This window comes from Gambusia affinis, linkage group LG21 (genome assembly GCF_019740435.1).
Source record: "Gambusia affinis linkage group LG21, SWU_Gaff_1.0, whole genome shotgun sequence".
NCBI classification, from domain to species: Eukaryota; Metazoa; Chordata; class Actinopteri; order Cyprinodontiformes; family Poeciliidae; genus Gambusia; species Gambusia affinis.
The window spans coordinates 6,216,848-6,361,026 of NC_057888.1; the positions used below are offsets into that span (position 1 = coordinate 6,216,848).

Consider the following 144,179-nt stretch of genomic DNA (forward strand, 5'->3'; position numbering starts at 1 on the left):
CAGCAGTTCCTGCAGAAGGTGCCCCCACCAAGAACCGACTACATATAATGTGTATTACATGAACATACTTTACAGTAAACTTACAATTTTGTTATGAAAACATGTTGATAGACCTTGTATGATATTGTAACTGATATTTATGAGAAACTGAATTTTGGGATTTTTAAAAATTACTTGTAAGTCATAAAATATAAATGAAAAGAAATACATGTTTGAAATGTACCACACTTTGACTGTAGTCAATCTAGTCACTCTTAAATAAATTGCGATTCCTGTGATATTCTTATTAATTTAGGTGTAATAAATGAAAAATGAGCAATAATGAAAGTGCAATGTCATAATGAGATGAAGAAAAGGAAAGTGTTAGTGACATTATGTTTTATTCATCTTCTAAAAACCAGAAATAGTTTTGAGAAATAGGCTTCTCAACAGCCTATCTTTCAGTTCCAGCAGAGAGTGTATTTTCCAGCAGACCGTGTACAGTAAAGCTAATATGCACTTCCTGCTTAGTGCAACAAAGAACTCAGGGAAAAAAACTACAAACTTATAGCTTAAAGAAAGCAAGATAAATATTCTTAAAATTGGTCCCAAGAGTTGGTGGAACGCAGCAGAGCTAGATAAGCTGGACTAAGTGATTGTAAGTAACTATTCTGATTTGTTTTTAACTGAAAAGTGTCTATGGTTTAACCTCTTAACTGACATGAGGACACAAATGTCCTTATCAAGCCTATGTCTGGTGTGTAAGAGTTTTGGGGGGATTAGTTAACTACTTTCTTCAGGAATGCCTCTGTTGCTAGGACACAATTGCGATGTAGAGCTGTAAGGTTACAGGGCATATGGCCTACATAGACAAACATCTCAGCTAAAACTGAGAAAAAAAAGTGAAAAAGTGAGCTTTTTTAAGTTTAAGACGTTGCAAACAAACTGTATAAACTATCTTTACACAGCTTTATTTTAGTCTCACCAATACTTTAGAAGCTAAGACTAAAATAAAGCTAAATTTAGTAAAACCTTGGTAGGTTTTAATCTAAATTTAGATGTATAATGGACATCTGTACAGCTCTGTGGCTTTTGCTGAAGGTTTAAAAAGAATAAAATGTCAAGAAATTCCTACAAAGTCTTTCAAACTTTATTTCTAGTACATCAGATTCACTACAGTCGGCAGGTGTTCAATGGTGTCTCTAAACAATCAAATCTTGAAAATGAACAGGAAAGATGCTGTGACAAAGTATTAGTTTATGTCTGTGCAGATCTATCAAGCTTATACTAACTGATTTTCTAAATTTTCATAATGGGACAAATATATTGTATTTGGAGAAAGTTTGCACAATTTTGTGTTCTGCTGTGAATGTGAAATTTAAGTATCGCCTAAAAGGAGAAATGAACTGATGAACAATAGAAGAAGAAAGTAGTTTGAAATGAGAGTGGAGAGGGGAAGATGGAGAAAAGGGGGACAACTTGGGATATGAATTGGAAAAGGGTAAAACAGAAGCACATTGTGGACTGAGCCATTGATTATTACAATACAATTATAATTTGAAACGTTTTTGGTAGATTCAAATCCAGCTTTATTCAAGTTCCAAAAGGCCATTTAATGTTACAGCAAGTATATATAAGAAGTGGGATAAAATCTATAAGAAGGGGCAAGAAAATAACAAATATAAGAGCATGATTTTTATTTCCTCTAATCCCCTTTTACATGATCTCATTGAAATAATATTTTCAACTAAATGATACACAATCCCAGTCAAACAGGCTGAAATTCTGTATTAGGTAATAAATATAACATTTAAAAGAAGTAAAGAACACAGAGGAAAGTTAAGCAGTATTTGCAGTTTTAGAAAGCAACAAAAGTACAGCTGCCAAAATGGATTGGATATGTGAAGCTTGCCAGCAGTAGCTGTTTTTATATAAGGCTTGATAGTATCTTCACAGCAATGGTTTGACATTTTAAAAAGTACACTTTGTCATTGTGCAAACTGTCAAGATGAAGAAAAAAATGTTGAAGCCTGCAGCCTTAACAGCCCTAACAGCAGGGAGAAGAAGTCAGCCTGAAATCTAACAACAACAAAAAAAAACTACAAGAAATATTGGTACAAATATTTACCCTACATGATTTTCTTTTTTCACATTTTACACGCACAATGTATTTTATTTTGGTTTCATTCAGATACTATGTAGCAAACCAACCCAAGGCAGCAGAAACATGGCTTGCAATTTATTTTAAATAAAAACCTCAAACGTGGGGCAAACGTTTGTATTCACCTTTACTCAAAATAATATACACTGATAAAACATTTGAAAGTCATGGATCATTTTCAATCATCTTCAAAATCGAATGCTGAATTACTTTGAGCTGACCTACCACATTATGTCCGGATAAAATGTGAAAATGAGTGAGTGTGAATATGCCTATGAGAAATCACCAATGTCTGTTTGATTAAAGCCTACTGGACACAAACTGTCCTGGTCTTTTTACCCTTTAACAATTGTTATCAATATATAAAAGGTTGGGGAATAAAATAAAGCATTCTTTAGAAGAATGTGTCCTCCTCTGCTCCTCCGTACCAAGGGGTGAGTCTCACTACATAAGGCTTGGAGTTACACACAGGTTTCTCAGATTCAAATTCCAAACAGGAGCCCAATGAGCTCAAAGACCCTGAGGACGACCCTGACCCTTCGTAAGCATAAGTCCGAAGGCAATCAAATGGTGGGACATAAGGATCCTGATCGGCTTCTGCCAGTCTGTCCAGGATAAACTGCCTGAATACCTCGTCCTCTGGCCCAATGAGGTGTGACTCTCGGAGCGACATCCGTATGCTGGCCCTGACTTCCTCCCTTCGCAGTTTCCTGTCCCTCCTCCTCGGATGGGGGCGCAGTGGGATGGGAGGCTGGCTGAAGTCCAGGCCGGCTCCCCTCTCTCCGTAGTAAAGGACCTTCTGGGAAAAGGTCTCGTGCAGCTCCAACTCCTTCACTTCCAAATCTGTCCCCTCCTGTTGCTTACGCCTGTGCCTCCTCACAATCAGCATTAGAACCGACAGTGCTGCAGACACAACACAGTGCGAGATCATTATAGTTAAACACCGGGGCATGAGCTTAGCGAGAAGAAAAAAAAAAAAAAAAAAAAAAAAAAGACACAACATACGGTGCCTCATGGAGCATGCAAGAAAATAATAGCAGCCAGATTTGTTTTCCTGCAGCAGGTTTTCCTGCAAATATGAAAAAAAAAACCATTGGTAATATCTTACTTTTTTATTTCACTTCAAATATAAAGACTAAATTCCTTTATTTGCTCCTTGTGACACAGAATACTAAAAGAACATTTATCTTCTTTTTCTACTGTTCTAACAGGCTCCTGTTCTCTGAGAAGTGTTAGCATAGCGGGTTTTGTCATTAATCTTTCATGTGATGGGCAAAGGGAGGACACAAAGCAGCTAAGGTCATAATAATGCTCTTCACTATGCACACCCATCAGTGTCCCAGGATGGCATTGGTACTGATGTATTGCAACCAATACACTCATTACCTGGCATCATTGCACTGCACGCTCCAGCATTGTAATCGTGTGTTAAAGGCACGCTGGTGAGTTAAAAAAAAAAAAAAAAAGGTGGCTTCAACAATGAAAGCAGAAATTTGTTAATGAAAACCCTGCTGTTTCATATACTTGCCAAATGGTTGTCAAGTGGAAGTGCTTTAGTTCACATCTGCTGGAAAAGAGGAACTTTATGAAAACAACATTTCAGAAAAACATGACTTTTGTTTTTTTTGTTTTATGCTAGCAGTTTTATTTTCTTTTAAAGTATTTTATGGTTTGTTTACCAATGAGATGCCTCGAAAATGTGTAGTTTAGACTCTTCTATCACTTATCTATGTCACCATGTAACACATTATCTTACTTCTGGCCCAGCAGCTATTACACACCCTCTGACAAAGACCTAGCTGTCATCTCTTTGCAAAAGGTGCTTCTGCTTAGTAGAAAATGTCTGAGCCTTAGAGCAAAGCAGATGTTCTGGTAATAGTGACAGAACTGAACATGAACTCCTGGAATAGAGGGAGCTCTTCACATAATGGATTATGTGGGGGTTTTTAATCTGCTGCCACCCAATCATATTAATGTTTGGAACTGTTACCAGCCGACATCAAACAAAACTAATTTTGAAAGTGAAGTGAATTTCAGACAACCCAGTTCAAATGTGGGCTGTGTATACATTTGCACTGCCACCTTTTGATTGGATTTTTTTTCTATAATTAAATGCAATCAAATGGTTAAACACATCAAAATTATTTTAACTTGTTCCAAACAGAAGTCCAATGAGCTCAAAGACCCTGAGGACGACCTTAGTAGATCATTTTAAAAATGATCTACTAAGATATATAAAGTGTGCACACACTAAATCTAATATTACACATCACCAAAACTTAGCAACACGCAACAGATTGGAAATATTTTACTCAGTTTTAGATGTCTACATAATATGAAAATTCACTTGCTGTGGTAAAGGGCAAAGACTTTAATTATGTTCTCTGAATCCTGGGCCCTGGGAGGTCTTTTTGCCAGGTCGCTGTTTAAATTGTTCCTTTTGCTGTTCCTCAGGTAATTTTAATTTTTTTTTTTTTTTCCAGTAAGAAAAACCAGAGAAGCTGCTCTTGCAGCTCACTGATGTAACAAGAAGGGTAAAAGATACAGCTATGAACTTATACAAGTTTAAAACATGTGTCTATGAAATGCCAGATAACATATAAAAATCCCAGAGAGTTGTTACTGATATTTCCTTTGCAGTATCTGACGAACCTCATGGAGCTGTGCCTCATAGCTCTCTATCCTGACTACATAGTGACGCAATATAAGCAGAATACATTGTTCGTCCAAACTTTGCGGAAACTTCTCTGTTGATTAACAGACATGATCTGTTTGCCTGGATGTCACCAGGCAGTCCAATGCTAGTATCACTGTCAGTTCATTATTTTCTGAAATTTGGGTGGGATAAACCTTTTCATTTTTTTTTGCAAGGTCTACTACTCACTTACAGGATGCACAATGAGGTCATGGGTTCATCATCATTTCCTATTCTCTGAAGTTTTGCTACTGTTGTTAATTATTAACCGATTATAAAATCGGTTTCATTAAAATAATTAAATAATTCAGGATGCCATATGGCTCAGTGGAAGGACATGCAATCACACCATATTCAGAGGCTACAGTTCAGAGCACTGCTGTCCCCAATTTGATTAGTGGAACCAAATGTACTTGTTGCTGCATGTCCTCTTCTTCTCTCTCTACCCCACTTCCTGTCTAGCTCCTATTGAACAAAGGCCACCGGTACAGCAAAAACCTTTAATAAAATAATTACAATCCGATTTAAAAAAAACAAAAACATCCAGTGGATCACCAGTATTTGCAGGGATTGGGTCACAGCCGCCAGTGAAACACTAAAATGCACAAATTCTTGAGACCCCTTATTGATAAATATTTATTTTATTAGCTCAAATGTCAAATATACCTTAAAATGCATTAATATGCACGGTGGAGCATAGTGCTACCTAGCTTACATCCACCGTCTTCCTTATCTCCACTCTGGGAGGTCCAGCCAGTCAGTGGCAGAGTAGCTTTGAATTGGCTACTCTGAAATTGCCAGCCAATAAATGTCAAGAAGCATTTTTCCAATGTATTTCAGTTCCCCACGCTGCATTCTCCTTAAAACTCTTACAACAGGTACAGGTACAATCCTCCTTATGTCAGGAGTAAATACTGAAGCAGAAATACATTCATTCCAAAGAAATTATCTGGAATGATCACCCAAAACCTCACTGGAGGATGTGAGTCTGAGTCTGATGAAACCAGACTTCAACTTTTTGGGCACTTTTCCAAATGAGTATATTTCGGTCATCATGCATCACTAAAAGAGCAACATACCTCCACTACAGTGTTGGTACCATTTTCTCTAGAATAGCGTCTCTTCAGATGAAACTGTAGATTTTCTCAATTTAATTTCAGTTTTGATCAGAAAATGTTTGCTGATTAAAAGTTGGTACAATGTGTGTCTTAAGGATGCGCACACTTACATAACAGGATAATTACTTCTTTTTTCATTTTTAATTTTTTCATATGATTTATCATTGTTCACGTTTTCATGGCACAAAAAAACTGACATGTTATGAGGGAATGGTAGACATAAAGAGGTAAGATCACAACTATGCTCGCAGATGGAATGGAGTTAATCATGGTGTCTCAAATAATTGAGAGATTATTTTTTTTCATTCATGCCCAGTCTGTCAGTCTGCTCCCAAATGTTTAAACAGCTTTCAACATGGCAACTGATCACAACAGACTGTTTCTTCATCTGATCCATTATCATCTCCACATCTACATATTTCTTCTCATAAAAAATAAGCCAATTAATGGTTTCCATTCCCAAAAACAGGTGCAGGCAGTTTCACCCTTTGCCATTTTGTGCCTTTTTAGTCATTTGAGACCTAAATTGTACAACTACAAGGCAGAACCACTTAAAACAATAACAATGTGTCAAGGTCACTTGGAGACACAATCTGTCATTATGTCATCAAACTATTTGTAGGTCTTTCATTTTAATATGTAATGGTTTATTTGAATGGGTATATTAAGACTCAAGAAACACTACTAACCTTAATAATTCAGCTAGCCACAAATTAAAATTAACCTGGGTAAATGTCTCAAGTTTTTTTTTTTTTTTCAATTTAAATTCCTATTTCAATATTAAACTAACATTGTTCTACAAATTTCCAAAGTGGTTATAGTTTTCTGAAATGCACAAATTTGAGAATGCTGTTGAGCACAGGGGGAGTTTATTTTAACACTTTTGATAAGCTGATTTTTATCTCATTGATCAACAGATTTAAAAAGTCGGAAATGCAAAACAAATGGGAACAAGATTAGATATGACCAATGACATGTCAATTTGAAAAATCTGTAATAGCACAGAAAACAAGACAGAAGAGCTGAGTAAAACCCATTTCGAGGAAATATACATGACTTCAAGAACAGTGAACACTGACTTTCACTTGTTAAAAAGATTGTCAGGAAGTCATCATCACGTCCATTCACACTTACCAGTGAGAGTGATCAGGCAGACTAAAATCCCTATTAAGGTTTGCATGCTGACCCCGGAGAGAGCGAGAGCCTCGACCCCCGCAGTGGGACAATGGCCAGCCGGGAGGCAGCTGCAGACACCGATGGTCAACGTGGTGGTGCTGGAGAGGGCCGGGGTGCCGCTGTCGGTCACCACCACAGGAAGCAGGTACTGAGTCTGATCTTTACGTGTGAAAGTGCTCCTGCGCGCCACAATGCCTGCCGTGTTATCTGGAACGATGTCAAGAGTGAAAGACAATTTTTAGTGACTGCTCCTCCATGTGCGGGTTCCAAAGAAAGAGGATTACAAGTGGGCGGAAAAACCTAATACAACTTAAAATTTGAAGCCAGATTTTTCATAAAGATTAATATAAAGATAAAAAGAAAAATCTGTTTTCATTGCATTTCTTTCATTTAATTTGACCACTGAACAATAACTGACATAAAATAAGCTGTGTGGCATATAGTAATGCACTTTCTTTACTGTTAATTTTCTTGATTCATTATTCATCTGCCTGTCGCTGTCTGGATGGCTGTCAGGTGCTCGCATGACTAATCACCAATTCACTGCACCATTGTATGTTTCATTATAGCTTATTTAATACATTTAAAAGTACTTTCTGTTCCATTGACATGTTTCTATTCCTACTTTCTCTATTAATTGGAAACCTTTAGAAAGTTACAGTTCTCTGACTAACAAAGCAAAAATGTTCATTTACTATCTCGAGCAACGCAAAAAAATTTGAAAACTACTCATCTAAAGACACTCAAAGATTTACGCATGTGAACAATATTAAGAGTGTAGCAGTTGTCGAGTTTTATTAAGCTAAGCTAACAAACAAATCTGTCTTTTAAGCAATCAAAATTCAATCATAAAAGTCTGTCTGAAGAACTTTTTTCTCCATTCCTAATGAATAATCTAGCCTGGTAATTATTGTAATCAAAAATACTTTATTGTTATTATTATTATTAATAATCACTGTACCTTCTGATGATTTAATTAAGTAAAAAGAAAACCAAACAAGCACATGATTTCTCTGTAATCTTCTACAACTACCAGGAGAAGGTTAATAATTAACAAATTAAACATTCAGAATAGTAGTTTAGCCTGATCAACCAATCAGAAGTGGATTTTTAACAGCATGCAGTTTATGTCACATTACACTTTTAAGGACAAACTATTAGTTTTCTTCAAGATATGCGTTTGTCAGGAAAGTCAAAATTTGTTTACAAAATTATGCCTTATTTTTAAAACTTCAGCATTTTGGTAGATGAGGACATCTTTTGAAATTAAATTTCTGATCTTTTAGGAGGTTTAATAACTGCTGTTTAACATATTTTTCAGTTGAGACAATTCACAAGCAACTTCTTACTGTTGTCTCCCACTTTCAGCTCAATCTTCTTCTACTGATGACTCACTGACTGAAATCTTCCTCCACCTTTTAAAGAAGCCAGAGACTGAGAAACTCAACAAACTACCAATGAGAGATGAACTACTGTATCTGCTGCCTAAACATTTCAAATTATGTAATTATTCCATCTAATCATAGGATAAACTCTCATTTAAAGTTCAAATTAATCAATCAATAAGTTATGACCACTAAGTTATGACTCAATTAATGAAGTCCAATAATTTAGATAGGAGGTTCTTTGACAAAGAGTAGCAACACTGCAGTAAATGTTCTGTTTGCTCATTGTTGTTGGAAATGTGTGGTTGTGTGTGAGGATTAAGACGAGTGTGTGATCGGAAGACAGAGAAGGAGGGAAATGAGAGAAAGACGGGTTGTCAGAGAGGTTGGTATGTGTATTACATGTGTGTGTTTGTAGCCTGAGTTCAAGCAGTTTTGTTTTTCTATTAGTGTAATTGTAGTCTACAGTAACCATTTCAAAATGTGCAATAAACTAATAGTCATTTACCGTCTTTTCAGTACGTCCAATCGGACATTATAACATAATACATATTCAGACAACACTACTTCTTAAAACCAAGAGTTTTGAGGATACAAATCACATTTATATCAAGAAAAATTAAGATGTTCATGGGATGGACACAGGTTTTCTCGTGGGTAAACGTAAAAGGCAGACACCTATGTGTTGAGGGGCCTCAGTTAAGACTGTTAAATGTATATGAAAACTATTGTTTTGTGTTCTGTTATTGGTCCTTTGGTGTTTTCATTGAATGAATTTATGCTCACAAAAGTTTTACAGGCACTGTAAGGAAATGCATACAGACTGATCAAATTTTTTACTGGTGGGCAGAGGTGTAGCCTTAAGTCTTCTGCAAGAAATGTCAGGAATGCTCAAAATGACATTTATTCTTCCTAGAATAATTACAGATTTAATTTATGCCAAATGTCCCTGCAAAAAGACCAAGTCACCCAAGAGCTCATTTGCTCAACTTCATTGAGGACTTATTTAAACTGCCACCAAAGTTTGTTTCCTAGACTGAAGCTATAACTATAATCAGTTACATTTGAAACTATTTAGCAAAACACCATGTTTTTATTCAAATCAGATTCTTTAAATGTGCATTTGTTGCATGTCTGCAAACAGCTTAATGCTAGGAAGCTCAGATTGCAAGCAGAGATAAAAAAAAAAAATAAAGAAAAAAAAAAACAACAAACTAATTTGGCTCTGTCCAAAGAAGAAAAATGTACCTGCAGCTTTTGTGCTCTGTTTCCACACAGCTTAGTATATTGTCTATAAAGATGGAGTACCTTACATCCAGTCTAAGGAAATGTATTTTTTTATAGGTGGCTGAAAACCTAACAGGAATACCTTATTGGAAGCAGGCCAATATTGTTGTTGCTGTTTTTCCCTGTAGATGTAACAAGATTCAGATTTAGACTCTGTGTGTGAATAAAATGAACCAGCGAGACAGTAACGTGAAATAAACGAAACCTCCAGGTGTCATTTCACCAAACTGTGTTTTACCAGCATGAACTAATGAGCAGCAAGCTGGCATGGATGTTTACAGAGCGTTTTTTGGAAATAGAAGCTAAAATATATTAACTCCCTAAATCTTAATAAATCAACAGCATCCTTATGAAGTCTTGCAACCTGGAGAAGTAAAGCAAATATGAATGAGCCACAAGATTGGTAAGCTGAGCTTGTAGCATCATATTCAAAAAGACTCCAGGCTGTAATTGATGTCATTAATTATTAAACAAAGGTTGTAAGAACTGACATAAATGTGATTTTCTGGTTTTCTATTTTTAATAAATTAGCAAAAATTTGTTTTTTCCACATCATCATAATAGGGTAGTTGTGTGAAGAATTTTGAGGAAATTGATTAAGTTAATACTATTTGGAATGAGGCTGTAACTCAATAAAATGTGGAGAAAGTGAAGCCTTAATACCTTCCGGATACACTCTAGCGCTTCGGACTTCAACAAAACCTCAAGGATTTGCTTTGTGATTATTTTTTCCCTTTTAAGACCAGAAGTGTTTTATAGCAAAAATCCCAACTTCCATCTGCATTTGAAATGTTATGCTTATTGAGTATTTTCAAGGATTTGTGTCAGGACCAACATCCTTTAATTTTTGATCAAATTCAATACTCCGAATCCAATGTGGGAACAATGTTGAAACTTTTACCAGGCAAGCAGTCAGTGATTGTTTATTCAGACAAATTATGTATCTCCAGTCTTCATGCAACTGAAGAGACCTTGGTGAAAAATTAAGAAGAAATCCTGGGCTAACAGATAGATAAAACACAATCTTGATGAAGCAGCTTTCTTAAATAGCAATAAAACACTAATTACTAGCTATTGCACAATAGATTAGTTAACTTGAGGAAAGTGAATTATCTGGATAAGCACTACTACAAAATCTATGAACCCATTACACAATTCTAAAAGTATTATTAGCTGCCTTTTCAAGTAAATGTAACCTTGATTATCTCTGATGGTGAAGTTTGGATTGATGCGCTCCTGAGGAACCATGGAGTAGTAGAAGTGGTGCTCCTCCACAGCCTTGTCCGGGTCGACAGCACTGAGAAGATGAATGAGCTCAAGAGACACAAAGGGAGAGGAGAACAATAAGCACTGCAATTACTAAAGCACGAAAATAATATAATACAATGCATTTGGTTTTCGACTACCTATTCATCTTGTTTTTGAGAAATAAAAAAGAAATTGAATTCAGCTGCTGGTACTTTAATGAGTGCACCTGGTGTACAAATATCAAATGTTTTCATTTCACCATCACAGAAAAGAAAACAGGATCAAATGTCTATGTTCTTGTGTGACAAAGCATTACACCATATTAAAACACTTTTTTATTATTACAGCGATGCAAACCCTGAACATGAGTGCATCATAATGTACATACTTCTCCTGCTTGCGTGCCCTCGCAGATATATGGCTGGTAATCCCTCGCAAGTCTTGGCATGTTGTCGTTTACGTCCAGCACGATGATGAACACCATCACGGAGGAGGATAAATGGTTTTGCACTGCAGCAGTGAAGACAGACATCTACTGAAGTCCACTGGGTGCATGTATCACAGATGCTTTGTGAAAGCTGTGGCAAAATAACACTTCAGACTGATAAATGTTTGGTGCTCTTAGAACACGACTGCACAATGAGGACTGCTGAGCAGAACCGGAACATAATAATCAATGGATGCAATTGAATGAACCACAAACGTCACAAAACTGAGTGTTTTGCCCTGAATATTAAACAGCATGTGGAGTGAAGAACACTGAATATCACCCTGAGAACATTTAGATGAAAATGGTGGTGGGGAAGTAGAAAAGAAGATGGATTTAACCTGTAAAAGCAGCAACAATCCTAAACATACAGCCAGAGCAAGAATGGATGGTTTACATCAAAGAATATTCATGAGTTTGAATATCCCAGTCAAAGTTTTAGCTAAAATTCAATTGACGATCCAAGGTTGATTTTAGACAATTAAAGAGTATTTCTGCTCTTCATGTAATCTGACTAAGTTTGTGTTATTTTGCAAAGAGTAATCTGTCCAGGTGACTTCAGACAATCAAGTGATCTATGTTTACTTTGCATGGGAGGTTAAAGAAAAAAGACTTTTCAGAGACAATATCAGTGTGTGCTTCATGTTAAATGAACAACTCTGCTTAAGGATGAGAAATATCCCAGTCAGAATGTGCTTAGCAACCAGCTGTGCAATTTTTCAGAGTGATAAATCAAGACTTTATTTCCATTCTACCTGCAATATGAACTATACATAATCTTTTAATGGACTGAAATGCTACAAATGGAAAGTTGAAAGGCATGTCATAACTTTCCAGGTGCATCTTTTATAAACTCATGTTTTATTCATAGAGTGTTTGCATGTGAAATAGTTTGTGAACAATAACATTATAACATTAATGTGTTATTTTTCTGACTAAATTTTAATTGCAAAATTGTGCATTTGAAGAATAAAAGTTTCGGTTCAAATCATTCATCTTTCATGAAACTTAATAGATGACATTTTTTACAACTGAAACCAAAATTTGTTCCCTGCATAAAGCCATATAAATATGAGTGTACTATGTCTGGAAAGCTCTTCGGAAATATTGTTTTTTGCTTCATACAAACAACAAAACTACATCTACCATTGCTTCTTATGACTGGTACTACTGTTGTTTATCAACCCATCCACCCTGGTTGAGTAATTGTTTGATCATCTAACTTCACTGCATGGACTCCACAGGTACATATGTACCTGTAGCTGTACTATTTACAGTCACCATCAACCAAGCATTTCAGGTGAATAAACTGAATCTGTATACAAACGATTAATGTTACTTGCAACATGTTAGCTGACAAGTGCAAGAAGTTAGACAGACATCTACTGAAGTCCACTGGGTGCATGTATCACAGATGCATGCACCCAGACACTAACTTTGAAATTGAGGTTATTCAATTTTTGACCATAGTTTTTCCTTCCACTCCACTTTCCACATTTCTTTTTTTTATTTCAGTACACTGTGAAAATCAAGCTTTACTCATTACATGAAGAGTCAGCAGTTTTCTCTTTAACTGATTTAATTGCTTAGGTCATAACACAATTTTGCATTCAATTTTGTTCTATTATTGGTATGTTCAAAACAAGAAACTGAAGTTGGTTTTTTCACAAGCTGAGGACAATCACCAAAATTAAATCAGCAGAAATCTTCCTTGAAAAATATACAATGAAATTAATCTGTGACTGCTTTATAAAAAAAAAAGAAATCAAATAACAATCAGAACTTTTCAATTCTATCTTCTTTTTTTAAGTTTTCACGTGTATACCAGTTTGCAGTTTTTTTAATATGCATTCACTCCAAAAGTAAAAAAAAATACAGCCATCTAGTTAGTTGTGACTTTCCTAAGGAAAAATAATGCTGAAACACATTTGATTGGAGGCTTCGAATGGGAATGAAAATAAATGTGCCGTTGCTCTATCAACAAGATCCAAATCAACAAAACGTCCTTACTGGTTTCCTTGGCTTCAACACTCATGTTGTGCCAGTCTGCAGTTTCTCGATCCAAAGCCTTAGCGATAGCTATGGTTCCATTGTTTGGGTCTATTTTGAAAGCGTTGGTGGCATCGGTCTTTTTGTCGATTGAGTATCTGGAGGAGAGAAATACACAGAAACGGCACATTTAACACGGAAGGTTGGTTTCTGGGCAAAGAAGACGTTGCAAAACCGCAGGGAAATTAATTAGACAAACTGCTCATTTCTTTATCTGTTGACAGATATCCAGCAAAGCAAGTACACACAAGAGCTAGTGAGAGAAAAGTGACAACAAAGTGGTGCAAGGACACAACACCTTACACTGATAACAGATTTGTTTATGCTTCCAGTCAATATAAATTGATTTTCATTTTTAATTAGCAACCCTTGCTTTACTCGATGAGATGTATAACTGATGAGTAATTTATAAAACAAAGAAGAAACATAAAAAAAAAGCATGGAATTTAACAGCATTTCAGAGGAGAATGGATAGCTTAATTTTTCAAACTTTTTTCCTTAACATAATGTTTTTAGTTTTATCCATCTATCTAACCGTCCATCCATTTCAAGTATTATGTATGATAATGCATTGGAAGAGGTTTTTATTTTTCAAATAATCTTGTGCAAAGTTTAATTCCAGTGCGTCCAAAGTATATGAATGCCCTATGTTACATCTGAGACAGACAGAGATTAAAAGTAAACCACAAACATGGAGATGAATCACATGTTTGTACTAGCAAGGATGGTAAGAAGACCCCTACATAATCACCTGTGTAAGGATGCAGCAATCTAAGCAAGTCAGAATTTGTTTTCAGACTAATTTTTGCATGCTTTCTGAATATTTTCATTGTTCAGAGGATGGTGACCTCCCTGATTTATTCACAGATTTAATATAATTGGTGGCCCATGTCTATATCATAGTTGAGGAGTCTGAATAATTGTCCACCAACTTCCCATCATCACCGTTGTGAGAAAAATATATATATATATATATATATATATATATATATATATATATATATATATATATATATATATATATATATATATATATATGTATTTTTCCTCGAGCATTGTCCTTAAAATGATCATATATTTAACTCTTATCTGACTTTAAGGTGACATCACTTTTGTGCACTAATTCAAAGAAGGTCTGGACATGGCAAACTTAATCATATTTACTGGAACTCTGGAAACCCCTGAAATGTCAGCCTGAATTTATTAATCAATGAAACACTGTCACCGGAGGGACAATAATAGACGCTGCGCTGAGCATGATATGCAGCACCTGCCACTCTTAAGCTCTGCTGAGATGGACTACAGGCAGCGCTTGTACGGCTGTCTCCTCTGCAACGTGCCCCACTTGCAAATGACGGCAAATCTCAATTCCATATGCCACCTCGTATGGTGCTTTATTACATTTGCACGTTCTCTGCGACGTCGCTTTGCGATAATACCGCTGCAATAGAAAGAAAAGCCCATGAGGTGCGAAAAAAAAAAAAAAAAAGAAATGTCATGATTTATTCAGGAGGGCTCATTTCCCACTAAAGTATTATGAGATAAATATGACCATGTTCTGGGTATCCAGAGATCAAGGAGGTAGAAATGGATGCAGCAAGCTAGTAAGCCTGTTTGAAATGGAATGATTTTTCACCCTGTGGAGGAAGCTGTCTCCAGGTCTTTCAGTTTGGGTGTCTTACCCGTCATTATCATGCCGATTGTTGGATGTTAGATGGCAGATGCCCCCCACCCCACACTCCACTCCTGCTCACACTACCTGATGGGATTGTTGACTGTGTCAGTGTCTCTGGCGCTAACGGTGCCAACCACTGTTCCCACTGCTGCATTCTCAGGAATCTTCCACTCATAGAGTGTTGAGAGGAAGACAGGCGGCTCGTCGACATCCTCCACAAAAATCTTCAGTGTCGTCCTGTCGCTGAACTCATCCATAGGCAAAAACCGAGTGTCTGGGTGGTTGTTTGCTGCTTCTGCCACCATCATGTAGCGTCTCTTGGATTCATAGTCCAAAGGCTGTGAAACAATAAAAATTTTTTTAAAAACTAACATTTCACAACAACAGTACAGCTCTATGTTTCTGATCAACTTTTCAATCAGATTTCCCCAACTTGTGCTTTATTCCACTGGAAGTAAGACCTGTTTAATGATGTTCAGCAATTGTCAATGAGCTCCAAGCTGTGAGAAAACTCTTAAATAATGCTATGGTTTTGAAAAACATTAAGATGCGACTAATAGCAAAAACAGCAGGCGAAACATTACCGCACGCTCAAAATGATTCATAAACAAAGTCAATATTTATTTTCCATTTCATGGCGTTTAAGTAGAAATCTCCTGCCTGTCGTGAAAAGCAACAAATTACTTACAGTGTTTGTGCTGGAAAACAATTCTGACTCCTTCTATGTTAGTGGAAAAAAGAAATTCTTTCAAGCCACATAAGTGTAGTTACAGGATGACCAGACAAGGCGAGTCGGACAGAAATAGTTGTATAGTTTACAATGTTTTAATACATAATATCCTACTGTTTTTCTCTAGCACCATTTCCATTATAAATGTGCGCGAATCTTCGTCTAGATTCAGCTCATGTAAAATCCCCCCACAATTTAACTATTTTGATCTCTCCATTAATTAATAAAATTAATTAAAATAATACGAGAACAAGCTATTTCCGCTACATGTCAATCAAAATCAAGGTGACAGATGTAAACAGTCAAAGCAGCTATCAACCTTCAGAGGAAACGTTGGCATCTTAATCAGGCCCCTTACATTTGGGAGCAGCTAGAAATGCAAACTTTTGGGGAAATCATAGTCGACAATTTTACAGAAAAACTGTGGATTCAACATATTCTAATAACACACAACATTTTATGAACTGTGCAATGCTGTGAGCGCTCTGGTGGAGCCAGCTGCATATTGTCCAGAAATAAAACAAAAACAAACCACCATTCTCAGACTACTACTTCCTGTTGTTTTCTTTGACATTTTCGCAAGTAGTAGCATTTGGCTGTTGATCACATGACTGAAATGATGTGACAAGGTATTTTCATTGCAGTTTTTCAAAATACATCTATTTCAATATGGCTGAAAAACCACCTCAAGCAAAAAATGTTAGAAAAAAGAAAATGATGTAAAAGACTCATTTATCACTTTGTAACAACTTCCTTCAAGATGGATTGATAATTTACTAGTATGTGGAGGTATTTACTTATGCACATGAAGCCAGGTTGGTTTTTACCCTTACTTAATAAAGTTTTTTACCCTAATTAATAAAGTTATTTTTTTCCTCTTTATCTTTTTTCTGATTTGAGCCTTTTTGCCAGCATGACCTCTTTATTTTAAGCTTTCCTGGGGGGAAACCTTGGAAAATGCACGAAGTCATTCTGCGAATTGTGTTTTCTACCTGCAAACAAAGTCACAGAGTCACTGCAGGAGACGATATGAGCAGTAATAGCCTGGTGTTTTCAAAGCTGGACTTAATAGGAACATTTACCAGACACAGTAAAAATGGATGGTGAGAGCAGTGAAAAGAACTATACTGAAGAAAAAAAGTGTGCACACTCTTAAACTCGATTATATCACTGAACTTTTCCAAACACTTGCATTGCCAAGAAAAAAAAATTAGTAGTAAAAAACAGGGTTTTCTTCTGCACCACTCTTTGACAACGATTTGTAAATTTCAGCAGAATGTGAGATGTACAGTGGAAGGGCAAAAATTGGAATGGTAAGTTTGCCTGAAGTAAACGGAAAACTGAACCTAGCTTCATTGTTGCACATGTATCATACTGTGCTACAATATAATAACAAAATAATAAAGACTGAACCATAGTACAGTAATAATTGTGAAAAAAGGCTGCTTTTTTGGATCACACATACAGATAAAGTTTCTACACTTTATGTGTGGCTTAATGTGGAAACCAAGATATTAGGGCTTCATATGCAAGTCAAGCAAGTATTTGAGTTACTGCTAGTCAGGCTTAAAGCTGCACTAAACCTTGTTAAAACTATCATTATGTTGTTGAGAGAGTATAACATGAGACAAATGGAGGGAGAGAATCGGACTGTTTTCATGTCTGAAAATAGGTTTCAGCCCTGAAAAACACAAAACTTTGTACTTTTTTAAAGAAGTAATTAAAGCAGAAATTTGCAGCATAATAAACTAATAAACTACTGATCATATCCTTGAATCCACTGCAGAATAAATGTGTTTACAACTGATGAAAGCTCCCAATTCTATGATGCTGAAAAGATTCAAATATATGCAGAAAATAACTCTAAATTTTTCAACCCGAGAAAGAGTACACTTAAATGTACCTACGGCTCAGATTCTATTTTCTGCTGATCCAGACAAAAACGTTTTCTAGCTTTCTAAATCTGATTAAAAATTAATTTTGATTGAGCCAGACTAGATCAGTCTGATCTGATTGTGGTGTTTACATGACGATCTTCTTACTACTGATTGGGCTATTAAGGTAATTATAGATAGTCCATGTAAACACAGCTAATGAGAAATGAATCACTAATGGAATGAAAACATCTTTCCCAGATCTTTAAATACACTACTGTCAATAAAGCATTTAGATCCTTAAAATTATCTGAATTAAAGTTAGCTGAGAGATTCACAGTAATGTGGGATAATATGTGCAGACCTTCATTAGTACTCATTGCCCACCATACAGCCCTTCAAAGAAATATCCAAGGAAAAAATTGAATGCATTCTACTCATTAAATATGAATGCATTTTTTTTCTACTGTATTAAACATTTCAAATGTGTCCAGTTGAATGAACTCAGACTTTGCTGTATTTCATCAGTTAAAAAATCAGCTACACTGTGAAACATCTTTATTGGATCTAGGAGAGGTTTATAGGATGTTGTGGCGCTCCTTATTATAGAGTATAAAAGAGTGATGGAGTGAGAGTTTCCTGTAATGTCTCCTTCGAGCATTTACAAATTATCTGTGGAGCAGTCATGTTAGTTCATTATCATGATGGCAACATACAGTATGTAGGTCATTGGTGTGGGGATCGGCTGGTAGCAGCAGTAATCTACATGTGTTGGTCATCACAGGTTGTAAAAGAAGGGTGGCCAAGGCTAGAAACCATCATGAAAATCTCTGCACTGGAAATAATAGAGACAAGGCTACTATAGGAATTAGGTTGCCCCTCTTTTTTACCTTTGTGGTAACATAACAGAAGGAATGTTACCACAAAGTTAAAACAAATATTCCAAAACCCCCATGTCAACAAAAATCCAGCCATAGAAAATGGACCTTATCTGTGAGGGAAACACAGCCAACTCCAAATTGTGCATTTAGCAGTGTTCGCTAATAATTTGAAAAAAAAAAAAAGAAGCATTTTCTTATCCTATAGTTCAAATATGAAAATAGTCTGCCACACTGTCAGAGACAACCTAGCATCATACAAATGCATAATAGTCACATCTTCATGCTTTATAGCCTTGATGAGATCAGTTCAGAGTGATCAAAAGAAGACACAAAAGCTTTGGATTTTCTGGGTGTGGAATTTACAGTGTTCTGCTGCAACAAAATGTTTACTTAACTTCCACAATGATGGCTTTTTTTGTCTTTTGTTGTATTTACCAATTAATCAAGCACCTGAAAATTTTAGTTCAATGATCAATGAGTGGTTACACATGAGCAGCTACTTGATCAGAAAGTAACTCAAGCTCACTGCATTTTCAAGCATCTGACATGGTGAGGTGAGCAATGCCTTAAGACAGCAAAAAATGTAGAAAAAACATAATGTTATTATTGATTCATTCCTGTGATATTTTAGAGGTGGACCAAAATAAATCTGTGACAATGTATCTGGTGATCAAATTTGGTATGAGTGTCAAATACATATATTGTGATTCCAAACCATTATTTTTCCAGGATAGTATGTATTTCTCCACCACTGGAATACAGAGAGGATATGCAATAGTGTGACAGAGATATTAGAGAGTATCCTAGGGCAGATGTAATACAGGTGGAGTCACGGTTGTCTTAACACCTAAACATAGGTTTTCAATTTTTACCCAATAGACACTTGTTTGAACAGTCTTGGAGGTATTACAGACCATATGGCAGTCTAAATCCTGTGTAAAGGGCAACCAACTATTCAATGAATTTACAGAATGTTTTTTTCTTAAAGTCACAGTCACTTTCAGACAAAGAAGAAAGAAAAATAAAAGAAGGAGTAAAACATATTTTTCATAGAAAAATAACTGGCATAATGTAAACATATATATTAAGCAAAAATGCTTATTTCAACCATGGTCACGTGGCAATGAAAAAGAAATGCTATGACTACAAATATCCACAGCTGATCTACAAGAGCAGAGCTTCCCCCAGTGTATTGTAAGCATGGCGGTTTCTTGAACCTCTAAGTGTTCTCTCTGTCTATATCAACACCTTTCAGTGAATATTTGGGATATTGTCAAGAAGACCAAATAATGCAGATGAGCTAAAAGTTGCTATCAAATCAACCTGGGCTTCTATTACACCTCAGCAGAACCACAGGCTGTTCGCCTCCATTCCAGGTAGGATTAATGCAGCAGCTCGTGAAAAATGAGGCCATATTTCACTCCATGTGTAATTAACCTATAAAATATATGAGTGTCCTTTTTGAAATGAGTGGCAAAAAATATGAAAGGTTTTTCATTAGATAAAATTCTTTTGAAATCTACCTGTAAGTGAAGCAAATTGCACATATACTGTACGTACCATTCCCAACAGAATCACTCCTTCCTGTGTCACTGGGTCTGTTTCAATGATAAAAGTGGAGCTTTCCTTCAGGTCATCTTCCAGGCGGTATGTCATTTTGGCGTTACTGCCAATGTCCCCATCTTCTGCCATGATTCTACCTACTGTGGTCCCAATGGCTGCATTTTCAGGCAAAGCAAAAGTGTACACATCTATGGAAAGAGGAGAGGTATAGATATGTTTTAGTGTTACTTTATGTTTTTGGAAGTGAAAGTAAGCATATAATGGATTGACCACATTTTATTAAGTCACAACAACAAACTTTGTTGTACTTTGAGGTTTTTATAAGAAAGTCCAAGACAAAATCGCACATGGATGTGAAGACTAAAAAAAGCCATACATAGTTTTGAAAATGTTTAACAAAAAAGAAAGAAAAAATAGTGACACTACCAAGAGGTCAATAAAAAGCAGTACAAGAGATTCTCTCTATAAAATTGTCCTTTATGAAAGACTGATGAAAAGAATGGCATTGTTGAAAGTGGGGCCACACCACAAAAAGTGACAATTGCGATACTAGTGCGTACAATGCATATGTATATGATTTTCTAATATTGCGTACTTTTAAAAAATACTCTTAGGAAGTTCAATCTTAAGTCATGTAGCGGATACAGCAAACATGGTAGAGGATGCTTTGGGCAGACGAGATTTTTTTATTTTTTTTATTTCCAGCCTACATGCAAAACACTACACATGGAGAAATTACAAAACAGGCATTTCACCTTGAACATTCTCATAGTGAAATGTGGTGGTGGCAGTATTATTATCTTGGAACGCTTTTCTTCAGCATAGAAAATAAGGATTATCACAGTTAATGGGAAGATAGATGGAGCTAAATACAGAGCAATCCTAGAAAAAAACAACTATTAAGATACTGCAAAAGACTTGACAGGGATGCAGATTCACTTTCCATCAGCACAACAGACTTAAGCATACAGCCAAAGCTACAACAGAATGGTTTATATCAAGGCTGTTGATGTATTAGAATGCCTTCATGCAGAATAGAAAATCTGTGGTTGTAACATGAAAAAGTAATAAAAGATGGAGGGGTATGAATGCTTTTGAAAGCTACTGTAAAATACCACAAAAATATTTATCCAGTAACGTATTGTTTACAGAAGGTGACTGTAAGTTATTAATTGCCAGAAAATAGATTCTGCAGGTTTCTAAAGTGATATGAGAGAGAGAACATTGGAGTAGATAGTCAATTTGTGTCAGTCCCAGATAAGTTGTGGCAAACCCCATATAATCCCAGCCTAACTCTAATAAGAAGATGAGAAAATCTGATTGTGTCTTCGAGCGGCTCCTTTTTGAGGGACTGGCACTACTGGGAGCAACTCAACAGGCAACCAGCTGCTCCTGCAAAAAAAATAGCCCTGCTGATAATAATTTGCAATTATGTGACAATGCAGAGGGCACAGTTCAAAGTGAAGTGCAGCCATCTAATATTAATAAGGCTTTTTTCACCAAACACAGAATCCATGGGATACACCGGCTCCTGCTATGAATTGGGATGTGACATTAATAGTTAAAAGCTCAATCCTTGCTGGCTCTTTCCTGCAGAATTGATTTCTTCCCCCTGCAGTCGTTTAGTAAGGTTTATCCCTGAGAAGGCTCAGTTTGTTTCCAAAGGTCATGACGAATGTCCTTTCATGTGTGAATGATTAAATTCAACCAGCATGTGGCACATGTACGTGTGCACACACAGATTTGTGCAGCTTTCCCATCTCATCCTTCGACTGTCTGCTTTTTAATTTTGGGCTGCCGGCTGAATGCCAAGATGTGCACAGTCAAACGCAACGCCAGCAGCAACAGCCGCCCACCCGAAGCAGACGAGCAGGATCAAATAAATACCTTGTAGGTACAATATAAAACACTTCCTCGATGTCTGCAACACTTCATACTCTTTCATTGATTACCAGACTTTTTTTGTATGTGCACATGCGGCCCTCGGCATTGGCATCAGCCGCGAGACATGTACGTGACTCACGTTGCTGAAATGTGGGCCCGTTGTCGTTCACATCCGTTAGAGTAACTGTAACAGTGGTGGAGGAGGAGTAGCCGCCGCTGAGGCCCAGCATGTCCTTCACCTGCACCACCACCAGGTATTCCTCCCTGGCTTCACGGTTCATATCAGCCCATGACGTTACAATGATTCCTGCAATGTGGAGGGAGAAGAGATTGAAAGAGTCGACAGAAGAAGTGAAGCATTTGGTTCATTAGGTGTATTTCTGTGGGTTGTACATATGTTTCATTAAACTAAACGTAAATAAAAGTCTGCCTGAAGCAGTCCTTTGGAGCGCCACCCACAACAGTCATCAAGAATTTAATCAGCTTAAAAAAATTAAATGTTAAGTGCTCTTTGAGATGGCTTAATGGTTCTTCTGTCTGGCCAGACAGGAGGCTGTGGGCAACAGTAAACTGAAGAACAATTTCAGAATCAGACTGAACCATTGGTATCTTCAAAGCCATCCTTTCCATCAGTGAGTCATGTAATTTTATGATAACATGACATTAAACTTTACAAAAGCATTTCAGAAACCAAATATCCTGTAAGCTAACCGCTTCACTTTAAAACTCATCCGAATTGTGCTCAATGTTTAGTAACCAATGGATTAAATGCAATCAGTACTGCATGAACACATTGTTGTTGTTTTTTTCCAAGAGAATTTTAAACAGTCATAATGACAATATACAATAACCAAAACAACTGCAGTGGTAAAATTATTTTGGGCATTTGCATTGAGCTGATAAATGATCACATATATCATATGACTGAGTGGGAAACCACCACGACATTTTTAGATGGTAAAATAAAACATATCTGGACTTATTTCTTACAGGTCATCTGAAATCATCGACAAACATAAAGACTTGTAGACATTTAGAATGGACTGCTGCCTACTGCTTTATTTAAAAAACATAACAATGGGCTCTGTTACAAGTCATTTTTGTCCTCCCATATACTGCATCAATTTGCATTTAAAATTTCTTCAGCGTCAATGACGCCCCCTTAAAGTGCTTTACAGTTCAGGTCAACAATGTGTGTGGGAAGTGCTGTGGCTGACCCCGGTAATAAAGCATGAATCCTGTATTCATGAAAACTTGTTGAATCACATTTTAGATGAGGTAACTTGTACTAAAAGAGCAGGAAAATTTGTCACCATTCATGTTTGATGGTGAGAGGATCTTTGAGTCTAGTCCTGTCAAAAGAGATCTGGAGGGGAATTTCAGAAAAGTCAAATATCTCTGAAAAGTGTATTTATTTGTATAATTAAATTCAAAAACTGAAAAATATCGTAAATAGATTCATTACAAACAGAGTGAAATATTTAAACACACTTCAAGAAATAATTTTTGATATTTTTGCTGAGTTTCTGAGTGCAAAGAAATTTGTCATAGTTTGATATGAAAAGAGGTCTGTGGACCACTAACAAGCTGTCTGTTTTCTTATCTCATGTAAGATGATTGTGATGATTGTGACTGCCCTGGTTCTGGAGGACTTAGCACAAGAACTGCAACAGTTGAAGCCCATTTCCTCATGACCTCTCCATATGGTGGCTCCCGAAGCCCTGACTCCAGCTACTGTCTATGTGCCACATATCTATGATCAATTTCTTGAGTAAGCTTGGCTCGACTCTCTTTGTTGCAGCATGCTGTTTCCTTCCACTGAACTTTCTATTAACATCCCTGAATACAGCATTCTGTGCATCACCAAGCGTTCCCTCAAAATTCCTATAATCGGAATGCTTCAAAGCCTTTATGACTGCTGCTGTTCGGACAAATTTTTCTATCCTTCCACTGAGCTTTCCCATTAATCTGCTACAATATATTACTCTTCTAAAAATTAGCCTGTTTAGCAAATATCTTTTAGGATTTCTTGTGGTGGGGTTTGATAAAAGTTTGTTGTACTACTGTGATGAATGTGCAGGCCATGAAATAAGACTTCACAAATTGCCCTTCCTAATATCTTTAGCCTTTTAAATTTAGGCTTAATTTCTGGAAATAGAAGAAGGATTTAGACATAAAACATCCGTACCAGTCTTTGGCTCCACAGAGAAGTAGGGCTCCCCCTGCAGGATGGAGTAGATGAGCTTTGCGTTGTTGCCAAACATGGGATCATCCGCATCTGTGGCTGTCACCTGGGCCACTGTGGTCCCTGTGGGGGCAGGGAGCGAATTGCACAGTCAGAGTACACTCAGGCAGCAGTTCCAGTCGACAGGGAAATAAAGTGATTATGCCACAGTCCCGCAGGGTCTGTCTGTCTGACTCAGGAGGTGGAAGGGGAGGCAGTGGAAATGGAAAAAGCGGAGAGCAGAGCGAGTCTGAGGGAGAGTTAGTGGAGGGATGTTGACAAAAGAGAGAAGGGAGTGGAGGGAGGGGAGTGTGTTGGCCTTTCACAATATAGAGCAGGTGTGCGTGACAACCTTTCCAGCCCTGTAGGGACATCTCTCTATCCTATTGCCCCAGGTTTTCTCTCCTTGATTCAGTTTTATTTCACTATCTTTCACACTTGCCACCTCTCTCTGAGCTGACCATATCCTTGCCCTCACCTTGGTTTTTTAGATATCTTGCTCATGCCTGCTCTCTGTCTCATTCTTTCTTCCATGTGAGTGGTCTGTCTTTCATTCACAGGCACGGCTTTACCGCCGCGTTTCCTATTTTCGGCTGCCCTCACTTCAACCTTCCCCTTTCACTTTCACTCTCTGAGTCAAATTCATTGTGATTTATTACGAGTTAGGGGTATTTTGCTGCAGAATCAGATTACATACAAAATGAAATGGTAATGTTTTTTTTTCCATGAAAGTGCAGTGGTTATAATAAGCTTATTTAAGAAATCTATCAATAAAAGCATCCAAGCTGTGAGAGAAAATCCAATACTTTTAACTTCCGGAAAGGGGGACGGGCGGATGACAGACACTCCTATAATTCTTTGTTCATGGGCTTCAGTTGGGATTTCATTTAAGACCGTTCCGTTTTATCTCAGAACTAAAAGGTTGGATCAACCTCGTTACAGTAAACATACCAGTAAATGGAAAATGTATGAAACAAACCTTTACTGCTTCATAGTTTGGAAATATATTGGTTATCTTTCTCTTTCTTCCTGGATGTGGACACAAAGCCTGAAAACATGCTGGACTCATTATTTTCAACAGAAACACAGGAGATATTTCAGCACTCAGGACTCTTCTTTGAGTTAAGAATCTAGTTATATCTCACTGTTTATTTTCCTTCGCTCTTGGTTCAATTTAGGAAACAACTGTTGGGTGTTTTCTCGTACAGTTCTTTGCCAAAACTTTCAGTCCTTCCACATTTTTTGAATTTTTTACCACAAATTGCAATATATTTTGTGTAGATTTTATGTGATAGACCTGCACACAGTAACCTGTAAAGAATCAAATAATCTTTCCAGAAATCTGAAAGATAGATAATCATTAAAAAAAAACACGTTGGTCTACAAATATAGCTGCAGGTCTTTTGTTTTATGTTCTTATTTTAATTATTTCTTTATTCTTGCATATCTGAAGTCAAGAATTCCTTCCAGTTTCTTTTTGAAAAATAACCCAAGCTCATTCTGATTGGATTTTGAATATCTGTGAACCACTCCCCTCCCAAGTATCGAATAGGCCACACTTTAGAAAGAAGACCAAACCGCTCATGTCATTTTCCTTCCACTCCAGATAAATATTTCTTTGTGCTGGTCTAGCACATAAAAACTCAAGGTAGATCCAAACAATAGAAAACCCCTAATTAAACAATTGACACAGTTAATAATTTAAACTGTTAAATATATTTTTCAAGAGACTAATCATTTGAATAAAACAAGTTATTTTTATCTTACATTGCCTCAGCACAACAGCAAAGAGAATACATACCTACTGGACTCATCTCAGGGATGCTGGAGACATAAGGTTCGTTCAGGAACTGAGGAGCATTGTCGTTGATGTCCTGCACTTTGATTATGAACTCAGACTGGGGCTCCACTGGCTCCTCCGTCCTTGTATTTATAGCTTGGGCCTGAAGGACATAGAAGGCCTTTTTCTCGCGGTCCAGCTTCTTCAGAGTCCAGATCTCTCCAGAATTCTCGTCTATCTTGAACACATCTCCAGCACCTTCTCCTGATAATATGTATTTGATAGTAAAAGTGCCTCGATCAGAGTCAGATTTGACCTACAGAGAAGAAAAAAAGGAAGGTTTAGAGACTTTTTCTGAGGTAAAAGATAAACGTGTGTTTTCAAAGGGAATAACCATGTCAAGGACATGGCGGGCATTCAGTTTGAAGCATCACCTGGCCAATAATTTGAGAAGTCGGATCTTCCTCCTGGACAAACAGCTGCTTCCAAATCCAGCCTCTCTTTTGGCGATGGTGCAGAACAGTGGACCCCCAGGCCAGCTGTTGGCCTTCCAGACCCTGAGTATCTCTTATATCACTCAGTAACCCGCCGGGAATCATAGAAAACACTGTCACCACAGCCAGCACCCCCGGGGTGCTCATTTTTACTGTCCGTGCATGCATTTCCTCTCCAGCCCCCATGGTCAAAGAACAATAGAAAAGAAGGAGGTTGTGTGTGTCGGTAATCTTTTATTTACCAGGGCTGTAGATCATAATCTTGACAGTGCTGCATTCCATCTTCCGATATTGTTTGTAAGCAGGTTCATAACTGAAATAACAGTTCACAATGAAATTAAATTGCTAAATGAACAACTTCTGTTTGTGCACAAAATTTTTGTTGAATGGTAGCACTTTTTTTCCAACAAAGCTGCTTGATTAAAAAATATTTCCACATTGTTGGAATATTGAATCAAACTGTCAGTTAGTGAACAGCACTGAACGTTCAATGCAAGTTCTGTACCATATCTATTAATTCACACAAAATTACCCACTCACAGCTACTTTATAATACAGCAAAATCCTGCAATAACTTTAAATTCCTGGAGGGTAACCAGGTTAGTGTGAACAAAAATGTTAACTGATCGAGTTTACGTTCCTCAAAATCAGTAACAGTGTTTAGAGAACTGAAGGTTTGTTGGAAGCAAAGTTCATTTTACAGAAAGCTTCTCAACTTCCTTATGTCAGTGAAACCGTGATTTTTTTTTACATGTGGACAAAGCCTTGTATTGTGTTTTATGTCTGGGATGATGAGCCAGATCATCATTCTTAAGGATGACACTATACTCTGCAGCTGACTAATGAAGACTTCTAATTAGATCAATGTCTCCCTAGACACAGAAAACAGAGACGCATACACCGCTGACAAACTGTGAGTCAAATCGATGCACCAATTATAATGTGCAGCGAGATCGAGGTCAAGAGTGCGAGGACAACGAAAGTCAGGACCAAAAACAAATTTGTAAGGCACTTCCATTTACGTGTTGTCCGACAGGCCTGGGAACCCTTTAGAAATTTAACACATACATGCACATCCAGTCAACTTTGTTTTGTGTTTTATAAACCATGGAAAATGCTTATTCACTTGCTTTGGTCTTCGTCTACCTCAAACTGACAGCTCACAACAACAGGTAGTTGAAAGTGAGTGAAATATCTGGCTTTCAGCAACACAGTGGCAGTATCAATACATCACAATTCCCATATTTATTCCTGTGAATGTAAATTAGCTGTCAAGATTCATTTGCAAAAAGCTGTTAAAATCAATTTCTTATACAGGACTTCCTTCTAAATTAAATTTCACAATAAGGCCCGAATGAGGGCCTCTGTTTGCGAGTTCGTATGTCTATACAGGCCATTTTCATATCTCTGAGCATTGCGGAGTGACACTACAATTAGTGACCAGTGAATCGTGAGGCGTTGTTGTCTTTCATGGTGACTGCCAGGCGTGTGCCTGGACCGAACGTCTCGAGGCAACACTCAGACAACAGTCCGTCAATGATGTTACACCAAGCAACTGCCAACAAACTAAGGAATCTGTTTCAAAATGCTTCTGTGGGCTGGAATAGTGCACAGGTCAAGAGATGTTTGGCTGTCAGCTTAACAAGATGGGGCATTTTGAAAGTGAGTGATGAAATTGTGGATAAATAAAGCCAGAGTAACTTAGGTCAGGGTCTGGAAAAGGGAAATGTGAGGCATGAGTATGGTAAAAACATGTTTGTGTGTGTGACAGCCATGCTTATAGTACTTGATAACAAGAGCAGCTAAACCAAAGTGTGGTTTTAAAAGCACATTTCGTAGATAGAGGCTTTTATAATACAAGCATATCAGCACTTACATGTGTTAAAGTGTTCTGGAAAAAAACTCTGAGGACCTAAAACCAGAGAGACTCATTGGACTAAATGGTATATTTTCTCCTTTTTTAAAGGAATCCTCATTGTACATGACACATGGAACATGTAGAGTGGCCTGTGCTTGACAGCCATTCATTAAATCTAATAGGCCTTCCTCCCATTTCCAGCCAGCCTCTTGCAGCCCATACGTACCGAGCAGCGCTGGCGCTCTGCTCTGCCACATGACAGAATGACAATGAGCTGCAGTCTCACCATGTTAGGCACTAGATGCGCTGAGACTGTCCCATCATTTCTCTATACGTCTTCTAGCTCATAAAACGCAGCTCTTTTGTAGGAATGGTTCCAGGATGCCATTAAAAGGTATCCTAAAGTGCCAACACATTTAGATGTTGTACATTGAAGCAAGGCAATAATGAAAAAGAGTCCGTCTTTTGACATTGTGGGTGACACCTTAATATCATTTCCTGTTGCTGCCTGAATTAATACATTAATGCTCTAGCAATATGTCCAACTGAAAAGAACATGAATCACGGTGCTTTAAAAGAATCAGTCATTTTGACTTGTTCCAATTTTGTCACGTTACAACCACAAACTTCACTACGACCTCTGTTCTCTTACTCACCAAAAATAAAATTGTTTTAATAAATAATGTTATTTTGAAATGACAAGTTTAGAATTTGAAATTTTTTAAGTGTATGACAAAATGTGTTTGATTACAGAAAGGAAATCATCCTATCTACATTAATTTAGTTTAACTTATCCACTCTTATCAGTGCTCTATTACTTGGTCTTCAGGTTGCTGTTTGTTCACTAATGTCCACTGACAAATCTCTGAGGCTTTCTCAAAACAGCTGGAATTATACTGAGATTAAATGTCACAAAAAAAGGCATGGAAAGAAAATGTTTCAAAGGTCTGATTACTTTTACTAAGCACTATAAAGATTTACAAGTGTTATTTGTTTCCTGCTATTTGAAATTGTTAAAGAAAAGTGCATCTACTAATTGTCACTTCCTTAAGATCATGCTTTTCAGACAAAAAATCCTTAATTGGTCATTTGGGAGTCAGCCGGGGGAGTTGCAGTTTACAATTTAACTACGTAAATCAACAACTTTGACACTGCCATGGGGGTTTTGTTTACTAAGTTGGGACCAAAGTCTAAGGCAGAGGGATGTCGAGTCACGATGTAACTTATTTGTGTAGCAATTTGTTTTATTTTATTAAAAATACAAAGTATAATTTCTGCTTTGCAAAATATAATGAATTTACAGAGATTCATAAGCATTAGCACCACATTCTGTTGTTCATCTGCTTCTGAGGTAAAAAACAAAAAACAAAAAACAAAAAAACAATTAAGTAAATTCTTGAATGCTGCCACCATAGAATAAGCCATGACTAGATGGGTTTCAATTAAAGTCAGCTTTTGATTACCTCTTAATTAGGCTACAAAAGCATAAAACACATGTCGTCTTCAATTTTGAGAGATTTTTTAATGACATTAAATAAAGAATGAAGGCACCATATCTAGCTCACTGTATTTTATGTTGATATATTTACATAAAACAGTACAAAGCTGAGATATTAATTGATGAAGAGAAATGTTTTTTTTTGTTTGTTTGTTTTTTTTTACTTTATAAATTAAGTTATTCATTAAGCAATGAGTTTATGTGATTAAATATAAAAATCGTTATGGTTATAACTTTTTCATGTGAAATTTGTTCAGGCTTGTAGCTTACGTGAACAAATTAAGTTCTACAATCAAAACTGAGAAATAAAAAAACAAAACAAAAAAAAAAAAAACAGTATTTTTTGAGTTCATAACCTGAAGATTGAAATGTCAAATCATTCAGTGAGGTGGAGGAACTCTGGAAAAATGTCTGTGAGGAGGAGCTTTGAGACCTAACAAACCAGCACCCTATTGAAAGAATAAAGAGCTCTGTGATAAGTGAAAAATAGTCTGCCTGCACATCACTGATGCAACAAATGACCATTTGTGTCACAAGTTTCAGTTAGACATTGCAATTTCTGCTCAAGTTCTCACCATTGTTGTTCTGATGTGCATGAAAATGTCATTAAAAACTGAAGGAATTTCAGAGACGCCAAGAAAGTCTAAAAAAAAAAGAAACAGTCTGCCATAAAATGAAATAATCAACCTGTTTGAAAACTGGAATTTATTGAAAAAAAATATATATAAAAAAAACCAAAACAAAAAAAAAAAAAACTTGGGCACCTGGAGTTTTTGCAATTAGTTCATTTGGAATACAAAATTGTAATTATTTTATCAAGTTTGCTATAATTTTGTTAGGACTGCACTTAAGAAGACTCTATTATGAATATAAACAAACAGGTTTTTTGTCTTTTTCAACAAAGTATTAGCCATATGTAACCACTGAGGTACTTCAGTTTTACCGTTTTTCTTCCTCTCATAATTTTAATCTTTCTTCTCTTGAATTGTACGGAATAGATGCTACATTGTGGGCTAAGTTCTGAAATATTTCACCATATTTAGGGTCTCCTTACATTTATGGTATTTATAATGTATAAATACCAGCAGTTATATGGCTGCAACTAAAGCGAACTGTGGTTACTTTAATATTTTAAAGACTAATGTTGGTTATGTAAGCAAAGCCAATAAGCAATTAGCTGGGGTATTGATAATATTAGTTAAAAAAATATGTTTGTTGAATAAGATATATCACCAAATATTACAGCGCATTGTGATAGCAAAGTCAATTTTAATTTAATCTTGAAAGTACAGAAAGTAGCATGACTTGAAGTTGAAATAAAGATGAGAAGAATTAGTCTCAAAATCTGAATGGTTAAGTGACTAAGATATTTCCAAACTTTTGTGGTGAGGAAAGATGAAGTGCTAAATCTTTTCAATAATTTTGGAAAACAACATAACCCAACCAAATTTAAAGAACAGAAATACTTGTCACTTTTAAAGAAAACAAAAAAGGACTCATCTAAAATCTTGTCAGACTAAAAGGTATTCCTGCTTTTATAAAATAACTGAAACCAAGTTCAACTACATCGCCACACCCACCTGTTTATGTGATTCTTCTGTCTGCCAAGTCACTGGTCTGGGCTGCCTCCAACAGAGATCACTATTGGGTTTAAGAAAAAACAATCAGCTTAACTAAAGATCCTGGTACATAAAAAGAAATTCACTCAACACAGAAAGAGAGACGAATGATCATACTTCTTACAATGCGTAATCCCTTCAACTGACAACCTCGCCTTTTCTTCTTCTTCCCCCTTTTCTGTCCTCCTCCAACTTTCTGAGGAAGAACAAACACAGGCTCTATTGTCTGAGACTCCAATCTGAACACTGCAGAACACTCGGGGCCTTCATTGACATTCAGATAGCCCCAGCCCAGACTTACAAATGGTTTTTTATCTGTTTTTTTTTTTTTCCTTGGTTTCTTTCTGTCTCATCTTTGTGAACAATCCTGTGCTTATTAGAGTTGAGCTGGAGCACTGAGCAGATGGTATTTCATCCACTGTAAGGTCACCATTTTTGCTAGTGATAGGACACCAACAATCTGTTTTTTGACATTCAAGCGGAGGGAGCATGCTGTTCTTCCACACTTCTTTCAAATCTGGTTCTATTTAAATAGTAAAGCCCCCTCCCACCTCCTCCAGTGAGTGACGGTTGTGAAATTAATCCAGAAATGTTTGTCCTTCCATTTTGTCCTACATCATCAGAAAAAATGAAAAATGATTAAAATGTATTAATGTATGCCCTATAAAACTGCATCAATGTTTAATTTGTTTGAGCAAGTTGGTCTAAAGCTTACTATCAACTTTTCCTCATCAAACATCATGTAGATGATCCACTATAGAGGGAAAACGATGTTATTTATTGTAATTATATAGCAGCTAATAGCTTTATCATTTTTGACATGAGCAGATTTACAGTTATTTGAAAATTTTTAAAAAGATCCCGAAGGGGGTGAAGTGCAAATTAAACAGCATAAAAGACAAGGAGTTAAGCATCTGACACATTAAACTGAAGAATTTAGTAGTATTATTTTTTTTCTTTCTGTGTATCATTAAATTCTGAATGTATGCAAAAATTTTCTTGCCCCAAGGACATGTTTGAAACAAATACTGACTAGCTGTGATCTGTACGCCTCAGGCAGCACTGCATGATTATGTGGTAGAAACTGCTGCCTGGGATGAATACCATTGTCAGTACAAACATACAGTTAATCGCTGTGTCTGTGATTGCAAATTAGTCTCTACCAGTCCAAGAACACATACAGAGGAGCTGTAGTGTATGTGGTATTAAAACTGAAAAAAGTATCTTTTGAGAAGCAATAACTCTTTGCAACTCTTCAGTCGCTCTGGGTTCCACCATCGTTTATGAATTTTTGAACCACTATGAATTCAATAAATTCATAATGAATTTTGGATACGTTCATCGATGGATGGATGGACAGACTGACAGAAAGATAGATAAATGCAACACAGCATATTTTAGACAATTTGGTATAAAAATACATTGGTTTTGCTACTTATTTGAAGAAATTTTCATACTCCATTTTGATGGTAGAGAGATTATAATCTGGACTATATTCTTCATAGAATACTTTTCCTTCTTTTACCGTATTTATCCAGACATTGAAAGCACTTCCATTGATTTTTTTCAAACTTTTCCAGACTGTGTGAATATTCATGTTGTCTGAAATGTGGTGAATGGGTTTTCTTTTTCGTCCACACACCCCTTGTTTAGTTCTCCAAAGCAATTAAAGTAGCTCCAATTACCAAAAGTTAAAAGTTGTCATTCTTAAGTCTTTTTTTGATTTGACAACCCAATTACCTTTCGTGAAAATACCACAAGACTCCTCGTTATGTGCTCCTCGTAAGCACACGAACCTCAGAGGGCTAATTACACCCCTAAATAATGCTAATGGATTCCATCATTAAAAAAAACTCTAAGAGGTCCAAACCAACACCGTCGGTGCAAATGTCCCCTAAGTGACCACAGAAGCCTCCCTTCAGAGCTCCCTGACAGGGTGGAATTTGTTATTTCGGAGGTTGAGATTAGTTCTCTGTGTGAACTTCCCTCCTATTCTGATTCCATATCAAACAGAGAAATGTCAGGACCTGCTCTGTGACATTTAAAACCTTCATTGTAGACCTTGTCTAATTGAGCCTCCCTCATTATAATGATGGAGTGCAGGCAGAGCGTTGGAAAAAAACATCAGAAATGAAAGCTGTGGTTTAGAATTATTTACATTCTCTTTCTCCCAACGCGACGGCGGATACGACTATCTCTTAGTCTCCTGTGACATTTTCAGTGCTGTAAAATAATGGGTGCAGTCTAACGGTCAGCATATTCGAACGAAGATAAAGGGAAGTCTGGTCAAATAAGCATTCACGGAGATGTCATACTGTGTAAATAATGTGAGCTATAATTATGATATAGTCCTCTGTTATTTCTTATATATCTAACTATCGGTGAAGGTATCTTTCTTGTTGCAGGAGCCACCAAAATAGACAAAGCAGCACTGATATTAAACTGATCGTTTTTCATATTTTCCGGCCTTTTGTGCTCTACTGATGAATGCCTCTAAAGATCGTGTAGAAAACCAGTTATTTCCCAATCATACGCCATGTGACATAAAAAGTTCACAGGAGATGGAGTACTGAACTGTTCAACTTTGTCATGTCGGAGGCAGATGTGCCCTTCACAGCTTGTGTACATATTGTTAGATTGTCTCTGTGTAATTGGAGGAGGAATGAAGCGTCATTGGCATTCTGCTCAGTCCACTGTGGTGAATTTGATGAGGATGTCACATTAAAAATGTATGTTCCTCGTACGTTCTTTGGCCTTTGTCTTGGACACTTATGACAAATAAGGACAGAGACGATGCCGCCTGAGGTGGATCTCTGTATTTGAGAGGAAACATCAGCATCTTTTTTCACTGTCTGCCTCCTCCACATGAGAGGAGTGGTTGTCAGCTGCTGGGCCTGATTTATGGGTATAAAGCAGGGTTGAAAAAAAGTTTCATGGACTTCATGAATATAACCCTGTCAGAAAAATTTGATCAAAGCGCAAATCAAGTCATACAGTCCAAATTCTTTACAAAGTTAAGTTAATCCAAGACTGCGCAGTTGACTGTGGATTTAATTTATTTTTTATTTTTTTGGTTTATGTTTTGAAATTTTGTTGACATTTAAATTTTTGTTCTTGTAAAACTCGGTCTGTTCCAGTTTTAGGTTTGCTGTTTCATTTTGTATGTCACATTGTTTTTGTAAGATTTCCAACACCAGTCTAATACGGGTTAGCAATTCAGTCCAAAGCAGATCAAAAGTGCACGGTGTCCATTGATACTAAACATTTACGAAGTAACAAAGGAAAATTTATATGAAAAACCTTCATTTGTGAATGCAACCAATCAGAGGAGGATTGGAGAAAAAAAAAACGTCCACAAGTTTCAGAAAGTCATGAGTTCAAATCCCTGCTTGGACTCTTGTTGTATGGAGTTTGGATATTCTCACTTTCCATGGGTTCTTTCCAAGTACTCCAACTTCCTCCTGCAGTCCAAAAACTTGAATGTTAGGTTAACTGGTCTATTTAAATTGCACTTAGATTTGTGTGATATATCCATGATGCAACCCGCTTAATGCCCAATAACTTCTGAAGACAAGCACCAGCTCCCCTGCCTGAATAAGCGGGTACACACAATGAATGGACAGATGTACAGGGTTAAATGATCTGGGAACACTTAAGCTCCATCATGTAATGCACAGGTGTCTAACTCCAGTCCTGGAGGGCCACTGCCCTGCAACGTTTAGATGTGCCTCTGCTGCTCCACACCTGAATAGAATAATTAGGTCATTAGCAAGGCTCTGGATAACTTATCTACACAAGAAGGAGGAAATTAAGCCATTTAATTCCAGTGTTTTGTACCTGTGGCACATCTAAAATCTGTAGGACAGTGGCCCTTGAGGACTGGAGTTTGACACCCCTGTGTGGGCAGGGGACTGTGTTTTTCATGCACCCCAAAAACCCAGATCAGTGTTGATCTGATGTCAGCAGAGCATTCCACCAGCAGCAAACTCTTATCAAATGAATCCAGTCAGATTATTAGTGTTTTTTTGGGGTTTCTGGTTTCTGTGAGCAGTCATAACTGACACTGAAAGACAATGAGAAACATGTAGACAGTTGTACCAAGGAGTTCTTCATGACCTTGGTTTATATGATGTACTAAAGACACTTCATCAGGTCGTATTTGCTGTTACAACACTCACTGCTAATGTGACAACACACACTGGTACTTAAATCCACAATGGCATTTAAGAGTTATCACAGATGTGGCAAGCAAATCATACTTCCTCGGTTTAAAAATTTCTAATGGTACATAAAATAAACTGAGGTAATTCTATACTGTTGGCACCAAAATGGCACCATAAAAGAAAAGCTTTAATAATTTTGGAGTTTTCCCTGTAAATCTGGAATATTTTCATCATAGAATATTGAAATGCAAAGCTATTGGGCCAGGAATTGATTGCAGAAATAATAGGTGGAGCTTTTTAAAGTCTTTACTGATAACTTTAGTCCAGCCACAATTCTCCACTATTCACAATGCTACTAAACAAAGAACACTTTCTACACTGACGATTTGTAAATTTGTACAACTAAAACAACACATTTTAAAATTATGTGTATTTAGTTACAGAGACTATAGGGGCATATTGTGCAAAATCATGTTACAATGTCTACCTTCATCAAACACATACCTGGAGTGTTGCTTTGACTCATTCATGCATGTCTGAGAAATCCTTGAATTTTCCATGCTGAGCTTATCGTCCAAACTACGACGCTCCTATAAACGGTTGTAAACTGCATCAATGGACGGCATGGAGAAGCATTGCTGTGAAGGGTAGAAGCTTCTGAAAGAGACAGAGGTCAATTTCAAAGTGTCAGATATGGCTGTGATACAAAGCCAACTTTCTTTTGAGTTCTTTTTAATATATATAGTCAGTATTTCCATAACAACTCAATGTAGTGCACTTTGTTGACTATGGCATAAATGGCTTCATGTGCCAGGGGAAAAGCTGTAAATAAATTATGTTGGAGATAACTTTCTTTTGATTTTCATTTAGTATAAATTGTATGAAAAGCTATGGCGTTTTTTGACATTTTTGTCTTATTGCAATGAGAAGCTATGAACAGACATCTTACTGTCAAAGGGATGTCTTTAACAAACCTTGTTTATCTTGCCTGGTGAAGGCCACCCTCGTTTCCAATGTACATGACCACAGACTTTCCTTTAAAATTCCCCTGAGTTTTTAGTGAAGCTGATATTAAAAGTCTTCACCAGGACCTTTATGACATTTTCAGAGTTGTTTTGCTTTCTGTCCAAGTTTGAAAAGGTGCTGGAATGTCTATTTAAAATACAGAGAGAATGACAGAAATGTGCTGCAGATTAGATACTGGTTCATCAAGAACTCTCACAAAACCTCACTTCAAATAAAAAAAGTGAACTTTAAAATTTAATGAAAACATAAAATTAGGATGAAAAAATAAAAATCTAAGAGCATGGGTGAAAGAAATTTTTCCCAGACCAGTAATTTTGGAATAAAACTGCAGTTCAATAGTATACAGAAAGGCTTTTCAGAATAATTTGCAGACAGACAACTCAGCTCAGGCAGCTGCTTGTAACATTAGACATCTTATGAGAAGATGAAAGACGACTTTTTATGAGGAGATTCTTATATTTCTTATGAAAGGAAATTTATAGAATGTTATGGCTGCATGTAGCTTCTTTTAAGAACTGCACAGCCTTACTATAAAGTAAGTTTTGCATTACATCAAAGATTAAAGACAGAGCTCTGAGATGCTGTGTTATGTAGGTGGGCCTTTTGACTGGATGATGATCTGAGCAACTCAAATGGAAAAAAAATGCTCGAAGCCTACATCTAATTGCTACTGAGATTTTGAAAGTCGAAGTGGAATAAAAAATTCGTTCAGACACATTTTATCTGAAAAAATAACACATGGCAAAGTAGTTTATGCTTTACAGCAAAACACTTTTAAAAGCTGCACTGAAGAACAAACCAAACCCGTGAATAAGACGATTTGAGTTGATACGGTTTGTGAATGAAGCAAGCAACAGACCTCACTCAGTCATGCTAAATTTTCAGCAAATGTTGTGAAAAGCTTATGGAAAGATTACCCAAGAGTAAAAGGTGACTCTACAAAAAAACTAAAAAATGTATGTAAACTTCTGAACTTGTTTTCATGTCTTTTTATTCATTGTAACAGTTTAGTTTCAGTTGTATGTTTTTCTGTCTTTCTCATTTTCAGTGGCAAAGAAAAATTTGCTTCTATATAAACTAGACATTGGAAAATTAGATCAAAATTTCTCCCATTTTGTCATATTCATCAGCCGGTCCAATCTAAGTAAAATAGAAACCTCTCAAATTCCTCTTGAGGTATTGATGAAATTCATGAAAACTCTTTGTAAACTGGAACATATTTAGAATGATGCAATATTGAGTGCAGGAAGATATGTGACCTGAACTGCTGAAAAATGTTTGAGAAAGAAAAAAAAAAGATTATTTCTTAATTCTGATGCACAGGTAGCATGTTTTATTTTTGTCCAAAGTGTAATTTACTTAAAAAAGAAAAAGACGTGTATAAAAGCCACTTTAGAGCTAGAGATAAAAAAGCAGTTTTTCTTAATGTCATCTCCTGAACTGACAACATTTCTCGAAGGATTCACTCGAGGAATGAGTTGAATGCTCAGCGTTCTCCAGGGAAATATAGTTTGGAGTTAAGAGTGTGGTATCCATCATGCTGATGAAATGCATAATTAATTGTCATCTTTCTTCTATTCCTCTTTCCTGCCTTGACCATGAAGATGAAAAGTACAAGTTGAACAGCCGTGTCGTCGGGCCAGATGACATCCATGCTAGTTTTCTCTCTTTATGTGGCAAATTAAACACAGATGATAAATCAGCAAGGTTAAAAAAAGTATTTACACAAATAAGTTAAAAACTATCGATCCAGTGCATCTCACTGTTGTACCCCTTGGGACGCTGCTCCCTCGGAAGAATGCACAACTCTCCCAGCCGGGGTTCATTTGAGACGCAGACTGTGTCTGATTGATCAATGAGAACCGCTGCCGAGCCATCAATCTAACAGCAGCAGAATAGGAAAAAGGGAGCATTAACATGTATAAGCTGCCGTGTCCTGACAATGTCCTCTACCTTAAGTTGGTAAGAAAACAGCCACCTCTGGGGACAAGAGGGAAGTCATAGACCTGCGACATGAACGTGTTATATAAGGAAAACACGAAGGATGTCAGCATCGTGATTTTTTTTCTTTTTTTAGCTACTACTCCTGCACAGGATGTTTGCCTGAATTTTACAAAAACACAAGACTCACCTTCAAGCAGCCCTCGGGTAATTATTACTGTAAGCTGCTAATGAAAGCATAAAATTGGCGGCACCTTTTTGACCACCTCCCTGCTGTTGCCGTATTTTAAGGCAAATGGGTGATTAATGAGTGATTTGTTCTGCTATTGCTACTACACAGCTGTTCTATACTTCAGTGATAATTGGGCAGAGCGGCTAAAGCCATGTTTGTCAAGGTCTTTTACTCAAAGCTATGACTAAATTAAAAAAAAGCTAACATTGTGCTTGAGGAGGTCTGGAAACGAGACGTTTCTGTACTCAGCTGAACATCTGTATTTTAAATTACTGTATGCTAGAATTAGTTGTCTAGCTAATGGAGACACATTTTGGCAATATATGACTTTATCAAATAAAATTTCAGAATTATACTGTAGTCAAATATCTGATTTAATACAATGCCTTACAATGGCCAAACAGTTGCTGCATAGTTCAGCAGTGCAGATCTTCATTGCCACTTGGACAATTAAATTGAACAACTTGTGTAAACAGAACGTAGCAGACAAACACACGGGTCCTGAATCTATAAGCACAACAGCAGCTTCATGCTTCACTGGTAGCATTGCACTCGAAGCAGAAAGGTGTATTCACAAAATGTTTTCACTTTTTACTGTTTTGAGGTCAGTGATCAAAACTGACCTCACTTACTTGTCCGACTGGTCGCTTTCAAGTCGCTCGTCTGACTGGATGTGCCTTTTCTGGAAGACAGACTGGGATTGTTCCACCAAAAATACTGGACTTCCAGTTCACTGCTCAAAAAATATTTCCACATATGTTATCTAATAGCCTTGTAGCTCCATAATGACATCTTCTGGCTATGGAATGTATTATTTGCCAGTAAGTTTTTTATCAGATTATAAGTTCATATAATAAGGGCAGTCCTTATGAGCCAGTGTTGGGAGTACTGCAGACGTCTGCAAATGACTATCTAAAAACAGGGTATGTTGGAACAGGGAAACACCTGCACTGATTTTGAAATTTGAGAAATAAAATCCCAGTTTATTGGAAGATGTTATGATATTAAGATACAGACCTGAATTTAAATAGACCTGTTCGCTTTTATGTGAAATGTCTTTGCACTTTTTGGCTTTATGTGGTGGGATAGACCAACATATTCTAGTATATTATTATGGGATGGAAGAGACATGTTTAATCTAGTTTTTTACTAAATAAAGTATGAGACATGCTGTGCGTCATTTCAACCTGCCTACCAGAGAAGACACAGTGTCTGGGGTGTAGCAAAATTACACAGATTAAACGAATTAAAACAGATGCTACATCCTACTGTGTTCAGGTTATTAAATTGACCCCTCTGTTTCTGTTTTATTATAAATATTTAATCAAATCCCTAATAACAGCCACACTGAACAAAATTCTCTAACAAGGATAGAAAGTTGGAGGGTTTTACTTCAGTTTCTTCTTATTTTCTAAATTTAACATTAGAAGCTAAGCAAAGAATATCACAGACAAATCAACTGCTTGTTGAAGCCACGAGCAGCTCATGCAAGTGTATTGGAAGTTTAGCCATTTCGCAAAAGGAATCTTGACAAAAAGCTGACAAGTGGTGAGAACAGCATGTCTTGTTAGCTTTTGCCGCCCTCATTTTTGCAGCTAATCTTGGAGGTTGAGTAGGTGACATTTCAGTAGCTTCGCCAGCCATGCTGTCGTTTTTTTTACAACCTTGAAAAAAAAAAAGAGAAAAATCATATCGGTCTCCGTGGAAGAGCATTACCACAATCTTAGTAAGCAGTTAATTTTGGGGATTTGAAATGGCATTAGTCTACATTTTTACTGCATCGAACATATATATATATATATATATATATATATATATATATATATATATATATATATATATATATATATATATATATATATATATATATATATATAAGCTGAGAATATCTACAGGATATCTGTCAGCTCCAGGGATAAACATAAGCTCAAATAGTCGCACTCAGATTGCAGCAGATTTGGTTCTTCAGTGCCCAGTCACAGTTATATTCAGTTTTGGGCATTATTCATTCAGGCCTGCAGTTATAGCTAATCCCTGCACCCAAGGTACTTCAGCAATAATGTACCTGTAAAAAATATCCCCATCCATATCATTATGAATTGTTATGAGATAAGTTAATATTTTAATAATATTTTGGGGGGATTTACTATGTGTGCTTCACTTATGCAGCAAACTGTACCCATCTAAGCTTTTTAGTAAATCTAATTTAATTTGGACTGAAGGCAGATATACAGAAACAGGTATAGTGTTCAAGTTATTTAAATTTAAAATATGTGATTTTGACAAAAATAACTAGGAGCTGCATGCCCTTCCCTTGATTCAAAATAAACACATAGATTTAAGCAATAGATGTTAAAGATGCACTGTTGAAAGTTGATGTTGGTTGGAATAGGACAAGAAGTTATATAGCCTTAATGAGATAATGTTAAAATAATTTAGTTGCCTGCTGGAGACTTCCTACCAGAATGCAGAAAATATTTCAAATACATTTAAACTTTAGATTTTTTTCCCATTCCATCTTTGGAAAATGAAAGATGCAGGGCACAAGAGAAGTTGCAGCACCTTGCACCTTTAGATTTATGTTTGAACTGCAGCAAGGGGCCTTGTGCACAAAAAGCAAGACAAAATCTAATTTAATAAGATGATACTGTTTTATTATCCCATAATATGTCAAAACCTTCGAAAAACAATGATTTGGTGCATCTGGAAAATATGTGTTCATCTCTCAGTGATGAAGGCAAATCAATTTTTTTTAATTAGACAAAGGTCTCTTGAAATGCCAGGTCATGTGTTAAATCATTACATGGGAACAAAAAAGTAACTGTATTTATACTAATGGATATTAATTTCTTTGTGACAGCCAGCAAGGCTTTTAAAGTAATTTACATCTCCCTTTGAGAGGTTTCTGTGGAGCCAGCGCCATGTTTGTGTGTTTGGCAGATGGGCTCTCCTTTTTAAGACAAGAAGACATTTTTCCAATCAAAACATAATTGAAGAATTTGTAGAAAATATACTTGTTTTGTAAACTAGACCATTGGACTTTAAATTTCTAAGCAAGAAGGGGGGGAAAAAATTAAATTCTAACATGAATATACCAAAGGAAGAACTGGCTGGGCAAGAAGAGACAGTCAATTGCAGTTTTCAATAGATAATTGTCATGATTCCCTGTCTGCCTTGGCACCAGGTATTAGCAATGTTTGTACTCTTTTTTTTTTTCTTTCAAATCACTAGTCAAAACACATATTTTCAAGTAGGCCTTTTCATTGTAATCTCACATTTATACAGTTTTTGGTATTTTATTGTGCATCTGTTTCTATGTTTAGTGTATTCTTGTATGGAAACTAAAGTAACAAAGTCTGGAAATAGGGTGGGGAAGGTAAAGAAAGCTTTGACAATGAGGGATGACTCATGTCATCCACCATGTTTTCTGAAGACCACAGCCAAAGCTGCCATATACCAGCTCTACTATTCAGTTTTTTCAAGAAATTCTAAGCTAGCAATTGTTTCTTTGTACCCTATAAATAACTACATCTTCAAGTAGCTTCCTGAGCTCAAAGAGTCATAACTCACCTTACTGTTCAAATGCTATAACATTGGCAGTTCAAGATCACCCAGGCTAACTGAGCAAACACAGATGCTTCTGGTATTTTACTGGTATTGAACCTCTCTACCTCATGGTTTCGTACCTTGAAATCAACAATACGTCCCCCATGTCCTTAAAATCTAGGTACTAAAATACCTCTAATATTCATCTTGGTATGCTGATATAAATCCAACATTCCTTCCTTCCTCTGGTTTGTCTTCATGCAATTGACCAAGCTCACGTTCCAGAAAAATTTCTCCTTTCCCTCACCCTGATGGTTTTCCACTGCATCTCCGATATCTGGACATCTACCCACACTACGAACCCTGACCTATGCCTGTTCTATTGAGCATACCCTCAAGAAGAAACCTGCTTTTTTGACCTTGCTTCTGGTTTACCGCATGAGGAGCTTTCTGGAGTTTGTCTGTCTTGCTCTCAGAGATGATATGCTCAGACTGAGAGCCAGATTTATCCTCCTGACCAAAGAATCCTTCAGTGATACCAAGCCTTCTCTTACACAACAACCGCTACGGTCTTTCTACTTCCCAGGAAGGGAAGCTGCTTAATTCTTGTCATCCATTCCCTTTGAATTTCTATCATAACTGTGTTTTAGGTGGGTTTATTTAAAGGACCATGTTTTGATGCTTTTTACACCAACAACCATGGCAAGTTGAAAGTCACTTAACTTTCCTCTCATTCCCATTCTTTTGCTTAGTTTATACATCAACAAATTCTATTGATAACAAGCAATTCAGGAAGGCAAATATATATTTTCTCATAAAATGTGTATGTATGTGATGTAAAATCAGATTTTGATGCATCAGTATTAAACTGGCTTTGAAACATATACCGGTACTTTTCTTGTCTTAAAATGATCCTATTTGCTTTTGTATTAACATTACTGAAATAAATAGTTCTTTCTCATTAAAGGTATGTAGAGAGACTTTGTTCTTTTACCTTTACAGGGCGTCGGGAAGTAGAAACCTAGCTCTTCTGTGAAGTCTGCCAGAGGCAAAATCAGTTAAAACGCACTCCTTGACACAAGGAATGAGAAGGCAAGGAGTCCATGTTAACATTTTTCACTTTACTAAGCTGTTGGAACAGTAGATTAAGTGTGAAATGTTGTTGAAGATAATTAGGCAGGGGCCAGAGTAGGAAGAGTTAGAACAATCCCCATTGTTACGGCATTGCATGCCACTATCTTATAGGTTGACAGAAATTACAACTGTAATTGTCAGTAATTTTCAAAGATCCTTAATGTGATTTTTTTTTCTCGTAGCCTAATTATCAGACAAAAAAATTTCAACTTCACTAGCATACTCAGTGAGCTTTTCACAAGACTAGATCCTTTATTGTAGGTACATGAAAAAAAGATGCTTCAAAGGTTTTATCTGCCACAATAAGAACAAACAACAACAAAAAAGCTTCAGCAGTCAACAAAATAAATCTGAATGCCAAAAATTATATTTGTTAGTAAAACATAGAAATGGAACCATAAGAGAGCTTAAGAGTGCTGACCTGACTTTAGATTTTCACTCAGTTCCTGGTTCTGCGTGAACTGTTGGATGCAAGTAGTATTGATTTTTAACAAAAGCAAAAGGCCTACCACATGGGAGCCTTATTTACCATGTTCGACATGTTGTAGAGGAAATAATAATTTTCACACTATACTTTTGCATTGTGAAGAGTCTCCCAGGCACACTCTCAAACCTGCCCTCTCATATTTCATGGCGAGAGTGGGCAAATCCAGCAGAAAAGGTTCCTCTATGAAGACGACATGTGAGGGGAACACTTGGAAAAAGCAAAAGCCAAACCAAATGTTAAAAACATTCATAAGAATATTCACAGGAGCAAGTAAGACAAGAAGGATAAAAACTACAAACATTAAATGGCATCATATATTTTAACCCTTCATGTCTCAGACCCATTTAAACATGGCTTAGATACAAAGTAGTATTGGTTTTCCCATTTTTCTAATAAATTTTGTTCAACATGAAATGCTTCAGTAACCGATGGGCCTTATGCAATCTGTCACAACTAGCTGCTAACCAAACTGCACCGTTCAAGCATTCTCGAGAATAGTGACCAAGTGAATAAAAATTAATTTTGTTTATTAAACATAAGAATAAAGTTCTGCTCCATCTCAAAACTAGACATCTAAAGAAATCTGTTTTATGACTAATGATGATTCTTCGTCTTCTTGTGTTTACTGGTATTTGGTAAACAATTTTCTGGTATGCATTACTCCCACCAACTGATGAGTATATGGATCAGATTGTGATGATTCTCTTTTTGTCCATGCTGTGTTCCTCTGTCTGACTCGCTAATCAGTTTCTTTCTTGCCTGATTATCTCCCTTTCTACACCTGTGCTCGCTACTATTTGAGCACCTGCTTCACAACCAGATTATTGACCTCTCTGTGCCAGTAGAAATCAAGCAGTCCTTTCTTGGTCTTGTTTGTTTTCTTGTTACTGACTAAGTTCATGGCCCTGAATTATTCTTGCTTTGCCGTATTCATGATGTGTCTACTGCATCTTTGATACCTGGACTTCGACCCAACCTACAAAATCTGACCTATGCTCCACAGAGAAATGCTTATGACCCAGATATTATCTTGGATACAAGCGTGTGTTAGCATACAACAATTTAAAAAGTTAGCTGTTGAGACTTGTGAGACCTTATGTGATCTATTTATTGCAATCTGATTGTATTTTATTATTAGATGGTTTGTTATGTAATTTTATTGTATTTTAGTCATTTTATTTGAATAATATTATTGTCCATTTTAGTCAAATGGTCATCCTTCAGGCAAATAAGTTCTACAGTAATTGAAGTTCTTCCAACAATGAGACCTATGCTGCTCCCTGGAAAGCTCAGGTTTAGCAGCACTGCGGGTTAGGAGTTGCAGCGAACCAACCAAGATGAAAGATCGACCCCAGGATTCATGGAGTTAAAATCCGCAATCAAAATCTGAGACCTCCATTCCTCGCATGGCTCTGTGCAAGGATAAAAGAGATCATAAACAGCATTGGGTCTACACTACTCAAGCACTTGTCGTGACCCACTTATACAGCCACCTATCACTCTCCATTCCCACTGACATGCGTTTCTGGTCTAACCTTGAAAAGATAGTTATTTTATGTTCACCTCCAAATTAATTTTATACAGTTAAAATGAACAATTATAATCAAGTGCTGCAACCTTTTTAATCTGTCAGTATAAAGAGGTTTCAGACAACTTTGTTTAATTATTAGATGGTTTGTTATGTATTTTATTGTATTTTAGTAATTTTATTTAAATCATATGTTTTGTGTCTGTGACATACCATTTGTAGAATTAATATTTTTTATGCATTTTACATAGCATTTTGGTCCAGTGTGGTAGTTTAAAGTTTAAATTTAAGAGATTTTACATTTATGATTGCTAATAAAGCATGTTGCATATGTTACAAATTTACAGCTTATTCTTTTAAAGGCAGTTTGTGATATTTAATACTTGGAAAAATAGTAACTAAAATACTTTGTTTGCTGGCACTTAAAAGAGACACTGTTTAAGAATGGTGTTGGTTAGAACATGTAAAGTAGTAATATGATTATAGAGTCTGCAATTAGATTTGTGTTTAGTCAATAACTCAAGTCACCAAACATTGATGGTTAAAATGTAAGCAAAATTTGTAATCTTGCAAATCTGAAAAAAATGATGTATTTAAAATATAAAATAATAATTTAGGAAGCAATGTTGTTTTTTTTTTTGTTTTTTTTTTGTGCTTTTTTTTTCTAAACTAGAAACAAGTACAGAAACATTTTTCTGCACACTCACTTTTCTATTTTAATCTTTCCAAGACCATTCAGTAACCATGGAAATAGATATACTTAAAATAATAGATATAGCAGAAAACAAAACAGAAAGATGTGTTAATGGTTTTTCCTCGTCTGTAATGTGAAATGTGAGTCTCTGAGAAATAAACTTGAGGAGTTATGAAAGATTACTAGGACAAAGCTATATTGTAGGCTATTTGTTATACTCAGACTTGGCTGGAATTACACCTGTTTATACCAGGCCTTTAGACCGAATGAGAAGAGAAAGAGAGACTGCAGACAGACTGGCAAGTGTAAAGAAGGAGAGACTCTAGGATGTGTTAATCGTATGGTGTAATCTGAAGTGTGATAACTTCTTGTGTCTGAAGAAATGATTTTCAGCTTGAAAAAAATCATTAAAAAGTTTCAGAACTCTTGCAAAGGAAAAAAACAAGAACTCTGTAGTCTAAATCTAAGAAGCACTGGTTGAAAACAGAAAATTTAAAAATTAAAGAAATGTGCGAAAAATAAATCAGATTTTGCTTCAGAAGTTAATTAAAAAGGACGTTTTATTCTGGCACATGCAACCAATTGGTGGAAACCAAATGATTTTTCTAGGAAAAATAATTTTTTACTCAAACATATTTTAGTTGTTATAAATCTCCATCCCAATGCTATTGAAAAACACAGTTTCTCTCATATATAAAGACTTGAACCAGTATTAAACACAGTTTCAACTCTTTTCACACTGATCAGCCAAGCAGAAATTTCCGAAACACATGTAGATCAAATGTGCAAACTCTGAACTTTAAGCATGATGATGTACTGGAAAATTTTAAGGTTACTTTGGTCATTAACTGATTCAATGCATAACAGTATTGTGATTCTTGTGTGACAATGTCATCAGTTTAAATGTATGATTTTACCAGTTTCTCTGTAAAATCATACAGAGTAGCTGTATGATTTTATGATTTAGTGGTTATATCTCTGTTTTTTTTATATTTTTTTTAGCAGCTATGCTTCTGTCAGTTCCATTACTAGTACAGGGACATTGATTAATACTTTGTAATATATCAGTTAGCAATGTTAAATACTACCTTTCGTTTTTGATGTATTTTCTTTACATCAAATCATATCACAAAAATATGTTTAGAATATTTTTCATATCCCAAATGTAGTTTTTTCCCTAATTTCAAGAAAAGTCTGATTCGTCTTTAGGAACACTGCTGGTAAATTACAAGATTTGATTATTTGGCAGCTAAAAAACCCAAAGTTTTTATGGAGAGATCAAAAAACTATTTTTTTCCTCCTTCATTTAGTTATAAAGGTTCAGGAAGTAAAAAAAACGACAAAAAAAGAAGCAAAATTGATCAGATTCAAGCCATACTACCAAAAAGGAGACGAGCAAAAAATAAACTTACAAATAATGTGTCAACAATGTGATGTGAAACTGTAATCTTGCAGCAGACTCAAGAGCCTCTTCAACAGCTGAAAGTTGTAGCAGGAAGTGGGACTTTCTTCAGACTCCAGTGCACCTGTCTACACTCTTACAATTAGGCAAAAGTAAGACAGGGCACAAGTCAAAAAGTGGTGACAGGAAGTGAGGTGCAGACAGGGGTACTGAAAAGGCATGCAAGGGCCAAAGTGACAGCCTCAAGGGATCGGATAGCTGACACGGTGGGTTAGTAATGCCTCACAGCAAGAAGGCCCTCATTTCAGCTTCCTGTTTGCCTTTAGTTCAAACATATCCACAATGTGTTTATTGACATTTCTCTGTTTTGCACATCACAGCCATAAACGTCAACCTATTTAAATGTGATGAACCACCACAAAGTAAAGTGGAGGAAAAAAGATGATCTTTTATTACAAATTAAAAAAAATTGTTGTCAGCATCCCAGACGTTGATATTTTTTGGAACTATGTTTTACTGACTGCTAGTGTAGCTGTTGTGGTTCATGCTGCCAACTTTGGTGATCCATTCATCACAATAAACGTATTTCAGCTCTAGCATTAGTGAAAAGAAATTTCCGCCACACACTTAAAGTGTTTCTGTAGATTCTTAATTGCATTAAGGTCTGAACTTTGACTACACCACACAAATATGCTTTGACATAACCATGCCCTTATAGTTCGGACTGTATGTCTAGAGTTGTTATGCTACTTAGGGAGTGTCTAGAAGTCCCATTCATATTCATTTTTATATTTTAAAGACAGTACATGTAAACCTTAAGTTTTCAACATTTCAATAAATTATAGTTTTCACTGCAATAACATAAAACTAATAAGTTTTAAGGACTTAAAATAGGAAGGTTCTTTGCTTCCTATTAAGTACTTTGCCCTTATCTCCCAAAAGTTGTGCACAGACAAATGATTCCCCAGTGGTTTGTGCATGGCTTATTTGTTCCAGGACAGTGCAACGACTGAATATGGATTAAAGAAGGTAATTTAGCAAGACATTTCTATTTATGCTGACTTTGGGATAAATATCAGGGTTAAATTAAAACACCTACAGTTTTCCTTGGCTTGTAAGTACTAATGTAACTGGTATCATTTTGGATTTGTAATTATTGCTACTGTTTGTGTCCCACATTCATGACCACTTCATCAGTATGACAAACGACAAACACACATTGTCATACTGGTGACACAACGTACTGATTTTTTTTTTTGTTTGTTTGTTTTTCTAGTCTATCTATAAAATATCCAACAATGTTTAGTAGAAATCATGGATCTGATGTAACAAAGGGTAAAAATGTTGGCAAGACACAGAATCTAAACCCTGACAGAAAAGATCCAACCTTCCCCAAACCCTTCACAGATATTGATAATGTCATTTGAAAACTGTATTTTACAAATCTAAAAAAAAACAACAACAACAAAAAAAACCCCACAGAGCTCACATAATATTAAAGAATACATTAATGGCCATGTTAATTCACATAGTTGTCACTGTGACATTGCATCTCTATGAGAATCAGAGCTATTTTCCCCCACAAAGACTGACAATGCTACTACTCTGAATGTCAGTCTGGACAACTGAAATGATAAAGCCAATTGAAACTTTCAATCTCTGTCCTTCTGACAACAAAAAGAGGGAGGATGAAAGCTCTCTCTTATTAATGGCCTCGTGCCAGTAACAGCAGAATCTCCATTAGTGTTTTTTTTGTGCAAAACAACATTTGGGAACAAATCTCCTGGAGCTTGACTCAATGCATTTTTTTTTCTCAGCAGAACTAGGTCTAGATACATTCTCTTTTTAAAAGGAGAAGAGTGGAAACCTTTGTTACTCATTGCATTTAAGTGGACTGACTGATGTTCTGTATGCAGCTTAAAATGTCACTAAAGAATTCTGAAGCTTCTTTTAAACCCTGGCCTGTATGGTAATAAATAAATTCAGATAATTTGGAAATAAAAAAGAAATCCCTTCCATCTGTAGATGGAAAAAATAGATTTCACAAACTAGATTACTCATACAGTGACAACTATTAATACCAGACCGACAAATGGTTTGGATAGTTTCTCTCCTTAATAAATGAACGATCATTCAAAAACTGATTTTATATCCATCATTGTCTGACATTAAAAGAAGTTTATCTGAAACATTTAAGTGTCAAAAATAAATAAATAAATAAATCTGAGAAAGTAATTTTTCTAACCTCTGTAATTGAATCGACCTCAAACGCATAAAACTCAATGTTTAAAATTTCCCTGCCCAACACATAACTAACCTAACAGTTAGATGTTTTCAACTTTGCTGAAACTGCAAGGTTTGCGCCTGTTAGCTTTGTTCAGTCAAAAGTTCAAGTCAACATTATTAACTGAGGTGCTTATTAGGACAATCTAGGCCCAATGTGGTGCTATTGCTCTCTAAAATAAGATCACGTTGGAAGATCCTTGTGGGCGGTTGGGAGTACATAACAACCCTGCTTCTGTCACTGTGTCCATCAGCGGATCGATCCACAAGGCCTTATCAAACAGCATATCTCCAGCTAACAGGGTGGTGAGGATTGACTTCGCAAATCTCTTCTCGCTCTAACTTTCTTTTGGATCTCAGCACAGCGTCTTTCGTCTGTGCCTCATAATCAGCGGAGCTGATCTCGTCAGAGCTTCTGTCTTTACTGAAGAAGTGCTTTATGTTGCAGAATGCCAAATGAAACTTATTTTACCTGATTCTGCTGCTCTGAGATATTTCTGCCTCAAGAATAAGAAGAAAGTAACTATTTCACCTATCAAGACTGACTTGAGTTATTAACATGTTCAAGTGCCTCATGGGTTGTTGACTATAAGATTTATGCAGTATTTTATTGATGTACCTTGTGCAACTGTTGCATCATAGATTACAAACAACAAGCAGCCCAGACGGCAGGAATAAGTGGGGGAACACTGAGGATCGTCTGAATAAATTGGGTAATGGCAATTGTTGCTCTGTCTCTTTTTTTTTTTTTATGGTGAAAAGGATATAAGCATTGCTCTCACCAATCCAAAGATGACAGAGCGATAACGTAGACAGGCAGCCCCTGCTGCAACGAAACCGCACTCTTCAAGTGGAAAAATAATCTGGGGCAATGAGCAAGGTTTAACTGCTGTCCAGTAATGTGCACCTTCAACGACCAATAAAATTTCAGGAGTGAGCCATTATGCTTTGTCAAACAACTTTCATGAGCACAAAACAGTATTTTACACTGATTGGTACATGATTATCTATTACAGCATTTCATTCTAAGATGGGGATGTTTTGCAGAAAAGTGTTTGTTTGGACATCAAAGGGAATGATGAGATTGTGGAGCTAAGATTGCAGTACACTGGTGTGACATCAAGACTGTCGATGTGATGTATAGAAACACAAAATGATCCAAAATATGTCTATATTTGAACATTATAAAATTTTTAAGTTACCTTACATAATGATTAACAAAGTTGAAAATAGAAACCACAATGATAAAAGAAGCCAAATCAAAACATCCAACAAGATCAAATGTCATAAAACACCAAAGCAAAAATACAGAAAGAATGCAATAAATGCTGTGGTGGCAGGAAGGAAGCACAGACCATATGGCGAAGGCCGCTATGAACAGGTGGGTTTGGAGATGTGATCTGAATGTGGGCAGAGATGTTGATGTACAAATGTTCAGAGGGTGTGCATTTTAAAGTAGGGAGGCAGAGCAGCTAAAAGGTCTTTGTCCCACAGTGGACAGATGGAGCCCAAGCTGTGGGAAGCAGAAAGGCAATAGAGAACCTCAGCATAGGAGTTGGTCTACAAGAAGTTAAGTGAGACATGCACAATCGAAATTATGAGGCTGGTTTGTTAGAAAACCCCATGCAACATAAAAAATGTTGGTTGCATAAAGGATGCAGCCGACATGAAGAAGGTGCTCTGGCCAGAGGAGAGCAATACACAACTTTTGGCCTATGCAAACGGTTCAACACACTCTCTTCATGGTGAAATATGGTGGTAGTAGCATTATGCTGTGAGAATGATTTCAAACATGGACATGGACGAATGGGATATGAATGGAGCTAAATTCAGTGAACAACACACAACCGGAGCTACAAAAGGGATGCTTTGGAGCACAGCATATTCATAAATTAAAATGGCCCAGTCAAAGTCCAGATCTATATCGAGGTAAAACTATGCAGCAAAATTTAAAAAAGACAAAACAAAACAAAAAACTGTCTCCAGTTGAGTAAGTGGGTGGCTTTACATGTGGTGGTGGTGGGGATTTTCAAATGCCCACCACCATTTGGGCATTTGAAATGGTGGTGGCATTTGAAATTCGTAAGCTCTGCAGCATCTGATTAACAGTTATGAACTACTTGGTATACAACACAGAATGCCAATAAAAATGTCTGAGAACTTCTATGGTCAAATATCCAGCTATTCACAATCAAAGCTACTATAATAAAGGAAACAAAGATAAAAATTTAAATCCATCTGAAAACAATGAAAGCAGAAAAGAAGCAGAGAAATCATGAAAAAGATTTTCATTTTATTGTTACTTTCAAAATGTTTTTATTATTTATAACCAGAAAGTACTACAAGAGTATTTTTACTAACAATTTGAATCTTGCTGACAGAGTTGATCATTTCTGTGTGCTTATTAGCTCTGCGATTTAACATCCACATAATAAAATATTGAGAACATGTAGTGATATATGATGACATTTATTATCTGTAGCTCCAGATTTCACTTCTGTCCAGTTGACTGCTCTTTCTCTTCCTCCTCTAGAATGCTCTTTTTCTCATTCCTAATATATCCTGCTTCCGTATCTTAGAAGCCTCTGAATAGCTCAGCGTCCCTGTGGGACAGGAGCTGTTCTCAGCTAGCCATCTGCAGTGATTGACACCACTGGAAGTGTGCAAGGTGAAATTAGAGCCGGTCTTAAATACATTTTTAAACTGTCCTCTTAATTGAATTATTAAATCTCTGATTATGTTTGAGTAAAGGCTATTTTCCATTAGTGGTAACTAAACTCAGACAAAGTCTGATGATGAAGCTGGTGATATGCCTTCATACGCCAAGATAGGTGGCCAAAGTCTTCCCAAGCTTAGTGAGGAGGATAGCAGAAAATAAAACCTAGAAATGCAATTTCCTTCCCTCTCTATACTAACGAAGATCTGAACTATACAGACTTTAAATTACTTATTTTGTAAAGCAAGTCCCAACAAAATACCAATGAAATACAAGTGTTGTGTATAATTGTAATGTAATTGTAACAACTTTGTAGATAGAACAGCATTGCTATATCTCAGGCAGATCTCTTTAATTTTCAAATGGTTTTTACCTTTGTTCAAGCTTTTGATTTTTGCATTTGAACTGTGCCAGTTTGATACATATAATAGGGTAATTTCTCAAAATCATTTAGATTAAGAATGTGTCATTTTGATTAACCTTTTCAGTGAATCATAAAAGATGAAAACAATCCTGCATAGCTACTGTATCCTCAAATCTACACCCACCAACCCTTTGGAGCATCAAATGAGCAGGCAGATCAAAGCTCTGCGGTTTAAGCCACAGCAAGCAGATTTTGCACAGAAACGTAAAATCCGTACTGTTTGTTCTGCTCTGCGAAAATAAACAAACATGAAAAGCATTTCTTTATGTTTTACCAAGAGATGGGAAATAAAAATCTATCATTCAATTATCCAAGAGCATTAGAAGAAGATCAGACGGAATATTTCAGTCCTAATTCTGCTATGGCACATGAGCAGTGCTGTGTGTTCAGCACTGCAGGAGGTTACCTTGTTGTCATCTGTGAGTTTATAGGTTTCTCTATATTTGCATAACAATTGATACAGCTGCAAGTGCAAAGAGTCCCGCTATTTTTTTTCCTCCTATAAGCAAAAAAATCACCCTGGCGATATGACAAATTGTGTGCTTTGTTCATTGACCCTCAAGGGTCAATTATGTCTGCTGCACGAAGACTCCAAGAGCGCCTCAGGTTCACAAGACCGTAGTGTTGGCACGTTGATCGATGGCAGGGATGCTTATCAGCCACAGTGGGTTACAGACACCTAATTGCAATTGATCCCCCTCTGCTGTACCATTAATTGTAAATCCTCTCTCAATCACAAACTCCACACACACTACATATGTTGGAGTCAAATCTCAAACTTCATTCATTAGAGGGATCTACATCGGTTTCCAATATGGCCCCAGACAGTGCTAAGAGTGAGGTGCTGCTCAGTGTGCTGAGCGCTACTGGACTCTAAGGCACCTGCATGGTTTGAAGGTCACGGTTGATAACAGCTGAGAGCTCTCATCAAGATGTCAACACACTGAGTTCTGCTGTCAAAATACCTCAATGAAAACCAAATCAAAGCCAATCTCAGGACATAATTGAGCTTTTCACCTCAGTATTGGTCATCACTTGACCAGTGGTGTTGTACCAAGCAGGAATGTCTCAATAAATAACCAGCCTTGCTAAAGTTTGTATTGACAATGACTTGATTCCACTAAGCGGTATGTCAAAGGTTGGTGCGGTTTGAAACCCTTTCTTATGGTTCAGCGTATCCAGGAAAGTGTTTCCACCATTAGTTGGACTCTCACAGGGAAGGTGAGGTTAAAATGAATGAAGTGTAGTTTTTTTTTTTTTTAGCAGGACCTAGCTTGTGAACTTGCCCACAAAGTCCCACATGTGGACAAAAACCCCGTCAGCTGAGAAACAGTGTGGATCAAAGGGCCAAGACTGAGCAGGTCAATCAATCCACCCTTCCCTCTCTTCCCCAAGGCGACATGGAGTTTGCCACCCATTGGAAGGCAAGAAGGCGCCACTGCTCAATAGCCAGTAGGGAGCACTCCTCTCCAAATCTCCTGCAGAGCCAAATAAACAACCCCAAACTCAACATATCCCTCCCACAGCTGATGCCCTTTGGATATACCAGAACAGCCGTCACATCAGTCCACACCCCCAGGCAGCCTCCTCTTTACCAATACTGCACCTGCATGCTCCTCTCTAAAAGTAACATCACCAGTGCCACTGCTGAGCTGCCCCCGGTGGCCTACAGACTACAAACGCACAGGATCCTTCCCATACAGTCCACCAGGCCCCTTACACTCGCTCAGTAAGTGCAGAACCCAGGCTTAAAATGCCAAACACTGAGTCAATTTGCAAGAATTGTAGTAGTAGTTCCTTTGCAAAATTTTCTCCTCAGTTTAGGGAAGTAAAAGAATTAAAAATAAAATAAGGAAGGATTTTTAAAACTTAATATTTATTGTTCAGGGTAAACAAAATGATCTCAGGAGGTTAGTGCCAAGAACCTACAGCTATTGCTGTTGCTGACCCTGAACAGCAAGAATTAAAAGAGAAGGCAAATATGAAATCAGCAAAAGCTATCCGTTTGTAAGTTGATGAAGCTGTGCAAAGTATTGTGTTTGCATAAATGAAGGGTAAAATGAGTAATACATGTGTTTTCAAAGACAAGCTGTGAAATGCTTTTTTGTTTTGTAAATCTAGAGAAGCTTTTCTTTAGACAATGCTTCCTGGGCTAAGCACATTCATACGAGGAGCTTCTCGCCAGAGGCTTATTGGAATAAACATACCACTTGACAGGGTGACAGGCAGAATGTGGCTACAGGGCTAACAGTTCTCCAGCACCCTCCACCCTCTGGCAACAGAGTGTACAAAACTACTCCAAGATGCCTTGAAAGAAATGTGTTATTAAATGAGGCAGTGTGGAGATAAAGATGTCAGCAGTAATAATACTTTTTCATTTTAACTCCAAACTTATTTGCTTATAGAGGATGAGTTGTGCAGCTGTAGTGAGTTAACAAAGGGGTTCCCCCCACTGCAGGGAGACTGATATGTCAGCAGAGACAGCAGCTCCGGCTCAGTTGTCCCCTACCCTGGTAAGGACAAACTAATATAGCAGAACTACATATGTGGCGCTTTCTTAACACACTTAATTCTCCTTGCACAAACGCAGACCAGGCCGAACGCATTCATAACATCACCGTTGACGGACTGAAGCTGCGCTGTGTGAGCGTATATCTCACAAGTTTTACTGACGGGAATGATGTGAAGCACCGTACAGATGATTCATCCGCTCATTTGTCTTTCAGCAACCCAGATGATTTCAGTCTGGTCTCACTCCGTTCATCTCTGTTAGTGTCAAGTTGTTCTCTTTTATCATGAAGTGAGTATCAATAAATATTACAAGGGCATAGTAAAAAAATAAATAAAGATTTCCACAGAAAACCATGCAGCGGGGTTTACTGGCTGTTTTCATAGGATTGTTGTTATTGCTAAACATATAACATAAAAGGGATAAATAATTTGAATACATTTCTAAAACATTCTAAGGAACGAGTAATTATTTTGTGTCTTTGAATATGCTATACATATGGAAAATAAAAAAATCTCACATAGCTGCATCTGACCCCTTGAAAGTGGCCTCTGTCTTTTTTTTTGTAGCTCTGCTCTTTCACAGATTTTCAGTTTTTGGTTTTCCCATCTCAAGACCGTCCTATTAAGTTTCATAAGTTGGTTTTTTTTTATGATTGTTTTCATCTTCTGACGTTTTAGCAGACAGTGAGATGTTTGCAACTGGAGCTTATCAGTTACTATTCAATCTTTTTTTTTTTCTGATCCACCCTAAATGTTCACCAGTCCAAAAACAGCTTTCAGCAACACATACTGAAAACCTGATTGATCTACAGCCATGGAAATGTTTTCTCTTTTGAAAAAATGCACCTTTTCCACCTTTAACATTACTTCGTCTAACTGTGGTCAAAAATACATTTTTATATTCCATCATTTTCTTCAAATGATTTTTTCTATGAAGGTCATAATTTTGTAGGAGCTGCTGCATAGAAGAGTCATTCTGAAGGTCTTATGCAGTCAAAAAGGGAAGAAAAACGAGACATGATTTGCCTTTCTATTACACTGTGAGAAGTTCTCTTGGAATTAATTACTAACTCAGAAAAACAGCTTTCTGGAAACTCTTTGCTATTAGCTTCTGCTGCTCTGTGGACATTGGTCATCGTAATTCTTAAAATGCTAAGCAGCTGCTAATCTGCTCCTGGATGCAGATTGCTGGAACAAAGGAGTCACAGTGTTCACAAAGCAGCAAAATTTGCATAACCTGCCCTTTCCTAATGAGAACTGTGTAAAAGCCACAGGCCCAACAAGCTAATTAAAACCAAGACTTTGGTTAAAGCTATCTGATCAGGAAAATCTCTCCAAGTGCCCCAAATGTTTGCAGTTCCCTCCTTACTTGCTTTGACCAATCAAAATTAGTGCTGATGGGAAGTTTGGCTCTTTTCAGAGAGCCGGCTCTTTTGGCTCAGAGTCTGTTCAGAGTACTGAAACGACAGATACAAACTTATTTTACAAAAACTACCTTTAGTATTAAAAAAGCTGAGCTTATTTATTACACCTAATCATGTCCTTGTACATGAATCTCAAAGAAACTAATTACATCCTGTTTGGCACCCATTAATATGTGATAAAGTTGTTGTTTTTTTCTCTCTCATGTGAACATCACAATCACAATTTATCACAAAAAAACTTCACACCATGCTTTGAAGCAATGAGGCCAGCTCATAAATAACCAAATTACAAATCCAAAGTAACAACTTTACACCTTAATTTGGAAACTTCTTAAAACAAAATGCAATCTAGTTATCTGATCATTCTAGTTATGAAAAGCATTGCATAATTTTGGGTTTATTTCAGATAACAGCAATCATACAGTCACGCAAAGGCTGTAACTTCCTGATTGTTACACTGTTGTAGCACTCACAAGTTTTAAGTGCCTTTTCTTTGTGTAATTTCTTATCTTAACATGAAAGGAATTAAATTACAGTCATGTTTATAGAAATCCATCCAATTAAAACATTTAAGATCACATTTTTCCTGTTGTCTTTTTCAACTGCGGTCTGAAGTATTTCTTGTGAAAAATGTTTTTTTGAATTGACCAGTAACATCATCACAATTGGCTTTAACCCATTGGCACTGACCTGGCAGAAACTAAAAGTAAATAAATAAATGTTTTTTGCAATTATCTATCTATCTAGAAACAAAGCTCTAATGTTCCCATATTAACAGTATCATGGTGAGTGGCTGAAAAACAACTAGATGGGGAAACACAATTTAACAGTGAAAAAGCCAATTGTGTTGATTAGACGTGCCTCTTTCTTTTCTATTTAATTTGGCCTTCACTGGCTGCAGACTGACTTTTTCTTGTTATAACTCCAGCAGCAACACCAATAATCAGGCCTTCAATCTGTTGAAAGTCTAGTCCTCTTTAAGCCTGCTATTATTCTCCCTGCAATAGGCGTAATTGTCAGGATGGCAACAACCACTGAACTTTTTCTTCTGTTTGTCTGGGGGATATTAGAGGCTTAGTCGGATAGCTGAGTTATTAGAGGGAGTTTCGCCAATTTTTGTATGCTGTCTCCAAAAACATTCAGGTCTTAAGGCTCCCTCCAGTGAAAATGTATTTCGGTTTGTGTTGTTTTTTTAGGTTTGAGATGGACTGGTTGGCTATGCAGGATGTCTCCTCTCACGCCATAATAGTTGGGGTAGAGAGTAGCACCACAACAGTCCAAGGCCTCAAAAAGAGGAATGTTTTCATTCTTTACTTTCAATTTGGGAACTTTTATTGGACGCATTATTAGTAAATCAATAACATCACTTTTGATGGAAAGTTGTTTTGCTTTAATTAACACTGATGCGTAGGTGACTGACCCTACAAAAAAACACCCACTCTTCCCTGAGTGGGTGTTTTTTGACTAGTGTTACAAGCAATATGTTTTTATGCCACTTTTCTTGTTTTGATTCAAAAATATTTTTTTATATAATATTATACTATGTTATATTCCACATAAGAATTATTTCATTATTGAAATATTTTTATTTTTCACTTTTTAAACATTTGTGACAATTTGCAGAACATTTCAAAAACATTGGAATGACAATTTTACAACAGGAATGGAACAATGTCAACAACCATTGACAACGTGTCACATGTGTGTGTGAGAGAGCATGCTTGCTGTCTATCCTAAAATTTTACTATTTTACAATTTGTGAAACTAGCTAGCAAACCAAGCTAGCTAACATTGCTGTCTGTATTCTATTGTGCTATATTTTGTTTTTTTTTAAAGCCTATTTAAGCCTACTATACCAATGATTGATACAGCTCCATCAAATAATACCGGCATTACCAGAGTAGACGTGGAAGGTTGGCGATTAGGTTTGGAGGCGGCTATACAACTACAATGAGTTCAACAGCACAGGAAATTGGAACTTACAACAATAACATGAAAAAACATAATGCTATAAAATGAAGTACAAACTTCATTTGTTTGCAAATGAAGAAGAACACACAGTTTTGTGGTGTGATGGGTCAGGAGTTGATGCTCTGAACACATCCTTTAACCTCAAGGCAGTTGGGCAACTAAATGAATCAAGGTTTTGTCCTGAAAGCATAAACTGAGCAACCAGATGTCCAGGTGTCTCCCTTTGCTGAATTTGACCATTCATTTTGAGAATGCTAAAGTAATAAGATGTTTTGTTTCAGGTGGTAGTTGAATTTTGTTATAGCATTTAGAGATAGCCACAAGGCTGCATTGGTTGTGCTCCAGGCATTCACAATTTCTGCCGCTTTTCTGGGCTTTTTTATTTAATCGGATCCACCAGAATATAACCTCTGCTTTGCGAAGAGTCCCAAGTTTCCACATGAAACTCCGAGACAGGATATGAACATAGACTATAAAATCTACAACTGCGAATTATGAATTATAAAATGTGCGATAAATGCACAGAGATGCACAGTGGTGCAATTGAGAGCACTGTTGCCTTCCAGAAAAAAAAGGGTCTTGGGTTTGAATCTCAACCATTTAAGCTTGACCAAAATCCACACACATATTTCTTTTAGAGGGTCTTTTGTGGGCTCTAGTGTCCCTTATTTGAAGGTAGGCTGACAGGAAAGGGGAAAAGACATATGGCAAATGTCGCCGGGTCCGGGAATCGAACCCATGACGGCCGCATCGAGGACTGAAGGCCTCCAAATGTGGGTCACGCTATCCCCTACACCACCACAACACGCCCCACATATTTCTTTTTAAAGAAAAGATGTTCCCACTTCATTCTTTACATGTATTATACTTAGCAAAGGAGTGAACAGAATCCAAAGAATTACCATATAAGCTTTCAGTAGTATACTAAGCAGCTTTTTAAAAGTCAGTTAATTAAATAAGATGCCCAAGTTCCCAGGCTTAATGAGCTTAATGTGTTCTTTTTAATCAAGCTCCACTGTTTCTGACAACTGGTAACTAGAGCTGCAGTAAGGAAAAAAAAATATTGCAAATTACTTGTGATTTCCTGGACCATTTGTTTCAAGCCAAACCAAAGGAGAACAGTTGTGAGCTTGTCCTACCATTACAACCAGAGGTGAGCTGAGACTGAGCTAATATCATACATGATACATTAGAGTGTTTATCTAAGCAGGCTACTAATTGACTACCCAAAGAAAATAGGGCTCTAAAGCCAATGAATTGTGACTACAGGCACAAGAATACAAATAAATGTTCTTTTTGTTTAATTTTTCGGCTACTTTACAAACACCGCTTTAACATTTTTCAACTAAAGTCATAGATGAACTTAGATTAGTTGCTGTCATAGAATATACCTACTTATTTAAAAAACACTGATCTTTACTTTAGATTAGCAAAAACTGTCAGCTAACAACTTGTCACATTTAATTAGGACTAGGAAGTGAAAGTGCTGTGCTGTGAAGGCCTGTTGCTGCCTGAATGTTTATTGGCAGTCTGAACGTACAAGGAAATTCACCAAACTTTCACACACATGAGTTGTGTGTGAGTTTTATGTAGAGAGAGAAATATGTTTAGTTAGCATTTGGTAATTTTGGAGTTTAGTTTCATACTTATTTCTCTGAAGCTTAGGCATTACCTCAAGGAAAGACAATTCATATGGTATGTACGTCCAGAGGTGATGGTTGCAGGTTGTTGTATCTATAGTAGAATGATCAAAGGCAGTTCTGAAGACAAAAGGGTAACAACCTGGTAGTAGCGAGGTGTACCTAACAAAGTGGCCTGTGAGAGTATATTATATATTTGAAAATCAACTCCAACTTGAGTTGTTATGTTTTGTCCTTTCTTTTCTGAGATCTGAGCAAAGGACCAGCCAGCCGACAAACTAGCAGTGTGGCATGGATGAACTTCAAAACTCTGACTAGACGTGCAGTCGAGACTCGGGTTATACTTCTCAAAAGACACCTTAACTCAGCTTGTTAACCTTACGCTGGCCTGTCAATACAAGTCAAAAACACTTTCCTCGCTGATGCGCATAACCTTTCGAAAGCCTGTTCTCTTTCATGACATTTCATTTAGCATCCACTCACTGTATTAGTTTTGGTCGGTGCTCACACCATACTCTTGCTTTGCTAATTCGTATCACAAATTAAGCATGCTGGATAAATCGCCATTATTGATTAAAGGGTGTTTTTTCAAACCTGGTTGCTCATGATTCTTACCTCTTGAAAAAAAATAAAAAATCAATGCTCAAGTATTTGTCAGATACCAAGGTGAAAGAAAAACACAAACCAGTGAATTGGCCCCCCAACTCATTGACCAACCATCAACCCAATGAACCTGTCATTGGATGTTTGGGTGTAAAGAACAATTTGATGAAAGGAAAAAAAACGTCATCTTTGAACAATGCATTTTTATTTATTCAGTCCTTAGATAAAAGGCTCTTGATCCCAAAACATTTTCTCTCTCCTTTCAGTTTTGTCTGTGTACTCCCAGAGTCACTAATTATACCTATGAAGAGTCCGAGCAGCACAGATTGGCTGCTAAAATGTGAGTTGTGAGCGTTTGTGTTCTAGTCCTTTAATCTAAAATATATTTAAGGGAGACAGAGGCCAGACAAGACACAGCTCTACATCACCCATTGGGGTGCCTGTCTGCTGTAGCCACAGGGTCCGCCTGGGTGATTTATACCACAATAACAACGACTCTGATGGTAATATACTACAGGTAATTGAAAAGAAAATTGAATTAGGTCAACAAAGGCTGTGACAGTCACTGGATGTCCCACGGAAACCTTACAAGTGCAGCATCATTCTGCTCCTCAGGCCTTATTAAATATCTTGCAGCCTAATATCAAGTGACTGGATAATTGTTGCTATCTTTCATTTAGACTCAGCACACTCTGTTAATGTATCTCAGGTCGTCATGACACACCTTGTGGCACTGATAAGGTTTTGTACAAGTTGTCTAGTTGTTTAATGGGAGATTAGATGTTATCTCTGCAGGGGCACCCGGTTGTTGAAAGGAGCTGACAACATGCATGAGCAATAAACCAGCATCAGTGCAAGAGAGCTCCTTGCTAAAAGCCACATATTAGCCTAAAGATCACATTAGCTTTAGTAAAGTGGACGTGTACATCATTTTCAACCATGTAACAACAAATATCACTTCATTATACGGTGACATTTATTGGAATCAATACATATATTCACTTACATTTACAAAAGTGTGTCTTAAAAAAGGAGGGGAAAAGTGCACAATTGGTGATAAGGGTCAAGTGACAATACCCTTCATCCTAATGCCAGTTATCAGTATTTTATCTGAAATAACTTCATTGAGATGTGTTTTGTAGCCATCTTAAAGTCTCTGACCTTAGTAAAGGAAGGTTTATCCCAGGAGGGCATTTGATGGGTTTCTCTACATGTAAAGTCTGTTTCAGAAACCCATAGTGTCTCAATAAGATCAAGATCCTGACTTTGATTCAGCCCAGGATTTTGCTCTCTGACAAGCTTCAATGTTACAACCTATCCCGAAAAGTTGATTTCCATGTATAAAAATCAAATAGAGCTAAGCCAATTAAAATGGACAATAATAAAAAGATTACTTTTTCCCTTCCCAAAAGTGTTTTACATAAAGATATATTTAAAATGTCTTCATTGGAAGCAAAGCGAAACAAGTGTCAGGCAACTGACTTAATTATAAGATTTTCATGCTGCCTTAAAATGATTCAATTATTGAAGGGTGTTTCTTTAATGTGGACAAACTTCAAGATGATTCTTGAGTTCTCACTTGATTCTAAAATTATAGGATAGAATGCAATTTTAGCCATTTTAAATTGGATATGCGGAAGTCATAATTTATCCATGGATACTATGGCTTTCCCCTTGCTAGCATGGCTTCCTTTTTACCCAAACTCGAACGTAACCTAGGCAACATAAGAGCCTGACTTAGTGTAAAAGATTTTAATTTGTCCTTCAACAGTTTACACATGGTCAAACAAATCTATAGAAAATGACTTGCAATGCAGGGATGTAGTTGCACCTCCTGAGATGTGGTGTTTGAGGGAAAAAAATAGACTAAATAATTTATGCAACCAGCTGCCTTAGCAAAAGTGTCAGGAAACTGACTTAATTACAGGATTTCCATGCTGCCTTAAAGTGATTCAATGATTGAAGGGTGTCTAAAATAAAATAGGTTAATGTTCTAAGTTATTTTCTGCAGAAAGCCAATGGTAAGTAATAATCTGCCTAGTCTGACTGCAAGTCACTGGTCAAACTTATTAAGTTGCACTGCCATGGTAGGTTGTTAGTAAATCTGACCAGTTCTTGAGAATTGTGATTTCTTTTCATGCACCATTTCATCCGTTTATTCAGTTAACAAGTCCAAAATCTTAAAATCCTCTAGTGTCATAGAACTTTGTATTGCAAAGGTTTATTACAACAAGACTTATTTTAAAGACAATGCTGGGGTTTGGTAATGAAATTTCATGCAATTGCATTAAATACAAAAAATCATAGAAAGACAAAAAACTGACCACAAACAAATGCAAGTTTAGTTGACAAAAACTACTGCTAACACTCCCGAAGTCACACTCAGGAGAAGCACGCTGTAAAACGGGGATGTGGTGGGACTATCTAGTTAGCCTGTCGGCTCCCAAAAACCACAAAAAACAAATGGGTCAGTGCAACACAGCCGGGAACGTAACAGGGCAAAAAGCTTGTGGGATCCAATGGACCCCGTCTCTTAGAACTGCTGGAGGACTAAAAAGACTTATGCCCAATCTTTACTAACCTGGAGATTTGTATCCCTTTATTTTATGTAAACAATCCCACATCTAGCCTGCATTTCTTGACATATATATATATATATATATATATATATATATATATATATATATATATATATATATATATATATATATATATATATATATATATATCTTAAAAAAAAAAAAAACATGACACCAAGGCCTCTTTGCTCAGTCTTAGTTTATCCTGACTACTTAAATTAAATTTTAAATCTAAATTAAAGGAAGACATTGACAAGAGTTAATTCTACCCAGCTTCAAATAAGACACATGCTACAACTGTTTTGTGAGAAACCTTAGCCTGGTTTCCATGAGAGCATTGTTGCCTTCCACCTATGTTGTGGCAGTAGGGGCAGCATAGGTATCACAATGTATTTCCCTGAGTCAGTTTTCAAAGAGTTTATGTTATGAACCTGTGACCTGTCTCACAATGCTTGATAGGAAAGATGCCAGGTAAAGAATGTAATGAGATCTTGAGCCACAAGAATTCACAATATTGAAATCCTTTCAAAGTGAAGTCTGTCTTATGAGGCGCCATTCAGTAGACCTTGTCTCAAAAATAAGAAGGGCAAAGCTTCTGTCATGGGTCATGAATGAGTAATCAATATAAGGCATTTGGATCGTTTGAAACTATTTTTTAAATAAGAAATAAAATAATTTTCTCTCACCTCTCTCTCATAGCTTTGTGATTGTTGGTAATTTAAAATTAATGACAAAAAAATACCATTAAAAGGATATTATATTTTACACTTTGACAGTTAAAAGTGTTTGAAATTTAAAAAAAAAAAAAAAAAAATGATGATGATCCACTGGATTTTATTTTGAAGTCAAAGCAAAGGGGGCTCATAAAAGTACTTTATGTGCATAAATACTTGGATATGTATGCACTTCTTTGTTATCAATGTTTGTGAATATACTTTGAAAAAATGTGGCAGTGTGTTCTGTTTGCACACTCTGTACTAGGTAACCCATTGAAGACATGTAATATTATAGGGGGAAATACTTATGTTTTGTAATGGTGAACCTGCTCCTTACAGTCAGGATTTTATTAGGTGACTCAGTCACAGTAATGAAACATAAAACCTGGACTGCTTAACACAAATTCAGTTTTCAATACTTTGATACCCTTCAATAAGGATTTCTGCTGTGCAAAATAAAAATTTAATAGTGTTGGCATGCGCACCTGGTGCTCAGTTATTGTAGCAATAGCGGTGAGTGTCGACAGCTTGAGTGAGAACATTACCTATAGGCTGAAAAAATTGTCGAATTATAACAGAGCTTTTTAGCTCAGACAAATAAAACTCTGCAGCTGCCAGAGTTGAAAGGGAGAGGAAATGAAAATGTAAAATGCATTGCTTTCATTCACACACTTATTGCCTCACACGAGGAACATGGTAATATGAAATGTGCCTGAAACAGCTGGGTCACAGTCTTTTTCCTTTTCTTTTTTTTTCTCCCTGCGTGTTGAATTTATTCATGGTCTTGCCACAAGATGCTAATCCCTCTCTCCTCCGTTCCTTCTGTCCTGCGTGTTTGGTGCTGAGCAGCGGTGAGGCTGATCGGCATGGACAGTGTTGTCTGAGGGGAAACGATAAAGGAGACAGGAGTGACACAACTGTGGCCTCCTGCTGAGAAAAGAGAGCAGGTAAAGCACGGAGGAGATGAATAGGCTAATCTAGGATGCTACCTTAGCGAAATGTATTCCAAACATTCCTCTGTGCCTCTCACAGAGGGATGATGCTAAAATGTTTGGGCAGGTAAGGTCCCAACTGGGAAGGAGCACTGCCCTGAGGAACTTCAACACCGCCCCTTGGTCCCTGCTGACATGTTCCACCATTCCCTAATATGCATTTAAAACCATTTCCCCAATCCCTTGCTGCAACAAAAAAAAAAACATATTTATTCAAAACTGAATTCCTTGAAAACAACTCCAATTTATTGATGGAAATATATTGCCCACATAAATTAAAACTGAGAGATCTTGTCTCATCGGGCCAGGAAGCAGAAGTACAGACCAATTTAAAATGGCAAATGACCAAGCTCCCCAAGTCCCCTCTCTAAGAAGTGAGTAATAGATCTCTGATCATAGGCTATTACCGGGCAGTCAGGCTGAGGCCAGGCTGCCTGTGGAATACAGAGAGCACTCCTTGACTTTTACATCAAAAAGATGCCACATGAAAAAAAAAGTCCTCAGAGCTTTGGGCACTGTGGATCTCTGTGGCCGCGCCACGGGAGGGAGGAGTGGAGTTCAGTTTGTGGCTTCATCTTTCTCTATGTTGCCTTTATTATTGGAAGCAGACTTCTAATTCAGAGGGCTCTGCTGAGTTCATGGGGCTGATCACATACAGAAGGAGCTAATATATTAGTTAACTTTGGAAGGGTCCAAAAGCCCATCCAATGAACATTAAGACATTAATGATCAGCAAAACAGTGTTGATGTAAAATATAATCAGGGTTTTCCAGAGGCATATTTACCATTATGAAACCACAAACTGTAGTGTATTTTATTCTGATTTCATGTAACATTAGCATGACGTAGTGTGTAAATTTGAAGAGAAAGGGAAATGTTACATGGGTTTCTTTATTTTTCTTTAAAGCTAACTGAAAAGGTGCATTTGAATTCTACCTTACCCCGTCAATACTTTGCGGAAGCACTTGTCAATGCAGTTATCTTTTTATGCATCTCTTTACCGGTTTTGACCATTGAAGGAGACATTGTTGCTCATTCGTCATCATGAAGCAAAAAAAACTTGATGGAGAGCATCTGTATACATTATTTTTCAAGTTTTGCCACATTTTCTCATTGAGTTTTCGGTCTTGTGCCTTTTAACAAACAAGTTAGTTTGTTAGTTTATCTTAATCTTTACATTTGGAGCAAATCAACCAGGCTAACCAAACTGAAATTTCATCAGATGTTGACGTTACACATGTAAAACAGAAAACAGAAAAGAAAAGAAAAGGATGTAGAGGTTGCAAACAAACATGGACTACACATCTCCGAAGCTAGATTTTTTTTGTTGTCCGTCATTTTGACTGCTCCGGTCAGACAACTTCAAATATGCACGTTATGCTCCACCCTTAGTCTCCATGTTTACTTTAGTAAACACTGAGCACTTCTTCTTTTCATAGCAATTGGCAGAAGACTATTGCGCCCTCTGTTGCGCATGCGGGGCCCTTTTAGGTAGTTGCCCGTTCACACTACAGAACACATAAAAGTCGTGTATGTTTGGCAGTGTGAATGGCCCCGGCGGAATAAAAAATCTGATTTGACAAAAAATCAGTATTGGGTCACTTCAGGCTGTAGTGTGAACGCAGCCTAAGCCATAGATCTCTTCTGGTCCTCTAGAATTACTGCGGACCTGGTGGCTACTTCTGTAAATGATGCTCACCTTGCTGGACAGGCCAGTTTCAGTTGACATCCATGTCTTGGTAGGTTTGGAGTTATCCTATTTCCCAGTGATAGATTGAACTTTGCAACTCCAGGGGTTTGCTATTGTACCCACTGCTAGTCGGAGCTGTTATAGATGCACTTTAACCTAGGTTTCTGAAGACAGTTCCATAAATCAAATATGTATGTCGTTATGAGACTACAAAAAGGATGACAGTTGATGTATTATTTTCCCATGAAGTGAAAAGCAGAAGACAAAGATGATGGGTTTTATGTTTGCTCTCAGTTTGAGTGATGCCTCAGCTTCCTCATTGGCCCAAACAGATCTAATGTTTTCATCAGCTTCTTTTAATCTTGTCATGATTTACTGGCTTTGTATGTTTCTTTTGCTCTTTGTCACAGTTGGATTTTATCGACACGCTAACTTAGATCATTAATCAAGTGTAATGTTATATTTTGAGCCTGTTTAGATTCACAGATATTTTACTCTGTAGTGGTATCAAAATCTATCTAAAAAAAGCTTTTGAGAAGATTTGTATAGGGTGATGAAACTAAACTTTGATACATATGCTCAAACAAACATTTCTACATCGTCTGTTTAATTTTATTTTATCAATACGGGCATGACAAAATGTGACAAACCATTACCTTAGCAAATAATGAAAATAGCAAAACGAATATGACAAACAAAGCAGATCTATTGAAGACCTTTTAATTTGTGTTCATGTGCACGTTATTATTAGAATACTGAATATGAAGTATTTGTGATTTGTATGTTGTATTTCTATATTAGAAAGCAGAGGTGCCAAAAATCTCTGAGCAATATTGAATCAGTGAAATCAAGAAAGCAATATATTCTCTTTGGATTATATGACACCAGAATCAAACATTTGACATAGAGCAAAAGTATTTCTTTAAGATTTCAAAGGAGTAAGGTTATTGAAACAGTCAGCATCTAAAATAAAGAGCAGTTGATTATTTATTTTTTGTCCTAATACAATTTTAAAAGTTTGACAGCTAAAACAATTTTGAAAGTGGGTCTCACAAAGTAAAAAGGAAAATCCATAACATATTGAGCTAATAAAAGGGAAATAAAATCCACACTGTAGAGGAGAAACTGAGTTCAGCAGCGACCCAATTGTTTTAATTACATAGACATCTCATCATGTTGAGCTGTATTGGAAAGTCTGTGTATGAGATGAAAATTCATATGAGCTGATGCAAATGAAGACCTTTTTGATCTGACAGTCAAAATTGATGGGTGGGTTCTTAGATCACTTCTACACTGAGATGAGAGAAAAGAAATTTGAATTTCAAATTCCGATCTTATTACATTGTGCGTGTGCAGGCGTGTGTTTGTGTGTGTTACAGGTGTTCAGAAGTGCAAAGAGTGGACATATAGAGAATGTGGAGTATACTTTAGTGAAATTGCTCTCTCATACAGAACTTTCATACAGAAACCCCAGTGCAAATCATTGGGCAATATCTACTTTTAACCACAATAAACTTGATAACAGTATTCCTGCCAGTGAAACTCCCCTCAGGTCAAACTTAAAGATCTGAACCTTAAACACTGAAATATTTTGCATCAAATTACTTTTCTGCCACATTTCTGGGTTCAACCACATGGATAAACATAAAAAGGCCTGTGTGTTTATATTATCGCCTTTAGTGAGTTCTTATTGATCAAAGCTGACAGCTACACATGTTGGATAAAGAGAAACATCATGATGATGTATTTTTGTTGCATTATTTATTGTGACTGGCCTGGTAGGGCGACGCTCCCTGAGGTAATACGTCTCCTGATACATTATGTCAGACAAATCTCAGGCTCACTGGAGAATTTTTCGCCTCCGAGTTTTATAAGGCATTCATTTGCTGTTATGCAATACTTATGGCTCAGGTCTGGGCCAGCCTGTTTATGTGTGTTTGTTTCAGAAACAGAAAGTCGTTGCAAAAATATTAGCTGCTAATTGTATGTTTTATTTATGACCAGACTGCAGTTGTTTTTGAAAGGCACACAATGTCTTTGCTTTGCGGGAGCTTTCAGAACTTAGTGCAGTTTGCTTTGTTTGTTTGAAGATGAATCTAAAGATACATAACTTCAAACCTTTGTTGCTTTGAACTATCATGGTTAAATTTTGAAAAACAACTGTATGGGTTTTGGGTATTTCAAAAAAGAATAACAACTTACCCCATGCTTTCACTTCTCTATTCAAGTCCTCAAGATTTAATGTTCACACCACAACATTAGGAATTCCCGGTCCTTTTCTAATGAACAATTGAGGCAACTGGATAAAGCTATAGTAAAGTTTAGACCATACATGTTTTTAATTCTAAAAAGGCTTAAAATACTGTTTGATGACATTGGTGTATTTATTTCAGTTTAATTCCCTTTCTAGACATTATCTGGGAAATTTGCTTTGCTTTCAGGCCACAGTTCTTTCAGATATTGAGACAGGAAACTGGATATTAAAAATATATTTAGTGAAAAGAAATAGTGACAGTGCTGCAGTCTGTACTACAATCCACAAAATTAAAACAATGAGAATAAAAAATACTTTTTGGTTGAAAATCCAAAACCAGTGAACCTCAATTTATGCATGTCCTATACCAATAAACTTGTTTGCCATTACATAGATAATTAAAAATAAAATTTACATTTTTTGAAGTAAAACGTAAAAATGTTGTAATGTTTTAAGTTTGAATTAGCATAGTAAAGGTCCAGATAAAAAGTGAGTAAAAAAAGACTTTTTACAGGGCAAGATATTTATCCTATGCAGACAGGTCATAAGTTTTTACTGGTTTGAAAATAACATTATTTACAAATCAGAGCTCTAACAAGACTGATTTAAATTAAGCAATGAACATGAAATCCAACAAAACATAAACCCAGCACCAAAATGCCTCAGAAAATGTGATGAAACTTCCTCTAAGGAAGTTGCTGCTTTTCAGTGATTTAGATGTGCTAAAACAGCAGTCAGTAGACACATTTGTGTAAAGCAGAGCAAGTAAAATAAACTACCTGTGTGATTGTTGGAGAAAAATCCCACAGGGTGAAAACTCGTTATCTGCACTGATTAAATAGATATCACCTACAGGAATATCAGTTAAGTGTATTTAAGCATGAGTGGTGTGTGAAATTAAAGCCGTTAGAAGATCATTTAATAATGCATCTACATATATATCTTCAAGAATATAGATCATTTGTGTTTCTTTGCTGGCAGATTTTTCATTTTAATCAATAACAAAATACCAAGAAGCATTAACATGTAATTATTAAATCATTAACATGTATCAAATTATTACCATGCCATTTTCCCACTCCGCATGTAAACAACTTAGTGGATTTGTTGAGATAATCAGAGGAGGACAATAATGAGATTATTGCCTGTAAACACAGCTATAGCGCTAATTACGTGTCTGCCCCGGCTGTCTGAGATGGGTCTGATTAGCTGCGGCGGATCTACGTGAAGATGGAGGATTTGATTTCCCTCAAGTGACTGAAAGAGGTTATGTGTTTGGAGTTCAGCTGTGAAGGGAGGAGAGGCGGAGAAGACGGAGCGATTTTAAGCGCCTGGAGATGATTGAAGTGTGTTAAACAGTTCCGGGAAGTCTTAGGAGCTGTTGGAAAATCGAGGAGATTGCTGCCAGAGCGCCCACAGAGCAGAGAGCTCCCATAGGAGACATCAGCTGTTTTTGTGTGTCTGCCTCATTTGTTCTCACTCATTTGAACAGACTCAACACATCAGCGGGAGCAATATATCAGGGATTCTTTCTGTTGGACTAAAGATTTGTTTATTTTCTTACTTTTCCTCCATTTTGATGGCTGTCTTCACAGTTTCTCCACATAAACTGAGCTTTTCATAGAAAGAAAATGCCTTAGAAACCCACTTAATTTAAAAAGAGATCCCCTGTGTTTGTTTTTTGTTCAGTTTGAATTCAGCTGTCGTTTTGAAGGCCACAAAAAACTGTTAGAGAAAATTAGAGAACAAACAGCATAATGAGGTCCAACAAACAGCAGCAGTCAGGTCAGGGGGAAAGTTGCAGGGATGTTAAAGCGGGGTTAGGTTATAAAACAACATCAAAAACCTTTGATATCTCAGTGAGCAGAGCTGGAAACCAACCAAGACATCCTCTAGCTAAACACACGGGCATAATGACAACATATTGAGCTGAAATGTGTGAAGCATGCTAATAATTCTAAGAAATACATAACAAAATTGCGCCACATAAAACTGAATCTCCTCCAGTCTTCCCCATGGTGCCTTCACGTCCCAGTGGCCCATTCTATTGTGCCTCAATCCCAAGTTTGGCAAACACCTGTGTTTGAGCATGGCCTAGAAAAGAGGTGGGGCGGAAAAGAGAAAAAAGACGAGAAAACAGAATAATGCTCTCCTTGCATTGTTTCTTTCTCTCTCCCTCTTCTCCAAATCAGCGTGCACACAGACAATGTGTAAGATCACAGGGCCCATCTGCATCCCTCCATGAACAATGTACAATATAGGCAATGTATAGACAAACACAATAATAAATGGGCAATATGTTGAACACCTAACATTTGTTGTTTTCACTTGACAATATAGAATTAGTTGTTTCATGTTTGTAAAACTTTAGAATCCACATGTTTGCCTTTTTGCCTTGACTGGACCTGTTTCAGTAATCAAGATGGTAGTTAGCTAAACCTCAATGACAGAATAGTTTTTGTATAACATTCAGTTTTTTTTAAAGACAACTATTTTATGTTTCAGAACAAAAAACAAGTTTTATGTAAAAAACATTAGGAATACCACTAATTTTGAGAGCTAATTATCCTCAAAGTAATGCAGATTCTTATTTTTGGATTTTATTACTCACATATTCATTACCTGGCATCAAGCTACTTCCATACTCATCTCATCCGTGTGCCCTTTTCATACTGATAGAAAAATGAGGGCTTAATTATACCAAATCAATTTTTCTTTCCATCCAATTTCCCTTTCTCCTGGTAATTGTAATTAATCTATTATAAACAACACCTGTTGTCCAATATGTTAATGAAGAGACCTCTGCGGTTAACATTACAATGGTGGTGAGAGCAACACAATGGATCAATATGTTTGAGTTGTGTTCTTCAAAGGTGTGGTTGTGTTTTCTCACATTGATTCTATTTCCTTGATGAATCAAAACCACAGAGAATAAATCACCTACTATCATAATCAACAGCTAATAAAATCTTTTTTAGTTTTACAATTTATTGTCCGCAAAGGGGAAACTCTTTTCTACTAACCAGCCCCTGCACTTCCCACACCAAGTAGACAACAACAACCTGCAAATAGGTAGAAAATAACATACGGAATGAGACAAAAAATAATTCCATCAAAAGGTTCAAAATAAATCAGCAAGGCCTGTTGCTTAGGGTGGCTATAACTGCGGGTATCAGACTTTCTGCAAACAAGCCTGCTGTTTCTCAGCGTCCTACATCTGCACCCCAAAGGACAATAAGGTCAGGTGTTCCTGAAGTGAGTAGAGAGATTCTCTTGTTATTGATAATGCAGTGCGTATGATGGCCTTATTTTTGAGTTCAGAAAGGTTGAATATGGGCAGTAATTTCTGCAGCAGCACTGGCTATTTGTGTGAACGTAATCCAATTTTTAACAGTGAACATGTTATTAAAACTGGTACATTACAGTAGGAAAGACTGAATGATGCTGTGTTAAAGTAGCAGAAAGAGACATGGAGCAACATAGAGTTCCCTAAGTTAATAGAAGGTCACTGATGACTCTGGTGAGATATGATTTGCGACAATATCTAATTTCGACATAAGAATTAATAACAATATTTTCTGAATTTGTTTGAACAACTTCATTCTAACTCCATCTGACCAAATGATTGACTTTCCTTTATTGTCCATTAGCTTTCCTGTAGTCTTCCAGCAAAGCTGTCATTTTAATGTTGTCATAAAGATTTTCTCACTGCTCAGTATTCTGGATCTCCAATATTACAATAAGTTTTCTCATAAACAATTAACATATGATATGCATTTCCATGTCAATGAAAAATAAAAGCAAACAGCATTTCTATTGCCCTGATATTTATAATGAAGCATCAAATAAACTACTTTGTAAGGGAGGAACACCAGTCATGTCTTTTGATGCCCATGCAACATTTTCCAAAGGGAACATTGACATTGGTAGGCAATGTCACTCTATCAGGCTGTGTTCAACATTTCCATAGTAACAAACTGTTGTAGGGGCTAATGAATGGCCATTGCCCACACCTACTGCCATTAATGTTCCTTTTTTTTTTTTTTCTTTTATCTCAGACATTCACAACAGCTTCATGTTGAGGAAGGGTCTTCCCAAGCAAGTTGCCTGTAGTGGTTAGCTATATATATAGCTATAGGTCTGTCCAACAAATCAATCAAACAGCTGCAGATGATCCAGAATGCTGCTGCTCGCCTTCTCACTAAAACCAGGAAGATAGAGCACATAACACCAGTTTTAAAGTCCCTCCACTGGCTCCCTGTTGCTCAAAGAATAGACTTTAAAATACTGTTGTTAGTTTATAAATCACTGAATGGTTTAGCGCCACAATACATTAAAGATGTGCTGCTGTTGTATCAACCTTCCAGACTTCTCAGGTCTTCTGGTTCTGGTTCTGCTCTGCGTCCCCAGAACCAGAACCAAACGAGGAGAAGCGGCATTTAGCATCTATGCTCCAAAAATCTGGAACAAACTTCCAGAAAACTGTAAAACAGCTGAAACACTGACTTCCTTTAAATCTCAACTAAAAACCCACTTGTTTAGAGTTGTATTTGAAACGCAATCAACTGCAAATTTATTGACAGAATCTGACTTGATGTTGTGTTTTTATTGTTGATTCTATGTTGCATTGTATTTTTGTGTTTGATTTGATGTGAAGCACTTTGAAATGCCTTGCTGCTGAAATGTGCTATACAAATAAAGTTTGATTTGATTTATATGTCAAATGTGTTCCATAGCCGTCAGTGAAAAACACTACATGCTTCTTAGGTTACTTGGAGCAGTAAAATATGTGCCTTAAAATTCAAGTATTGTCATTTTTATGCCATATGAATCGTCACTCTGTCAGTTTGTTCATCTTACTGCCTTCTCAGCAGTTGCTAATTCAGGTTTCTCCCCCATAACAAACCTTCTGTCATCTTCCATTTATCACAAGGATCATCATCATCCACAATCGAGAAAACCTATTAGATGTAGAACATTGAGTTCTGGAGAGATCAAGAACTGCCACAGCAAACTTTCACACAGCCATTGTTGAACAGATATGGTGGGATACAAATAGGTCTTGAAGTGACCAAGACTGGTGATGGAAACCTTAAAACTATTTGAAAATGTTTTTGCAAAAATATAGATCTGCAATGTCAATATTGCTCCTTTATGTAAATTGATATTTACAGAATACATAGAGTTCCTGAAAGGACTCTCAGTATAGTCTTTGTGCTGGACTAGTGTTTATGAGATGAAATGCTTGACTTCACAAATGGAGTGACATGAAATCCACAAGCCACGTCATCCCCAGTCTTTTCTGGTTCTGGAAGGATCATCTTGCTATTTGCTAATTGCTGGGACATCATACTGGCTGTTCCATGTCATCTAAAAACTCATTTTTGTTCCTATTTCTGTATTGCATGTTCAGTGATTTCAAAGATAACTCACAAAGTTGCACTCCAAGTTGCCTCATGTAAGTCCTGACAGAAAACATAGGAAATAAATCACCCACTATCACAATTATCAGCTAATAAAATCCACAGATATTCACATTTAAACAGCAGTCACAGGAATACAGTGGTGGTATCTTAGTGAATACCACTCATCTGCCTAGTGAGGCATAGAGCAACACTTGGGGAGCAACAAGCAGTTTTAACACTGCCTGTCTAAACTTTGCAGTTTGATTAAGTTTTATATTCAGGCAGTATTGTGAATTTCAAGCTTAAATGCATCTTGATCCTCAAGAAATCATCCTGGATTACTGTCAAAGTCACTTTTTCTATACTTTGCGATTAATTTTCAGTGGATTTGCTCAGACTAAAGTCAAACTGACACCTCATACCATGGCAGACAATAAATGTGGTGTGACGAGGCAGAAGTGAATTATCAAGAAGAATTTGAAGCTACAAAGACGTCTGAGACATCCAAAGTCTTTCCAAATAACTTGCCAGTGTTGTATGCATCAGTCCATGGAGAAAAGGATATCCTTCAAGATTCTTGTACTGTGTCCCAACACATTACTGTACTGTTCCAGACAGATGTTCAAAAGATAGCAATTATGTGATAATTATTTTTATCTAAAGTTTCTTTCAATTTTCCGATGGCTCTCTTGAGATAGTGAAACTAGTTCTAGACGAGTCAAACAGAAGTTGAGATTAATTTACTTGCTATCTGGCTAAGGAAAAAGGATTTTGGAAGATAAATTTCACCTACTCATGGGCTCTTATCCAGTTCCAAATTGTCTTCTGTTGAAATCTAGTTACTTCCCATTTTTGGTTAGGCTCCATAGTTACCTGTATACATCTCTTCTGGAAAATCTTGGTTATTATCCATCTACTTTACTCCCTGGTTGGAAACTCCTCCATAAAACTCACTCTGGAAACCATAGCTGTTTGCTGTCGGTCACTCTCAGCTTCACAGCATACCGGCCTTTCGGCCCTCACAAGACATATCAACTAACAATCAGTCAGAAATAAAAATGGACTCCTGCATCAGTCACACTTGGTGTCTCCTGGATCAATAGTGCCACCCCTGATCAATCTGTGGGCCACTGACTGTAACATGTATTTGTTGCCTGATGACACAATTCGAAACTTTCCAATAAAGATATTCATTGAACAAATTTTGTTTATGCAGCAGAGTGACATGATTAATGAACTTGAAATATTTATAACAATAAAAAAAACATATTTTTTTATTTCTATTTCTTTGGAGTAATCTTTATGAATATGAGTTTTATTATGCAAGTTATTGGTATCAAAATCCATGTAAATCATGATATCTTACAGTGTTTCAAGAAACAAACATTTTAATAAAACAGGCCTTGCAGTTCATTACACTTTACACACACTTTGTACCTTGAATTAGTTTGTACACATGAATTTCCCTATTACTTTAGTTGAAATTATTAAATTTTTTGGCTATTGAATAAATTTTACTTTTAATGCCACGGACAGCTCACTAAATAATAATTAATATGCTGCTAACAGTATCACAAAGTTTGACCAGGAGCATTCGTTTGAGTGTTTCCCAAACGACATCCTCCTTTTTAATCGTGAGTTTCTAATTTTCTCTTCATTTGAAGGCCTTCCAAATGATCCCTTTGAATGAATTCTCTTACTTATCCAGGCGTTTCAAACAGCTGCTGCTTTATTGTTGTGGCATTTCAAGGGAATTAATTATTCACAAATGTGTACTGTGAGTTATAATCTTCTATCCTCTTTGCAACTAAGATTTTTACTCCCTCCTTTCTTCTAGTGAACATATTCACCCTTATTCAACTTCTTTTGTAGTCTTCACACATGGCACACAACACGGAAACGTGCGTTGGGCAAAGCATCATGCCACCAAACTTATGACTGGAGAACAAACTCTACATCTGCCTTGTTAATGTATAAAAAATAAGTTCTTATAAATCAGGACAAAAAACCCTCATATTAGATTTGCTTTTTGATTAATAAAAATGCACATTGATCAGTACATTTAATAATAACTATTGTGGTTGATTTGAATCATGGCATTTAACAAATGTTGTTAAAACATTGTTGCTACAATGTGCTATATAAATAAACTTGACTTTAAATAGTACAAAAATAAAATGCCCCAATTTAATTTATGAACGTTATTGCTGGTTTGTAGTCATGTGACTCTGATGATGCGCAAAATCCAGGAGGGGGTCAGGAAGTGGATTTCTCCAGTTCAAAGTAGAACAAAATGGATCATAGTGAGTACGCTAATGCCCTAAATGGGCTTTGACAGACGACATATATCCCATATTTGAGTATATTTAGGATATGATCCATATTATCTAAGTAAAAATGACTTGTCATGTACTGCGTCATGTGCAGCTCAGCAATACAGTGGGTTGCAGTGGTAAAAAGGACAAAATAGACATGAAATAAAGTAGATGTTCATCAATTTCAGGGTTTTAAAGCATCTGAGATCTGGCCTTCACCAGATTTAAAAGGTATAATGAATATCCACTTTGTGAGAATGAGGCATTGAGTGAGAGCAACATTTTGAAAACACTTTTGGAAATATACTGATACCAGATTTTTTTTTTTTTCCTTTCTCGTTTTTGAGATTACAAACTGTGTTCTAAACATCTGCAATTAGTACAAAAATAATTTACTCCAGGTTTGATTCATCTTTATTCTATGGTGTACCTGCTTGTTTCAGTTGGAGCTGGCCCTAATTATAGTGCTCCAAATGCTAAGGGTCAAACTTTTCTGTTAAAGTTGAGGTTATAACAGCAGCATCTTCATTTCATTCACAGCCACTCACTTCCAGCCACAGATCTTGTAACAAGAGGATCCACGCGGTAAAAACGTCAATCCAGAGCAGGTTACAAAAAAAATAAAATCCAGTACGTTAATATTTCACAGCCTCCAAATGCTACCAGTTACCAGCCTCTAAATGTTACCAATTGCCAACTCCCAAAAGTTAGAACTTCCACTAGCAAAGATACACAGCATGTCTTTGACCGAAACTGCTGAGTTTGTAGCGCCATTAGATCAGAGGACACAGAGATGAGAGGTTTAGCTGTATAGGCTGTACCAGCAGTTTAAGGCATGATCCTCAGGTGGAAGTTCCATTTCTTTATAACAAAGTGACAGAGGATGCCTGACCCAGAGCAGAGGGACAGACTGAAGCTGCATATTTTACTTTTACTGCCTGTAGCATTTCAAACTCTACAGGAGAGACGTTAAGTCAGCAGCCAAAATGTCTTGTGTTTGGTATGGAGTTGTGAGGGTTATTACCCACTACTGCAGGGACAGTTAGGATTAAAGAATGTAAAAGATTGAATGTAACTTGAGTATAAGGTTAATATTCTTCCTCACCGATTGTGATTTTAAAAAATGTATGTTCTTGATCGTAATTTCATAGTTGGAGTGGCTGGTTCTGGGCTTGCCTCCAACTTGTAGCCCCTCCTGTTGGCCACAATTGTTCGTCTTTGTGATATAAATACACAGAAATCTTATGGTATTTTATTATTGCTAGATTTTTCTGGCTGTGATATAACTCAGTCCTGCTTCTCCCTTCCTTACCTGCACTCTTCATGTCAGCTGGCTGAACAGCGATTACAACACTTTTTCGGTTCATTTTTCGTTCAGCTTGATTCTTGGCTTTGTAATACTGCTACCAGCATCTAAAAATATTCAAATCAAACGCAAAATTGGCAAGGCGATACACCAAAGATTCACCATGCCTTTACATACCAAATAAAGATCAGTTCCAAACTGAACATATTATGGAAAGCAAAAAACTTTATAGTTATGTACAAGTAAAACTAAACATGAAGGAGTAGAAAAGTAGTAGAAACTTTCTATTCACTGTTCCAAGTTTCATTACCCAACTACTTCTATGAAGTGACCGACAGTGAACCCAACTCAGAGTCTCAGTTTCTGACCACCAAAGAGACAGTTCCTTTGAACTCTAAAAAACAGAAAGTTAAAAGCGAAGGAGGTGCAAAGGGGATAAAAGGTGGAGAACACTGCATCTTGTTAACAACGTCCATCATAACTCTAAGGACAGAAACTTCCAGACTATGCGCTCAATTAGAGCTGATTTACAAAAAATCAGAAGGGAGGCTTATTGTGCAACATTGAAAGGTCAGGAGTAATTTTTGACTAATATAGTTTTTTATTATTGACTGACTGCCTTCCTGATTAATTATGTGCAGCATCAACATACACAGGAGAGACACAGGATGCTTGCCATGGCTTGTGCGTGGGTGTGCTTAGTAAGCAAGGACAGCAGAAAAAAATATTTTAGGTCAAAAAATGTAATTAACCCTTTCTCCTTGTAACTGAAGACAGATTAAGTTGTCAAAACGCAAATTTATAGCCAGAACAGTTTTTTTTTTTACTATTTTTTCTGACGTTTAGCTGTTGTAAACAAAAAGACAGATACACTAATGTGTAATTTGTGATGTTTATAATCACAGCATACAGAGTATCAGCTGGTCAGAACCACCAGCAGCTTGACCTGCTAAAGGCTGTGGAACAGACGGTGGTTTTCCAGGGAACACCTTCCCCAGTCCCTCCCTTCACCATCCTCAACAACAGTGTCTACCGTTGATCATTTCTGATATCTTGGAACCAGTATCTCTTAGGAATTGACATAGTCCTCACACAAAGGCACTATTCTGAAGAATACCCAGAAGAGATTTAAAAAGTTCTACACAACAATTATTGAGTCAGTCCTCTGCATATCCATCACTCTGTGATTTGGTTCCTCCACCAAACAGGACAAGTTCAGAATACAACGAACAGTTAGGCCTGCAGCAAAGACCATCAAGACTGACCTGTCCTCTATCCACGACTTGTCAAGGTCTGGTGTCAGTAAAAGGGCTGCAACATCTCCTCAGATCCCACAAATGCTGGTCAGAAACTGTCAGGTTGGTGCCACACAATGCTATTTGCAAAAGCGAGCCGCCACGGAGACAGTTTCTACCCCCAGGCTGTCTCTCTAATGAACACTTAGCAATCAGACTGCCCAGCTGCACTGCTGTGAATCAACACTTTGCATACTTGCAGATAATTCAACCGTGTTGTCTTCTTGTGACATACCACTGAATATATAACATAAAAACAATTTACGTATTCATATTTCAAAATTCTGTACACTGCGATCAAAGAGGTAACCAAAGTCACATTCCCAGCTTGTATGCACAAACACAGCCAGTAAAGCTGGCTATGATTTAGATACTTAATTAGAGATCAAATCTATGACACTGCTAATTTATTATCTTCCACCATTTTACTTCTGTCTGATTGCTATGGTTGTAAACATTGCCATAACGATCCGATCAGGTCATCTACAAATTTGACAAACAAATACAGAAAATCAAGAATATGCACAGTTAAAAGAATGTATTGTACTGCAGCTATGCAACTACTTTAATATTAAATTTTCCATATATCTGATGTATGATTATATGGAAAATATATCAGACATATTTTCCATATTTAAATATTAATATTCACAAACCTAAATGTAAAATTTAAGTTAAGTATTTTTTTCTTTCCCTGCAGGTAAGAATGAAATATAAGTTCAAATTAAGCAAATCACCTGTTTAGATACTTTGTGCTTTGTTCTTATTTTACTTAGTTACACCTTCACCAACACACATTCAAGAATGCAAACCATGCAAACAAGCGCTCCCTAATTTGGGCGAGCACTTTACAATCAGCTCTGATGGATAGTTTTCCCAACAATTGAGGCTGACATGCTGTCAGAGAGACTTAACACACCGGATGAATACCCGGATTGTCAACTGTCTTTTGATCCAGAAATATGTCTTTAAATCTGACAAGGACAGACTCTTGAATGAAGAGCTTTATTTTCCACCGTTCTATTTATCGCCACATTGAAATCACATCACTGCTGTCAGTGGACCAAACAATTGTGCAGCAAATGCAATATATGTCATGAATGGTGAGGAAGATACTGGAAGGCATTTATAAGGCAACCTAAAGCTTTGTATGTTTGAAGCATTCTCTTATGTAGCATAAATATGCCTCAGTTTGACTTATAAAGTTTAAAAAATGTTGATACAAAGAGGCTTTACTTCCTCCTTCTTGAATCATCTGTAACTATCTGCTTTTCTTTACAGAGTGATGTAAATTAGAATATGTACTGCATGGGTTTTATTTTAATTCACAAGGCGCAGAAGGTCAATCTCGTGCGATGAGAATTTAAGACAGGAACCAGCTTACTGTAGTTTACTGTAACTAAAACATAAGACTGTAGGACTGAACTAATTTTTAGCTACAGTTATATAGTATAGTTGCAAATATTTTAGTAAAGTAAGACAAACAAAGTCAAAAGTAACTTTTCAGCAACAAATAAGATCCTGTTTTGATTCATTAATTAGACCTAAAGGTCTAACATTAATGTTCCTGTGAGTTTAAATAAGAAATAGCAAGACTGCAGGAGGTATTCAAATTACTTTGAATTTAAAAAATGAGCAAGCAAAATATAAGTTTGCTTGCTCATTTTTAAAATCGGTTGCAAAAATCAACCTCGGCAGAGTCCAATTCTCTCCAGTGATGATGCCTTTTGAAATTATTAATACTCAAAAAGGCCAAAAAAACAAACATCTATCTGTTAGCAAAAGCCTAAGGGGGTAGGCTTAGCAAAGCATGGCAAATACTTTAATAGTCTTGGTCTAAAGTAAGAAAAAAAAATGTTGCATGCACGTGCCATCTTCTTGTTTGTTTCTAGCATACAAAACAACGACATTTTTACCTTGGAGCTAGGTGTTGAGGATTTTAGATCAATGATGAGCGTTGAATCATCATGTTTATTCTTTTTTCTTCCTCTTTCTTTTAAAGCCAGTTAGCAAACAGCTTGTATGTGTATTTTGCCTCCCCTTTTAGAATGAATCAAAGCAACTCTAACTCTTGATCCTGTTCTTCTCAAAATCTGGACAGCTTTAAAAACCCTCAAAAATCCCTCAAATTAATCAGAAACAAAGCAGTCATCCTGAACATAACTATTTATTTATTAAATATGATTAAGATTTGTTATTTAAAGCAATCTCAGAATATGCTGTGTATTATGCCTCTTCATTTTTAATGTGCTGTACTGTATGTCCTACTCTCAGTTTGGACTCACTTTGATTTTTGGCTTTACTTAAGATTTGATAAACAAAAATCTCTGTGGTCATAAAAATTCTGTCGAAGGGTGTACTGTTCATGTTCAGACAATCTCTACAATGATTTTTGGTGTAACCTGTCTGGGGCATTTCTTTAAAGACAACCATCTTGACCTCCAGGTCTAACATTAATGTTCCTGAAATCTAAGTGTCATTTGGGAGGAGTATCAACTGTGACATCTTGAAAACCAAAGCCCTCATTACTTCAGCACAGATCTTGTCCAGCCTGGCAGCTTCCCCTGGTCAGGGCGTGAGCAATAACATCTGACTTAGTGCAACAATTCCTTAACAAGACTTCAGAACTCCTAATTTTGTGATTTGTCTTTTAATTGTATATATATATATATATATATATATATATATATATATATATATATATATATCTATATATATATATATATATATATATATATACAATTCTAGTTTAATTATGTCAACTATTGGATTTCCTGGATAAAAAAATTCAATAAAAAAATTTTAAAAAATCAACTTACATCTCTAACACCTATTGGCTAAACCTTTTTCTTCCACTTACAGTCACAAAAAAACAGAGTTTGATTATTAGTAAATCGAAGCAACACCTAAACAAAGCACAGTGTGAAAGACTAACACCACAAGATGTAACACATCCATGTGTCATATTCCATCACAGGGCTATGAAAGTCCTGTCTCCTAGACTGTGGTGTCTCAGTGACAAGCTGCTGGCATACAGTGTGACGGAGGAATGTAGATGGCCAGAACAGGGTAATTGCTCTGGTATCGAGGGAGACGGCACCAAATTGGAACGAATCTTGGAGGCTGATTGAGAAGAAGCAGTGATGGCCAGAAAGGGCTTCTTTCTCCGTGGGAGGACAGATAAGGAAGACTCAGACAGACAGACAGACAGACAGACAGAGAAGATCTCGGCATCTATTAGAAGGGTGTGTGTTTGTGAGGGCGTGTGTGCGGGTGCATGGGCATGTGAGTGTGTGGACTGCAGGCAGAAAGGAACCCACAAGTAAGCAAAAGGGGTCAGAAAAGCCCAAATCTCCTCTGTAATGAGCTGAATGAGTATAATATTCTGCAGCAGTAAGTCAAGTTTGGCTGTAGCACTGGAGGCTTCTCCAGACTCACTTCCCACACTGCCATTGTTTAATCAAAGCTTAATTACCCTGCAAGCGTTGTGACAAGCACAGGGGTTTATTAGTGACACTGTGCATTCAGACATGGCATCGTTATAATGAATGTGCTGCACTGGCCGATATAGTAGGGGCACTTTGACAGAGAGGCAAGTCTAAGTGAGTCTCATGAAAGTAAATACATAAAGATATAACATATGATCAATGATGAGCCTCAGCTGGAGCCAACGGTGCATTTTTAAAGAAACCTATCTATATGTACATAAGTACTAAACTAAAGTGTTGAGTCATCCTTCTTTTCTTTACGTTGCTTCCAAGGCACCAGACTTTCTTCAGATCTTTTTAAATTGGATCATTAGGCACTTTGTTACCAGCAGCCTGTCACAAAGGCACAATTTGTTCCCAATTCTTTTGCTGAATCTGTGAAAAAATACCAAAAGGAACATAGTATGATAGACAGAAAATTGTATTTCAGTTCCAACAAGGTGATTTCAGAAGACCCATTAGCTAAAACCCTAATGCACTTCTGTAGATGGGCAACAAAAGATGGGGACCTTTTTCAGGAACCAGCTCAGCTTACTGGGGCTTCTCTTTGCCCCCCTGTCATTTCCACCACACCTGTCAAGGTAAAACCCGATCCCATCATTGGAAATTTAATTTCAATGGTCTGTGGAAGTCATGATGTCATCTTAAAAAATGACTTCCATATCACCTTCCTATGCATTTAACTGTGTGTAGAATACACTCTCTGATAAATCAGACTGTGAAAAATAAAATCTGCCACAGGAGCACAGCAACTTTCACACACATTCACCGCTGCTTCAGATTAAACTCAACTGCGAATCAAATGTCTGAACAATGAACCGAGAATATCATCCCCTAATCTACTGAAGATTAGGTGACAGCTATGCAAGGCAGAGGCTTATTCACATTGGAAGAATGGATGCTTGAAACTGAATGTGAAACATGATATCATTTACTTAATGTGGTTACTAAGAGAACACAGCCTTTACTTGACAAAACATATTGGTCTGATCAAGGATAGGGCTGTGTGTATGCACATAGGAGTATAGTACACTGGTACGGCCAAATCTACCTGCAGGCTAACTATCTTTAAAAACACTATCTATTGTGATCACTCCCTGTTTCTATGATTCACCCTTTTTTAAAAAAAAAGCTGGGCAGACACTGAAATTTCTCAAATCAAGAAGTTCAAAAATGCATCATCATCTTCCCTCCATCCAGGAATGATGTAGTTCTAGAGTCCAAAAGATAATTGCCGAGATCTCTGCTGACCCCACACATTCTGGACACAAAGTGTTTAGACTTTTACCCACGTTTGTGCTACGAAGTGCTATTTAACAAAAACGGCAACAGCAGGGACAGTTTATTTCCCCAGGAGTTCAACATTGGCCAGCTGTCCAGCTCACCTCTGAGGCAAAAAGGAGGTCATGCTAGATCCCAGGTTGGTCTCATTTTCCATTCCTCTTCTTTGTGTTCTGGTGCTGCTAGTCATTTCTGCTGTGTATCATATTTGTAAAATTAAAATAATTTAATCTCTTTTAATATGCTGACAGAAGAAATTAGCCGCGCAAGTTTGCACAAGAATTAATATCCTCTACATTTTTAATCACAGCTTCTCTTTATTGGAAATGCAGCTCTATCTCCCCCCCCCTACACAGCTCGCGTTGGGACACACAGATGTCAGCATCACCATGATGCATACCAGCCTGTTTTCTTTATCAGTTCTGTGTACTGTACTCTTCAGCACGCTCCCAGCAACATACCTCCCATGACTTTCAGATAAAACATTGGGTCTGTCACACGTCGAGATGTGCCGAGACCTCAGCAGGGGAGCCCTAATGATTGCAATAAAAAACAAATGCAAATGATCACCTTGGGCTTCCCTCTTGTGTGGAATCTGTCGCTCAGCCTCTGGCTGTCAAGATGGATCATTGCCATCATCTGTGGACATGCAGCGTTAGGAAAATAAACACCAACTGGGCCAATGCGGGCAGCAACAATGCAATAACAATAATACCGTTATCTGTTCTGTCGCAGGGTGGCAAGATACGACCACTTTGGGTAACAAATGATGGGTCATGGATGATTACAATCACATCCTGCCAATTCAAGTGATCAAATTTGTTTGGGCTGATTCGTAACTTTTGCAGTTTTACAGCCCTACGAGTGTTTGGAAAATGATTTCTCATTATTTGTGAGAGCTCATATTGCAAAGCATTTTATTGGGCTTAATATTGCCCTTGTCGTGAGGAAGCCTTGTGTGACCAAAACTTATTTCTGCTATTTACGATGCATTTCCGCTTACAGCTAATGTAAAGTTGACATTTAAGGCTATAATGTAGAATAGGGACAAATACAGAAATTATTGTACTTAATGAAAAGTACGTTAAAAACATTTCTAAACGTTATTTTAAAAAAGCTACTTTTGAAAGAGTCAAGTTATTCTCATAAGAATCAATTTACTAATTTAATAAATATGGTCATATACTCTTAACCATCACTCACAGTCTGGTGAAATTGTATCATAATTAAAGAAAAACTTCCTTTAATACAATCATTTTCTCGCATTGAGTGTCTGGGTGCTGATGGGATCAGGAACTGACCTCGTCCCTGGGGGAAGTACAACTCTTGCTACGTTGGGTCAAAAGAAATCAATTGAGATGCTTCAGGCATTTGACTAGCATGCCTTATGGATCACTCAATTTGGAGGATTTCGGGGTACTAGGAGGAAGTCTTAGGATAGACTCAGAACATGATATTTATCAGAAATGACCTAGGATGCCATGGCAAACACACCCAGAACCAGCAGGAGATAGAATGCCTTTAGACAGAAGGTTTATTCTCTTATTTATCCGTTTCCTTGGATGGATAGATGAGCATTTTTTAATTTCATAATTTATTACCATCAGAGGAACACCAGAATGTGTTTGCAGTTGCCTGACAGCGTTTTGTAGACTGCAATTAGCGTACTTCTTCTCAGCTAAAGGGCAACACTGTACTCATTATATCATAAATAACATGGACTTCTTTACTTATACTTTATTCCAGGTCAGCAGGTGAAAAAAGGGGAAAAAACATTTCATTGACGTTGTCACCTTGAGAATCATCAGCACTTGTCTTTTTCTTTTACTGCGGGCAGAGAAAATGTAAATTACTCTAGTAGCTGCTGTTGAATAGCTTGAGTTCAGTTCGAAAATGTTTTGGATCCAGCGGGTCATAACTAAAGAGTCGAGTCAACACAAATTCAGAGGCTCGTGTAAAAGGATTTGATGAATTATTTTCCAAAGTGTGTCAGCCTTATGGAGTCAGCAGAGGGCAAACCAATCAACAGCGCAGATTCGCAGAACAGTATTTCACTGCAGAAATCTGCTCGATGGGAATCTCCTTCAGCGGTCCTTGGTGAATGGGATGGAGAATAGGTGTTTGACTCAGGGTAAATGTCTCCTTGCAGCCATTTGGTCAACAGGCAAATAAAAACTTTGTGTGGTAGAAATGTCAGAGTACTTCTGGGAAAGGTGAGGCCAGATTTCTTTGTAGGCAGAAGGATCATGCATTGTTTCTGCTAAGGTTTTCTTTTGTCCAAGTCTAGTTCATCCTCCTTGCTAGATGGAAAGCTTTGGCTACGTTCATCTTATACTAGACAGAGATTGAGTATATATGGTGTTGTCAGATTACTACCAAAGTTTTTAATGTGTTTAGGGTTATTGTCCTGCTGGAGAGTGAAACTGTATTTTAGTCACAATTGTTTTACAGTCTAAAGATTCTTCCAGAATTACGCTTGCAAGGCACAGTAGTGTTTGATTGTCAAGATGAGTCTTTTGATTGTCCTGCAAACTTGTGAAATATAAAACCGGAAGAGGTTAGAAGTTTACACTTGTATTACAGCAAAGAAACAGCAACATATGTGCAGCAGGAAATACCTGCTTTCCATTTCAGCCACTTTTATTGTGTGTTGCAGTTATTCGGTTGTTTGGCTCCCCAGGGCCTCAAGGTGGCTATCGGTCAAAACAATCTAAACAACAATTTTATGATTGATTTGTCATGCAGTTATATACTGCAAGAGAAATAAATGGAGTAAGAAAGTTGTGTCCTGGAAAAGAGATGATATCAGAAGTAATATTTCTTTTGCCACAAAATGGAGAAAAGAAGGTTTTATTATTTGCTCATTTAGCTAATGACGCCTACATATCAGAGGTATTTTCTCTTCGGAAACATTGTAAACGATCCTTTGAATGTGACTCACAGAAAGGATTCATTTTTCATACTTTGAAGATGTATTTTTCTTTCCGAGGTGGAGCAAATTTGAAAGCAGAGGAATTATAATGAAACATAATACCATTAAGGCATAATGCAGATTTTCCAACTTTTAGGTGGACTTAACCGTCGGCCGAAATGACTTTTTGTAATGAGCTAGATTTGAATAATGAATCCGCTCACAGCTTTGGAGCCTTGAAATAGCGGTGATGAGGATATATGACTGAAAGACCAGATGCAGCATGAACCCACCTCCGTGTGATGCATGACACGTTCTGCACGGTAAATTACGGCTCTTTGACGTTTGCAACCGGTTGCTCAAACAGCCACCCGTTGTCTCGGAGACAGCTCTTCTCAGCGAGATAAACCGTGCTGGAGGGTTCTGTGAGAGGCTTGTGTGATCTGAATCTTTACCCAGCTCTGAGACTAATTTGAGGCACACCGTTGCTTTTAATTTCTGCTTACTGACACGCTTTTCTAAGCGTGCGCTTTGCTCATTCAAGAAACATTATCGTGTTAGACCGATGCGGTACATGCTTTGAATCAGCAGAAACACAGTGCGGAGTCAGAGCTGGACAGCCCATTAGGGCATACACAAAATAAAAAGTGAATGGATGCCGTTTTTTGTTCCTACTGAAAATATCTCCTCACTTTAGGCCTCCGTCTTTGCTGCACAACGGCTGCAGTCCCATTTCATAACTGATATGATTTAGTTGCCTCATAAGAGGAAAGCAAAACATGAGCAGCTCAGAAAAAAAAATAAAATAAATAAATGAATAAAAGTGTCTTTATTGATGATAACCCGCTTGATGGTTATCAGACTGAGAGTCAACTTTGGCCAGGCGCCTTCGATGCCTCACACCATTCCCTTTTTTTCCCTAGCATTCAAGATGAGAATAACACCTCTTGAAACTCAATTAACAAAGTGCATTACACTTGAGCCTGCTGTTAAGTAGCTATTTTTGTCTTGTAGAAGATACGTATATAAACACAGGGAGATAAGGGAGTGTGGATCGATATGATGTGACGTTAGCTCTCAGCATTAGTTTGTATTACAGAGACCCCTGCTGGTTATGCACCTCTCTGGAGTCTGAGCAGAAACATACATGAAGTGCTTGATTTTGCTGTAGACATACATCTAAGCGATGCCGTGTTTGATTTATTTTTATTTTTATTTTTGAATGGGACTCGTTTGTGCTCTTTACAGTGCAAACAAAGGCAGATGTGTGTAAATTGGGATTTAAGATTCCGATTTAATTAGCATTGACTCTTGGGGGTGCCTCTAAGGTACTTGCTCCTACATGCTGCAAAACTCATTATGGATGAATTAATGAAGTGGGACGTGCACTTGGCATCATCCATGTGGCATGCGCTTATGCATTATGCATCATCATTATTATTATTTTAGGACGCAAGGATATCACGTTTGTTTGTCGGGTGTAGGAGACAGGGGTGCAGGTTTGTTGAATCACTTTTAAATCACATTGTTTAACTTTTAAACCTATAGAAATTTCATTCTTTTCATAATTCATTATAAGATCTCTCCACGATGCTGATTTCTCCTGTTAGTGTTTTTGTTTTAGATTGAAATGTCTTAGATGAAACAAGTACCAGAGTTCACAAGAATAAATACTAAATGAAGTTTTTAAATTATAATTTCTTTAGCTATGAAAAATGGAATCATATCCAACCTGCCTCAGTGTAAAAATGTAATTGCCTCTGAACCTGGCACCTTGCAGTGCCACACTTAGAGGGAGGATCTCAAATAAGCCTCTTTGATAATTGACAATATTTTTCCAAGATATTGATTTAAATTGTGAATTTCACAAGTTCTGACCAAAACTTTCTCCGTTTTGATTCTTTCATAGTTGTAATTGGTGAGGTTACTTAGACTATTGTAAGGTCACAAGCAAAAGCGACCTTATCAAAACATTCCCCTTCAGGATTTTCTGCTAGAGAGAAGATTTCAGGGTTCCATCAATTAGTGGGAGTTTTGAAGGTTCTGGTGTCGCAACACAGTCCAAAGTTATTAATCTGCCACCACTATGTTTGAGTTTTCAAATAAGATTTACACCTTCTAAAAAATTCCTCTCTTGTCTCTTCAATCCACATATTTTCCTAGATATCTGAATGATCATCAAGATGTTAATATGAGAATGTGCATAGTGATAATGGAGATGGGTCTTTATTTTCTTTTTCGGTGAGCAGAGGTTTTCACTTGAGATTTCTCCCCTGGTTGCCATCTTTTTCTAGACTCTCGTGTTATAAAAACTGAATTGAACTGAGACATATTTAGGTTTATTAGTTGTTGTGGGAACAGTCTTGATAAACCTGAAACATTGAAATATATTAGATTTTATTATTTTTGTAGGAACTGATACAAATCTTTTAAGACTTTTGATTTTGTAAAGACCTTTATTTTCACCCAGTTTAAATATACAGAATAATTTTTATTTATTGTGAGATTATGCTGCTGCAATAAAAGATGCATTCATCTTAAGGCTTTTTTCCCCACACAACTTAACTAGTGGTGCCAATAAATATGGAAGTAACTGTAACGTATATAAGAAAACTACTTTAATAATAATACTTTAATATAAATAAATATACATTTTTATTTGCAGCTACAGTCTTGTCATGGGTATATAAGCCACAGCGCAGGAGTGATAAATTTCACCTCAGTGTCATAAATATCCCCAGCTTGTTTACCGCACGTTATTGCTTGCTGTAGTCGACAATGCGTCATTAATTTAAGAAGCTTTCTAATGAATGTGAAATGAAAGACTCTCAAGCAGGCCATTTCTCCGCACTTATCATGTGAGAGGAAGACTGTGGTGGCTGCACTTCCAGGAGTCCTTACCTGAGTGCTTGTGAAACTATTGAGCTCTGCCGTCGCGCTCTACCTGCCTCTCATCTTTCACCCCTGACAGGAATTACATGATTCAATGATCCAGTGGAAGAACTGGTGGACGGCCAGCTCTGAAATGATAATAAACACACTGTTCTGTCGGTTTGGCCAACAAATGCAGCTTTAACCTTGTCTGTTGCCATTTTTAACTCCTCTCATCTGCAGTTCGATCCTTCTATCCCCAGATCACACCCAGCGTTCCTAGCAGTCTGAAATGGAAGACGTGGAGAGTATGAACGAGTTTTCTGTCTATCCACACAAGTATCTATTCTCCCTTCTCTCCTTCCTTCTTTCTTGCCTTTTGAAAACCTGTACATCTTATTTGATTGAGTCAGTGACTTATGATACTTGAAGATGACATAAGAAAAATAATCATCACCTCTGATTCTGTTCATGCAGGAGCATGGGAGTAAATAAAAAGTTAATGACTTAGACTACTTGACCTTCCAGCTTAACTTGTTCTCCAGAAAAAACACTTTAGCATTCCAAGAGGCCAACTCCACTGGGAAGAGTGGAAACTGTTCTCCAAGGGGCCTGTTTTCAGTGTTAATAAATTTACAGTGAACATTGAAAGCATTTAATTGAATTTTTCACATATTGTCACATTCAAACCACAAACATTTCTTTGTTTAGATGGGACAGATATGTTGGGTAAAGTGAAAGGCAAAGCATGCACGAAATTCGAAATATTATTATGAAGATTTAAAAAAATAAATGCTGGAAGACAGAAAGAAGAGTATGGTGCACACTTGTATTCAGCTCCCTCACCCTTCCACCACAAAATTGAATTAAGTGCAACCAATTGCCTTCAGAAGCCACCTAATTATTAAATAGAGCCCAATAATTTAATCTTAGTGTAAAGAGCTCAGAGGTTTGGCAGAGAGCATTATGCAAATGGGAAACAAATAGCATAATGAAGACCAAGAAACATGTCTGGTCTGGGATAAAGCTGTAAAGAAGTTTAAGGGTTTTAAAAGCATATTTCAAAGCTGTTCAGTTCATCATCTAATAAGCTAAAAAAGTATGGCAAACTGCTAATCGCATCGCAGCAAGTGAGAGGCTAAGTCTGAAGGAGATATCCACAGCTCTGGTGAGAAAATCTGTTGACAGGAAGTTGTGCATGGCACTTATGTGGCCCCTTCAAAACATGTGTTATCATTTTGACAAGCCATGTAAAGGACACAGCAAATGAGAAATAACATCCTCTAGTCAGACGAGACCAAAATGTTACATGAAACAGATGGCAAACATATTAGACATCAACAAACAGCAAAAAGAACATTCTTCCTACCCACACTAGAAATTAACTGCTGAATTTGACAAGGCCATCTTCATTTCTGACTTACTCTAACTTGCTTTAAGCTGTAATTGCTTTTGGGATAAAATAAAATTTGCAACCCTTTTGGAAAAAAGGGGTGGACAAAAATGACGTCTCAATGGCAGGAATGTGATCACAAAGGCCAGTGGTTGAAGAGAGTCACAGATGCTGTTATTTTCATCTTCACAAGTCTGTCTTTGAAAATGTTTTCCATACTTGGTAGAGTAGCCCCAAGTAGCTTAACCAGCTTGAACTGAATAGAAATGCACAAGCACGTTTCAGATTTGTTTTCAGGTTTGTTCAAATTTGTTGATCTTTGCCTTCTTTCTTCAATTAAACACTTGATTTACTATGCATAATCCCCCCTAAAGAAGTATTAATTTATTCAGCTGAATTATTAAATGACTAAAAATGTCCAAGAGATTTGAGTATTTTTGCTTAGTGTTGTATGAGAACTAAAGCAGATTTATTTATTTATTTATTTATTGCTTGCCTCTGCCTGAAGAGAAGAAAAAAAAGTCGGATGAAGTTGATTAATGACAATCATCTGCATCTTTGTGAGTTAGTGATTTGTCAGCAGAAATGACACATCCCACAATGTTCCACCACTTTTACATAACAGAAATCTACAGCTGTAATGTGGAGGAAGTGGTTCAGATAAGTAAATGATGTTGAGTTTTAAAACCCTGCGCTTCAAGCGTATCAAACGACAAATTTGCTCTGCTGTTGTTCTGGCTCTTTCCATCGTGAGCTGACCTTTAGCTGTGATGGATGTTCTTAACTGCTAATTAGACTTTCACAGTGCATGGAGCTTTATTCGCCTCTTCTGTTTTTGTAAAAAAAAAAAGAACAAAATATCTCTATTTGGAGGAGACGGTCATTCTGTAATACTCCAACCAGCTTGAAAAAAATATTTCTTCCTCAAATGTTTGCTTAAACATTATTTTATGGTAAAGGATTTTTCTGACATGAGAAAATGCCTAGAATGCTTCCGTTATCCCGGCGGAGATTGTGTTCATCTCTACTGTAAGAATCAGAGGAAGACAACAATTAGTGAATTGGAGCTTAATTATTTTCTAATTACTGGTCAGCACAGCACAAGGTTAATTATTGCTGTCTACATTACTGTTATGGGGCGGAGTGCTGAAACAAAACAAAGAATAATTTTGAAAACAGTGCCATCTGGCGGGTACTATCTGCAAGTACAAAATTAAAATGTACATCGGACGTGCTTTATAATAGTGGATTTAAAAAGGTAAAATGGCATTTATATCAAAATTTGACTATAAATAACGCACTACAGAATGTACATGTATCAGAATGGACATTTAATGAGTACATTTATAGCCACAAGTCTTAGTTATCTGTTGTATTACAAGTTGGTATCCACTAGGTGGCGCACTTACCCCTTTATATTTTTTAGTTTGGCCCAGAGAATTCATTGGAGGTTTTCTTTACGCGCTGTAATGGATTGCTATGCGAATCCTTTTAATCATGTTTTATATTCCTCAAGTGCCCTTTTGTTGCTGTTGCTCATAAATAATGACTGTGATATAGTTTTTGTATTTTTTTATTTTTAGTCTTAGAAAATAGACTAAAATGGCTGGTAATGGTAACAAAGGAGCTACAATAAATGCAACCATAAAGTCAAAAATAAAGGACAATAAGACAGAACATGATACAAAGATGTTATGGCAAGGAGTCATGCATCACAAAAATGACCTCATTAATAACCATCCTGTAGTCACTGTGACTTGTGATCACATGGTAAGTTATAAAAACAGAAGCGTGGGGGAGACATGATTTACTTTAGTGGTGAGTAACTGAATATTTTATACTACATCATAATTCTTGTAATTTTTACATATTTTTCTCAAATTCCAGCACGTTGTTGCTTTTTAAGAATTACAAATTCCACCCCCGAGCAACACAAGATAAACTCATTTTATTAGATGCCAATCAAATGGAATATATTCTTTTTCATCTGATTTTCTTTAGTATTTCTACAGAATATGTAATTCAGGATAACAGCATGACAGACCATACTATTTATTCATCCAGCCATCTCCAGGTACACTCTGGACAGGTCATTAGTCCATCAGGAACTTATGTGTCTCTGTGTTGTCCAGTTCCATGTTTTTAAATTGTGGGAGAAAGTCTAAGTACCCAGAGAGAGCCCAGGACCTGCTTACTGCAAATCAACAGTGCTATCACTGTACAGCCCTCATCTACACATGTATTATTTATTTATAGTTTTAATGTATCTGTATTTATTCATATTTTAATTAATAGGACATCACTGTTTTAGCTGTGAGTTTGTTTGGATTAATTAACTTGCGAATTTTTGTTTTATTTTATTTGGAAATGTGTGTTCTCATTTATGTATTTACTTGAAATCTTTCTATTTCATTTGTTTGGTGACTTGTTTATGTAATTAACTATTCATAAACTCATTTTCATATTAATTAGTTGTTAATTATTGAATATTTCCATATATTTATTCATCCATTCTAATATTGTCCTCTGCTGAACTCATGATCATTCAGCAGAGAAGCCCAGACTTTCCAGCCAGTTCCTATGGAGTTGATCCTAAGAGGCCAGCAGAGAAACAATCCCTCCAGCATGTCTTGGGTCTTTCTCTGGGTCTCCCTCTGTTTCATTATTATTAATATTATTTATCAGTTTTTATTTATATTAATTAATTATTCTTTACTTACCTACTAATGCTTTTTTAACTTCATAATTTGCTGACAAACTGTCAAAACAAAGGATGTGTTTGCTAATGTTGTGTAGAGGCTTAATAGATAATTAACTGCTGTGAATTAAGGTGTCAAAAATGGTGTACTTACTGAAAAACATTGGATTTTCACAATTTATTGACCATAGACGTCGGTCTAGCTTAGTGTGAATTACGTTCCCTTCCGTTGAAAGATTTCCCTGTCACCGTTCTTAAAAGGCTATTATTAAAAACCAAGCCAAATATAAAATGCCTCAAACGAAGGAGCTGTAATGAATGAATCCCAATCACAGAGCCAGCACAGCGGAAGGGCACAGCTTGTTGATTTCAGTGAGATGAAACTGATCTGAGAAGGGAACAAACATAGTTTGCATAATAATCAGTATTTTAAAATCGTTGGAGTTTGAGCTTATTGTCTGACATTTAAAATGCGTCTGCACAATGCAAATGAGGACGCTAAGTGGTTTCAAGCCACACATTCACATTACAAATCAGAAAGCATATTTGCACATGAAGGCAAATAGAGATGCTGGAGGGAGTTATTTTTAAACAGACACCTTATTTAAATCTAGTGAGTGTTTACATCTTGTCCACAATTTAGAAGATTTCAGGTGCATCTTAATATTGGAAAGTCTTCTGAAGGTGGATCTATTTCTGTGTTTCAATGTAGAAAGTAAACTCAAAAACAGACCCATTCCAACCTATACAGTCAAGTTGTAATAGATCCATACAACTCATAAAAATAACTAAATTTAGATTACAAAAGAACAATAAAATTCTTTTTAATGTTTTCCATTCCACTAAATTTTCTATTAATATGATTAGATAGAGCATTCTGTAAAAAAAAAACAGTTTCTTCTGCAATTATAAATTGTGGGCTAACAGCCATTTGTACTCTTTGCTGGATAGTTGTCAAGTCAACAATCTCCCCCATGATTATTTTGGCTATTTTATTCATCTTTTGTGACATTCAAAACTTATTGGTGTTCATTAATTGTAAGACAATCATCAGGGATGAATGAAAAATAATATTGTATCGCTGTGTATCAATATAAAACTAAAGAGAACTACTTAAATAAATTCACAAATATATGGCTTTTTTAAAGACACACCTCTATGTTACTCTAAATGTATTATAATCAACCATTTTTTTTCTCTCATGATTTTTGTTGTGTTTGACAATTTCCCACCTTTTCCAGATCTTACAGAAAGCTAAGCTGACCATCTGCCGGCTGAAGCTTCATATTAAATTGAGAGAAACATTGGCAAAAAAAAAAAAAAAAAAGCACGCCTTTGAAATACCAAACTCCTTCCTTTAAACCTTGCAGGATCCAACGAACTCCTTCGGAGCGGCTTTACACAGCACTAAGCTGTTTTCCTAATATATTATTTATGGTGTGGCCTGCCAAATGCAGGATTCCTGTAATACATTAGTGAGTTGGGGATGAAATAGTCGGCAGTATGAAAATCAGCAGCAGTGTCTGAAAGGGAGCCTGTTCTCAGGTTTGTTCTCTCCTCCGTGTGTGTGCGGTAGCCTTGAAGATAAAGAGTGGAGCTCTTGTAACGGATACTCAAACTCGGATGAGTTATTGGCCATTTGTTATTCTCCGTTGAGGGAAGCAATTTGAGGGTTACAGAGCAATTAGTTATTAATGCATGCTGCCTGGAAGAGCATAAGTGAGGACACCTAAGCGCAGCCATCAAAGAATCAAAAGCCCTGCAGATGACTCTCAAATACAAAGGATAACTTTTATTTGCTTGTGTATTGTTCAATCATAAAGTGTCCGCAGCAGATTAAATACTGTGTAAAGACTAAACTGCTTCTTATTATCCCTCAGGAGTGCAATCAGTCCTTTCTACTTAAAGGCTCACGGTTAAAGCCAAAGCCAGGTGGAAACACCGTGGGGTAGTAGTTTGACTTAAGCATCAGTCTGAGTGTCACCATGAATATTCATAAACAGCTTTAATGAAGACCTAACATTGATTAAGCCGTTTCTAATGGCTTGTATTGCAGTGAATGCCACAATATAATTGGATTAGTTTGACTTTGGGAAGTACTTTGAGACATTGCCCACATTGGAAATGAAGATGTGCAGCCCACTAACAGTGTAATTGACAAGAATAAAGATAGATGTATCCAGGCGACTCCTGAGCTCCTTTACTTTGCCCCGAAGCAAGGGTAGCCCAGAGCCATATCCCCAAGTGAACCAAGGCCAGATTTAATTAGCTTCAAATGCCTTTTTGGAAAGAAACGTTAGGTTCTAGAAACCAGACTCAGTTTTCAAAAAGAACAAAGGAGGTAAGAGGCACCTTAAAAGGCCTTACAAAATAATCTCCAATCCCATTTGTGTTAGTTGGCAATTATTTTCCTGTTCAACTGTTACAGGAATAATTAGAGATTTTTGTAGTGAAGTTCTCGTCAAAGGGTGAAAATATTTAATGTTTAATCTCCAGTAGAGATAACTGTCTTGGTGTGTTTATGTAATAGAAATCCAGATTACTTGCTCTTGGAAATGTGGCATCCAAAATTGTGACTGATGAGTGTGTATTTGCTGTCACTTTTGAACCAGTGTAGGCTTATTGGTTCTCTAAAAAAAAAATCCTGATTGAAGTTAATTAACTGAGCAATCCTTAGATTTGTCCTAGTGAGAAAATCTGTGCTGTTTTGTTTTTCTAGACATGCCTTATGGCCAGAGACAAACTTTAGAAGTGTATCATGTAGCAGCTGTGGATGAAAGAGGGCCTCACAATCTAATCAATTTTAAGGACTTTGTAAAGCAGAGTGGGGAAGTGTTTATGTGTAAATCAAGATGTAGAGAGCTGATTGACTCCACCTGAGGAAGACTACTGAAGAAACTGAATTAAAAAGTGATTGAACAAAGTTTAAGGGTGCACACCCTTTTCTAACCAGGTTGATGCAGCTTCTTCATTTTTTATATTTACTTTAAAGGTGGAAAAGTTCTTAAATTATTTACCTTGTTCTCGTTTTTATACATCAATGCACTGCATTTTAACAAGAGTTGTACACTTTGAATCATGAGTTTCTCTTAGTTTAAGAAATGGAAAAGAACCTTAAAAACAAAGAAAAAAAGCTAGAGCAAAGTATAAACTTTTGCATTAACAGATGAGTGATGACTGTCAATCTTATACAAAACTACAAAGGAATAAATTCCTGTGGATATCTCACAAATTAGCTACCTATTTCATTAGTAATAAGCAGTTAATAGCCAAACCGAAAGCCTCATAATTAGTCCAATGGGTTTGCATGATACTAAAAGGTTTTCCTCACGCAGAACAAACCTGTACAAAATTTTATTTACAAAACATATGAATTACAGACTCAATCAATAAGAATATTGCAGGATTTTAAATAAAAGACTGTTACATTTTATTTTTTGCCCCCCTATTCCCACAAAACTCCTCCTTTGAGGTGCAGTCTCCAGCTGAGCCTCACAGATTATGATATAAAATGGCACCAAGTGATTAACAAAATTAAAACTCTGTAGTCCAATAGATTCCACCAATGCTGTCTTTCAGGGCAACATATTTAAGACCTTCCATCCATCCATCCATCCATTTTCTGTTCACCCTTGTCCCTAATGGGGTCGGGTGCTGGTGCCTGTCTCCAGCTACGTTCCAGGCGAGAGGCGGGGTTCACCCTGGACAGGTCTATTTAAGACCTTATGGAATGGAAGTTGAAGAGAATTAGGAACTCTCCACCCAACGGACATACATTGAGACACTTAAGATGTAGCTCATCCATAATTCAAATGGCTCTGCACTCCAATAAATATGTAAACAAATGCATTATTAATTTACATCCATATCCAGCAAATGTTATATTTAGACTATTTTGCTGTCCACGTTAATTCATGTAAAATAAGAAGAGCCTGTCTTCAGCTGTGGCATAAGCTACAAGGAGCACACATGAAGTGTGTGTATGTATGATCTACATACACACACTTGTCGTTTCAAGTGTTCATATTTAAAAACGTCATTATGTTAAACTAATTTTTAAGCAAGAACACTTGTGTATTCTTGCACATCTGCAGCTATAAATCCTCCACTTTATTGTGCAATTCTTTCATTCTTAATGAAGCCAATGGCCCACAGAAATTTTTAATCCTTAATTAGTTCTTTATTGGTTTGTTCATATCTGGTACCATATGAGGCAAATAATCGTACTTCTCATACAATGCATTATTGCAAAGTAACATTAACATAGACGATTTCTATTTCTTGCGAATAAAATATTCAGAAAGCTACAGAGTGCATCACTGTGCAGCAATCTGTACTGTTACATCCCCAAATAAAATCCAGCACAATCACTTCAAGAGACACCTAGTTAATAAAGTTCACATTTGTGTGATTAAATCTCAGTATAAATCCGGCTGTTCTGTAAAGAAATAGCAATCTGAGAAGCAGTGAGGAGATTCATCGTAACTATGGAGAAGCAGCCGAGACAGACAACTCAGATGGGAGAATAAGTCAACAGGAAACTTATTAGTAATAGACTCCACTAGTGTTTGTGGTGAGACTGGCAAGACAGGAGTCGATGTTGAAAGAAAGTCATAAGAAATCCAACTAAGGACATAGCAAGTATGTGGAAAGGGGGTGTTCTGGTCGTATGACAGTCAAATCAAACTTTCTGGCTGACATTATAAGACATTATGTGTGGATGAAACCCATCAGTTCACATCATCCTCTCTTTGAAATATGGTGGACAGGATGCTGTTTCTCCCCAGCACAGTCAGGGGAGCTGGTGTAATTTGGTAGGAAGATGGATGTGCTGGGTTTTAATGTCAGAATGAAATAAAACACCGCAGACAAAGCTTGAAATTTGTTTGCACCAATGTGGTGTGCATATTGATATGTTTGAGTAGACTATTCAACATCCAGTCCCAAACCCAATAAACAATTTGTGGCAAAATGTGGAAGGTAGTTTTCACATTCACTGAGCTATTCTGCAAAGACGTATGGACAAAAATTTGATTATACATGAAAGCTGATAATATGGTAAATGGCCTCCATTTGTATAGGACTTTATTAAGTCTGAGATTTCCAAAGCACTTTAAACTACTTTCAGTCATTCATACACTGCAGGTGGGAAACTACATCATAATCGCAGCTGCCATGGAGCAGACTGACAGGACAAATCCCTACCTCCTGATCCACTGCAGCACTAAGGTGGACAACATGAGACTTCAGAAATTGTTGCAAATGTGGTTCTACAAAGTAATGACTTGGGGGTGTCAAAAAACACAACACACATTTCAGACTTTGCTGTGTAAAAATCTTAAAAAAAGAAACAAAAACGAACAAAAAAACTTTTCTTCAACTTAATTTCTCACTACCAAGATGGTCTGTCACAAATAAATCCCGATTTAACACAATTAAATTTAAGTTTTTGGTTGTAACATGGCAAAGTGTATGAAAACTTAGCAAAAATTGCTTCCCTGTGTCTGTTCTGCACGGTCACTCAACCCTCTGCTACACCATTATTCCCTGAAGCAGCTGCACAACTGGAACATGTGGCAACAAATCTGAGCAATAACAAATGAGGTAATAGGCCAACAGCAAAAGTAAAAGTGACGTCTGATTAGCCTGTTGGTTTAATAAGCTTCTGGTATCATCACTGAAATGTGTCCCTGTGCATTTCTTTGCATTTCTACCGTAGCTGAACACAGTTCTCTAGATGTAAAGACCGAGCTTGTTAAAGTTTTTACAAGCTCTGTGATTCGAGTGTAGAGCTACGAGTCTATGGATACGAGTGTGAAGAAGTATCTCTTTATTTTTTCATCTCTGTGACTTTCTTACAAACCGAGTAAAAAATAAAATAAAATAATAATCCAAATGTGCACAGACACTCAAAATTAGTCAGTCATAATGTCTTTATGGGAATATGGGTACCTCCCCTAACAAGTGTGGACATAGAGCATCTACACTCTATGCAACAAAAGTGTGAGAAATCTCACATTCAATGGAGGTATTGTTCAGTTGTCTTCCACGATCCAACTCAATCGTCCTAGATAAACCACCTGAAAGGGAAACGTGTGTAAACGAGAAATTTAACGGCCAAAACAGGTTCTTATGAGTGCTCAACAATACCTTACAAATTCCCATGGGAATATGTAAAAGAGACGTGTCACAGTGCAGTATTACATGGAGGATTGGTGTTAATGAGTAGGCTTTCTGTCAAACATGTTTTCACTGGTCTCAGTAACTGTTGCCTCTGATGTAAAAGGAATCCTTCTCAACAGTCCAGAAATTACGATATATAGATTTGGAATTAAACCAAATGTTGCTTCTGATTGCCAGAACTGTGGCTTAGCTGACAACTGGTACTCTTGTTTAAGTGAGGTTTTAGCAACGTTGTGTTAACCTTCATCTTCTGCTATGAAAAACTTTGGGTTGGTGTGCTACATAAAAATCCTAATGAAAATTCCTTAACATGTGAAATAAATGAGGTAGTATGGAAACATTTTGCCAGGTACTGTATGTATGGTAGTAGTAACACATGAAGGACCCTTTCATGTTTTGTTGAAGTAATGTGAAGCCAATGTGCATATCTGAATCTTTGATATTTAGAGTTCTGGTTCTCTGGTGTTTCCATAGTCACACAGAGCTGAACCAGTTTACAATTTGACAGTTCCTGACTTTTGCAGTGCGAGTACATTTTTCTCTTCAACGTTGTTTCTATCTTTTCTTGTCACCTAAATTTCTTAGCTATTAAAACAAATATGGTTCAAATGTATGAATTTCTTTAAAATCTTATTAAAACAAACCTAACCTCAGGAAAAGAAAATCCGACTCAAAGTAACTTAAAGAATTAAAAAGAAGAAATCAATTTTTCCCATGTCGATTTGGGCGCATGCCTCATTCAAGAGAAGATTTTTTCAATCAGTTTGCACAGCTTGACCATTTTAGATTCATCTGAAAGTCTCACATCTACAGGTATGGTTCCACGTTTGCTGTTTTATTGCTCAGCTGTGGTTATTCTGAGGCAGCCTTAGAATGGGAATCATCATCGCTCTTCATAATATCCAGAATTCTCAAATTTGACGAGCTTGTAGAATTTAAAATGGCTCAATTTATGTTCAAGGTATCTAAAAAGTTGTTACCTGAGCACATACAGAGCACGTTTTCTGAAAGAGAAGGGGGGTATAACTTAAGGGGTCACTCAAACTTCAAGATCCGCAATTTTAGAACAACAAGAAAAAGCTTCTGTATTTCAATTAAAGGTGTAAAGTTATGGAATAAGTTACATGAAGATTTAAAACAAAGCAATAGTTTAACACAATTCAAAAGAAAGTACAAAGAGGTAATTTTCAATAGATACACACATGGGGACAGAAAGCAATAAGGTGTGTATTGAAGATAACAACTTGGTGTAAGGGTTTAGAAAGATAAACCAGCATAAAATGGGAAAATGTATAGGTAAATATTAGTAACTGTTACTTCTGACTGCCACTTTGATTTTGATTTTTTTTAATGACAGTAGGACTCTAAAGTCTCAAGTGTTTAGGGGTAGGAGTTTATAAGTTCTCACTTCTTCCTACCCCATTTTGAGCATGATATGTTAACTGAAACTAAAAATCTGTATTTTCTCTTCTTTCTTATGCACTTCTTGTTACTGTGCACTATTTTATTTTTATATTTGCATCATGTTCGAATAAATTTCATTTCATTTCATTTCATTTCATTTCATCAAACCTAGTGTTCCTGAAAGAGTGATACTACTTTATTGATTCTCTCATATTCATTGATTTGTTTACCTGCAACAGACAACCACTTTATAAACTCTCATCAAATGCTTCATGGAAACAGATTTTCTTTGGAAGTGTGACCTGAGCTCTTCCCGCAGTCATTATTGACAACCGTGGACACACTCAATCGCTGCTCAGAGACACATTAAACATTAAGCCGCTGCTTGAAAACAAATTAAATGTGTGAAAGAGTTCAGAGCTAAAACTCAGCAGCTTTCCTGTCATGCTAAGTCCATTTTCCATCCATCCATTATCATACACGCTTATCCATAATAGGGCTTCAGGGGTGCTGGTGCCTACCTGCAGCAGTCAACAGTCGAGAGACGGGGTTCACCCTGGACAGGTCAACAGGCCAAGTCCATTAACAAAAGTATATTAATTTTAAATAATCAACAATAAGGATAAATTTGTTGCAGTTTTGCACTGAGTCCAAAGCCTACAGTTGATGACCCAAAGTTTTGGCAGTCACACAAATTCTTAAGAGCTTCTGTTTATAATTAAGCAACATTTACTTTGTTTTTTCAATAATGTGCCAAAGACTTCACTACAGAATGGAGTTGCTGCCAGTAGAAAGCTTCAACATTGGTAGCAGGTGGATGGACAAATATATGATAAACACTTTAAAGTGAAGACATTCAGCCAAAGGTTTTGTTGTAGAAAAGCAGCCACTTCTGTCAAAGACAAACAATAAGTACAAGGTCAAACCTTGAAGATAGTAGGAAAATGGACTGTGAAAGAGTGGTGCAAAGTTTTAACCTTTGATGAATCCTCACTGTTTTTCAGTTTTGTTATTTTTCATGAAAGGAAAAACGTATCCTGCCAACAAAGGCATGTGAAATCCTGAGATTATCTATGATTAGGGTTGCTTACATTCAAAAGAAGCAGACCATGTAATCTTGATCAAGACCAGACAAGTACAGAGATCAGCAACAGAAAGTTGAAAATTATAACTGTAAATTTGTAGCTCAAGTGTAGTGTTCACATGTTAAAATGTACAACAAGTTTTATCTCGGTACATTAAATATCGACATAGCAAAACATTGACTAGTGGAAAAAGTTTTGACACTGACAAAATGTATTTTAGCTGCAAGATTATTGTGCCAAAAAAAAAAAAAATCTGTACTTCTTTCCTCAATCATCAAAAGTTTCAGCTCCACAGGAATGTCACATGGCTGGGTTAAGTACTTGTTCTAATTTCTCTTCAGCCTCTGTTGGATCCACCTCCGGAGGTCATGAACGCATGAGGTCATGACCCTGGGGGTGGTGCTGTCTGCTAAAGTAGATAGAAAGAAATTTACTGTGTGGGTTTGAACCACAACCTTGAGTCCCTTGTTGCTTTGTAGTTAATGCCATTCTTGCAGTGATTCGCCCACACATATAATCTCCCAACAGGCTGACAAACCTATACCAGACAATCCCTGAAGCTATTTGTTCAAGTTTTGCTTAAAAGTCTGAGTACCTGTGAAAAGTCTATCTACCGAATCTTGCAGATGTCAATAAAAGTTTGTATTCTGTTGAAAAACTGAAGACATTTATCTAAAGGTTAATATGTAGACCTCACAAGATTTCAACTCCTCTTGGATTAAGTTTCAGCAAGAAAACCTTGTAAAACTAGTTATTCACACAAATTACATGTCAATTAAAACCTCAAAAATGCGTACTCTAACCTCAGCGCTTTTCTCAAGAGCAGCAAAAACATCTCCCTCAAGCTGTCGACTGCATTTTTCAAGGCTTTGTTTTCACTGCTGCCGCGGTTTTGTTGTAGTTTGGACAAGTTTCCCACTTTGAAGGATTCAAAACAGTGAATGAAGTAATCAGTGTTCTTTAAAAGAGTCAGCCTCACACAAACGCCCATGCAATATTAATCCAATCTTCAGAGGTGGTTCAGCTTCCAGGCTAGCTCAACCCGAGGGGACTTCTCCATTACCTCTTCCTGCTTATATCTCTTACCTTGATACTCCATAAAAAGCCTCGTCCAGCTTAGAACTTACTTTGATTTTGTACTTTGGATTTATTTCTTTCATCCTTACGTGCACATTCTTGTTGTATTATTGATTAAAGAGCTTAAATCACAAATAATCTCCATTTCATCAGCAAAAATCAAAAGAATTAAAATAGAAAGTGCATGTGAGAGGCTTTTCTCCTGAGAGAAGTCTAACAGCAGGCATTATTGGAAAGATTTGCAAAGAACCAGACCTATAAATTAGGTGCTATATGAAGAGACAATAAAAAGCTTAGAGTTTGAAGCATTGAAAGCATGTCAAAGAAAATCACGAAGAGTTCAGTTTTCATCATTCTTTCATTTAATTATATCTGATATGCTCCTTAGAGCTGTAATACATTGACTCATGATTAAAAAGCCAATTAAAAAGTTCTTTGGAGCAATGAAAAAGAACCACACTTGTATTAATTGTAATTTAAAACTGTCTGATCTGTTCAAATTCACAATGTCAAGCTGTTGTTTTGGAAAAGAGCCTCCAGGGTTCAGTCTGGAAAAAAAACAGTAATAATAAAATTGGGAATGTTTTCAGCACACTGATATCCATATCTCCAAACTAAAGTTAATTTATCATTTTGTTGAGAATTTTCTGGGACAAAAAAACATCACAAGTAATATAGCCTTACAATAACATCTTGGACGTTGTTGCACTTATGAGAAATGCATGGCTGTTTAGTGGATTTTTATTCTTTTTGTTTTTTTTTTATTTGAACTTTATACAATTTATCTCATTGATATTCAAGATCTAATTTACCACAGAGACTTGTTTTTATATAAAAAAAAATAAAAATCTGGCACTGTAACAATGAAAGTAATTAAGAAACATAACATCTGTTCATAGTGGTGAACTTTTCCAGGACTGGTCGACATTACAGCATTAATAATGGAGTACATCAATGACTCATCCAGGAGGAAACAAAAGAACCCAGAGTAACACCAAAACTACAACAAATGTCTCTTTTTCAAAATCTTAAGAATGACTTTTTAACTCTTTCTATGCTCATTTATGAAAATAACTACTTCATCTCTTCTTAAGATTCAAAAAGTGAGCTAATCCCAATCATTTTTTGGCTTAAAAGGAAACAACTTTTTTTAAGCAAAGCATGAGTTTTGACTCGTCTGACTTCCTGAGGATCCTGGTTTCCTCTCTGGGTGATGAGAAGCAAGACGTGAAAATTAACAGCTCTTGTCCACAAGCCCTCTTTAGAGCGACTGTATCCCAGCAGCACAGGAAGACTCTCGAGTTGCACCATCAACACTTTTAAATATTTAATCACGTCTGTCACAGGATCTGACTTTTGACATTGACGTCAACCTCTACAGAACGAGCTGTCGAGTGTTTTCATTACATGGCGTTTCCTGCTCCAAGTGGCGGAGACTCTTCCTTGAGCAACTCTTCTTGCAGATTGAATGGTGTTGAGCTCAACCGTAGCCGATTGTATAAATTAGAGGGCAATATGGGCATCCTGTGACTAAACTAGTACTTTCACAGAAATGATGAAGAGGTAGAATAATGATTAAAGCACAGCAGAGATGCCTGGGGATGACTCCTAGGAGCTCTCTGAGGAGTCCTTCTGTTTTGCTGTCGCCTGAACAACAACCTTGGTAATAATCTTCATGCTGAGCATCAGGGACTCTGTGGGATAATCCCACTGGTAGTGCTGCTGTATACAGCAAGCTTTATCCCTATGTATTTCTGTTCTTGTTCTTAGTTTTACTATAAAACCAAACAAAAGGTTGTAGCAAAACTTGTAATTAACTAAGATACAAAAATAGCCTTAACATCAGTTCTGCTTATGACACACCAAAAAGAAACATTTGTTTCTTTGGCTAGTGTCTTGGTTTTATGTTTTACATCTAATTGTGTTTCATTCATAAAGTTGCATTTTGATTCCCATATTTCCACAGTTTTGCTCCGAAATGCAATCTCCTTGAAAATTATGGAATCCAAAAGCATAATTTATTTCTGTATCTGATAGTCTTGCCCCACACGCTCCCTCATATGTCAGTGCTTGAATCCTGCCTATTTCTTTAATTACAAATCGAGCAGTTCAGTATCACAGACTGATTAATGCATCACAGGTCCTGAGTTTGACTATAATTACAGACTGGTTGGCCAGAATGCAGAGGGGTGAATTATTTTGTTTCAGGAACATAATTACTCCACCAAAATGCTTCACTGTGAACAATTTAACAACAGCTATTCTTTCCGCCAGAGGAGTTTATTGGTTAATTTCAGTAAGCTCCACTAGTTACTATATTGCTTAGGAATGACTTAGGTTGCTCTGATGAACTCATCACCATCTGGGATGGATAGACAAACGGACTCAGATCAGCAGTAAAACACCTTTTGGGTGTTGAGAAAAGTCCATTAAGTGAAAGGTGTTACTTTTGTGTCGCTCCTTCTATGATCCATTTTCTCAAAAATGTCCCTTAGAAGTCACTCCATATATATGCTTTTGAAAGTTACTTAGAAAGAACTTGAAAGACTGACTGTGAATTAAATTTCTTATTTTATTTTTTCTGTGACATGAAGAAAAAAAGAACTGAAATCCAATGGAATAGAGCTTTTAAAACACCAACTGCTTTAGGTGCAATACGGTAAAATGAATGTTTTTATCCTGAAAAGAGTTTATCCTCACTAAAGAGTAAAACAATGATAAAGAACTAACCCAACCTATTACATATGCAGAGTACATTTATATACACTAAGCTGTCATAAGTATTTAATATAAAAGTGTTTGTTAAAAAGGTTACTATTATTACTTTATGGATGCTGAAGCCTTTCATTTCCCCAACTCCAAAGGCCAAAATCTTTTTTCTGTGCTTTAAAAAGATTAGATGAGTGAAATAAAATTGCTCTCCTACACTCTGATTTGCTAAGTGTATATACCTAAACATAAATACACCTAACAAAATAGGTTTATTAGTGGTTGTCGCAGGGCAAACCATGTACTGGGCCAAGTGGTGTAAATACGCAAGACAATTAACTCTTGGATTTGTTCAATTCTGAAGACTCTGTGAACCCCATGAATAATGATTTCATTCCACAACTCTCTTCTTCCGAATTTGCTGTAAAAGAGCAATGCATAAATGGCTATTTACTGAGAATTAGTTTTTTTAAAAAGTCACATCATACTGCGTGTATTCCAGCTACAATAAAGATAATATTAGGACGAAAGCCTGTATGTAAGCAGGGAGATCTTATTCAAATACAGCATTCCTTCTTCCAGAAAGTGCTATGATGGTGGCAAAAACACTCAAAAGAGGTTCAAATGAAAAACATTAGAAAAGTTGAAAAGTGTAATTATAGAAGCAAAGAAATTACAGACATTATTTAAAAAGGAAAGGATAGATGTTAAATATCTAGACTTTCATCAACTGAAATCAAACAATTCCTGAGCAATAACAAAGGAGATAAAATGAATGATGTGGACCAAAGCAGTTGTAAAAAGGCCCTTCATAATTTGAAGTAGAGTCTATTATTCAGCAGCATTATTGACCATTCTCTACTTTCAATTGATTTTCAGGCGCTCCTGCAATGCTGTCACTTTTTTCTACTTTCAGCAAAGTTTACCACTCTCATCATAAATTGAGCAGCATATACTGTAACAAAAAGTTGAAATTAATAAATGAAGGCTGGATTTAATCTTGTCAGTATATTGATGCTTCAGACCACATAATCACATTTACTTTTTGACTTTACACAAAAAAATATAGCATTTAATTTAAACTACGTGATAGATTGAACACAGCTTTATTCATCCTTTAAAATGCTTTTTTTCTCAATACAGCTGTATATTTGGCAAAAAAACAGCGTAGTCATAACACAGTGATTTATCTTTTCAAAACATCTATTCATATGCTTCTATTTCTTCTTTGCACAATTCAGTTATATTTTTACAAGGAAAATTATTGAGCTAGAAAGTTTCTTGTTCTTGATATCTTGCAGCCTGGTGACATGCTAAAGAAAATAGTTTAAGTTAAAAAGGCTTCATTTGGCTGCCTATCTTTAATTACTTCTCCTGCACAGACAAAAATATTTCAATAGGATAAAGTGCAACATTATTAACAGGTTTTGTCATCTTTCTTTGTTAGTTTAATCTGTAATTGGACCTGATGAATATTCATCAATCACAGCTACCAACAAACCAAATGCAGCCTATCAGAATTAGACAGCAAGTAAGTAGTCATTAATGCAATGAACTGATGAAATGGGACATATTGGATGTTTCTTGATCTCATATTGACGGATGGATGGATTGCTAAGAGCTACAGTTGTAACAGAATCAGCTCTAGCATGAAACCTGCAAGGAACTGCTGACATCTCTCTGGTGGATACCTCTCTCAAACACCTCACAATGAAAACTGAGAGCGTTATATCAATGCAACAAAAAACTTTGCAATCCCCCACTTCGGTCTTTGAATGCTCTGTCTGCAGTAGCTGTGTAATACAAACTGGTTTCTGTCTACCTATATTGATAATTCAGCATGTTATTCAACCGTGACCTGCAAAATATTGGCTTCTACTAATGAGAATGTTCATGAAAGTGCAAATGACCTCATTTAGTTTTTTTCTTCTTCTCTTCCCCATCAAATATTAACCTGCCAGCCCTGCCAATAATCCTAATGAAAGTCTACCATAAATTGGCTTGGCAAGCAAAGGAAACACAGCAAACTGGGTTTTTGCAGACATTTGCACCTGCCAAATGCTGGCACCGCGATTACCCGGGACAGACAAACCTTCATCAAAAGTAACACCAACTCAAGAAATCTCATTTTCAGTAACTCCAATTCCTACACAGGATGTGAGGGAAGGAGTGTATTATCAAAGGGAAGCTGAAGCAAATGCTAAGATGAATTTCTGATTTGTGCACCTTTGGGCTATAAGGCCTTAAAATGATTCTAATTCATCACAGAGGGTTATTATTTTCCAATTACATGGCTCTCATTTGAAATAGGAAGTGAGAGCCATTAGATGAAGATCATCCTGACTTGGATGGAAATAAAAAGCAGTGTGTAGTCCTTGAAAGAAAGCACATCTAGGAGAAGAAATATTGATGGCCTTTATCTAGTGACCCGATGATCAAATGCGAGCAAATTTAATTCAGTTGGCTTTCTATACGGACACGATTCTCATTTAATATGACCAGAGTTTGAACAGAGTAAACATGATTACGGGCAGCAAACAAACATACCCGCTGACATTCTTTAAAGGGGAATCTGATTGATTTTCTCAGCAATAACCTATTATCTGCAATCAGTGGCCTTCAGAAGAAAAAGGGTCATTTGGGAGGCAGATGCACAACAGCACATTGCACGTTTGTAGTTGCTAGTTGCAAAATGTGTGAAGCTTATTTTTTTTTTTTTACATAAAATAGGCACACGTGTCAAGGACAGAGAGGCAATCCACAGGATTATCAGTCATTTTAGACGTGCGTCTGAATTTACCTGTTACAGCCCATTGAACTTAATCACACAACACAGTGTGGAGAAGAGAAAGGGTGTCATACAAGGTCATCAGATAAGAGGTTTTTATTTCTACAAAAGGGTGAGATGTAGTATTTGAGATGAAAAAAAACAGGTGGCAGTTTTAAGTGATTTTCCAAGAGATTATAACATAAAATGAGATGCTTTGAGCTGACGTGTTCCAGCTCAAACCAACTTGAACTCTTAAAACAGCTAATTTGGATTAATTTGAAGACCCAGCCCTTGGTCAAATATGAACTGATCCAGTGCTGGGTTGAGGGAACCCAAGAGTATTGCTTATGGGTTAGACCCAGTTTCTTTGGTTAGTTGTCAACACAAATAAATGGAATCAAGTCTGGGCTGAACAATGTTAGGACAACAGAAATAACTTTCTGATATACTGATATAATTTTTAGTATGTTGTAATATCAATGTTAGTTCCAATTAAACAACATTTTCCTCTTTCTACTCTTACTTTTTTGGAACTCTACAAAAAGGAATGACCACCCCAAATACTACTCTCCCTGAGAGAGAATCTTTATTTGAATAGACCAACATGGATCGGAAAGTTCAATAAAAAGGTCAAATACTTCACAAGCATATTAATAAATTCAGTCAACATAAGTCCTTCACTATACGTTTTTTGTCACACATCGACATTGCACTGGCAATTGTGTTTCAATATATTATGCAAATCTATAACAAGTGATTGTAGTCTAACCTTTAGACCACCGGAAATATAGTTAAAAAGAGTTTCAAAAGTTTGTGGGGAAGTGGAACCACCTCCAAAAGCAGGTTTGATTGTTTGGTCTGCACCAAGGTTCACTTGAGCATATTTACACCCGCACAAAGGATTTGGACTAGCAGGGGAAACCACTTTTAGTACTCTGTCTGGGCTTTCTCTCGCTGAAGTGGATTTTGCCAGTAGAATTTGAACCGGGTCAATCAGCGAACAGAAGGAGAAGTTGTGAATGATGACGTTGATTTTCAGCCAAGTCTTAGAATTGAAGAATTTTGAAATGTCAGCGGAATAAGTGAACAAAGCTGTTTGGTTCGTGTTAGCCTCACTTCCAAATACTGAGTTACCATTAACAACTGGCTCATCACTTGTTTATGGTTGTTTACAGTGCTGGCAGTTTCTGGTAAGCTTCATAGTATTGAACTGGTGCATTAAAAATGTCACGGCCGAATGTTAGCTATTGGGTAAAATTATAAACTTCAACAAAGTCAAGTCCAGCAATCAATCATTTCTAATAGCCGATGGTCAACAGCCTTTGTACGAAGTGAAGTGTAGAATACGAGCCTGGTTTTTAACCAAGTCTGGTCCATTTAAAACAGACTTGAAATGTCAGGTTTAAATACACTCTTGGAGAAATTGACTTCAATCCCAGGAAGTCTGATGTGAACTGAAATCCTTTCAACGAGCAACACAAAAAGACTGACGAGGATTTCACTCGCTCTTGGAACAACCACAGCTTTGTGGAAAGAATGTGGCATGATTCTGACATTGGGTCTAAAAGAACCAGATAGCCATCAAAATCATGGAAGAAAACCAATATAAGAAATATTAGAGTTTCAGGCCTTTTACAAATCCACAAAAAATAAAAATAAAAAACATAAGGAATGGGAAATCAAACATTAATGACCCCTCAGCAATTCTGAGAGATTCAATATCTGGTTAGTAGAAGCTTCCCTGAAGTTTTAATGTACAATATATTTATCTTTACTATTGTTATGTTAATTTATCATATTTTCTCATGAGCAAAATAAATTTAAGTAAGCGAGACCTCTTCCTGGTGAAAAACCTTAGCAGTGTGGGAGGTGTTGGCCTGAAATCTCTGCACAGCAAGTAAATTTATTAACCTGCTGTCTTCATTAGCACACACTCAAACTCACAGTTTCCAGTCGTGAAAGTAGAGGAGCTTGTTGTTTCTGCAGTAGTATTTTTACTCTTTAACTGTCATTTCTCTGGAAGGGAAACAGCAACGCTTCTAACTCCAACCTTTAACATGAACTTCAACAATTTCTGACTGTAGTTTCCACTCCACATCTCATTGTGCTAGACATACTGCCATGGAACAAGACAATTGGAGAAGAAAAAAATAAAAAATTGCACATGGTTATTATTTGCAATCAATGGCTCTGCTTCCACTCAGTTTAAAATATGCTGACTCCATTAACTAAAGACAAAATTCTGATGTTCAGGACTGACAAGATTTCCTTTATGCATAAAACTTTAATGGATACAAGACAATTTATGCCTAACTATGCACCCATGTTTTAGTCACTTTAGTCAGTTAATACTTCATCTGACAAAGGGAAAAAGCAAGTTTATGTCCTTCAAGCATTTTAAAAAGTGAATCACTCTGTAATATATTCTGTCCTTATGAATTCCAAACTAATGTGGGTTTATACACAAGTCATATCATATTGGCAGCTGCCAGCAGGGCTTATAATTTCTCCTGGCATGACTTCATACAGACTCCTGATAGTAGGCCTTAATGGAACTTCAGCGAGGAAAATTGACTAAATTTGCATGTTGACAAAGGAAAGAAAAGCAACAAGATAATGGAGGTACTGTACAACAGAGACTAAGCTTAATCTTTGAGGTGAATGTGTCATAAGGGGCCAAGAAGGCCAACAGCTTACTCAGGAGGTTTTCTGCAAAGAGCAAAAAAAATGTACCTTTAGCTTAATGATTGGACAGACTGGCTTAAACGCTGTCTGGCTGCTTGGAGACCACAGTAACATACAGCGAAGAGCTTATAGAGAGGAAAGAAATGTTCCAATCTGGTTGCTGGACTAAATATAGGTAACATTCACACAGATAAATAAAGAAAATACATAATGCACCCAAGATGTTCTTCAATGTCTAATATTTTTAATTTATATTGGCCAACAGTAGTTAACTTATATGCTATGATTTAAGCCCTTAGGGGTCTGAAAATCAGGTGAAGGATGAATAAAGGTAAAATAATTTCAAAGTCTTAAAATATAAATCTTGAAAGAAATATTAAACAAACCAATCAGGAGCAGTCTTTTCACAAATTTCCAAAGACATTTGTATTTTTAATTCCATATTTAGACAGACTGAAATTCAGGAACTCCGTCCTTTCACAATGCATAGGCTCTGCCATATATGTGGGATTTTCCCACACATTACTTGGAGGCCTGTTAGTTAATTCAACTATTTTTAACCCCAAATGTCATGTTTCTTCTAATCTCGGTCACCTAATCCAATAAATGACACAAAATAAAAGACAACAGCTCTATAATCTCCATTGACAGAGAGGAGTTGAAACATTTAAGACCATAAACTCAACACATTTTACTTACAAATGTGGCATTGTTTAAATTGAAGTAAGCAGGTGTTACCCTGCAACCTTGGATGGGCTGAGGGTAATGAAGAAATGATCTTCCCTCAACCGGTGATTCTGTGGTATAAGAAGAACACACACGTTGAGCTTTCTTTCACATTCAACAGGAAGATTTATTCTTCTTTTGTGTAATAAACACACTTCACACAAGTGCATAAAAATACATTTCTAGCCCTACTACTGACCTGTGGCGTGAGAAGAACAACACACACGTTGAGCTTCCTTTAACATTCAACAGTAAGATTTATTCTTCTTTTGTGTACTTGTTGGTTTGCGATGGAAAATAAGACAAATTCCAGCCATTATAGAGCTCTAAATCTTTGCTTTTTATGCAGTTCTTTAGACATTGCACTACAATTCTCAAACTGACAAGCATTCCAAACAACAGGAAGGAGCGTTCCCTCTGATTCAAACCACCTGGCTTTTAAAGCATGGTGAGCACTAATTAAGGGGCGGAGACAACAATTACATTTCCAGGTAGAAGAAAGAACAAATATCTGTGCTAAACAAACATTTACAAAATTACAACTAACAATTTAACAAAAACAAAAACGAGCTGTGACCAAACAAAATTAATAATAATAATAATAATAATAATAATAATAATAATAATAATAATAATAATAATAATAATAATAATAACAATAATAATAATAATAATAATAATAATAATAATAATAATAATAATAATAATAATAATAATAATAATAATAATAATAATAATAATAATAATAATAATAAAACATCTCCTCCTTCTCAAACAATGGACCTAGTTAGGTTGATTGGAAACACCAGGTCCTAGTCAGCACTGCTCATGGGCGCGCCTCCATGGCAACACATGATCTCAAAGAAAAGAGAGAATGATCAACACAAAATATTAAATAAAGCAACAATACAGGGAGCACAAAAAACAACAACACCTATTAAGGAGGGGGTAAATTCCTCACAGTACTCAATCTTCTCTAATGCCACCAACGCGACATGCGCCCCTAGCGGTTGTGTGTGGAATTCCATGGAATAACCAAAATAACTGAAATAAATCTAAGGAACTTATTACAACAAGCAATTAAAGATACAAAATAAAAGATTATGTTGGGGTGCCTATTTTCTTAATTATTGTTTTCATTTACTTATGACTTGTTTTTCACCCCTCTACACAGGCTTTCCAACAGTATAGGACTTATTTTAGATTTGCAGATTCCTTCTAAATAGCTTCTCACCTCATTAGGCTTCCTCAGACTTTCCTTTTGAATATCTTACTGATACAAAAAGTCTTCTTTGCTCGGTAACAACCTCTCCACCACAGAGTGTTGCTAGCAGTGCCATTCCTGACCTGAGAATACGACCATCTGATGTAGTGTGTTAAATAATCGGAAGAAGAAAGAACTTCTGAATGTCCAATGGACTCGTCACAATGAAGCTGAAATTTTGAATATTGAAGTCACCAGCACAGAAGAGTTACAGTTAATTTGGAAAAACATTGGTGTGATTATGCTGAAGGGAGAGTGTTGGAAAGGGCTGAATGTTCTTAAAGGGACAGAGGCCAATTTCACAGCACTAAATATGGCTACAATGCTAAGTTTTTTTTAATATGTGCAGCATTTCATAACAACTGGACGTTGCAAGTTACTTGATTTTTGGATAAAATGGCCTTATGTGCCTGGAAAATACAGAAGATCTCCCCATTAAAGGTAATCATAATATTGTTACATCTCATCAGACTAGAGAGTTTCATTTGAGGAAGATGTGTGTTCAGGTTTATCTGTTGATGTGTAAAAACACAGTTTGTAAAACTCTGTGGTCTTGTTTGCAGGTGATTAGTTTTCCCTAATTTATTTCTGTCTAGTTACTCATCTCTTGACAGCTTCATTTTTTATTTAAAGCACCCAGGCAACATTACAGGTGCAAGGAGACCAGCATTGAAAGAGGCAAACAATACTCTCCAGTCCCCCAACAAATATATTCCCAACTGTGCAACACTGACACTCTGCAGATTACCTAACATTATTATCCTAGCATGTACTCTGTTTGTATAAATACAACAGTTTGTAGCTTCCTTGTTTTGACTGCATTTACAGCAAATGTTGGACACTCTACAGAATACCAATGAAAAAATTTGTGCACTGCATGCACCAAATGATTAAGTTGTTTGCACAAAATGAAGCTACTCACTCTATCCACACACATGCATGACATGTCCACGCAACCACACACCCTCCCTTGGTGTTGAGGATACTTTCAATTAATCAGGCACTCTCATCAATAATGCATCACCCCTGCAGCCAGTCACTCGTTTCCAGCCATTTAATGAGGCAGTCCTGCCGGAGGAACACCATCTACACATTACTCCCATTATATAAAATGTTCAGGAGCAAAGCCACCATGACCACAAATAGTTATTAAAGTAATGTCATAATTTTTTTGCCTTCAAGTCAAATCAGAAGCCATCAGGGAGAGTCTGCAAAAGGATATGGGTGACAATAAGCAAACACTCTGGGTGCCGGAGCTTCAGCCGCATCAGTGGAAAACTGATGCTGCTAAATAAAATCTGCCAGAGGAACTCCGGAGATCAGAGGAGGTTTGTCAGGACAGATAAATTATTAAAGTCACTTTACTGTGACTGAGGAACATGTCCCAGCTTGATAGCATTTTGTTTTAAATTGCAGCCCTGATTTAAGACATAACCAAGAGAATCGGATAGCGCCAGTTCAAAATGAACATCAGAATAAACGTGCAATCTCTCTTTGATATTGTGGAAAGCAAACAAGGCCAGTTGTTTTGTAAGATATGCTTTCTTGCATTAATAGAACAGCAATTTTAAGGTTAGATAAAGTAGGGTATCTTTAAAACTTGCAAATGTAGTCTGGTGGTGAACATTCATTACAGTTTGCAAAGAAAAAAAAGAGTAGAGTGGGGATAAACACACAGGAATAGTCAGTGCATCTGTTGCTAAAACGATATTAGCATGCAGTTGGTGCATTGCCCATTTGGGGCAAAGTAAGATTCAAAGGTAAGCCAGTTGGTGCAGAGATTTGTCTTTGAGCCATTATGTGATCCCAGAGTGTGGATGTAACTACTGAAAAATTGCTAAATTCAACTGCCACTTTAGAAAAGCAACAGCAAAGAAGGTACTTTTCTCGGAAGCACACGTGCTGCCTACAATCTTGTTAGCTGTAGCATATATAAATTATATCAAAAAACACTATTCTAGTACGTTTGCAAACATTTGTTGCACAGAGTAATATATTTTAAGTGTTTATTTCTGTTCAAATCAACTATTATGGATTATGCTGGTAATTAAACCCAAAAAACACAAAAAGGATTTTAAAGGATTTTGAGCAAAATTGTTGTCTGTGACAACATCTCCCCAAACCTAACATAACAGACTTGTCTCTGTACTGCCACAGTTTTCTAAAGTCTTAGAAAAAACATCTCAGCTCCAGCTTGGGTAATTTAATTGATAAACACAAACTGTTCTCTGGCGGTCAGTATGGTTTTAGAAAAAATAAAATGGTTGTCTTGTTTCTTTGTTAAAGGTGCAAAAAGTAACTGCAAATCTAAACTCATAACATCATCATCTAGTCTTTCCCTCATTGTTCAAAGAGAAAGTAATGATTTTGGGTCAACTTTTGATTCTGGAGATAAATTCCTGTTTTTATTATTGTGACATTTTGCAAAACTTGTTAATTCTAACTTGTTAATTTAAGACAGACAGATGGAGAAGCAGACAATAGTTCACAATTATTCCAAGAAAAATTGCAGATGTTTGTAGCGTGAAAAACCGGTGCTGACTTTATGAAGCATATGACCTGAGAATATGACCATCTGGCAGTCTATATTGCTAAAAATTTCAGAGAACAAGACAAGCTCACGAACGAGCGCCTCTATGCTCCAGCAGCCTGCTGGAGTCGAAGTGCCTCTTTTAAAAATAGATCACCATTGTGTGAAGCTTAACTGAGCCAAGTGTGAGATGTTGAGGAAAAGTAAAACCATCAAAAGCAAATAAAAGAACTAGTTTTTCTAGTTGGAGTGATCTTAGATGTAGGTAGGACAAAATTATAGTGCATCCCAGCGACTCTGATGTGAAAGTCTGATTGTGTGACTCAGTCAGGTCGTCTGCCAGTTGTGGGCAGCAGATTTCAATTTCTGTTCTGCTGAAAGATGGCTAGATAAAAATATGTACGTGAAGATGAGCAGCAGGAATCCTGCTCTGCTGTAATTTCAAAGGAACGCTGTGACCAATGTTATAAGGCCAGTTCCTCCTACTGAAATACATCAATTCCACTAATTAGAGATCAATGACTCATGCTTGATGTAATTAGTCCGGATTGGACGCCCCCACAAAAACTCAGACGTATATTCATCGTTCTTTTTTTTTTTCTCCACTCTTTACATAGCCAGTACCAGTTCTATTGTGTGCGACAAAACATGAAAATAATCCCTCTGGGCAGACATGACCTGCCGAGACAAGGTTCAGAAGAGTGGTGGCCGTGGTAGCAGTCTGACAGCCGGGTTATGGTTTCTGCGTCCTGGTAATGAAGGAGTACTTAGTGTGTCATCCAGGAAAAGGGCCTCTGCCCTGTCTGTCTGTCTGTCTGTAGACGAGCCAGCTGGATTCACTGCTGCACCTCGGAATAAAAACTCGTCTCAGATCTCTACCATGTCTACTTTTTGCTTCGACGTGCTGTGACCTACTCCCTCCAGATGAAAACAGTTAGACAACAACAGAATAATTTTAATGATGCAATTTATTTCTCTTTCTTCATCCTTCACATAATTTTCCACACATCAACAGCTGGAGTATTTGAATGAAATGAGGCTTTGACAACAGCAGTTTTTAATATGAACAGCATAGTTTTCTATCTAGGGCAGATAGGGCAAAATGGGGGCAATACAAGCACTTGATACTGAGTCTTCTATACATTTCTTTGTACAGTTAGTGGAAAGTTTAGGGCATAAAAAATGGCTACACACAGTGAGTTTGTGAATGATTGAAGTATCTATCTAATTCATTTGTAAATTAAAGGATAATTTCCCTTTGGACTGCATTTGATTTATTCTGTGATGCAAAAATAAGACTTGCAAAATAGGTGCTAAAGCGACAGGTATAAGTCAGACGAAGCACAGAGGGCTGGGAAAGCAACCTCAACAGAGTAAAAGGTATACTTGACATATTTGTATTACATATTTCTCAGCATTATGCATCTTATGTAATATTCTAATAGTTCTATATTTTTATTAGTTAAGCCATCATTCAAAATTAACAGAAATATATAATTCCAATGGGCCTTTTCTATGAAGTTAATGTTTGTCATTCTAAGTGATCTAGGTTGGGAAGGAATTGACAAAGAGGGTGCGACTTGTTTGGAGTGTTGGTTTGAGTGGTTCAGTTTCCCAGACAAGGGAAATTGAACTGTCAAACTGTCGACAATAAGCAGAATAGAACATATCAGATAAAATGTAAATGACAAGCTAAGCTATATGAAGTTGGTTTCTACTGATTGGTGTAGCTTTCCAAAGTAGAGCAACCTCCATTATTTCCAGTCTTGTCATATTGCCGCGCAAAAGAAAAGACAAATCTGTTTCCACAAACTTTAATTCCATCATTAGACAGACTATGAAGGACCTGAGAACCTTTTTTGGATGAACAAAGTGAAAGACTTGAAGAAAAACAAGTAGCAATTTTAAATAGAATGTTTATAGAAGATTTAGCAAAACATCCATCTGAGAATACTACTTATATTCTGCAAAGCAGTTAGAGGAATTTCTTCTTCTAAAATAAAAGAGAGAAAATAACTGCTTAGGGGAACAAAAATGCATTAAAAATTTAAGCTTTGGCCCTAAGAAGTGTTTTGATAAAGAAGTTGAAAAGTATCAGAGTTAAGGGTGGCCTGAAGTGAAATTCCAGAAAGCCTCATCCGGTGTGATTTGCCTCTGTTATGCGACCAGACTGGGCTTCATTAGCAGTTGCCGCTGTGCTTTATTGGCACGGAAGATCCAATTTTCACTACAGAAATTACTTGCCACCAGCTGCAAATTGACAACGCGCCATATTTCCTCGCCAGTCAACTCCTATTTTCACTGATTTCTTGAATCCACACCTTCCTGCATCTATGTGCAGCGGTGTTATCAGCAGGTAAATGCTAACATTGGGATCCGAGGAGCTCAGATGTGTTGTTTACCACACTGAAAATGAGTTAAAAAAAACTGCAAAACACCACCTTCTGCTCAGGTCACACTTCATCACAAAAGTCATCTTGATTTTGTACTTGTGACACAAAAAGGGATGAAATAAGAAATAAATAAATAAGAAATAAATTATAGTGAAAAATGTGTTGCCCCTAGATGGATTTATTTTGCTTTTGCTCTCTGCTACACTAAAAGGTTTTAGATCATGAAACAAATTTTAATCATAGACAAGGATAACCTAAGTGTCAATAACAAAATCCAATTTTAAAATTCTTTTAATTTCATAGGGATAAATCTAATGAAACTGATTTCGCCCTTTGTGGAAAAATAATTGTCTCATTGCAAAATTAATAACAACTGAATTTTTTATTTATTTTTTTCAATTTTACAAGTCGCACAGAAATCAGATTATTGTCTGACTTGTTGAATCAATAAATTACTCTAACAGGGCCTTTCTGACAACATGACAGGCTAAATGATCTCACAAAGTAATACATTATACTCTTAGGCACAAAGCCATCAGTCTAAAAATGGGTTACAGAGAGATTTCTAAAATGTTGGAACTATTTTAAATTCTACTCTAAGAGCACATCAATGACTCATCCAGTAGGTCACAAAACAACATCTTGAGCACTGCAAACGTCACTTAACTCAGACAAGGTCAGAGATCGATCAATAAGAAACAGTCTAGACAAAAAATAACATCCATGGAGAAAGTCCAATGCTAGCACCACTGCGGACTAAAAATATCACAAAGACCTGGCTTAAATATGACAAAAAATATTGATGATCTGAATATTAATAAAGGACTGATGAGACAAAAGGTGTTTTGACAGTGTATTTCAGACTAGTACAGCATTTCAGAAAAAAATAAACATCACTAACACTGGAGCTACCCCAACTTCAGCAGATAATCCTGAAGGAAGAAGTTCAGCCAATTCAAACTCTGGTTTTATTGAGATTTCATGGCATGATGTTTAACAGGCCCTTCTTGCACGGAAACCTTCCAGTGTGGCTGAATTAAAACAGTTCAGTTATCATAACTGCCTGCTGATAGTTGGTGACACAATCAATTATTAGGTTTAAGAAACAACTGCTTTCACATAGAGCCAGATGAAGTTAAGCATCTTTTTTCCTTTAATAAATAAAATCATAATTTGAAGGTATTACTCGGATATTTAGATTTGCTTGGTGAGCTTTAAAAACTGAAGTATGACAAAAAAGGCCAAACCAGAACAAAGCTTGAAACACAGGTTTTCATGATACTCCATCTCATTTGCATGTTCGCGTTTTCAAACCTTCTTCGATAATGGTGTTGTTCTCCATTAGTAGGCTACTTCTGCAGCAGAAACGCCTCCTTCTGATGCTATACCGATGATTACTCTCCGGCTGAATTTTAGACCGCTCCCTGACTGCTGGCAGCAGCGGCAAAGGTTAATTAATGAGCAGTGGCAGGAGTGATGGCTGCCGGCAAGGGAGAGGCTCTCCTGGGAACTCGGATCCACCGAAGGCGAAAGATAAAGGTGGAAAACGAAAGGGTATGATACTCAGCTGAAATGGAGTCCCCCCTTTTTTCTATCTGGATAACCTCCATGAGTGGGAAAGCAGAGTGATCGCATTGCCGAGTTGAGCGCGTGGATTAGATTATAGCGCAGCTTTTCATCATTTTCTCTGTAAAACCTCCTTTCATGGTGATGATTATGCATCAGTTATCAAACATCAGAGATAATCTGCGAGGAAACCGCCTAGTTTAAATTAGCTCTGCAAATCTGTTCGCTCTTCTCAGACATCAGAGGGGTGTTATAAAACGTATTTGTGTTTTTTCTGTTATTTTTAGAAGATATATGAATTACATGAAAGAAACTCTTGACATTGGTTTCCATTATTTTTATGACTATAAAATTATAATACATTTAATTGACTGGGACGGGCTGTTCAGACTTCCCATGCAGCTGTGTGGGAGCTTCTCTGTTTAAAGCCATTAATGTTCTTGTGTTGTAAAAGGCCTCAGATCATCTGTGAAGATAATCTGTGTTCCCTCTCTCTGCTACTGCTTCTATAAAAGGCACACTTTGCCGTTTAAGCCTTTTAACTGCGACTTCTGTTTCTACTGTGGAATAAATCAGTTACATATCTGCTCTCGATGAATTCTTAACTTGTTGCTTTTTTACACTATTTTTGTGCATGTTTTGGTTTCTGCATGTGATTGAAATGGGGGTAGAATCATGGTCAAGACCCAAAATTACCAAAATTCTCTTACTGAAGCTAATGATGCTCCTGATCTGATCTTCTGCGGGGTTTGTTTGTGGAAACCTTATGTTACAGCTTATATCCAAGCATTTTTTTTAAAGCAAATGCTACTGAATCATAAGCTAATTTGAATTTTCCTTCTCTTTCAATTATGGTGAAACATTTCTGTTAATTTGCGAGTACTTACCATTGTTTGTTCCTTCGTTCAGATCCTACATCCACACCAGGTGTGTGGGAGGGGCCGACCTACCACTTCCTGTTTGTACAGGTTCATGTTGTCATTGATTACATCACTGGGTTTTTTTCTTAAGGTCTCTTCAAAGTAACTGTTTGAGCTGCTCTGTATTAAGCATTTAGATTGCAAACTATTTAGTTGTGTAGAGGAGTTTTAAATTGTATTAATTGTATTTTAAATTAATATAACCTATTATCTTATGGTGGAGCGATGAGGTTTAGGTTTGTGCCAGTTTTTTGTAAAACCAGTAAGAATTTGGCAACTGAGTAGTGAAGATAGTGGAAATGGAGATATCACTGAATACAATTTGTCAAGAATCAACTCAAAATGTCTGCTGATGCTGACTATCTACCACCTTCCTTGACATTTGTACGGCACTTCCTAGCAATATGTAATTATATAATCATTTAAAAATATCCTTTAGCAAAGGATATCATAAAGACTTTACAATCAGAACTAATAACCATGTTAGTCAACAGTATGCAGTTAAAACCCAGTGTTTTTGTAAGGCGTGGATGTGAGTGTACCTTAAAGAAAATGTTGTCTTCTACTCTGTAAAATATGGTTACCTAGTGAAAATCTGTAATGTATTTTGCACTGTACTTAATCACTATCCTTAAGGTAAGCAGAAATGGCTCTTAAAGGGGTTGCATTATGCATTATGTATTTTCCAGGCCCATAGAGGCATCTTTAGCACAATTGGGTAACTATATTATCCTCAGTTGTTATAGAAATGATGTAGATTTCATACATAACTTAAAAGAAACCTGACTTAATAATTTGACACTTTGAAATTTGGCCTCAGTTTCTTTAAGGAGCTCTTGCGCTTTCCGACTCTCTGCATTCAGCATATCACAACTCTTTAATCACACCGCTAACAGACATTCCTCTGAGCATTAAACTGGGAAATAGTTTGTATCATAAGCTCAGCAGGCACACAGTTCCGCCAGGTGTTTGCTAATTGCCGCTAACGCTAGTCTGGTGGAAAGACACATGGGAGGATTGTTGTGTAATGAGGTGGGACTTTGTATGAACAAGCGTTTAGGCAACCAAAAAGAAAAAAAAGAAAAAGAGTATTTGGGCAACCATTAATGATTGCCATGGATTCCTCAAACTGATGAAAGAATCAAAGCATCACTCCATATGTGGTTTTGATGAGCAAACACATTATAACATGATATAAAGCCCAAAAAGTCAGTTTTTCATAATGCACCTATTAATAGCATTTTTAATAATAATAATAAAAAAGTGAATGCATTTTTTTCTGTTTCCTAATGTATGTGCAAATTGAGTTACGCCTAGTTAGAATTAGCATTTTTCAAATATTTAAGGCAAAAGGTGATTGTTATTGCTCCGGTAGTCTCTGTAGGTTTGCAGTTGTGAATCTTAATACAGAGTTAATTTATGGATAATGGAGCTTATGCCCTGCAGAGCAGAAGATAAAGACTTTCAACTATTTAAATGTATTGCAGAAAAAGAAAAAAAACAAAAACTTTTTTGAATAATGACAGAAAAACAATTATAAAATTCTTAGTCACATCAGGAGTCTGGAGTCATTATAAATTTATAGCGGTCACAAAAAATGGATTTTAGAGGACAGGAACAGTGACAAAGTCTTGTGAGAGGTGGTGAAAAACAGTTTTTTTTCTGAAAAACCTGTCGGTGATTGCATGATTTTATGAACCCAATGTTATTTAATGGTAAATGGACTGAATTTATACGCCTCTTTTCTAGTTATATTGACCACTCAAAGCACTTTACACTCCAGGTACGTTCACACCTTCGCACTCACAAACACACACACACACACACACTTCACACAACAATGAGTAGATCGTGAAGCAATTTGGGGTAAAGTGCCTTACCCAGAAGTACTTCAAGATGTGACCGGAGGAAGCTGGAATTGAGCCTTTTTTGTGCAATATGATTTTCATTAATACATGTCATTGCAAAAGTTGAATAAATAAAACCTAAAACTGATACAAGAATAAGTTTAGTTTTGCTGTCAGTTTTTTCTTTACCTGTCATCTGTGAATCAGGGTTAATCAAAGAAGGCTACTTAGTAAGTCCTTTCCTGTGGAAAACCATCCCTTCCAGAGAATCAGCCTGAGGTTTTTCTATGAATAATGTTCCTGTTCATGGAAGGATTAGGTACAGAGGGCTCCGCCAAAGCACTCGGGTGTTACAGAAGGGATAAGGAACAAATGAGTAACGAAATGACTGACTCACCACTCCGAGACATAAGATGCGGTGTGTGTGCACTCTCTTCTGCAGCCTTCACCAGTCAGAACATGGCAGAACAACTTCCTGACATGTTTCTAATTGTTGCCTCTTTCTCGTCATGCACATCAGCCGCAGAAACAGTCAGGCTCCTGTCATCCATGTCTAATAGGATGGAGGTTTTCTTCTTGCTGCATAAAGACATCTGCATGAGTAGACACAGGCCTTGCTGGTTGAAAGAATTTACAGCAAAAAAGAGACATACAAATTAAAATTTACAGCCCAACCTCACTATTCCGCAAAGGTCAGGATACACTCATCATGAACATTAATGTCGTTTTAATTATAGACTTCTCAGGATGCATTTAAACTATTCTATTTGATGGTGGAATAATTATAGACCATAAAACTTTAGAGATCTATGAAAATAATGATTTAGTTTCAAGTTTAAATGCATTGTGAATTTTCTTACACAGAAAGAAAATTCACAGCTCTGGAAAAAAAATAATAAACCACTGCGCTGAATCCCGTTGAAGACCTCATGGTCCTTCCACCAAACATTGATTTCTGGACTCTTCCTGAGTTGTTTCTAAATATAGACTTAATATTATTGTTATTCTTTGGTTATTTTGACCATTTCTCATTTTCTGTGAATAAATACCAAATTTTTGCTTGGACTTTCTGAGACATGTTGTCAGTAGTTCATAGAATAAAAGTGCATTGTTCATTTTACTCAAGCATATATCTATAAAGAGTTAAATCAAAGTAACTGATCAGCTTGCTCCTACAGTCTAAAACATAACTGTTAGGTTAATTGGTCTCTACATTATCCTTAGTTTTGAGTGCATGTGTGTGCACGTGTGGTTGTTTGTCTTTGTGTTAATAGCTAAGAAGGTATAAACAATAGATTGATGGATGAATAAATATAGAACCTTAATTGTATTTGGTAAATGTCCCTTACCATGCTGCAAAACAGCAACTACCTTTTAGGCCCTCAGCAATCTCCTTCCATTGATCCAACAGCGCCACGTGTTCACCAAGACCAAGGAGGTCATTGTGGATTACAGGAGGTCCAGGAGGACAGAACACCATAATCTGCTCAATCATGGGGAGGGAGTAGAGCGTGTGGATAATATCAAGTTCCTGGCTAGCCACATATCAACATATATAACCTAACTTGGTCACTGAGCACATCGTACCTGGTGACGGTCCAACAAAGACTCTTCTTCACCAGAAAGCTATAACAGACTGGTCGCTCTTTTCAGCTGCTTGCGAACTTCTTTAGAGCTACCATAAAAAGCATCTTCTGTCTTAGTAATGACAGTGGAGTATGGCAGCTGCACAGCAGAAGACAGAAGGAAATTGGCCCGAGTTGTAAAAACAGCTCTGGGAATTGGGGGGTCTGGAAACGGTACTCAGTGGATGGATGCAGAAGAAGGCTAGACGAATTGCTGCAGATGCCACCCACCCTGGCAATGGATTTTTTTTTATATTACTACCTTCTGGAAAACGGTACAGGAACATAAAAGCACATACCACCAGACTGAAAGACAGCTTTTTCCCCAGAGCTGTGAAATTTGCCTCACACACTCACATAACTTCCTCGAAGACATGCATGAGTTAGAGGATGATAACATAAAAACGGGATCTTGCACTTTTTTACACATCCGACCTCAAGTTGCACATCATTACTGCTAAATTCTATTTGTTTACTTTGCACCTGAATTATTATGCACATACTGACTGGTTTAATTGTTTGACTTTTTTTAATGTTGTGGAGAAGAAGTTTTAGATGCTTTTTGTCCATTTTTTAATGCAGAGTGTAACTACCGGTAAGCAAAATTTTGTTACAGATGCAGAGTGACAAAATTACAATATTCTAGGTAGTTTTAGCAGATTTCAGGTAAAATGGTTAGTTTCCTGGGATCAGTTTTTCATACAATTTTATGCTGTATGTTAGCAATATACAACAAATATCAGTATGACAAGAATGGACACACCTTACTGCTCTGCAGATATGCAGCTCTAAGTGCAACAAACTGCAAAGCACTGTGTTTCTGATGCCTTCTATCTGTATTCACAACTCTGTGTGCTTAAAAAAAGTCTTCAATAAATTCAGACCATGTCGTGATTTCAAAAAACACTTAAGTTATATTTTATGTACACATTCCACCCTAAAAACAAAACAAACACAATTCAAATGCATCATTAAAAGCCTCTAATTAATATGAAATCCTTGTGCATAGTTAAGTGCATGAAAACCTACAACTGGAAATGTTGAAAAGCTGGGCTATATGAGGACCAGTGTCATATCATCAGAGAAACCATAACATTATCACAGTGAAAAGCAGTTGAAAGCATCAAAACAAAGACTGGTTTGTGAATATATTCATGTATTTATTATTTTCTGAACATCATGGCCACCTCCTGCTCCAGAGCCAACAGAAACCCCCCTCAACATAGAAATGATTGTAATTCAAGGCCACAGAAGCAAGGAACTGCATCCCCACAAGCAAATACAAAACACTGAGTCGCTAACAGAATCGCAACACCAAAAGTGAAAGCATGTCTGCCAAAATCTACACATTCAAAGACCACGAACATTAAACGGGTGGAGGTGGGGGTTTGGGGAGTGTCTAGCCAGTCAAGACCAGGGAAGAAAACAAACACAGCTGATTGTAGTGGAGAAATGATTACTCAATTATGTTTTGAGTATAAATGAGTGCCCCATATGCATGTTACATATGATCCAGTTGCAGTATAAAAAGGCTTAAAGAGAGACGGCTTCAAGGGTTACTGAGTAGCAACAGCTTAACAGCACAGAGGTGAGATGGTCTCTTTATTTTTCCTCAAAACTTATTATTCACCCCCCCGTTTAGTGCAGATCTCACGGTCCTCTGTAGATAAAAAAATAAAATAATAAACCAGAGATCATCTACTAACAGAGTGAACATTTCAGGAGATGGAAAACTTGTGCCGTTTGCATGTTCCTCAGTCTCTTTACAGTGAAGATTTTGAAAAGGGTAAAACACTGCCTCAATTAGGCATTCTTCAGATTAATGGGGGTTGCTTAGGAGAATGCTTTAAAAACGGCATTGACTAGAAATGCATCAGGGCTGACAGTTCAGCTATTTTTTCAGTTTGATCTCCATTAAGCTCTTCTCTCAGATTCAGTAACTGCTAAAAGGGAGTCATTATAATAATCATATTCATTCTCGATCCTTTGGGATGTATGTCTTTGGAAGCGATAAATACTCTTGACTCACATTCTGCTACACGTTACATCTTTAGAGGCTCTTTTTTTAAAAAAAAACATTGAGACTAATTTTCCATACAGTTAAAAGAAAAACTCATACTCCCTCCTGTGCAATCAAGAGTCCCTGTAACAGTGCCAGGCCACACAACTGCCATGACATCTTTGAGCTTTAAAATGAAATCTGTCAGCTGATTGAATTAAAATGCAATCAAAGCATTTCCCTGTGTAAGCCGCTGATATTCTGCCTCTCATGCAGCATTCGGTTTTACACTTTTTAAAGACAAAATTTATCAAAAGTTCTTTTTTGTAATAAATCCTATTTTTTACATTTTTCTTAATCCTTCACTCTCTATCCATTTTAAACTAATTTTAGGGCTAGGGCAAAAAACAAAAAAATCAAATAATAATAATAATAATAAAATGAATGATTATTGATAACAATAATCATAATCATCATTATTCAATAATGATTAATATTATTATTAATGGGACATATTAAATATATATAATAAGCAGCATTGATTATATAAATTATAATGTTACCTTTAAAAGGTCATTTAAGAACGTATCTGTGCGTTACAAAAATAATGATGATGACAGCAAGAATATCAATGACCAATAAAATAAAAAAAAATGTGTCTTCTGTCTTTGATATTTAGCATGAAATAATTAAATAATCGATATTCATCAGGCTCAGCGTTAACTACATATTTTTCATCTTTGATGGAGAGAGTGCACATACTGTAGGATTCTCTCCCGGTGAACCATGTGCTCGTTCGGAAAATCTTAGCGAATCTGATAATTTCAGTTGTAGAAATGTTCCGATTTCAAAACTTTGGCTAAACTAATGATTATCCAAAGTCTTCAGGCAGCAAAGCGTGGACTCAACCTCCAGGTCAACATCAGAACACTGAGATATTTGATTACATGCAAGTGAGAGAACAAGTCATGTCTGAAACTGCACTGAACTGAACTGTGGTTGTGAATTATTCACAACTGAATAGCAATTGTTTAATTTCATTGTTTATATGTAGTTTCTGGAGCCACAGTCAGTGGTTTTTATAACTGTGAAGAGACAGACATGTCATCTTCTAGATGAATACATGTAACAGCTTACTGATAATTATACAGAATGAAAATGTAATTCAATCAAATATGCCATTATTATAATTTTTAAAATTGATCTGTAAGACTTGACTGGAGGATTTTTTTTTGACATTTTTAGTCAAAGTGATAGAACAAAGTGTTTTGTGGAACTCACATAATCATTGTCATATCCACAGACGCTTTCAAAATCTACCGTTCACTAGACATTTCAATATATAGCAAGTGAACTTTTATTTACCTCTAGAAAGGTATTTGAGATCATATACAAACTTTTAATTTCTCTGATTTTTTTAATCATAAATATTCAAATTTTCTTTTCACTTTATTTTAGTGATATTTATTTCAAATTCCAAATAAAAAAATAGATTTTTAACATTAAGAATAAAAATGGGTGTTCTTCTCATTTTTAAATCTAATTGTAAATATAAATGAGTTAAAGACAACATTTAAAGATACATAGCAGCAAATGCACTTTCTTTTTTCCTGTTTTCTTTGTAAATTACAGTCAATTTTTTCATGAATAACCAGGAAAATAGTTTCATTTACTTCTCTGTAATGTCAGCTGTATTAGAGCTATTAAGTTGTGATAACCCCAAGAAAGAGAACATAGCTAAAACACATGCCAAACATGTTTCCCACAACCCCTAAATATTTCCACCAAACCAGTTAATAATCTCCAAAACAAATCAAGTGAAAAAGATTAATTCTGCAGAAAGCAAAAAAACAATGACTTTACATTTCTAAACAAACCATACGCAGTCGTTTATGAAATGAGGTGCTGTACTGAAAGCAAGTGCTCTTCCTGTTGTAAGACAGTAAAAGTTTCAAAATCTCTCTAAGTGAAGAAGTGCTAAAGGTAAATATGAGCAGCTGCTGGAGGAAAACACAGGATCCCTTCCACCTGTTGTTGTATATATATAAATATTCTTCCATCTAAGACATGGTTGGCATATTCTGCACAAGTCCCTAAATACAACCCCACTTAGCGCAAAACATTTGGACACAGAGACAGGCAACTAACTTTCTTAAATTTCAGTGCAAAAGAAAAAGAGAAAATATATTTGAGTGGCAGCTACAGTAAACATGACAGCTCAGAACAAGCTGATCAGCAGCAGTTAACTGGCAGACCTGGCATAGCCCAACCTTTTCATTACACCTCCACATATATCCTCTATAAGTCTGACATCCTTTCGAGGCATTTTCTGCCTCCATATGTTGATGTTTGCTGGTGAGATGTCCCCTTCGTACATGAGGTTGTACAGGTTTGTGGAGGTGGTAAATGTCAGCTGATTGAGGGCCGCTGGCGACATAGGAACTCCCAGGAATGTGTGTATTGTCTCCGCTGTCTCCTGGGGGAAGCTGACCACGTCCTCAAACCTCACTCGAAGGTAGGAGTCCTCGGGGAGACTCTCAGCAATTCGAAGCGTTGCCGCCGTGTGAGCCAGCCATAGATGAGCAAGGATCAGGATAGGGTTCGTCTCTGATCGGGACAGCAGCCACTGGATTGTTTTAAACTCTGGCGCAATTGCTGGGCACCCTCCCCTTACAGAATCCCCCTTGAATATCAAGGAAAGGTGCTGTGGGATGTTTTTCAGTGAGTAAAGACTGGGTTTGCTGTTATAAACCATGAGATAAATCCATGCCCGAGGGTCTCTGACCAAATAGACTGCCCTCAGGGAGATGCCAACCACTTCTTGAATGAAGGGCAGTTTAAGCGTCCAGCTGCCGCTCCGCATGTTGAGGACCACTTGGGCGTTGGGGTACTCCGCAACATGCCGTCTCATCTCCCGAACGTACTCTGCGTCTCTGTCCAAGCTGGCTCTCAGCCTGCCTTTCAGCTCAGATGCAGGTTCCCTCCGCCTGGATCTTTTCTTTCTGTCTCTAGAGGGGCTTGCTCTCTGGGGCTGTTTGACTCTGCTGCCCTCTGCAAGCTGGATATTTTGCAAGTGCAACTTGGTATTGTGCACAAGTGAATGCAGCCAGCTCTGAATGATCTTAAACCGTCCATGCACAGCATCTGTCCTTGACCACTCACAGGTGTCAACCAGTGAGTCAAACTCAAACTCAGTCTCAGGAATATCTACATGTTCAGTAGGAACCCTTATGTAAACAAAGTCTGAGTTATTATAAAAAAGGTGCTTGAGTATTTCTGACCCCGATCCAGGAAGAGCTGTTATGACCACGGTGGGAAGGGGGAGCCGGCGCTGCTCATACAACCTGATTTGTTTGCTTACTACACTCTTGGTGTCTGCACCTTTCCACTTTACTCCACAAAGTAGCTGATCACAGCTGTTGGACACAAACAGCAACTCGACTATCCAGAGGACAAGCACAGAGAGCAAGGCATAGCGCATCAGTCTGCTGAAGCAAACATAAAACTTTCTCTGCATGGTCAAAAATCCTATGGCCACACAGAGAACAACGCCCGCGACCACATTGAGAGTGAAACCAATGTCAAAGAGCTGATTATCGTTGCTAATTTGTTTAGGGATGTGCTGCGTCCCAAGGCCATATCTAGTGATTTGATATTTATCTTCAACTTTGCAGTGACCACCATATCCTATATAAGCCAATCTTGCTCCAATATCTTTATAGTTAGTAACTATGGAAACAATCTTCTCTGTATTATTTATGGTTAAAGAAAGCCTCACACCATTTATGCTGTTGTCTATAAATCTACAATTGGACACTTTAACATATGGACCATGTAACACATAAGCTACTCTGCTGACTGCGCCTGTCATTGGAAAAGTGACATTGACATACTGTGTCCACCTTTTTTTAAACTCCGCAGCCTGCTCTGCCTCCTGTATTCTGGTTTCAGGGCTGTGACCCTGGCTGTCAAACCAGAACATTTTATAATGAGCATCCCACACATCCATCATGGCACCGTTGTATTTGTCCATAAATCTAAAGGGAACATATTTGAAATCAATGTCCAGGTTGTGGAAAAAAGCACTGAGAGACTTCACAGGGGAGTCGGCCCACTTTTCAACGTGGTCAAGCACCAGCAACATTTGGGAGTTTAGCAGAACCAAGGCTCTGAAAACACTTTTTAATCTCATGGCTGGGGAGTATGCTGACACTGCCTCCCCGCTCACAAACATAGTGTCCCTGTGCTCAGAGGCAACAATCACTTCTCCTCTGGCATCACCCACCCCCTCATCAGTCCAGCGCAACCACTTGGCACATTCCCCTAACTGTCCCTCCCATGGACTGTTACATTGGCTGGTAGGAGAGGGACTAAACACCAAAACATTGTTAAGATAGCTGTATTTGGGACCGTAAAGTGCTTCAGAAACAAACACCTGCCCATTGGGAGCAAATGTGAAGGAGTTCTGGTCTGGGTGTTCGTGGCCAGGATTAAAGCTGTTCCAACCATCTACCCAGGAGTAAGGTTTGTCATGAACGATGTCATAGACTGCACGGCCGCCCAGACGTCCAGACTTAAAGGAAACAAAAGTATTACTCTGGCCAGCAGGAAGACCAGCTCCATAGGTAACAACTCCCCAGTTAGAGAAAATATGCATCCTTGCTTTACCAAAGTCATGGGGAGGTTGTGGTGTGAGATGTGAGTTGTACCAGATGTACTCTGTGTGGAGCGTAGCCCAGCGCTGGGCCGACGACTGCCCCATGGGTCCATCCTTCGGTCTGTGCTTCCGAATCTGCTGAGCCAGCCAGTTTCCTGTTCCATTCTTCATGACGAACGTGTCGAGAAAAGCCAGCTGACTCTCCGGTCCATAAAACCAGTTGTAGTTGGAGTCTGCAATGCCGACTGTCCTCTGGAAGCCTGGCAGCAGAGTGGCATAGTAAAACCAGAAGTGACCCCGCAGCCAGTTGTTCTGCATGTTATCGATGTTAAAATGGCGTTGGGCTAAAAAGACATACTGCGTTATGGACTTGGCTGTGTAGCTTCCATAAGCGACTCCCTCATCCAAAGAGCCATCCACAATATGATTAAGGAGAAACATGGTTTTCTCCATGTAGTTCACTGACACCTGTTTCCAGATCATCGACTCTGGGTCGTTATGTGAACCCACCACTATTGCACCAGTTAGGATGGCTAAGATATTAGTGGTTTGATGGTTTTGGAGGTACTGTTTCCCCCATGCTCTGTATTTGGAGAGCTCATACAGAGCTTCTGTCTCTGAGCGAATTTTCTTGAGGTATGCGTCCCTCCTGCTTTCATCCAAGAAGGAGTAAATAAAGTCATAAGCAGTGGCAAACCCAGTCAGAGAGTGGGCTGTGGGGACCTCATCATTCGGTGCACTGGTCACTTTCCAGTCTGGGTAGTTTGCCATCCTATCCATAAACTTTAAAAGAAACTGCAGGGCAGCTGAGTCCTCGGGGCACAGCAGGCAGTAAAGAGCCAGAGGGGGCAGGTTGTTCCCATAGATCTCATTCCACTTGCTTGTAAACTCCTCATGTTTTGTAGGGGGGATGTAAGAGGGAGTGTTGGAAAGCATGGTGAGCACAGCTGCCCGGATAACTTTAAAGATGTAACTGTGGGTGGTGGAGGACCTTTGCCTCAAGTGCAACACGTCCGCCTGGTTAAAATATAGGTTGGGGTGTGAGTCGGCAGAGTGGAGCTTCCACTGCTCGAGCTTGACCCGTGGCGAGTCATCGGCGAAAAGATCTCTGTCTGTGGTGTTAAAAACTCCAGAGAAAGCTATCCCCACTCTGAGGAGTGGGAGTAAAAAAAGCAGATGTGCAACCCACATATAAGCCATGTTTCATGGCATCACAGAATGCATTTCAGAAATTCTTTGAATTTCTTAGAAATTTCAGATAGTCCATAGAATAAAAGTTTTCTTCCTCCTCTTTCCAAATGTTTCTGCAATGTTCAATAAGTTAACGGAAGATTTCACAAAAAAAGTCCGTCAACTTTACATGAAAATATATTAGCAGGTACATGATAGTCTTTACAAGGAAAAAAAACTTAAGTGGAATGGAAACAAACAAACAAAATTTCCATCTGTAACAGTCTGTCTCAACAGGCAATGGGAGAAAAAAAAGACGTTTTCGGAGGGGGGAGTCTGTTTATATCCAAAAACATATTCCTCGTGCTTGTCGTCCTCCTTCCTCGCGTCAGTACGGAGATACTGCCATCTCCAAGCTCACCGGTAACTCCTATTGATCTCCTCCTTTCAACATATTGCTCGCACGAACAAACATCACTCAGCCCCAGTCCGTGTCCGGTCCAATCACAGCCGCCCACAGACTCCGTGCGCAGCCCGACCGAGCCGCAACATCAGCGGGCAGGGACCGCGGCGGGCACCGCATCCCCGCAGACAGCATTGCTTCTCGGTTACACAGCCGCCACACTCCGAGGTGGTTCTGTGCGTAAACACTGAGCTGAATGTTGCTCCCTTTGCATCGTTAAGCCCTGTTCTGTTCTCTCTCTCTCTCGCTCTCCCCCCCCCCTCTCTCTCTCTCAGCGTCTTGCCCTCTGATTAGTGTGAAGTCCGAGTAGGGGGAAAGTTGCCGTCACTCCTCAAATATTCCAAGAATGAAACATTTTTTCCCCCCGAATGTCTGCAAGAAAATGGAAAACATCTCCCTTCGACCTCAAAAAAATAACCATTAGTTCTCATTGTCCGTCTAGTGAGAGGAGAGAATGTTCCCGGTGTTGCTGCATACACACATCCCATACGTGAGTGTGTGTGATCTCCCGTTGTGTCCTCCCGACTGTTCACCACAGCCAGTTTGATTGTTTTCCTGCACTGGATGGAATATTTTTCCACTGTACAAACTGTAGAGGGAGCCGTGACTTCAGCAGCTCAACCTCATGTGAAAGATGCATGGATTCCCAATCTTTTACACATATTTCTTTTTTTTCCCCCTTCACTAAATTACTTACTTTTGCATTTAATTTTAATAACACAGCAAAATTAAATAAACAGTTAAATTAAATATCTATTTATTGAAATGTAATAATAACATTAACGGATGCCCAATGTATGTAAGAAAATGAAGATGAACAATGAAGAATGGAATGCAGTTGCTCACACTCATTACCTGAGAATAATTTCGAAACCAGGGTTAATTGTTTTCCACGCAGTCTGTGTCTACGTGGATTCCCAGTTTAGGGAATCAGAGAAAAAGATTCAATGATCCAGGTTCACTCCCAGAGCAAGTCTGGCCAATGAAGTGGATGTGTCAGCATGAGCCTAAGCTGAAACATGGCAGATAAATAAGACCGCACAAGAGGATCAACAATTTCAATGCTTCATATAGATTAGCATTTATCTCCCTTACTGAATCAAAGTGAGAAGCAACAGGGTTAAGGATGAGTTTCAGTCCAGAAAATCTATTCAGTGTCTAATTTGTCACTCACTTTCCCAACTTTCCATAACATTGTTTCACGTTTTACTTCCAAATCAAAGCTCAAAATGCATCTGTTAAAGTTAGCACTAACAAATAAAGTGCATTGTAATAATTATTATGATTAACTAAATCCTTTGGAAAACTAACCTTAGACACACTCATACTTAACTATACTTCTACCATACACCACTGTGTGTAATCTCAAATTGGTGTGATTGTTTATTTTAGTCAGTTTTGATGATTATGATAGCCCTTGAAAATACCAACGCTTACAAAGTTCTGTATTGGAAAAAATGAGTGGGAGGATAGCCATAGGCACGACAGGATTATGAAGCAAAGTCCATTAAAACATTTAGGGAGATTGAAAAGGTTTTGAATTTCTCCTATTAACTTCATAATCTATCACAAACAGATATATTCAAGACACAAGCTACAAGAAGAAAAGCTCTTACCTAAGAAAAAAGAATAGACTGTTAGATATTTGGTACTTATTGGAAATCTGGGTGCCAAAATCAGAGAAAGAGTGAAAAAAAACAAATTTCCTTGAGGTTTTGAGAGCAGTTTCTACTGACAGTGATTATTTGGGGTTTGATGTCACCTGCTGGTGTTGCTCCACTTAGTTTTATCAAGGAGCTAACCATTCAGGGAGAAGCTTTTATGAATCATAAAGTGTGCAATCAGATGAGGAGTCTGAGAGGTAATGAAATGAAAATTTTCTAAAGGTAGTGACACACTAACTAAAAACACACAAGAAGAAAAAAAATGTTGTCAGTAATTGTATGGAAATAAAATGTATTTTTCTTAATTAGCAAGTAAGTCAAATTAGCATTTCTGTTAATAGTCAAATCAAAACGAATTACCCCTATACTCATTGCTGTTTTCTTTGTAGTAATTTTCTTGATGCAGCGGAAAATCCATCCGGTCATTTCACAAACAGTACCATTTAGAAAAATCTCTGACATTTGCTCATCCTCCTCACACTCAGTGCACTCTCATTGATCAAGTGTACCATTTCAGTCTATGTATATTAGGCTTCTGTTCTGCATCTCAATTTGCTGATGGATTGCTTTCTCTCCAGTGACACCACATGTGTGTTCTGCTGCATGGTATGCCTTAGGGGGCATTCTCGCCTTATTATTATTTTTTCTCCCATTGGCTTGAAAGCACAGGTTCACTACAGGCACACAGTTGGTTTTATCAGATCACTGCAGGAGACCCACTGTTTCCTTTGTGGGAGATATCTTTCATATGGAGAAGAGATGTATCAAAAAAGCTGCCTCTGTGCAAACACTGATGATAATCTCAAACTCATGTCAGTCAGATCTCTTCACAAAGTCATATGTCATATGATATGAAAGCTTTAAAATAAAAGCTAAATATAAGTATGTACAAAACGGCAGCCAACCCAATACTTAATTTACCAGGTGCCAATTATAGGGAGTCTAAAAAATACCTAATCAATCAAAGGAAAATCTATAGCTAAATCTAAATGGTAAAACACTAAAACAAAAATAAAGACAAAGTTCTTAAACGTAGCCAAACCAGTGACAAATATTTTGGTTTTTAGCTGGATTTTAAAACTGTTACACCTTCAATGTGATGTTAGTCATATTTAATGTACACTGTAAAAAAGGTTGCTGTAGAATTTACAGTAACTTACTGGCAGCAGGGTTGCCAGCCAGTTACTGTCATTTTTACGGTAAAGAAATAGTTCTCACCTTAGAAAAAATACTCTAGGTGTCAAAAGGCGCTGCTGGACCCGCTTGTGCCCTTGATTCCGTTTCCTGAAAATAACAATGTTCAATGATATTAGTTTTAATTAACTTAACCCTTGTGTTGTCTTTCAGGTCAAAAGTGACACACTGGCATGTTTAGCTGTAGAAAAAAATACCTTAACTACAAGTTAACTTGTACCAACCATTTGGGCAATACAAGGATTGTCTTATGTGTCATTTCTGACCAGTGAAGTAAAAAGCCATTTAAACAGCAGAAAAAAATTCAAAGGTCACACAGAAACTGTCTCTAATACACACACACACCTACACACCCGCATATGCACGCCCACATACACATCAAATAAACTGGATTGATGTGTGAATTGAACTTGTATTTGACCTGCACCTGCAGCTAACCCCTCACATCACACAAGCTCCCAAACACAACAAAAAACAATCTCAGACATAATAAAAACAAATTCAGTATAGAGGATATAGACATGCCTCACATCCAAATCTTAACAGCTGTAATTTTTTATTTAAATGTAATGTTTGAATGCTGTGGGTTTTGAATGGCATCCTTAAATGATATAGTCACAGTGCTTAAAATTGTGCGTGGCAAAAAGCCGATTACAAACTGCGAATTGGCTGCTAATCCATCAAAACCAAATGCAAGAAAATACAAAGAAATATGCTACATCAATATTGGCTTTAAAAAATTGATACTTCCATCCTTTTCCCCCCCATTTTGACATGCATTTCTACCTTTTAGTCTGAATGGCATTTGCTCGTTGAATCCAATCCTCCAACCCACATTCATGATCTCTGGAGTGAAGAGTATTTTTCCATTTCTGCAGGCAACAAGTTGGAGCCACATCTGGCAACAGCTTGTCTCAGCGACGTCAAGGCTGCCGTTTCTCTTTCCAGTTTTCCTTTGTGATTTTTGCGGAGGAGGTGGGAACTGCATTCACATTAGCTGTCACTCCTGCTAAACTTTTTTTGCTTTATTCATAATCTTGTATAAGAGACAGACATTGGAAAAGAAGGATCAAAAGAAGACCGTTTTACTTCTACAGCACTGCATCAGTTATAATTTTAGACATTGTGACTAAAGAGGGTGTAAGATTTTATGAATTCAGCATTCTATACATATTATTTTTTTTACATTTTAAAGACAACATTTCTCTTTTCTTCACTTCAATTATTTCTTTACTTTATCAATCACCTTGGATATCAGCAGTATACCTTTAAGTAATATGATATTCATTTAGCTGCCCCCAATAAGAATTATGCTTTTCTTTCATTGAAAAATTGTTAATTGAAATAAGTTGCGTCCCTACAGGATGTGAATATTGTGCACAGCTGCCAATATTTGAAGTTTAACTCTCAGAAATAGCACACCTTCGCTGTGGATGAAAAACAGTTTCCAGAACCCCCAGGGCCATTGATCACCCCTACATTGTGGCAAATTTCAAAGTCTTCAGCATGAAGGCGATCGTGATTGTATCTTACTAATAAGAAGGATTTCATTACTATTTTCTAGCTTTCCTATTCACACCTATACTACAACATTTCTTAAGAAGTGGTGCAATTGTTCCACATGTGTGGAAACACCTGCACCTTCGCTATCAGTTTCAGCCAAACTGTGGCTCAGAAGACTCAAAGAAGACTTGATTTAACATGTCAGCAGCACAAAAGGATGAATGGGAGATACGGTGGACACCTGGTATTTGGAGAGGTTAGGAACCACAGCCGCCAGCATATAGCTAAAATCAACAAGTTGCAATTCTCTAAAACATATTTCTACTCTTGAAGGACAGCAAGTCCGTGGCAAAGAAAATAAATGATGCTCTCAAGCTTCAGCCAATGGCATGTCGAGCAGCGTTATGCCTAGGTATTTATTTATTCTCATTTTAGATATGCAGTACAAAAAAAATAGTATGATCAACTTTCTGCAAATAATTTTGCCTTAAATTTCATAGATTCAATAGGTGAATACAGTAATACTGAGTTGCAAATAAGTGAGAGTCCACAGTATTTTTTTTTTCCACAGAGCCTAGGCTCCACTGAGCGTGTCATCCTGCTCAATATTAATAATTTAACTTGGCTCCATGCGTGTGACAGTTCTATCTGAACTCATGTAGGAGGAATAATCCACTCTTATTTTTAAAAATCAGTTTTTTTCACTGATCACTGTAAGTTGATCACATCAAGGCTCTGAAGTTGCTTTTTATGAGTTTTGCTGCAACTATGGTAACATAAGATTTGAAACACTATGATCTGCTGCTTATGGTTTTCCCTCTTACTTATTTTTTTTTTTCTCAACATAATGACAGCTGGGCGAGCTGACAGCTTTGCCTGGGCCTGGGACAGGATTATCTTAGATGGCTCTTCAGCCCCATGACATTCTGTAACTATTAGAAAATGTATTAATATTTACCATTTAATAATCAAGTAATCTCCTTTTCTCTTGTCTTCCATTCTCCCGCCTCCCCTCTCCTATCTGCTCCATGTGGGTTTCATGTCTCCCTCTTTATAACGGCTTTGAAATCATCAAACTGAAGAGTGTCAAAACCTCCCTGAAAAACAGACAATCAACTACCCCCATAATAAAAATTAAATCACTGTGAAGAGGTGGCTACTTGGTGTCAGCTGAAGAATACTGCTAAGAAGACATCAAACAGGCTCAAACATTTTTGACTGACAGGATGCAGCGCTTGTCCCTCATGCAATCCCGACTACAGCTCTCCTACTGTTTTATGAAACTTGTGGGATCCTTTAGAAATGTTGGCTTTCCTTGTCACGTTTTACAAACCTCCAGCTGTACTTGTTGAAAGAAGAGCTTGGTACCGACAGACTCTGCCCCCTTATTAAAACACTGCCATGCTGGGACCAAAGGGAGGTGCGAACCAGGCCCTTGAAAGACTCCCTTCCTTTTCACCCTGCAGAAAATTTCAATTTCCCTCCAAAGAGCCTCAGGTTGCTCAGCATGCTTGTCTCCCGCATTGGGCTTGTTGGGTAGAGGCAGAAGGTAAATCCAACAGTTCAGGCTTCAAAGCCTCTGTGAGGCAATCAATCAAAGCACTTCTTAGACCAGGACCATTGTAGTTTAAACTAAATCATCTTTAAGATTACAGAAAAAAAAAAAAAAGGCACAGTTTAACTGTAAACTTCACAGAGAAGGGAAAACACGGTCGCTTGCAACACAGGAAAATTTGCTCATCTGCTCCCAAGTGCGTATGAAAAATTAATAAACAGCTTGTTTTGATACGCTACCTGTTCACCCCCTCTCAGGTGCACAATGCAAGTTCAGAAACTTCCCATGAATATTTCAAGATGCTAATCTAAGCATCCTGGAGCATCATTTGAATTTTAAAAGGGCACCGCGTTATGAGAGATGACAGGAAAAAGGGATGGAGTTTGGATAATCTATTTAAAAACATCAAACAGGCTCCAAATTGAAGACCACAGTAGTCTATTACCCTGTTACCTCTGCTTGAATTGATTTTATTTCGTTTTTCCTTTTTTGTTGATACCACCACACAGATATTGGTTTGTGTAAGAAGCCACGTCAACTCTGTAAAGAAGCCAACAAACAGCCCTCTAAACTAATTCCAAATCCCATAGAGTGACACACGATTTTCTCAGAGTGTGCCAAATTAAACATCCCACTGTGGCTGATACATCATTTGCTGCCAGTGTTGTGGTTTAGGTCTTTGGTCGAGTGTGATTACAACTACAGCAATGTAATTTTTTCTTTCCTTTGTTCCCCTCTTCGTATTCTTGCTACTTTTTGCCAGTCTGGGGGATTTAATCTGATGCTGTCAGAAGTCATCTTTTCGCAGCAAACACATCAAAGAGTCCAGAAAAGAATCTGTTCTCGTCTCTGCGCATTATTCAAATGGGCCAACTTGCATCTCAGAGTTTGGATTTTACATCTTGTCAGCTTCCTTGTCTGACGTGTCTCAGTGTAGCAAGGGGGAGGAATCGGAGAAGAGTTTCTTGTGTCATTCACGGTAGCATCCAGTGAAGGGGAAAAAAGCCTGCAGTGTTTCTGAAAAGGGACTTATAGATGAGACGCAGTGCAGAGGGGAAAACTCTGCGCAGTGCTATGGCAGGAGAGCCAGGACCTCTTCCACAATGAGCATCACAGGTCTAATTCCCACAACAGCGGATGGGAGCTTTACATAAATTCATGAGACTGTGTGGCCCTAATTAAAATCCATAAACAAGAGCAAGTTCATCTGCAGTTCACAGCAAAAATGTCTCATTGATTTCTTGTGTTCTTAAGAGTCGAGGAATTCTGAGTCAATGCCTTTTGGGGCTGGTTTGCAAAGTTCTCTTCCAGAAAATTCCACCTTAAATAGATGAAAAGATTGTAGGTTTCTGCTTGTGCTCACTGTTTCTTGTTGTAGGTGTCACTGTCTGAAGGGAAATACAATCACATCTACTTTTTACTCTTTAGTAATGCCTGAAACATTGGTTTTTGCTCCCCAGAAGACAGGTATGGATATTCTTTAAATATTAGGTGCACTGCATGTCATATATGACATTTGGATCTCACTAAAAAATTTTGAGAATAAATATCTCAAGAAATACTCAGTTTTGGTGATTCATGTTTTCTGAAACATGTTGCTATAATGTTTTCAGGTTAGAAACTCAGATGTCATTCCAGATCTTGCAAGAACAAAAAAAAATCTGGTTCGCAAACTGGTGCATGGTTTTCCACATTGTCCGCTGAGAGGCAGCTGTATGAAACTAGCTTGTTTCCCCGGATCTTGTTCTTTTGCTCTTGCAAAATATCTCGTGATCTTTGGTAGGATTGGGATTGTTAACAAGAGCTTCAGTTTTTTGATCACCCCTTTCTTCACCACAACAGACCAAAGCAATGCCTGCATTACTGCAGATGAGGAAGCAATCCAACAATCCATCCCCTCAGTTTGTTCCACCATCCCTTATGATCAAGAACAATTATGATGAAGAAACTAAGCTTTGGCCTTGCGGTAGTAGTTCACCTTTTATCTAATTAGGAGTCGTGTGCATACAGATTGATTTTGGTAGTATGCAGTATACCACAATTTGTTGCAATTGTAATCTGCTTGAGTGTCACAATATTTGTGCATTGACCTCAATCAATCAATCAATCAATCAATCAAATTTTATTTGTATACATTGCAGCAGCAGGGTATTTCAAAGTGCTTTCTATCATATCAAGCACAGAAACACAATGCAGCATAGAATCAACAATCAAAACACATTAAGTCAAGTTCCATCATTAAATTTGTAATTGATTAAGTTTCAAATACAATCCTAAACAGGTGGGGTTTTAGTCAAGATTTAAAGGAAGTCAGTGTTTCAGCTGTTTTACAGTTTTCTTTGAATTCATCAAACAAGTGCTAATACTGTAAATCCTGTGCGTTCATGCAATGTTTCAAAAACCACTGGAAATCCTTTTGTTGACTAATCATCAAATTAAAGTTACACCCTTGCAATTCTCAGAATAAAGACTACTGAATACATTTATTAGGAAAATAATCTACTTTGCTCAAACAAAAATCACAAACCGATTACAACCATTTTGTAGCATTAAGGCGGTTTTTCATGTGACTTTTATAAAACCATTTTTCTAACATCATGTAAAAGCTTGCTTTTACAAAAAGAAAAGCAAAACGTCAATTTGGTCTCAGTTGTATTTTTATATCTGTACACACTAATACCAGTCAAATTTAAAAAATTTCTACTGTTGGTGTCAAGCTTAATTCATGTAAAGTTTCTACGTTCTTCAAAAAGTTTGTTTAATGTTAGTAGTCAAACTCACCCCGTCAAGCTGATGGGATTTGCTGCTGCCTTTGAGAAACAGGCATTTCATATCAATCACTTCCCAAAGTTTATGGTGCCCAAAAGTACCAGACATTCAAGAACACCATGGAATGCTCAAAATTGGGATCTGATGTCACCTTAGTTTGTCTTTTTCTTTTCATCTATGTCTGACAGAAGGATGTGTGAATATAAAATGTGTTTGATAGCTGATAGTAAAAGATGGCACCTTAAACTCCCCAAACCGTCAAAACACTGGCTGACAGGTCTACCACTCGAGGAGCATCACATACGTAAATAAAAAAATAATTATTCACCAAGATGACAACTGAAGGAGCATCAACAAAAATCATATGGGATTCTAAAGAAAAGGAAAGTGAAAAAGCATGACCAAGCCAAGACTTTGTTGTGGATCACAGGTAGATGATAGAAGAGGGACCTGCTATGCAAATAAAATAAAAACACAAAGGTAGATTGTTGGTGAACATGTACTACACTTACTACTTTTAAATAAACTGGACACAAGTAGTTAATAGCTGAAATTACTGAAATAGTGTAGAGATGAACAGAAAATAATAAATATCAATAGAAAACCAAGCAGCCTAAATAACCTGAGATGATAATGACTAACAAAAGACAGGCACAATGATTTCTTAATGTAAAGCAGCTGCGACAGGGAAGCTGAAACCTGGACAAATTGATTGCAACACATTCTAAAGTAGTGGTTTGACTAAAGCACAGTCCAAGTCTCCCCTTGGACTCTCCCAAATCCTTCCTTCTGGGTCATTGCTATGGACGAAATAGAAAAAGTCAATTTAATTTGTCCATCTGATCATTTATACGGTCAATGGCTGAATAAGAAATTTCTCCCTCTTGTAATGAAAGTCAGTTCCTTCAAGTTCATGGTTTTTAACCACAAAAATATGGGGTAACTATTAAGGGTTAGTCTCTGACTTAAACTGAGGATTTCAAGTGTTATGATGTCTTGTTAGGATGCAGTGGGAGAACAGGGGGCTTGATTGAAGTAATGCCACACTGCTGGCTCCAGGAAAGGGCTCACCCAAAGCAATAATCTTGATTTAACAATCTGTCCAAATTCCAGTCCACATCTTATAGTGCAGACATATAAACTATGACAGAAGAACAAGCCATTACATACATGCATCTTGCATTACCTTCTTCTGCAGAGAGGCTGGGTGCTGCTCTGAGAGACACAGTGCCTCAGCCTCCTGTGCTGGTCAGGTACAGCATTACAGAGTCAGCTGAGATGGTGTAGGCTATTAATTAGGATGCATTACTCTCTGTGCAAATCTCACTCAGAGGAGAAACTGGAACTGGTCCAGGACTTACTGGAAGGACGTGGTATCCATTCAGTCCTGGAAATGCCTTGAGATCCCCCACTTTTAACTGGGAATGTCCCTGGGGAGGGGGATGTTTGGGGTTTCCTCCTAGACTCGTTGCCTCCCTCAACCTGATAAGCATGGATGGATGAGTCCTTTTGGACTTTGCTGAACAGATTTGTGCATTTAGAATGAAACTGTGAAACCTTTCCTGTAAGAGGATGGGATAAATAATGTAATTCGTGATATCTTATAACATTCACATGATCTGACATTTAAATATTCACTCTGTTTTGTTCGCTCTACTCAAGACTTGAAGAACTGGCAAACAAAACACCTATTAAATATCACCTTGTTTTCTTGGTCAGTGCAATCTGAGGAAGAAAAAAACAAAGCATGTAACAGCCACTGACCTGTTTTCATTTACAGGTGTCCTCTGAGGTTTTCTGTATGTCCTTGTTGTCAGGCTGACGTAATTTCCTGGCT

General features: G+C 37.1%; 2 protein-coding genes across 4 annotated transcripts; both read right to left on the reverse strand.

Annotated features, from left to right (window-relative positions):
* Positions 1 to 1,544: 1,544 nt before the first annotated feature.
* On the reverse strand, positions 1,545 to 113,601 carry cdh19 (cadherin 19, type 2). Of its 3 annotated transcripts, XM_044104137.1 has the most exons (17): positions 113,423 to 113,601; positions 113,197 to 113,294; positions 36,333 to 36,485; positions 31,783 to 31,861; positions 31,627 to 31,687; positions 26,933 to 27,003; positions 26,631 to 26,743; positions 26,218 to 26,512; positions 24,381 to 24,500; positions 22,332 to 22,499; positions 20,306 to 20,496; positions 15,345 to 15,598; positions 13,547 to 13,683; positions 11,438 to 11,559; positions 10,998 to 11,115; positions 7,088 to 7,336; positions 1,545 to 3,043 (listed from the first exon to the last, which is right to left on the reverse strand). In XM_044104137.1, exons 6-17 carry the CDS (start codon positions 26,970 to 26,972, stop codon positions 2,535 to 2,537), a joined length of 2,316 nt encoding a protein of 771 aa, XP_043960072.1. In that variant the 5' UTR covers positions 26,973 to 27,003; positions 31,627 to 31,687; positions 31,783 to 31,861; positions 36,333 to 36,485; positions 113,197 to 113,294; positions 113,423 to 113,601; the 3' UTR covers positions 1,545 to 2,534. The 3 variants fall into 3 exon arrangements, with proteins under 3 accessions (XP_043960072.1, XP_043960069.1, XP_043960071.1); XM_044104134.1 differs by having other exon boundaries at positions 26,631 to 27,003; XM_044104136.1 differs by lacking the exon at positions 113,423 to 113,601 and having other exon boundaries at positions 26,631 to 27,003; positions 113,197 to 113,318.
* A 13,840-nt stretch (positions 113,602 to 127,441) lies between these two features.
* LOC122823998 (dermatan-sulfate epimerase-like protein) lies at positions 127,442 to 134,190 on the reverse strand. The gene has a single exon (XM_044104138.1). It carries the CDS (start codon positions 133,222 to 133,224, stop codon positions 129,610 to 129,612), a length of 3,615 nt encoding a protein of 1,204 aa, XP_043960073.1. The 5' UTR covers positions 133,225 to 134,190; the 3' UTR covers positions 127,442 to 129,609.
* Positions 134,191 to 144,179: the final 9,989 nt, after the last annotated feature.

Coding starts and splice junctions, on each gene's coding strand:
- LOC122823998 (XM_044104138.1), bottom strand. CDS start 133,224: ATGGCTTATATGTGGGTTGCACATCTGCTTTTTTTACTCCCACTCCTC.
- cdh19 (XM_044104134.1), bottom strand. CDS start 26,876: ATGGGGGCTGGAGAGGAAATGCATGCACGGACAGTAAAAATGAGCACC. Junction 22,500..24,380: donor CTCTGTGGAGCCAAAGACTG/GTACGGATGTTT, acceptor TCCACATTGCAG/GAATCATTGTAACGTCATGG. Junction 11,116..11,437: donor AGGGCACGCAAGCAGGAGAA/GTATGTACATTA, acceptor GTGTCTCTTGAG/CTCATTCATCTTCTCAGTGC.